Source organism: Populus euphratica, unplaced genomic scaffold, assembly GCF_000495115.2.
Source record: "Populus euphratica unplaced genomic scaffold, PopEup_1.0 scaffold98.1, whole genome shotgun sequence".
In the NCBI taxonomy this organism is placed as follows: domain Eukaryota; kingdom Viridiplantae; phylum Streptophyta; class Magnoliopsida; order Malpighiales; family Salicaceae; genus Populus; species Populus euphratica.
In genome coordinates this window covers 103965-238488 of record NW_011499986.1, presented here as the reverse complement: position 1 = coordinate 238488, position 134524 = coordinate 103965, and the positions used below count along the sequence as shown (strand labels likewise).

The 134524-nt window shown below is 33.3% G+C and overlaps 20 protein-coding genes, 1 long non-coding RNA gene and 1 pseudogene across 32 annotated transcripts; 10 read left to right on the top strand and 12 right to left on the bottom strand.

Moving 5' to 3' along the window:
- The first annotated feature begins 5680 nt into the window (after positions 1-5680).
- LOC105140108 (uncharacterized) lies at positions 5681-6441 on the top strand. The gene has a single exon (XM_011046805.1). It carries the CDS (start codon positions 5864-5866, stop codon positions 6215-6217), a length of 354 nt encoding a protein of 117 aa, XP_011045107.1. The 5' UTR covers positions 5681-5863; the 3' UTR covers positions 6218-6441.
- A 410-nt stretch (positions 6442-6851) lies between these two features.
- Positions 6852-8578, bottom strand: LOC105140107 (WEB family protein At1g75720-like). Its single transcript, XM_011046804.1, has 2 exons — positions 8187-8578; positions 6852-7523 (listed from the first exon to the last, which is right to left on the bottom strand). The coding sequence occupies exons 1-2, from the start codon at positions 8325-8327 to the stop codon at positions 7059-7061; spliced, it is 606 nt and encodes a 201-aa protein (XP_011045106.1). The 5' UTR covers positions 8328-8578; the 3' UTR covers positions 6852-7058.
- A 2013-nt stretch (positions 8579-10591) lies between these two features.
- Positions 10592-13976, top strand: HXK3 (hexokinase 3). Its single transcript, XM_011046803.1, has 9 exons — positions 10592-11009; positions 11244-11394; positions 11472-11654; positions 12060-12134; positions 12225-12380; positions 12505-12600; positions 12687-12817; positions 12986-13067; positions 13371-13976. The coding sequence occupies exons 1-9, from the start codon at positions 10735-10737 to the stop codon at positions 13707-13709; spliced, it is 1488 nt and encodes a 495-aa protein (XP_011045105.1). The 5' UTR covers positions 10592-10734; the 3' UTR covers positions 13710-13976.
- Positions 13977-14885: 909 nt separating this feature from the next.
- LOC105140105 (AP-2 complex subunit sigma-like) lies at positions 14886-16695 on the top strand. Its single transcript, XM_011046802.1, has 6 exons — positions 14886-15102; positions 15176-15274; positions 15360-15410; positions 15645-15818; positions 16147-16206; positions 16343-16695. Exons 1-6 carry the CDS (start codon positions 15100-15102, stop codon positions 16382-16384), a joined length of 429 nt encoding a protein of 142 aa, XP_011045104.1. The 5' UTR covers positions 14886-15099; the 3' UTR covers positions 16385-16695.
- Positions 16696-17189: 494 nt separating this feature from the next.
- LOC105140104 (uncharacterized) lies at positions 17190-22959 on the bottom strand. Of its 5 annotated transcripts, XM_011046800.1 has the most exons (13): positions 21914-22959; positions 21429-21661; positions 21148-21205; positions 20482-20606; positions 20204-20390; positions 19827-20121; positions 19596-19720; positions 19402-19471; positions 19228-19318; positions 18782-19126; positions 18487-18705; positions 18031-18141; positions 17190-17994 (listed from the first exon to the last, which is right to left on the bottom strand). In XM_011046800.1, the coding sequence occupies exons 1-13, from the start codon at positions 22005-22007 to the stop codon at positions 17641-17643; spliced, it is 2307 nt and encodes a 768-aa protein (XP_011045102.1). In that variant the 5' UTR covers positions 22008-22959; the 3' UTR covers positions 17190-17640. The 5 variants fall into 5 exon arrangements, with proteins under 5 accessions (XP_011045102.1, XP_011045099.1, XP_011045101.1 ...); XM_011046797.1 differs by having other exon boundaries at positions 17190-18141; XM_011046799.1 differs by having other exon boundaries at positions 17190-18141; positions 19827-20097.
- Positions 22960-29049: 6090 nt separating this feature from the next.
- Positions 29050-30106, bottom strand: LOC105140103 (gibberellin-regulated protein 11-like). Its single transcript, XM_011046795.1, has 3 exons — positions 29776-30106; positions 29626-29668; positions 29050-29524 (listed from the first exon to the last, which is right to left on the bottom strand). Exons 1-3 carry the CDS (start codon positions 29845-29847, stop codon positions 29343-29345), a joined length of 297 nt encoding a protein of 98 aa, XP_011045097.1. The 5' UTR covers positions 29848-30106; the 3' UTR covers positions 29050-29342.
- Positions 30107-33522: 3416 nt separating this feature from the next.
- Positions 33523-34226, bottom strand: LOC105140102 (gibberellin-regulated protein 1-like). Its single transcript, NM_001304312.1, is given in 3 exon segments — positions 33523-33704; positions 33894-33936; positions 34075-34226. Coding segments are annotated over 3 exon segments (309 nt in total). The 5' UTR covers positions 34159-34226.
- Positions 34227-47189: 12963 nt separating this feature from the next.
- LOC105140101 (gibberellin-regulated protein 1-like) lies at positions 47190-48103 on the bottom strand. Its single transcript, XM_011046793.1, has 3 exons — positions 47912-48103; positions 47714-47765; positions 47190-47561 (listed from the first exon to the last, which is right to left on the bottom strand). Exons 1-3 carry the CDS (start codon positions 47987-47989, stop codon positions 47380-47382), a joined length of 312 nt encoding a protein of 103 aa, XP_011045095.1. The 5' UTR covers positions 47990-48103; the 3' UTR covers positions 47190-47379.
- Positions 48104-51417: 3314 nt separating this feature from the next.
- On the bottom strand, positions 51418-54850 carry LOC105140100 (putative ER lumen protein-retaining receptor C28H8.4). The gene is made up of 6 exons (XM_011046792.1): positions 54421-54850; positions 53485-53684; positions 52666-52806; positions 52438-52518; positions 51767-51891; positions 51418-51686 (listed from the first exon to the last, which is right to left on the bottom strand). The coding sequence occupies exons 1-6, from the start codon at positions 54641-54643 to the stop codon at positions 51638-51640; spliced, it is 819 nt and encodes a 272-aa protein (XP_011045094.1). The 5' UTR covers positions 54644-54850; the 3' UTR covers positions 51418-51637.
- Positions 54851-59018: 4168 nt separating this feature from the next.
- Positions 59019-66903, bottom strand: LOC105140155 (ER lumen protein-retaining receptor-like; annotated as a pseudogene).
- On the bottom strand, positions 61892-62931 carry LOC105140098 (chlorophyll a-b binding protein of LHCII type 1). The gene has a single exon (XM_011046790.1). The coding sequence runs from the start codon at positions 62829-62831 to the stop codon at positions 62040-62042; it is 792 nt and encodes a 263-aa protein (XP_011045092.1). The 5' UTR covers positions 62832-62931; the 3' UTR covers positions 61892-62039.
- LOC105140099 (chlorophyll a-b binding protein of LHCII type 1-like) lies at positions 63903-64965 on the top strand. The gene has a single exon (XM_011046791.1). It carries the CDS (start codon positions 64032-64034, stop codon positions 64821-64823), a length of 792 nt encoding a protein of 263 aa, XP_011045093.1. The 5' UTR covers positions 63903-64031; the 3' UTR covers positions 64824-64965.
- Positions 66904-66968: 65 nt separating the features above from the next.
- LOC105140097 (alkaline/neutral invertase CINV2-like) lies at positions 66969-69151 on the bottom strand. The gene is made up of 5 exons (XM_011046787.1): positions 69102-69151; positions 68565-69005; positions 68039-68470; positions 67398-67956; positions 66969-67264 (listed from the first exon to the last, which is right to left on the bottom strand). The coding sequence occupies exons 2-5, from the start codon at positions 68943-68945 to the stop codon at positions 66969-66971; spliced, it is 1668 nt and encodes a 555-aa protein (XP_011045089.1). The 5' UTR covers positions 68946-69005; positions 69102-69151.
- Positions 69152-71129: 1978 nt separating this feature from the next.
- On the top strand, positions 71130-74197 carry LOC105140096 (uncharacterized). Its single transcript, XM_011046786.1, has 5 exons — positions 71130-71487; positions 71580-71691; positions 72444-72508; positions 72595-73176; positions 73775-74197. The coding sequence occupies exons 1-5, from the start codon at positions 71281-71283 to the stop codon at positions 73883-73885; spliced, it is 1077 nt and encodes a 358-aa protein (XP_011045088.1). The 5' UTR covers positions 71130-71280; the 3' UTR covers positions 73886-74197.
- Positions 74198-75399: 1202 nt separating this feature from the next.
- On the top strand, positions 75400-78648 carry LOC105140095 (nuclear ubiquitous casein and cyclin-dependent kinase substrate 1-like). Of its 2 annotated transcripts, none has more exons than XM_011046785.1 (4): positions 75400-75822; positions 76090-76227; positions 76314-76384; positions 78101-78648. In XM_011046785.1, exons 1-4 carry the CDS (start codon positions 75475-75477, stop codon positions 78441-78443), a joined length of 900 nt encoding a protein of 299 aa, XP_011045087.1. In that variant the 5' UTR covers positions 75400-75474; the 3' UTR covers positions 78444-78648. The 2 variants fall into 2 exon arrangements, with proteins under 2 accessions (XP_011045087.1, XP_011045086.1); XM_011046784.1 differs by having other exon boundaries at positions 76084-76227.
- Positions 78649-83943: 5295 nt separating this feature from the next.
- LOC105140094 (uncharacterized) lies at positions 83944-86165 on the top strand. The gene is made up of 4 exons (XM_011046783.1): positions 83944-84662; positions 84900-84962; positions 85169-85243; positions 85385-86165. The coding sequence occupies exons 1-4, from the start codon at positions 84237-84239 to the stop codon at positions 85847-85849; spliced, it is 1029 nt and encodes a 342-aa protein (XP_011045085.1). The 5' UTR covers positions 83944-84236; the 3' UTR covers positions 85850-86165.
- Positions 86166-87587: 1422 nt separating this feature from the next.
- Positions 87588-91112, bottom strand: LOC105140093 (tubulin beta chain-like). Its single transcript, XM_011046782.1, has 3 exons — positions 90515-91112; positions 88706-88975; positions 87588-88604 (listed from the first exon to the last, which is right to left on the bottom strand). Exons 1-3 carry the CDS (start codon positions 90915-90917, stop codon positions 87928-87930), a joined length of 1350 nt encoding a protein of 449 aa, XP_011045084.1. The 5' UTR covers positions 90918-91112; the 3' UTR covers positions 87588-87927.
- A 1359-nt stretch (positions 91113-92471) lies between these two features.
- On the bottom strand, positions 92472-96636 carry LOC105140092 (BRCA1-A complex subunit BRE-like). Of its 4 annotated transcripts, none has more exons than XM_011046778.1 (13): positions 96366-96636; positions 96257-96282; positions 95904-96093; positions 95720-95810; positions 95505-95540; positions 95279-95377; positions 94999-95129; positions 94842-94890; positions 94657-94746; positions 94519-94572; positions 93718-93783; positions 93025-93122; positions 92472-92918 (listed from the first exon to the last, which is right to left on the bottom strand). In XM_011046778.1, the coding sequence occupies exons 1-13, from the start codon at positions 96473-96475 to the stop codon at positions 92852-92854; spliced, it is 1107 nt and encodes a 368-aa protein (XP_011045080.1). In that variant the 5' UTR covers positions 96476-96636; the 3' UTR covers positions 92472-92851. The 4 variants fall into 4 exon arrangements, with proteins under 4 accessions (XP_011045080.1, XP_011045082.1, XP_011045079.1 ...); XM_011046780.1 differs by having other exon boundaries at positions 96398-96636; XM_011046777.1 differs by having other exon boundaries at positions 96192-96282; positions 96398-96635.
- A 2223-nt stretch (positions 96637-98859) lies between these two features.
- On the bottom strand, positions 98860-106591 carry LOC105140091 (putative E3 ubiquitin-protein ligase LIN-1). 4 transcript variants are annotated; one of them, XM_011046774.1, is made up of 15 exons: positions 106495-106591; positions 105111-106087; positions 104882-104942; positions 104412-104798; positions 104234-104319; positions 102836-104128; positions 102466-102610; positions 102107-102379; positions 101705-102014; positions 101496-101620; positions 101287-101406; positions 101053-101184; positions 100699-100821; positions 100344-100598; positions 98860-100258 (listed from the first exon to the last, which is right to left on the bottom strand). In XM_011046774.1, the coding sequence occupies exons 2-15, from the start codon at positions 106046-106048 to the stop codon at positions 99980-99982; spliced, it is 4527 nt and encodes a 1508-aa protein (XP_011045076.1). In that variant the 5' UTR covers positions 106049-106087; positions 106495-106591; the 3' UTR covers positions 98860-99979. The 4 variants fall into 4 exon arrangements, with proteins under 4 accessions (XP_011045076.1, XP_011045077.1, XP_011045078.1 ...); XM_011046775.1 differs by lacking the exon at positions 106495-106591 and having other exon boundaries at positions 98860-99912; positions 100007-100258; positions 105111-106418; XM_011046776.1 differs by lacking the exon at positions 106495-106591 and having other exon boundaries at positions 105111-105390; positions 105476-105538.
- Positions 106592-108022: 1431 nt separating this feature from the next.
- On the top strand, positions 108023-108742 carry LOC105140090 (peptidyl-prolyl cis-trans isomerase-like). The gene has a single exon (XM_011046772.1). The coding sequence runs from the start codon at positions 108057-108059 to the stop codon at positions 108573-108575; it is 519 nt and encodes a 172-aa protein (XP_011045074.1). The 5' UTR covers positions 108023-108056; the 3' UTR covers positions 108576-108742.
- A 7779-nt stretch (positions 108743-116521) lies between these two features.
- LOC105140089 (uncharacterized) lies at positions 116522-121945 on the top strand. The gene is made up of 12 exons (XM_011046771.1): positions 116522-117236; positions 117336-117661; positions 117766-117858; positions 117943-118033; positions 118477-118570; positions 119076-119173; positions 119516-119585; positions 120454-120557; positions 120660-120776; positions 120912-120988; positions 121180-121224; positions 121315-121945. Exons 1-12 carry the CDS (start codon positions 116976-116978, stop codon positions 121778-121780), a joined length of 1842 nt encoding a protein of 613 aa, XP_011045073.1. The 5' UTR covers positions 116522-116975; the 3' UTR covers positions 121781-121945.
- A 2728-nt stretch (positions 121946-124673) lies between these two features.
- Positions 124674-125509, top strand: LOC105140088 (uncharacterized). Its single transcript, XR_845122.1, has 2 exons — positions 124674-125082; positions 125293-125509. It is a non-coding gene; the product is annotated as an uncharacterized LOC105140088 (long non-coding RNA).
- The last annotated feature ends 9015 nt before the right edge of the window (positions 125510-134524 follow it).

Sequence of the window (134524 nt, the reverse complement as noted above, 5' to 3'; positions counted from 1 at the left end):
CGGCCAGTAGCGGTAGGGCCCATGACTCATTACTGGGATGTACGGATGAGCGTAGGGCCATGTTGGTGTGTCGTGTGATTGCTGGGAGGGTGAAGCGCGTGGCGGAGGATGCTCCGCCGCCTGAGGAGGATGGTGCGTCGTCAGCTGCTGCTGGCTCATATGATTCTGTAGCCGGGTATGCTGGGATTTACTCGAATCTCGAGGAGTTATCAGTGTTCAATCCGAGGGCTATATTGCCTTGTTTTGTTGTCATTTACAAGGCTTTCGAGTCTTAGATTATTTCTTTGAGCTCGTTGTCTTGTTGTTTTCCCCAAGTAGTTTCCCTTCTCATGCTCAAAACCTATTATACCTCAAGCAACGGTTAGCGTAACGCTGCTAACCTCTGCAGGTATTTGTGTATATAAGCCATGACCCGAAAACTTCAGATTGGAGAGATTATTCACTATATTTCTTTTTCCGGATAACAGTATCTTCCATACAGTTTTCGTCGAGTTAAGCCCCATTGCTCCGCAAAAAGTCCTTCGATATCCTAACCTCTTTAAAAAAATGTTGCAATACCACGGAATTAGAATGGATGCTTCATGCTAAAAGTTCAAACCAAATGATGGTTACCTGGAAGGATGCTGAATTCAGACTTCATGTCGTGAGCATCTGCCTCGAGGAAAATAGAATATATCTGCGTGAGTGTTTATCATTCCTGTATCTTAGTTAATTGGGCTGGCATCTTCAAACTGCTGGCGAGCTTCAATAAATTTATTTAATAAGGATGCTGAAATCATATATTGCAATTTGATCATGTGGTGTTCAATCAGGAGAAGCAACAACAATTTTTTTTATTCCGTTTGGCATCGTGGTTTCCATGTACTTTTATATTTATTCTAACTCCAATTTTATTTTTTTTCATTTTAACTTTTTTTGTAAAAACTGTTTTTTCAGATTACAACCACAGATAAAATAAAACATCGGCACAAACAAACACACACACACAGGAGTTGGAAACAGATTCATTGAAGTGTCACCTTCAAATGGACGCCTTTAATTGTCTAAATAGCTCACCCAAATCTCTTTATATGCAGGTGGGTCTCTTCTCCTATGATTTTATTCGAGATATTTACAGTAACTTGTCATGAGAAACAAAATTAAAGTCTTAAAGGGTGATTAATTAGGTGTGAATTATTTCAGAATGGATGGATTAGCGCAATCTTTTCATTCTTTCAATTAAGTGACATCCTCCCATATGGGTTCTTGAGGAGAGTAGTGGACCAAAATTATGAAGGGCCACGTGAAATTATCTTGAAATAATTGTTAGATGAGATGAAAAGTGGTGGGAAGGGAGGGTATTCTTTGACCTTGACCAATCAATAATAGCCAAGAGAAGACTTCTGCGTACTGGCATTATATAACACACACAGTGACTCGATTATAATTGCCTACACATGCTTGAGCATATGCGCATTCATTGTTTCTCGTTGTTTGCAGTGCTTGGATCTTGCAGGAGGTGATTAGAATATGGGAATAATGAAGGTCGTGGCATGGTGTGTTTAAATCGAATGGGAGTTTCCTAGAATCATGATCAATGTAATCCCCAGTGAGATTACTGAAAACTTAGCACACAAATCAATATAATAATTTAAGTGATGAGGGTCCATATATATTCTTGTCTTGTGTGAAAGACAGACCAGCTAATCTTGCCTGCATCGGCTCGTAGCTAAGATTCGAGGGTTGTGAGCAGTAGCACGCGTTGACAGGTTGATGATTAGCCATTGATCTTAGATCGAGGCTTGGCCTTGCAGTACAGAACCTTTGGCTAGCAAACCAAGTAAAAAAAAAACTCTCTTTCCCCTGATCGCGGGTCTTAATCGTGTTTATCTAATTAACTCTTGATAGCTTAATGTAAGTGTTTTTTTGGTTTGACACTTGCTTGGTCTCAGTTATAAAATTAAATTAATTATGAGTTACGAATTTATTAGCATGCATCTGTTATCATGGTGTCTTTTCTAATTAGCTGTGACCTTAAATGATTTTGTTTTTCAATTTTAAAAATCTTCTAAAATGTAGCATCTTAAAGGCACGCTTATCCACATGGCCAACAATATTTTAATTAAATTGCGGTCTGCCATGGAAAAAAACATAAAAATTCAATTGCAGTATGAAAAATACAGTTGACCGTGTAGCCAAATACACACTAAACGTGGATTATTTTGCTTAATATCCTGTCAAAAAAAGATAAATTTGGAAATAATAAGATAAAAGGAGGTGATGTTACTGGTATTATCTTAACTTGGTTTGATATGTAAAATTTTATTTCAGAATAGTATTATTATTATTATTATCAGATGAAAACATTTAGATGCAAGATATTACTGTGCTGATTTTTGCTGGTTTGGTTGAGCAGACATAAATGCGCAATGCCATAGCGGGTGATCCAAATACCACAAGCTCAAGTTTCATGGGGACTGTCTCGTGCTTGCTAGCAAGGATCAAGAGAGGTGGAAAGGGTCCAAAACATGCATACAAAACTAAACAAGAAAGAAAAGGTGAGCAGAAGGCTCATAATATCAAGAAATTACTGGATCACTGAGAGATCCCACCAGCCCAGAACCGTTATCCTATCCATTAAAAACGAGTGCTGTAATTTTTTATCGTGCCTAAAAGGGATCAAATTTACTCTGTTTCCAGATAGGGAAGAACTTCCAACCCAATTAACACCTTTTTTTTTTTTTATTTGAAAAAACATAAAAACATATTTTATAAGTTTAGATAAATAAGTAAAATCTCAATTATTCTAAACTTTTATAAGAAATATATATTCTTTAAAACTTGCTATACAAATCTTCGTTATATGTTATTACATCACGTCCCTGGTACGTTGAAGGGAAGAGAATTGCTGCTGAATATTCTTAGAAAGGACGTTGAAGGGGAGAGAACTGAAAGTGAAATCATGGGACATATACTTGCCTTTACAAGGAGGAAATGTGCTAGATATATGTCTTTCTATTCCCCTACAGCCTCTTTAAAGATATGATGCATATCAGAATCTATCTTTTATTGGCATGTCTTAAGCTTTATTTGTAGAGGTTTCGGCTCTAAATCTCTGTTTGTTTACTTTGTGGTATGCTATGAGTTTTGTCTTTAAAAATATATAGTTAATCAACAAATATCGTAGTCTTATATGAGTTTTACTCTTTCTTAAAATCTTTATCAAGAAAAAATTATAATTTTTATTTTTTAAAAAAAATATTATTATTTTTTAAGCCGGAACACCAGGAGTTATTACAGTGACAAACTCATCACACTCACGCAACTGCTGTGTTCTAGGATTCCTGTTTGGAAATTCCTTTCGTATTGCCTCCCGATAAGATGTTTGGGGATCCTCTATGTCAATAGATTTGTTTTATGGGCTTTCAGCCTCATAAACCTAAGGCCTTCTAACAGGCCCAACGTTGTAAGGTTCAGTTATTACCCTACCAAAATGGCCCATAAAAGCCCAGTTTCTAAGCCTAGTTTGTAGACTTTTTAAGCAAATTTCACTATTCTATTGAGGAAGAACTTTCGAGTGTTTTGCATGATTAAGAAAAAGTTGTTGATTATCCTGTTAAACCTATCATGGCTACTTAATTAAATTTTAATGTGAAAGGTGGTTAACTACAGACCTCATTATTGTCCCACCACTTAGATTATAGAAGAAAGTACAAGACACAATCATAGTTGTCTTGCAAAATCATCATCTCAAGCCCTCCACTCTTAATGATATCATTGAACAGACTCTTTTAATCTCATCATACATGTTTTGTTCCTTTCAATTTTAAAATTAGTATACTTTTATGTTTTAAAATTATTTTTTAGATAATTATTTTTTTAATTTAATTTTTTTTAGTATTATCAGATAATTTTAGTGCTGTGATATCAAAAATAAATTTTAAAAATAAAAAAAATATTATTTTAATATATTTTTTAAATAAACCTAATACTTAAAACCAAATGCTCTTCATCTTTTCAATTGAGCTTTTTTATCTACTTTTTTTGCCTTTCATTTCCTCTGGCCGCTTTTGTCATTGGTCTCTTGACAGATGCATGCACAATCAAGCCAAGCTTTGGATTTCATGATGTACGGACCACAAGACCAGTGAACTTCAAATATGAAATACGAAACTGTTTTTTTAAATATCTCTTAAATTATTTTGTTGTTTTTTAATATATTGATATCAAAAAATTAAAAAGATATATTTTCAAATAAAAAATATTTTTAAAAAACAGTATACACCATTTTATCAAATACACTATTCTTTGCTTGGATTAGAATTGAATTATCACAAGTTCAGCTTTTGCTCATTCCCAATCAGCGGTGAATGATCAATAGGTTGGTAGTTAATTACGAAGCCCTTCATTGAATGAACAGTAAAAGTCTTGCCATCTCTCAAGTCAAGGGTCATTTTAGTTTCACATCACGACATTAATCAAATGCATTTCCATGGTTCAATCTATTTATATTCTATCGATTAATAAATCTAGATATTTATACTTATTCATAAGATTTCAAATATTTATATAGATATTTATTACTCAATAATTACTTATCATCAAATATATATATATATATATATATATATTAAATCTAAGTTGGATTTAAGAATGAATTTGATGATATTCATAACTTATTTATTATTCTTTAAATAAGATGATTATAAAAAAAAATTCTATCTAATTAGATCCGTATCTATCATGTTAATGCTATGCTAGTCTATCAATTCAGTAAATATTTTTTTAAAAAGAAATGAAATTGATTAATTATGAAACAAAGAAGGCCACGCCCATCATTCACCATGGCTTTTACTCTTCGTTTCAAGAAACCCCATGATACAAAATTACAGATTGGTTTCTTTTGAATGGATCACAAGGAGACAAGACACATTTGATCCTTCTGCTGTGCTGTGAATTCGAGCCATTAATTTACCTCGTTCGAATCAGTAATCATTTACTACTCCCCCCCACCCACTATCCTGACGAGTTGAAGCCGAAACCACGAATCAAATTATTCTTTTTTGATGGAAATAGTTAAAACCATGAACCATCCGAGCTTTTTAGGTAATGGGAAGAGCAATCATGTTCATGAGATATCTCTCTAAAAGATCGTTTGACTGTTACATCATTGGTGTTGGTGTTTGAATGCTCGAGTTCTTAAATTTATTCTAACTCTTGGGTTTTAACTTATGAATGCCAGTAACTTTCTTTCTTTCTACGTGACTACTGGCCCTCGTTCAGTTACTAATGTAAGCTAATCATTAATATTAAATTCACCAAAAACGAGTTGATTTAAGAACTCACTTAGAGTTTTTGTATGCATGAATTCTTTGTTCGCATAGAATTGTTCTCTTAAAAAAAATCAAAATCTCATGTATTTAATAAGTGAATGTCATAATTGGATTTTTTTGGTAAATGATGAATATATACACACTACTTTTAATTTTTATGGGATATTCTTCCATTGATCAAAACTTACCTTCTTCATCTAATTAAACTCATGGGTCCACCATCTGGTTTGAGAACATCATTAAAAGCTAGGCAAGTGCCTTTGAAGTTTTCTTAAACCGCTTTAATCAGTTGAAGATAATCAAGAACAAACCCTAATAAACAATAACAACTTTAATTTGTCAGGACAAGTGAAGCCCATACAAATGATTTGGGCACATGCTACCTCTTTTCCCTCTCCTGCAATATGCTCTCTTTGAGCCTTCCCAAATAGAATAAACCCAGTGTTTGGAACCCTTCCCTCTTTTTATATCCTTACACCCAAACGACATACATGATTTGATTACACTTCCCGGAGGTATCTGTCAAGCCAAGAGAAAAGAGAATTAATACCATGCACAAGCCTCAAAGAGACAGCTTTGTCATACAAGTAAGAGGCAGTAGTATTTATTCTGAAGCCCTTAGTGACCAGGCCCCTCAAGCTAGTAAGTTTAATTTCTCTGCCATGAAGCTTTTCAATCGCTTCAGGAAAATTCTCATGCGACTCGTGTTTTCGAGTCCAACTACGTCAAGCATGGCTTCAAAGCAAAGAAGTTGTGAGAGATTTGATCCACCAAAGACTTCATGTAGCTCTTACTACTCGTCTAACTCACATTATAGTGAGGCTATTGCTGATTGCATTGAGTTCTTCAACAAGTCATCTCAGGAAGGGATTTTAGATGGTCGAAAATCTGATGTTTGGGTTTGATTATGTTTCATGATGATTACTTTAATCACTTTCTTGCTTGGATTTTATTTGTTCTTCCTTTGATATATAATATACACGGTGGATACAAGAGTTAGGCATGCTGTTCTTGTTGGTTCTGTCAAGCACTTCTCTTCCCTGTTCTTTGTGGGCAACGTTTTGATGGTTGTGCTATGTTGTAAATCAATAATTTTGAGCTTGATATGGAGAATTTCCTTTTCTTTTTCTTTCTTGTTTCTTTTTTCCCTAAATGGGATTCAGTTTATGGCCCAGATCTTTGTCTGAACACTGCATATCTAGCAAAGCCGTCTCTAAGGGGATTCCTGGCTCAGTAATGCATAGTCCAAAGTGTCCGTAAGGGCGTAAAGACCCTGAGATGCTTTAGCTCAACAACTATCAGAAAATGGGCCAAATGTGGCCCGTGACTCGTCTAAGATTTGTCTGCATACAGTAAAAGGTAGCTCTTCCTCTTCCATCGTCATTGCATAATCTCTCCCGTAGCTTGTGTGAACCAGCTAGCAAGCACCCACTTCTGATTCTTTTTTTAATCTACTGATACAATACTGTAGATATGTTTTGAAACTTCTTTTTTTTTTAATGTAAATTTAAGATCCATTTAAGTTCACAATTCAAGAAGTAACAAAAACATAATGATTTGAACGTATTTTTATTACATAGACCTCGCAACCTTTTCAAACATCCATTTGCAAGTCAACTTCAGCTACAATGGAAAGGGACAGAAAAGGATTGTATGAAAACTTTGGGGACTGGATTATCATTATTTTTGGAGCTGAAAGCATGTTAATTAAGGATGTGCTTATGCTGCAACTCATGGAGACGAGCTTCATTTTCCGAATTTCTTAGAGAAAATCCCTCCTATTAGAGGGATCAAAGGCTTCTTCTTCTTTTTCCTTAGAGAAGGGTGCCTCTCTAGAGCTTCAACTCCTTGTGGCATTAGAACTTGTGTCAAGGAAGGCGGATTAGCAAATGTCACATATCTCTTGTTTTGAAACTGTGTCCCTTCTTCATTCGATGTCTGCATTTTGACTTCAAATTTTGTTGTGTCTTCAACAACCTTGACAACTTCAATTTCAGATTCTGTCAGTTGCCTTTCGACTTCACGTTCCTTCAATTGTTGAAGCTCTCTCCTTGTTCTCTCAAGCTCTTCTTGAAGCGAAGAAAGGCAGTTTGCCATTAGCGTCCTTTGTTCTTTGGCTTTTTCGAGACTTTGTTTCGTCTCCTTCAGCTCTGCTGTGACTGTTCCAAGCCTGGAAGTGCCCTGCCCATATTCAATTCCTCCAACGTGCATCTACTCAAACAAAACAAAAAATGAACATTAACAATTAATTATTAATCAATTAGAGCAACTCTAATAGAATCCATCCATCACCAGTGTCAAAGATGTCGTCACCAATGGAGCCTTGGCTCGATCGAGATCTTCTTAGGTTCGAGAACCTATATGATGCTTTGCTTACCGCCCTCTCCAAGTGGACCTAAAGTGGCCATAGCCTATTCTATGACAAGGTCGCATGCAGGATGAGTTGGCTTCTCCTCGTCAAAAGCAATAGAGATTGATTCTTAAAGCTCTAAATAAATCCTACTAAATAATAAAATAATATCGCTATTGTTTATCAATTGGAAAAAACATTCAGTATATTTTTAACTTTATCCTATCACATGACACGGAATAATAGTCTTAAATTCCGTCACAAGCAAGCATAATAACACTGATCAAGTGAATGATAATTAACGAAATGTTAATAACCTCGTCATTAATTACAATGAAAACATTATAGTGATCTTCTCCATCTGCTCTAGCCCCATGACAATGTCAGTGTGTGTTCACTTTTACAGATGTTAAGGGAGAAAATTGAAAGGAAAACAGGCAAGTCTCCCACAAGTAACAACTAGTTCCATACAGGAACATAGGAGCAACACAATAATGTGATAGAATCAAGAAACAAAAGCTAACCTCTTTGAGCTTATTGGCATAGAGCTCCTCAGCTAAAACTTTCTCCCCGAACAATGTGACGGCCTCTTTAACTGACCTGAAGGGTGCTCGAGTATCAATCTCAGCCCTTTTGAGTACGATCACTCCTTCTTCACCTTCCATGTTCTATATGTGCCTTATTGTAAGGGAGAAATTAAGAGATTAGAGCTAGAGATCAGATATTTCTGGGTTGAAGGAGAGATGGGAACCAGGATGCAGTTTAATCTAAAGAAAAAGATAGAGATAGAGACAGGGACAGGTTGGTTACAAGTAGCTAGAAGTGAATCTTGATTAGGGGAGACAATAATGTATGATAGGTATATGTCTTGCAGGGGAGCTTCTTTTCTTCGCGTCCACTTCACTAGAATTCTTCTACTTCTGTTAATACTATTTTCAAGCGTGAAGGCGGTGGTTGGATGGACTTTTCCTCAGTGGCGTCTGAGTAGCCCATGTTGATTCGGCAGAGGAGAGGGACTCTTCACCAAGAGCCAACGTTTCAAATGGGGCAATGCGTGTGTGTTAGGTGTTCCACGATCCACATTCTAATCCATAATTGTATCAAGTTATCAACTAAAGCCCAAATATAGCCACATTAACTCTAACCCATGATTATGGGTCCTAATTTGGACTCTCAAGCTTGTACATATGTTGTGCCTCTTGTTTTTTAATTGTTATTTAAAAACAATATTATTAATATCAGCATATTAAAATTATTAAAAAAAATTAAAACATATTAATTTGATATTTAAAAAAATAATAATTTAAAATGCAGAAAAAACTATAACTCCAAGCAGACACAAAATCACTATAACAGCAATATAAAGGAAAACTAACCATGTAACATTGTTTAATAAGGAATAAAATCATTTTCAATTTCCTCAAACTCTTAAATGTTTTTAGAGAAGTGCTTTGGCAATCCCAATACTGTAAGAAACCTCGTATTAAATCTTTCTTCGTATTATTTATTTATAACTTGGTGACTCTATTAGTTTTTTTTTATGATAATCTAATTGTTTTTCTTAAATCACCCTTCAATTCTAATCAAGATTTAATTCCTATATGCTTGAAATAAAAATAAAAAGTGCATTTGACAGGTTAATTTGGATATTTAAAAAATTAAATTAGCACTACTTAAGGGACTAACATAAAATATCATAAAAAGAAAATGAACTCAGTTATAATTTACCTAATTCTAAATGGTCTCTTAGCCCATAGTTCACCCATCAAGATTGTTAAATGTCCCGAGTCAATTTACGCTGTCATCATCCTATGTTACCACTGAAATTGCCATACGACCAATCTATAACATGTGTGGTGGGCACTGGAAAATCCTTATTATCGGTGTGGATTAATTTTTAACAGGCCCACTGATAAGGGCAGGCCCGACATTCGACATGATTCATCACCAGTTCTAACTTCTAATGCAAGTTGTCCGCAAGGAATTTCCCAGTGCCAGGCCCATAGCAAAATTACCGGGAGTCCATGATATGCTGCCTGATGAAGGCTCGTCTGAACATCTAATGCATGTCCATCTTGATCAGTCTGAAATCTACATGAGATTTAACTGATGTCTTTAGAATTTCGAGTAATTATGTCCATTTTAATGTCCTTGTAAAATCAAAATCTAAATTTGATGACTTATTGAAGATTTGATCCCTAGTCGACTCTGTGATTAGGGAGGTGTTTCTAGAAATGCAATCATATTCAATTTTAAAATAGTGTTGTTTAAATACTTTTTCTAAATAAAACGAAATTATCTTGGATAAAAATAAAAAATGAAATTGATAATCGTCTTGAATAATCTATTTGTTCTAAAAATAAGGTGCAAAACCGCTTATACAGTGGCTAAATTGATACAAGTTAATTAAAATTTTAAAACCTAACTAGAAAGAAAATAAAAAATATAATAATAAAATTTTAACCTGATCCAATAATAAAATAAAAGATTATGAACAATTTGATTAGAAAAATCGTTTTTCTTACAAGAAATTCTTGGCATAATTCCTTGTCACCGCAACCTGTGTTTTGGAGGCAGTGAGCTGCACAATGCAGTATACAACATGCCAAGGAAAGCTAAAACATCTGAAGAGGACTCTCCAAAGGAGAACAAGGCACAGATGTTGTGTCAACATCGTCTTGTCCGCCCATTCCCCAACCTTGTCCACTCCACCAAACCTGTATCCTCTAGCTAACATCGTTGCATAAAAAATAACTAAACTAAAAAATAAAAAAATAAAAAGAAGGAAAAACCACCGAAATAAACTATAGTGTAACGACCGTGGTTGTCAAACTAGAAGAGAAACCGTTAACGGATTATTTTTATTTTTATTTTTTAAAAATTAAGTATTTTATTATTAATAATAAATCATGAAACCTAACTGTGGAAACCTTCCCGTCAAGAAATAAAAGAGAGAAAACAACACTCACTGTTCGCTATGCTTTCTGTGTCCCTGTCCCTGTCTCGGCCTCACATTTTTCTTTTTCTTTGTTTCTCTTTCTTCACGTTCTTTGATCTTACTGTCCACCCAAAATGTCGGTTACCGCAACCACTTCACCGGCCGTTGGAACACTTTACGTTTCCCCTTCTCCTAGGAGCAGGGGCATGCCTCGAGTAACGATGACTCTCCGATCTGTTGTTTCAGTAGGCTCGATCTTGACTAAGTTACAGCAAGACTGTGCGACTCCTTTACCGGTCATTCGCCACGTGGCGGATTCCATGACTGCTGACATGCGAGCTGGGCTTGCTGTTGATGGTGGCAGCAATCTCAAGATGATACTCAGCTATGTTGATAGCTTGCCTAGCGGGTATTTCCAAAGTTAAAGCTTAATGTTAATGTTTTTTGCTTTATTTAGTTTACTTTTTGTTAATTTTCTTCGTATGGAATGTATTTATATCTTATTCATGGAGCAAGCTAGGAAAATATTAAATTTCCAGTCACTTGATACAGTAGTTGTTAGGTAGCTTGAAATCCATACCCAGAAACAGAGATGCCTACTAGAATTAAATTTTATATAATTCATTGTTTCTTTGTTTGAAAGAAATGAGAAGGGATTGTTTTATGCATTGGATCTTGGGGGCACAAATTTTCGGGCGCTGAGGGTGCAGTTAGGTGGGAAAGAAGAGAGAGTTGTTGCCACGGAATTTGAGCAATTATCGATTCCTCAAGAGCTTATGTTTGGTACATCTGAGGTCTGTTTTTGCACAATTTAAGTCTGCCAACACATTTGTTTATGCATTCCTTTTAATTGTTTTGTGTCTTGATACAGGAGCTTTTCGATTTTATTGCATCCACACTGGCCGGATTTGCAGAAAAGGAGAGCAAGAAATTTCACCTGCCGCATGGAAGGCAAAGGGAAATTGGGTTCACATTTTCTTTCCCTGTGAAGCAGACATCCATTGACTCTGGCATATTAATGAAGTGGACCAAGGGTTTTGCAGTCTCCGGAACGGTTTGTAACTCTGTATCCTTTAATTGTGTATACAAGAAATATTCTTCATAAGATTTTCGTGTCTCAACAATTCTTTTCTTATTTCAAAAGCGTTTATTTTGAACTTATTTGATAGAATCTAAAGTAGAAGGATGTTTGTGTCAATAACTCATTTGTCGTATAGATAAAAAAAGTTTCACTTGTCCAATAAGCCTTCTATCAACTGGATTGTTGCAAACTGTCCCAGTTTAACCTACGTGCTTGTCTTCAAGTTCATTAGTTAGCTACAAACATAAACTTCCACTCTCATGTCTGGGCACTTGCACTGTGAAGTAGTATCTTGCGTTAGATCAGTTCTTTGTTTTACTGCATGAAGTGAACTCACTAATTCAAATTGAGTAACCTGGCATGCCACGGTCTTTACAGGCAGGGCGAGATGTCGTTGCTTGTCTGAATGAAGCTATGGAAAGACAAGGATTGGATATGCGTGTGTCTGCCCTGGTATGTTGTGCTCATTCCAGCATCCTCCAGGATAAAGTTTATGGCTTGATGAAATAATCTTTTTATTATAAATTGATGCCAATTAATTAGGTTAACGATACTGTGGGAACTTTAGCGGGAGCAAGATACTGGGATGATGATGTCATGGTTGCTGTTATTTTGGGTACTGGAACTAATGCATGCTATGTAGAACGGACGGATTGCATTCCAAAACTACAGGGACCTCAGTCTTCTTCTGGAAGAACGGTGCGGAAATTTTCCCTCTACCTCTTCTTCCTTCCCCTCCATCTCTTCGTATTTCTCTCATTTGAGGTTCTAAAAACATGATCTTAATTTGAATCCTTAATTAGATGACATTCCCTTGCCTCAGATTATTAACACAGAATGGGGAGCGTTTTCAGATGGTATTCCTTTGACTGTGTTTGATAGAGATATGGATGCAGCTAGTATCAATCCTGGTGAGCAGGTAACTTTAGTTTTCTGTGTCACGGTCAACTATGTATATATGCCGTCATAATTGGTTAAAATTCAAAATAACTTATGCTTGGACAGATATTTGAGAAGACAATCTCTGGTATGTATCTAGGAGAAATTGCACGGCGAGCTCTAGTCACAATGGCTGGAGAAGGTTCTTTGTTTGGCAGGGCTGTCCCGAATAAACTATCCACACCTTTTGCACTCCGGTAACTACATCTTGAAATTTCCTCCATTGTAATTATAGAGTTTAAAGGTTCAAAAACTTACCATGAGTCACAGTAATACACTGTTACTGTCTGGTCCAGTTATATACTTACATGCGATTAGCCCAATGTATTCCTGCATGCTGAAGCATGTTCTCAAATGTATTGTAGGACACCAGATATATGCGCAATGCAGCAAGACAATTCAGATGATCTTCAAGCCGTTGGTTCAATTCTACATAATGTAGCTGGGGTAACATATACTACTCTGCCACTACTCTGATATTCACCCTTCTGACAAAATTGAGCGTAAACACAGAATTTGCTTCCAGTGTGTGGATGCTCACGCTATCAATCAAGTGGGGTGATATTCAAAAAACAATTAATTAGTAACCTCTAGAGGTGCATTGTGCGTACGCCATGCTACTTAGTAGTCCTGCTTTTTATACAGTGTATTTGAACTAATGCCAATTGTTAACATCTGAAGCGTGCATATCTGAACTTATCTGTTCTTCTTGCTCAATCACTATTTTATTTAATCCCTTTTCAAGTTCAGATTGAATCCAGCTTAAGTGCAAGGAAGATTGTATTAGAGGTTTGCGATGCCCTTGTAAAGAGAGGTGGACGCTTGGCAGGTGCAGGAATTGTTGGGATTCTTCAAAAAATGGAAGAAGATTCAAGAGGTACCATCTTCAATAAAAGAACAGTGGTTGCCATGGACGGTGGATTATATGAGCACTACCCTCAGTACAGAAGTTACCTTCAAGATGCTGTCACCGAGCTTCTGGGATCAGAAATTTCAAAAAACATAGTCATAGAACATTCAAAGGATGGATCTGGTATTGGAGCAGCTCTCCTAGCAGCCACAAACTCCAAGTATGATCATGATTTTTAGGTCAGCCAGCAACCGGCTAGCCATGAAGGTAATTTACTCCTATGCAATTAGTCTTTGATTAGAGTGAAGTAGTTGGATTTGTAATGTGTACTTAAATTCGGAAACTAGGTTGAGAATAAGAAGACTTGTCCACGATCTCATTGTAATTCAAGAGAAATAACTGTGAGGTCACATTTCCTGGCTTATATGCACCCTCGCATATGGTGCAATTTTGTGTCATGTGTAATGGAAGTCCAGACCATATGTAATAAGAGTGTGATTTATGTACCGCGACTGTAAGATTAGTTGAAATATATATAAATTAATTTGGATATTCATATTAATAATAAAACAAATAATGTGATTTATATATCTTCAAAATCAGCTGCGTCATGCTTACATAATCCAGTGCTAAGTTTTTTCAGATAGTTTTTGGTTGGTACACGAGGAGATGAAGTGCTAGTTTGAACTTGTTTTTCAAATGAATTTTTATTTGAAAAAATATTAAATTAATTTTTTAAAAAATATTTATTGATAATTTTAATGCATTAATATTAAAAATAAAAAATAAAAACTAGAATATATTTTAATATACTTTTAATTAAAAAATATTTGTAAAAACCATTATATGCCCCATTATCAAACACAAAAAATAATAACATATTTTTATTTAAAAAATAAAAATTCACTTGAAAATTATTTAAAAAATAAATTTATCTTATTCATTCATCTCTTAAATTAAATATTATTTTATTTTATAAAGCAATTATCAAGTGACTGGGATTTATTAATGTGGTAATTATTTTGATAATATATAATGAATATCACTCTATGTTTTAAAAAAAAATAACAAATAAAACACACGGATATTTCTCAATGTAAACGTTGAGATTTATTGAATTCTCAAAAACATTTTCCTACTATAAAATCAAATGACTTTTCACGAAGTGTAAAGCAAATATTAAATTCTGAAAATTATAATATTGGTAGAAAATAAAAAGGCAAGCTGTCTGCGTTTCGTTTGACAAACACAGCAAAACGGCTAACATCAGGCTCGGCTCATTCATGTACGTGTGAAACACTTATACCAACTTTATGTGTGAACATCACGATAGCCGCAGATTAATCATCTGAACACAAAGGGACAAAATTAGGAAATACATGATCGAGAAAGATAATAAGACGTTAAGTATCAGACGATTTATCTGTATGATGTAGTTACACGCTAGATGTCTCACTCTCGCCTCCTTTCCTTCGGCATCTATTCAACCTCGGAGACTCCCTGCGAAGACGAAAGAAATTCACGAGAAAAATCAAACATTTCTGCTCTTATCCCTCTCTAGATTTACTCCCTCTGCAAATAATAATTCCTGGAATTTCTTCGTTAATTCCTCTTTCGATCCTTCTAACAATGGTACTGTTTTCAATTATCTTGTTAATGCATTTCTGCTTGATATCATGTTTATGATTGGTTTTTGACTTGGCAGATCCGGTTTATACTGCTGCAAAACAGACAAGGCAAGACTCGTCTCGCCAAATACTATGTTCCTCTCGAGGATTCCGAGAAGCACAAGGTCGAATACGAGGTTATGATCCTATTCATACTTTTTTCCTTTTGTTTTTTTTTTTGTTTTAGGTTTTTTTGATGATTTTTTTTTAAATAATTTGCAGGTTCATCGATTGGTTGTTAATAGAGATCCCAAATTCACGAATTTTGTTGAGGTAAGTGATTTCTGATTCCTTTTCAATATTTGAGCAAAATATTTGATAAAGAGAAGAAGCTAATTGTGAAACGGAAGCCTGTGCTTAAACAAGCTTTAATCCGATTGATTTGACTAGATGTGCTGAGGTTTTTCATTAATGAAAGCCATTAAAAATTGAACGTTTGATTGCTTTTCCCACAGTTAGTAATGGAATGGTTGTTTTAGTTTTACCTAAGGAATGTTTTGGTTGCAGTTTCGGACACACAAGGTCATATACAGGCGGTATGCTGGATTGTTTTTCGCATTGTGTGTCGACATAACTGATAATGAACTGGCTTATTTGGAGTGCATTCATTTATTTGTGGAGATATTGGATCATTTCTTTAGCAATGTGTGCGAGCTAGATTTGGTGTTTAACTTTCACAAGGTTTGTCACTTCTGCAATTTTTCCTTTTTGTTGTTTTGATACTTTGACTTTAACCATGGTCCTCTTTTCTCTTGAAATTCTGTGTGCGTTGCTTGCATAATTGATGTTTCCTTTTCCTGCTTGTGATCATTGCCTTTTGGTCAAGTTACCAGACCAATGACTTTATCACGAGTCCTTCAAAAGGAATTCACAGGCCTCGTATTGGTTCTGATGATTCCCCTCACATGCGCATGCTTTCATGCATGTGTGTGTGTTGCTATTGAGTAATGTGTTCTTTGCTGCTGTTTTTCTGATGTACTGCTTTGTTTGATTTTCTGTTTCCTCCAAGGTTTATCTGATACTTGATGAATTCATTCTTGCTGGGGAGCTTCAAGAAACAAGCAAGAGGGTGAGTATTTTCTGGAGTTTTATATCTTCCTGGCATATCCAGCTCATAGGGAAACAAGTTTTTGCCCATTTCACACTGACATGTATAGAGTGCATGGTCTTCAAACATGAAACTAATAGTCATTTGTAATGTGCAGGCAATCATAGAGAGAATGGGAGAGCTGGAGAAGCTGGAGTAAGCATCTGTTCTGCCGTGGAGTGTTTATGAGTGTCAATTTGGTCTTCCATTTTTTCCCTCCTGTGTTTGTGTGCCTTGTTCTTTATTGTTCAGCTGTTATTTCTTTACCCATTTTGCACAAGCCAGTTCTCACCTTGTAACATTACAGATTTTAGACAGAAATTGCTTCTTTTATCCTTCGTTTTCCATTGCCTCTGTGTCTCACTCTGCCTTTATGGAGTGAGTTTGTGTGAGGTTACTGCGGTGTTCATCTCATGTTCTTTCTTATAACATTCTGGATGTCTATAAACAATTTGCAATCGTCATCTTCTGAACTCGTTAAACTCGTTCAAATTGTACTTTTATTTCAAGTAGATGCCAGAGATTTAGGAGCTTAAAGCTGTGGCAGTTGCCCAACAGTGCTCAGGAAAACGAGGAAGAAGTGATGGATAGGTGAGAAGTTTGATAATGAATTTACCTAAGCAATAGCACAGTTTTCTTGGCCTGCCAATAATCTAGCAAAACACAACATTATGAAAAGGTTAAATCCTGAATTCTAAAAAGGAATAAATGCTCTCTGACAGCATGCCCATAAGCTCAAGATATTTTTTTGAAAATTGGAACTGGTTTTTTTTTTTTATTAATGGTAAAATAATATAGTTTGTAAAAAATTGATTAAATAGATATCATGGTTAAAAAACATAACATTTCAAAAAAAACAATTATGAAATTTAGCGCAAATATTAAAATAAAAAGGAAAGAAAAAAAATACTGGAAGTAAATTAAAGCGTTGATTATAACATTATTTGTATCATATATGAACGAGATGAATTGAACAGCATAAAAAAAAATCACCAAAAGTAAGTAATTTGAATGTTGAGTTTTCTAATTACAACATGTTCTAATTATTTTTCAAACTATATTATTTTATCAATCTAAATAAAAAACCGTGGTACCATAAGCTAGCTTACAGGATTGAGGGTACTCAAAAGAGACAACGACATTCTACAATTTCCTTTCTATTTAAATTTTCTTTGAAAATGATCAAGAAGTACTACATGTACTTGTAAAAAGGCAACAGTACTAAACGTCGTCACCACTTTATCAGCTAACTTCCCCTGCCTGCTGTCCTCCCCATTTCAATTTAACACCCGAGGATAACTTTGATGTTCATTCCCCATTTGATGGTGCCGAGGAATCACAGGTATTAACACACAGAATAAAATTATCTCACTGCTCATCTGATAGACAACAGCCTTCAGCCATCCCTTTCCCATTTCATAGGCTCTCGTTACAGAGTAATTGCAATGGCAGTGCACCACCAGTTCGAAACCCACCTCCAGTTTCTTCATAAACAGAAGAGAGATGGTGGTCTTGTCTTCTGACCCTGGCATGAGGCAATGTAGTAATGGTCATAAGCTGCTGCTGCTGAGAGATTTGAGCGTGCTTGGGACCAATTGCTTCTTGAGATGACGAAGTAGGGATGATGGTTTGGGCGAATGATTTCTGTGCAGGCGAGTCTTGCCTTCCATTTTGCCAGTTCGGAAATTGAGTCATAGCTGTGGAATTTCCAAGTGTCCTATATTGAGCTGCTGCTAACTGAGCTGCCCAAAGCCGGTTTTGTTGGTGCTGGTGATGCTGCAGCTGCTGCTGCTGTTGGTTCTGTTTCTGCTGCTGCTGTTGTTGGTTCTGTTTCTGTTGCTGCTTTGTGAAGCCCGTAGGACTTGCACGAGTACCACAGTACAAGTTGCCAAGGTAGGAGGGTTGTTGAATCTGGGCCTAGATCAAGAATTGCGCCATAAGTTGGCATATGACTCGAAAGTCAACTCAGTAACTCAATCAGGATTTGACTAAATCATGTATAGATGTAGTAGAATTTAGTGAGAATTTGGAGACCACAGATAACTCAGGAAAGGGTAAGGAAAAAATAAGATCATGTTGAAAATAAGATCACCGGTTGGCTGGCTCCCTATGTTCACTAAAACTACACTTCCTTGGCATCCCCATTTAATGGATGTAATATTGACTAGAATAGAGGGAGAGTTTCAAAACCATCTGTTCAATTTGTTGTTGAATCATCAATGTAAATGCATTACATGCAATCTAAGAGACAAGGATAAAAACCTGCTGTGCTGCTGCAGGCTGATCAGGGTGAGATGAGGATGAGTAATATGTTTGGGACATAGGGAAAGGCACGAGTGTGGAATGTTGCTGTTGCAAATGTGAGTGCAGGTAAGGAAATTGCAGCTGAGCCGATTGTTCAGACCTCTTTTCAACCCCACTGAAACTGTTATTAGCTTCTAAGCCGCTCCCACCAGTTGACAAGGACAAGAAATTGAAAGTCTGCAAGAGAATACAAATTGATGAAAACCAGTCAGAAAATATTAAACCAAAGCTAAATTGACATAACTAAATTTACCTGCTTATGAGAATTGTGCGCCCCAGATGCTGATGAAGTCTGTGGCTGATCTTGGAGTGTTCGCTGTAGAAGAGTACCCATTTCAACTTGATTTGAATTCTTGTCAACCATGTTAATTATGGCTCTAGCAGATGTAGCTCCATTCAAACCATTCCTGTTGCCATTGAGGTCGTTCATTGTCATGAATGCACCTTGCCTTAATATATCTTGTGGCCTCGGTTCATTCAGATGTCGCGGCAAGCTGTCTTTGCTCTCTGGAATTTGTAAAACCCGAATGAGATGACTTATGTAAACATGAGTTGTGGACCTCTTCAATGATCTTTTATCGGTGCTGACTTTAGAAACCTGTACAAGTCACAGTCCGTAAGATAAACCGGTCATTAAGTTTGGAGCAACCAATTCATGTGGGCAAGAGAAATAATCATTAGACTCAAGTCTTCTATCACCTTTCCAATAGACGAACAATTCTGGAATGAATTGGGCCTGGTAGCACCAAGAGCAGTATCCATCCAAGAAGGAAATTTGGTAGCAGAGGATCTGAGATAGGGAAAACTGAATGACAAATTGCAAAGGCATGGATGCTGTAAATGTACAAGATCAAAGGCATGGAAGAAAATTACTGTGATGAAGAACCATGATTGCATGCACCACTTGATACAGTTGAAGACAAACCTGGCCACAATGCTGGACCTTCAAATGAAAAAAAAAAAAAAATCAATTATTTAATGAAGTCATAACATGACAAAAATAATCTAATATCAAAGCTATTTCAAGTACATATGAGATGATAATTTCCCAGGAGCATAAGTTCTACCATTGTTCTTGGATTGACAGATTGTGTGCCGTTGATCTAGTTGACTTACAGTTGTTGTCAGCCCCAATGCAATGTCTGGCTTTCTCTCAAGTGAGGTCTCCAGCCGTGTGGAGTGCTTCACGTTGCTGCAAGCTCAAATGTAACGAATAAATAAACAAATGCCTTGAAGCTATAAATAAAGAAATGTACTTAACATAACCACAAAATGAAAAAGGAAAAAGAAAAGCATACGGAGTATTTCGGTATTGCTCAGGGGCAATGAAAAGATTGACGGAATTGCACAATGACTTTAGCTCCTCCTGTTTAGCCAAAATAGGGGGCAGATTCATTTGAGCAACACGACTGCCTAATTCACCTTGGATTTTATCAGTGGGCAAATAAGGTCGTTCTTGAGCACTAGGCTTGTTCAAATAATCAACTTTAGGAGTTTCGTCGAGCAATGTTTTCTCAGCAGCCTCGTCAATTCTCGGAAGGGAAATTAGATTCAAGTCCTCTTTTACAGCTACAGAATTCCATAAATAACATACTTACAACACAAAAGGTACAACAACAAAAAAATGGAGAAAAAACACAAAAAGAATCTTCAAAATCAGGGGTATTAGTCTCACTGGGCTCTTGCAATGTTGAAGGACTTGCATCCAAAGAAGTATCATCCAATTTACAGTCATTTTTAGGTTCTTCGGTGTCAGCGAACATTCCTGCCAAAGAATATAAGGTCTCCACAACTTCTTCCTCGTCTTTGGTTATTGGCCCACAGACACTCTGTTCTCGTGACCAGTCTGAGCTTGGTTGTTTCTACAAAAGCATTTTTAGCTCTATATAAATTAAAGTGCTTAATGCAAAAGGAAATGGAACTTAAGAACTGACACTGGGATCTAGATATAACCACATTCAGTCTCGATTTCTTTAAACCATCCCTTTTGGGTGATTCCACTCCACTGTTGGGGTTGTTCAGCTTCTTTGAATCAGGAACATGTGGAGAGATAGATTCGCGACTGCGCTTCTTCATGGCTGAGAATGAAAATGGTCATATATCCACAGAATTAAATCCACCAAAATCCTGAAGAACTGATATTTAATTTATTGCTTATTCAGGAAAAGAGAAATGAAAGAAACTTTTCTGATTCGTAAAAATGCTGAAAGTATCTCCCTCGGAAAAGCAAGCTTGAGAATAATAAAGAACAAAAAGAAAATCCCAAACACAATAATATAAAAAACTACTTGAAAAGATTCGATACACCATGAAAGTGGAAGCATCAACATAATAAATAGCGTTAAAAAGGACAGCACAGAGAATCTTGCTTCCATAAAAAGAAAAGAAAAGGCAAGAAGCTCCGGTTTTGCTTCAGCTCTAATCCAAAATTCACTATGCCAAAAACAAAACAAAACCATTCGGGGAAAAAAAAAGAAAAAAGAAGAAACTTCCAAGAAATACCCACCACCAAAAAACACTTGATATCAAAAACCAGACATCCAACCAAATAGCCAAAAAACCCCCAAGAAAAATGAAAAAGCATTCAATTTCTGAATTGACAAACGAAACATCACACACCTGACCGTAGCTTCCTTGGAACAGTTGCATGATCAGCACCATCGCAATCATCCAAAAACTGCTTTGGAATTCAACCAAAACATTAGAAAAGAAAACGAAATTATGAGTGAAATTCGTACAGCAAAAAAAAAAGGTAAAATTCAAACAGGAATCTAATTAATGAAAAGAAAAGAAAAAACGAAATTACCAAGTAAAATCCGTACAAAAAAAGAAAAAAGAAGTAAACTTCAAACAGAAAACTAATTAATGAAAAGCAACCAACTCATAATTAATGGACTTACCTTTCTAGGAAGCTTGAATCTCTCGTTGCTAGTACTAGCAACACCAATAAAAGTAGAAGGTGCTTGAACTTCTTTGTCAGACTCCTCACAACCACCACCACCCATCTCACACTTCTTTTCTTTCTCCACCTCGTAACTACAACTCCCTTTATTGATATTATTATTAACAGCTCTCAATCTTTTAATTCTCTTCGATTTCTCCAAAGAAACAACGACGTCACCACCATTCGAACCTTAAAAAAATCATAAAAAATAAGAGACCAGATACTTCTACTAGGAAGAGCTAACAAAGCAGAGAGCATGGAATCATAGACACGCATTATCAGTGGAACTCTGATCACAAAATCAGAATATGAATAAAACAGATAACGACAAATCTTCATTTGGGGTTTTGTTTATTTGTTTTTAAGTAAAAGACATGAATTATTATTTGTTTCCTTGGGGACCAGAAATAATTAAATTTGAAATTTAGAAAAGGAAATCACCAGAGAGAAGCTTGTGTCCAGATTGCTTAATCTGTTGTCTTGAGAGCCGACTGGCTCTTGGCCTCACGTCTTTACTCTTGTCCATTTCTGTCATCTTTTAATCATTTTAACACACTAACACCACCACCAGCTCTACTTCTGCTTCCTCAAAGACCAAAAAAATCCAGCCAGGAAAAGCCAAACCCAGATCTTTTCTTATCGTTGCTACTGTCTTTCTCTTCACAATTTAAGCTTCTTCAATGGAACAAATACAAGTTAGGTAACATTGACTATTGAGAGGAATACTGAAGAGGGGAAAGAGAGGGAGGGAGGGGGGGGGGAGTTTTTGGTGTATTAGTTAGTAAGCGAAATGCAAGGCTGAAAATAACCGAAAAAATGGCATTTGGGTTTTTTGTTTTTGTTCCAAAGAAAGAGAAAGTTAATCAATTTAGTAGCCAGATATCTCTCCGCTTCTCTCTGTCTCTCTTTATCTTAGCAGAGGATCTCTGTTTCTCCCGGAGAAGATGGAGATGAAGATGAAGATAAGAGATAGAGAGAAATATAGCTGAGACAAAAAGCAAGAAAAGCCAAATAAAAAAAATAAAAATAAAGAAGAAGAAGAAGAAGAAACAGAAAAGTAATTCGTTTCCTCCTGTTTAGAGAATCAGGTTCTTCTTCGTGAAATAAAGCGCACACATGACACGAACAAAGAACAAAGAAAGAGAAAAAATGGGACACCAAAAGAAAGTCTCAAAGCAGAAAGAAGGAGCAGAGCAAGCAAAAGGCAAAGCTCTTGAAAATTTTAAAGAGTGGGTGGATCTCACTCCTAAAACTTCTCCTTCATTACGATTAACATTAGCCCATCAATGCCATCAATCTCTCCTACACTACTCTACATACAATATCCTACCTAGCCTCCATTTCAAAAATCATCACTCCTTTCACTCAAGCCATAAAAGAAAGAAATGGGAAATGCGAGTAACAAGTAACAACCTTTAAACTCGAAGGAAAATCGAAGCTTTGGGCACACTAAAATCCTCTTCGTTAAAGCTTCACTTGAGAAAACGCCTTCTCTTACTTCCAGCATTCCTTTATATGCACTCCCAATTCTCTTGTAATTCCCAATCCAACGGTTTCTATTCTCTACTCATCCGAAACCGTCCGATCAGTAGACTTGGGCTACTTACACGTGTCTGCCACATCGGATTTAATATGCCCCCATCGTTTTCTCGTCGCTCCCTGACACTCTAGAACTTTATTCTCTATGGCTACGGAAAACCGTAATGTAGTCCCCAGATTTTTTAAATTATTAATGATTAGGTTAATTTTGATACCTTTGATGAAAATATTTAATTATTAAATTTAAATTTCATGTAAACTAGACTAAATTACTTAAATTACCATAAAATTTTAAAAGAGCCTATTAGAAGTCGAGAATTCAGCTCCTAAATATAGAGTGGGAGAGTCAAGAATTTCATTTGAATGACTCTTGAAGAGGTAATATGGTCTAGTATTTGTAATTTGATTTGTTTTGGGGAAATATTGACAATATAAAAAGATTTAGGGATCGGTAGATCATGAGGGTAGCAGTTAGGGGCTAAATTGAAGGTTCCTCGATCAAATAATCAACGCACCTGATTCATTGAAAAATGAGACTTTTGATTCATCGATCAACGGTTACGATTGAAAAGGTCAAATACAATAGACACGAGGCACTGCAGTATGTCCGTACGAGCGATCAGTCTGTTTCTGCTGTAAGAAAAAGAAATATACTGTATAAATTCTCTGCCTTTCTACGAATTTTAGATACTAAAAAGGCCTGAATTCAGTCGCTGGTTTCTGATCTGACTCACACGCAACAGAATTTGAAGGGAGTGAAGCGTGAGGTGCATTCACGCGCTATGGGGAGAATTCGTGTTCGCTACTGAGAGAAAGAAGACGGGGGCTTCTAGAAAAAGGAAGCGCTCACGAGGGAGTGGAGGTGTTCTAGAATCGGCGATTAATCGACGTTGATGTGGAAATTGGTAAAGCGTGCAGTGATGATGATGCGATGCTGCGCGTCTCAGCGTGGCATCGGGTCATGAATTATGCGTGACTTCCATTTCTTTGAAGCTGGTGAGTTTAACTTGAAATGACAGAAATAACCCCAGATGATAATTCATGTTTTCGCGGAGCAACGACTACGTAGCACACAATAGGATTCAACCACTCACGTAGCGCGAATTATGTATTTTTATTTTTTATAAAAAAATTATATATATAGATTTTTTTAATATGTTTTTATGATTTAAAAGATTTAAGTTTAAATAAAAAAATTATGTGTGTGTGTGTGTAATTAAATAAATTAAGAATAATGTGAGTGAAAAAATAAGTAAAAAATCATTAATAATATCTAAAAAAAACTTAAAATTTTTAAAAAATACATGTAAATCAATATATTTGATCTCAAAAGATGAGACATTATCTGATTATATTTGATAAATTTACTTATTAAAATATTTTCTCATTCGAGTAAACGAGAATAGAAATAAAATACAAATCAAATTGATTGAATAAAAAAAAATCATCATGCAAAGCTGCACATGTCAGAAATTCTTTTATTTTCAAAAATAAAGTTCATCTATTCAAAAGATAAAAAAAATAAAAAAAAATCTATAAATATAAATGTATAACTAAAATTGTTGGGCATGCGACCAAAGTCCTATATTGGCTAGAAATGAGGAGGATCATGGGTATATAAGGATAAACAAATATCTTCATTGGTATGAGGTCTTTTGGGTATAGTACAAGAGCAAATTCATGAAGGCTTAGGCTCAAAGTGGACAATATCATACCAATGTGAAGATAGGTGGTGTCCATAGGCCTTACAAATGGTATCAGAGTCATGCCTCAGAGTCAGCCATGGTGGATGAATCCTCAGAATGTCAAACATGGATCAGCTCTATTAGATAAACGGTGTACTCCGGATGCTTCATGGACGTATCCTGATCTCAACACGACGAAGAGGAGTTGATCTAAACAGAGCAAACTCTCAAGTCAGATAAAGAGCTGGAATCCTGGTTAGTAGAGAGTGGACGGATGAATGATCGTTTGAGGGGAGGCTCGATAGTCCTTTGTTCGAGGGGAGGATAATCCTCCCCTATTTAATATCATACTTTGTTTTTGGTTCATGAAGCATCCGGAGCACACCGTATATCCAATAGAGTTGATCCATGGATTACATCGTGATCTAATTAGGGCCCACCATCTTTTGTTCGACATTCCAAATATTCATCCATCATGGCTAACTTTAGGGCATGACTCTGACACCACTTGCAAGGACTATAGACACCACCTATCTCCACATTAGTATGATATTGTCCACTTTAGACCTAAGCCCTCATGGATTTGTTCTTGGGTTATACCCAAAAGGCCTCATAATAATAAAGATATTTGTTCATCTTTATATACTCATGATCCTCCCTATTTTTAACCAATATGAGACTTTAATCGTAAAAAAAATTATTATTTAAAATAAGCTCTCCAAACAAAATAAAAAGGAGAGTATGTACTAATTTAAATATGTTAAAAATATTTAGAGAGAAAACCATTAAAAACAATTAATTTTTATGAAAAAAAATTAAAAAAAGAAGAAGCAAATATCAGGTGTGGTGAGCCAAACAAACAAGTCTACCTAGCCCATTTTATCAGGGCTCACATATGTGTCATCTTTGGCAGGCAAGCACTACTAGGTCTTTAACTTTTTTGATTGCAACCATCTAATTTGACCCTTTTTTATATATATATATAAAAAATCACACAACATTGCTTGTTGAAGCAAATAGCACATTGTCTAATTTATTTAGATTTCAGTCATCATAATGACCAGAAAATCAAGACTTAAATTATTTTTTTGTTCAAAAACTCATCTTCAACTCATATAAGACATAAAACATTTATAAAAATATCATAATAATAGTGATAAATCTATATATGACCTTGAAAAATCATCTTAAAAACTAAAAGAACCCTAAAATAAAAAATTAACTCAAATTCATATATGTTTTTTTCATGAACTTTAAAGCTAGACAATAGATTAAATATCATTAAATAAAATCATTTGATACAAATATCATCTATTTTGATGATTTAAATTACTGTCAATAACACTTTTCTCTCTCTTTATAGCTGGAACTTGATGTTTTCTCTCTCCTCTCTCAATTAGAGATAAAAAATTTTTTTATTAAAATTAAATTAAAAAAATATTAAAGTATTGAAATTGTATAATTTGTGTAATTATTGAAATTCAAGGACTAAAATACATCTTTTATGAAACTTATAACACGCCTGACATCTTTTTCATTTAAATTCTTCTTTTTTGTAATCTCATCATTTTAGAACAAATTAAAATTAGTTGGTCTTTCATTGGAATTAAATCACCAGAAAAAAATTAAAAACCAAATTAAAAAAAAAATTACACAACTCATCCGCATTAAAATGTAAAACGATGAGGAATTGAACCAAAATACTCGGGCATTTTAAAGTTACACTTAATTGCATACGTTTTTATTTAATTTTAATGATAATTCGTAATTGAATCTGCTCCTGAATAATTCAAATGACCATCTCAACTCGATCAAGCATGATTAACTCAATTGTTTTTTTGTAGAAATCCGGCGAGTGGGATCCCAGTATTCATCATTTATGGCTATAACCACCAAGGATTCTAATCTCACTCGCTCTCATAACTTTTGTTTTTCAGTGTCAGTGTGAGTCAAGCAGAATATATAATCGTTAGTGTTCTTTTCAATCTCTACGCATTTCTCCACTGTAAATTCCTTTTGCTCCTGCCATTCTATAGCTTTGATAGTTTCCATTGTCTATCCAGTACCGAGCCCTGGGATTTGATGGCGAATTTAAAAAGCCTCCCACAAACATGGTGTATTGATTTTATTTTATTTTATTATACTAGCGGTACCTCGGAGACAATTAAAAAAAAGAAAAAAAAAAACGAAGAAGAGTAGCGGTGGCTGATAAAGGCACGTAGGCATGGCATAGCAGTTGCATTATCTGATAGGTTGGACATGGGTGCGGTTAAATGATACGGTGATAAGATTGCAGATGTCTAGTGTTAGAGGGCGACGTAGCAAATAAATGGTTAGTGGGCCTTGCTTGTACTGGGCTTGGAACGTTTATGACATTAGTTATATCTTTGCGTTGTGTGGATTTCATAAATTTTTTTGGTATAAAATAAAAAATAAATATATAAATGTTAAAAAAACTTTTAATTATAAATCAAAAAATATATGAGAATTACTTTTATTAATAAATAAAAAAATAAAATATTAACATGTTTATCCATCTCGTCTAATTACAAGTTAAAAGAGTTTTTTGACACAGAAAATTAATATGTAAATTTTATTAATAAATTTTTTTAGTAAAAAATATAATAGTGAATCATAAAATCAATGTTTACATATAATAAATATAATAAAAATTATATTTATTGATAAAGTTATGGCTATGGTGAAACATTATTTTCCTAGTATATGTAGAATAAATTTCTAAAAATGAAAATGTGAAGAAAAAAACATTAAAAAGCAAATTACAAAAGAATTAAAAAAAATGGTATAAACAAGCTAAATGAAAAAAGAAATGAATAATATTTTTTCTAGAAAAAAGTGTAAATAAAAATTAAAAAAAAACATTAAATTCTTGAACAGGACATGTGAGTTATATTTTTTCTTAAAAAATATACTTGGTGTGCAGGTTGCCTCAGTGTATTTTTTTACATAAAAATTTAAAAGTGTTATTGAAAAAATCTATGCAATTATCTAACTAAATAAATTATTAACTATTTATGTAAGTAAAAAAAATTCTTAACAATGTGTGTATATAATAAGATGAGATATTTACCTGATTATATTTACTAAATTTTTTATTTAAATAAATAAAAAATAGGTTCATTCTAAAAAAACTCATGGCTTAAATGATAAATTAAAAAAAAAAAACTAAATAAACCAATACCATAAAAAACATTATGAAATGCCAAACACATTATAAAAAATATAAAGAATACACACCTGCTAACACAATGGAAACATATAAAAATAAATAAAAGAAAGCCTCGAGTAAATCCAATAGCCAACCCAGATGATCAAATCAAACACGCGATCTACCATTAGATTTATATCTGACTTTGTACTTGATCTGATTGGATCTACGCATGCTCGCTCGATTGATTTAATTTTCCCGGGCCTTCGAGAAAAAAAGGGTTTGCCACAGTGACAATGGTCCTTCCTCACAGAATTGTTGGGACGTGTTATTAAAAAAAACTATTTTTTTAAATTAATATATATTTTTATATATTAAAATATGCTGATTTTAAAAATAAAAAATATTATTTTAATACATTTTAAAATAAAAAATATTTTTAAAAAAACTACTACCATACTTTCTAATATTTTTGTATATCAGCAGCTAGCAGCTGCGCGGTTGATCATGGAGGCTGTCTCAAATAATTCAAACCCAAACTTGTAACCTAGCTTAGTCCAAGCATTAGAATATCAAGTTCCAAACCATGGAAATAATCTATGAATTTCCATTCTCAACATATTGCTAGGGAAAAGCAGTGCCCAGAAAGTGGAAGGAGAAGCCCTTGGCAATCTGTTGAAGATCACGAGCCTGTGACCACTGGAATTCTCACTGTCATTTTCATGCCGTCAATTTTTAATTTTTTCCTGCAACTTTTCTTTTCTCTGGGCGGATCCCTTTTCCGTACTGTTTTCATGTTTGATGATGCAAACACTAAATCGACATAGCTAGTAAGTATCTCGCGACATCAATCTATCATAAATGTGAAAGAAAAAATCTCTTGATATTCAATTATATATGAAAATCATTTAAAAACATAAATGTATATTTTTTTAAAAATAAATATACTTTTAAAACACATGTAAACATAATTTTCTCCCAAAAACACAAATAAACGAAAATGATAGGCCCATATTATCTTTTCTCCACTTCTGTCTCACAACTTGCAGGCCCAATGGACCGATATAGGAAAAGAATAAAATTGGTCCTTCAACGCTTGTACATTGCCGATTCTCATTCATAAATTAACATGGTCCCCCGTCATTGCTGGGAAAATTTCTGACTCGATATAACCAGGCCCAAGAAAAATACAAACTATGTAATTGGATTTTCTTGAAATATGATCTCCCCTTCAAAACATACAGCAGAAATGATTTCTATGCATAAAAAGTGTCTCCATCCTTTTCTTTTTACAGAAAGCTAGACCGTATACCAAAAATAAATAAATAAAGTTAAATCCACAAATATATTCAATGTTTATCTTCCCGTCCTCGTTCTAGTAATTCTTTATTATGTTTTTTTGTATGAACATGGATGTTTTGTGCATCCTTATCCAGGTACTTGCAATCTCAGCGGCAGCAGGATGGCCAAAAGCTGTTCAAGGGCACTTGTGCTGGCCATGGTGAGTTGTCATGTTGCCATAGCAGGGACACACGTCATAGTTGCCAGAAGTGCCCGGAGGAACGCAGTTGCAACGAGCACAGCAGGTACCACACGCTCGGTGGCAAAGGTTTGGCCTTGACGACAACTGGCACCTCACAGCACAGGCCGAAGCACAGTCTACAAGAAGAGTTTGAGAAATTCACAATAAAATCTGTCGAATCAAACCAATCTGTGATTTTCTTTTTTAAAAAAAACAGCCCAGTGAGTTTAATATATACCTATCTGCGGGGCTGGGTCACTCTCCACCAAGCTCTTGATCACCTGGAACATAAGACAATATTTGGAGTGAAAGGAGATCAAGAAATCAAACTGCAGGTAACAGAGCACGCTTCATGTGCTCAGGCATGACATTCAAAATGCTTAATTACCATATCAGATACAGCAAGGTGGAGGACGATGCCTACAAGGAGGACAGCAGCTAGAATCTTGAAGATAGCCATTGCTTTAAGACACGGCTTTAAAGTTACCTTCTACTTCTAATGAGGAGTATTTATATGAAAGAATTCGCAAGGAGGTCGGTAATAAAGGAGGTGGTTGGTTTCCTGTCAAAGTAAAATTGTTGGTTCGATTAGGACTACTTAGTTTGATTGAAGTGAGGAGAATCATATGTTCGACAGAGACGACTTTGTATTTGATTATTCTTAACGATCGATCCAAGGTTTGGTTATTTTCATGGGATACGCTATTTTTTAAATTGTTTTTTATTTTAAAAAATTAAATTAATAATTTGTATATATTTTGCAATGATTTTAAATTATTGATGTACAGAATTTTTTAAAAATCTAAAAAAAACTGAACAATACTTTTATAAAAACATCTCGAACGTGCGTATAGAACTACTCCTGTGATAAATGTCAATCGCTCTATGAAGTGTACAGGATTCGTTTTTGGTCACTTTTATTGCTGCTTAAAGCATACGGGCAGAGCAAAAACGCAAGAAACATCTGCAGAACAGTAAAAGAGAACATCAAAAGTTTCCTTTACCTTGGAGAAACCTCCACGCATGAAAGGACAGGAGTCTTAGCCAGAAAGCCTAGAACCACGAGAAGGAAACTCCCTTTAAAGGAATTAATATCTTCAGTCTTTACATTGCATCGGTACATTTCACTGATGAAACCCTTCGAGTTTCAACGCTGAGATCACGAAGAAATATAAACAAGGAGGGTACTGAGGATTCAAGTCTTCACCCCACTTTGCATTAGGATCAAGCTTGCTCGAGGTAATCTGCTCCTCGAACCCTATTATCTAATCTAATTCGATATTTAGCCCAAACTCTTGGTGCTGGACCTAGATGATAATTGGTCGGTAAATAACATGCCCACAAGAACATAGGCTTAGGCAATCAGCAATCGTTATAAGGCCTTCAAAATCCAAAACTGGGCTGCCCTAGAGGCAGAAAATCCCAAAAGTCAGACGAAGACGGGTATTTACATTGTACTCCCAAGTGTTTTTTATACTATTTTTTATATAAAAAATTGTTAAATTAACTATTTTAATATGATTAAGTTAAAAATATAAAATAAATATATTTCATTATAATTTTAAATAAAAAACATTTAGGTAATATACATAACCGTAACACCGGGCACAATATCTTTGTGGGCTCAAATATGGAGCTTTAGCCTAACATTCATGCAATATAGTTAAATTTATTTTTTATTTTTAATGGGATAAAGCTAACACTTAGAAATTTTTTTTTTTGAAACGCTACATGTTTTTTTAATATTTTATATCAATTTAATATACATTATTTTGAGTACGATACAATTTAAATATCACAATAATAAAATTAAATGTTAGTTCCTTCCTCTTAAAAAAAAAAATTTCATGAGTCATATATATATATACCATAAATTTTTCAAGTCGAAGATTCATAATATTTTTATTTTTAATATTTTCAACATATATATATTATATATATTTTCAAAACATATTTTTTAAAATATTAATTCATTTTTTTCTATAAACTTATTGACTTTACTATCAAAAAATTATTATATTAATTAATTTTTTTTTAAAGTATCACAATTACCGGTCACTTATGGCTTACTAATCATCCCCCACTACTATTTATAAATTCCCTAAATTTTTTATATCAAATCATAAGTCATAGATAGATAAAAAAAATAAATTAAATTGATTAAACTAAAAAACCAGCTAATTATTCAATACATCATTCTATTTTTAAGCATTTTAAATTTTGAGTCTCCATAAGTCATGGACAAACAATAGAGAAACGTAAAGTGTGAACAACACGAAGGGTGTAATAATTAGAGCATAAGATTTACCGTGTTTTAATCAGCTTCAACGAGATGGAGAACAAGAAGAGAAATCATGGGAATTGAAGCAACCGCAGATTTTGAGATGGCAATCACTGCAGGGATTTAGATTGGAACTGTGTTTTATTCCGATCATAATTTTTAATTGTTTGATAAATATTTGAAATACAGATTTTAAAGATGAGTCCACTAAAAATTAAGTTTGTACTGCCTGTTTTGTGAAGCAGAAAATTGTTACTTTTTAATTTACTTTTATCCGCTTACTGCTAAGGGAAAGAAAAACTCAAGGTCCATTCAATTTGATGTGTTTACTTTTTTTTATTTTTAGCTTAAGTAGGAGTATTTTGTTGACAATTATATTCACCTAGCACTGTTCATGTAAACAGTGCCAAGTAAATTAATTCATGGGCTATTGTTATGTTTATGTGAATAATTAGTGCAGTAAATTGATTTTACTTAATGTTCGTAAATGTAAATAATAATTTTTTAAAAAAACAGTTTAAGATTAATTAAATTTACTCGTACTATAATCTTAATTTTATTTTTAATAATATTTTACCTAATTTTATTATATATTTAAAAAATTATAAAAATTATAGTTATTGTCAAATGAATTTTATATATAATGGAATTGTAAATAGTTTAATAAAGCAATAAAAAATATTTTATATAAAGTATGATTTATTTCATGATATAATATCAATAGTTAAATCTACAATATTTAAATTAAAAATTATAAATATTAATATATATTTTTTAAAATTATTTTATAACCTCAATTTCAAAAGCATTTTTAACCAAACACATTAAAATATTTTTTGTTCAACTTCAATTTCAACCACAATTTTAACCAAATATATCTTTTTCCAACCCAATCTTAATTAAAAATATTTTTTATAAAACAATTTTTTTTAAATTAACCGCAACAACCACCTCAATATTGATTAACTTCAAAATTTAGAGGATAAGACTGCTTATTTATATCAAGGGAGTGAGGCACGGTGATGAATAGGTTGTGGCCGCTAGCTAGCTAGCTGCAGCCGCAAGAGGCAAGAGCTGCACTTGCTCGTGGGTTGTAAGTGTTTGATAGGAAACGAAAGGTGGTGTGCTAGTTGTTGTCGTGATTTGTCAAGAATGACAAAATCTAAATGGAGAGAGCCCAAGCATCAAGGATACATGTCTTCTGATTTATATAGAAGAACATATATAGTAGTTAGATATAATCCGGAATTTGACCTAGTTTAGAATTATGATAGTTTGATTGAATAATTTTTTTTTTTTTAAAAAAATTATTTTAAATTAACTCAGCCAATTTGCTAAGTCAAATCAAATTTAACATCTAAAAATATGTATATTTATAGAAAGATATTTTTGCTCAACATCTACACAACAAAAATGGATGTTAATATATTATTATGTGTATTATTTATTTGATGTTTAAGAAGAGACAATCATATATTTACATAATCTTGGGTTGTTCAACTATAATCAAATTAAATGTTTAGTGATGTTATATTTTTTAATTGAAAATATATTTTTATATTTCCTTTTGTTTTTAACATCAACATTTTAAAATAATAAAAAAATATCAAAAAACATGAATTTAATATTTTGTGAATAAAAAATAATTTAAAAATCAATATTAACCACGGAAAAAACACGCTCCCTTGTTAAGAGATTACATATCGAAACCAAGTACAATTTTTAGATAATAGAAAACAGAGCAAAATTACAGAAACTTTATAATTAACAATAGCAACCTGATTTTCCGGTTTACATATAAGAGCAGCATATTTTCTTGTATATTATTAAACCATGAGATGCTCGAGATTTGCTTCAAGGACACTTGCGTCTGCCGCCATGGGTAGTCAAGCTGGCGTAGCAGGGGCAAGCGTCATAGTTACCGGCTGTTCCTGGAGGAACACAGCTGCATCTTGAACAGCAAGTCCCACATGCTCTCTTGCACAGGCGTGGCCTAGATGATAACTGGCACCTCGCCTCGCAAGCGCTGCCACAATCTGAGAAACGAAACCAGACGAGCATCATTAAGTATTAACGTTCAATTTTATAATTGCATGTTTAAACAAAAAATAATTGCAATTAAACCGAGTTTTTTTATAAAAAAAATTGTGGCTAGGTACAACTGATAGATCATATTTTAAACATTTAACTTGACCAGTTAATTATATTATGAAGAATGAGATTACCAATTTTCGTAGGAGGGGAACTCGCAGCCAGATTTGAGCTCACCTGCATCAATACCAAGCAGCATATTACTTAGATAAATGATATATAGCTAGCAAGACTTCACGTAGGTGAGCAATCAATATAAAAATTAAAGGGAAAAACAAGAGAGACAAGAAAAGATAATTTGAAGTGAAACACTACTGTATCATGATCAGCCTCGGCAAGTTGGAGAACAAGAAGAGAGAAGCAAAGTGAAGCAATCAGCAACTTGGTGATCATAGCCATTCCTAGAGAACACAAATACTGCAACGGAGCTCTCTGTCTCAAATTGAAACCTTAAACCTTGGCGTGCAAACCAAAGAGAAAGGGCCTTGGTATTTATAGCCATATGATGGTAGTAATGGATAAAGAGGCCGAGGTAGGTTTATGGAAGGACCAAATATTCTCGAAGTATTATTCCTATTTACGCAGGGGGAAAAAGGTGGTGTATAAGTATACGAACAGTATTGAGTTTTTAGGAACGTACGGGGGGAGCAGAGCCCTTGGAATAATCTGGGATGAACTAGGAAAGGGTCCAAAGAAATCTGGCGATTCCTTAGAGGATGCTCTTACTATCAGTGGCCCTGCTGGTGTACTAATACATTTCCCTGCTCCAATTATTGTACTCGGAGGTGGGGCATGTCTTCCAGCATCAGAAAAGGTGAAAAGGAAATCAAAGCTCGGATGAAGATTGAGAATGCGTGAAAGGCTAAAATACGGGCAATGGAACAAGGAAATTAAATAATCGAGAGGCTCGTGTTTAATGTGAATTTAGATATATTTGTGATATAATTATTTCTATCCTGAACGTTCGACAAGATAGCAGACTAACAACATGCAGGATAGAAGAGACAAAGCTTGGAAGCAGTCGCATAAACGATTTTTTTGAAGTAAATTAGAGGTATATATGGCTTAACATCCGACACAATCACAAATTAAGAAATTAAGATTTTTTAATTTTTAAAATTATATTTTAAAATTGTAATATTATGATTTGATAAATTTTGAGTGTTAATAATTTTTAACTGTCATGAATATATAAAATTGTTCAAATAATCGTTAATTAAAATAGATCTAATTAATAGAAGCTCAACTAAAGAAAAATTTAAAGAAAAAATATGAAAAAAAAATTATCAAACGATATTTTTTAAGACCTAATTTGAAATCACATAACAAGCCGTGCGTCAATCTATGTCATCAGTATGGTCTAGTGCCAAACTCCCTGTTCTTTTGTCGAAGGCCAATCTTTTGGGTGTCATGGCAAAAATCTGTACTCCTGTAAGACAAGCTGTCCCGTGCTGAATGGAGCCAAACTATCGACGTCCTTGGGAGGCCATAGCCAGGTTTTAATTTAACCAGCACAAAAAACTTAAGTTTCTGACCAGCTGAGAGCCCAATCTTGGTGAGCCTCGCCTCGCTCGTTTTACCGATTCTATTTATGAAAGAAAAGGAAATGACAGGCAGCTATCACCTACACACTTGAAAGCTTCTTTTAAGAACCTCCCCAGAGTGACTCCTCCAGCTGTTCGAGATCATGGAACACAGTTGTACTGCATTCGTGCACCTGATGCCAGCACGCACGAATTACATTAATTTGGTAGGAGCCTCGAATATCATGCACAAGTGCGTTTTTCTTCGAGATAGTAATGGACCACCTTGGGAATTAATTAGAGAGTGAAGGTGCTTTAATAATTGTTCCTAGGCGAGTGATTTAGGATGGGGATTAGGTACATTTGGGATAATACTTCTTAATAATAAAAGAAAAGCACAGCTCCTAAGAATGGCTTATTTATTGAGAGGTGAAATAAAATATGCAAAAATCTCACTTTCTCGTTTTTTACAGGTCATCAAATCAGCTTCACAATCACCTTCCAGCCAGACAATCGCGATGTCTTTTTACAAAGAAATATTTAATATCCTCACTGGCAAGGCATCCTAGCCTAGTTAGTTTCATGTCACCAAAAACAATTAGAAAAGAAGAGAAAACGAAAGCACCGGGGCAAATTTTTATTTTTTAGTTATGATTGGTTATTATTATTATTATTATTATATATAAAAACATAAGTGGAAACATAAACAAAAGTATAAAAATAGATATGTTTTTAGGATAGATTTTTAATGAACCTATAATTTTAAAATGAAAAAAAGATAAGGAGACGTGTTCTTCCAGTCCCACCTATTTTTGTCTAATATCAATGCTATATTTATATGATATGTAACCTATATAAATCTTAAATCAATTTGTTTTTTAAGATGTAAGTTGTGCAACTATGGTTGAAGAATTTGTCAAACTTTAATTTCATTTTTACGGTGTTTGAGATTTTAGTGTAAAGTATTTTTTAATATAATTTTTTTGTTTAAAAATACATTAAAATAAATTTTTAAATAATTTAATAATTTTTCAAACTAAAAATATTTTTTAAAACATTTAAAAACAGGAATAAAAATTATATCAAACACCTCCTCTCAGAAGCGATGGGAGATTTTTGACATGTAAACATATAAGTAATCGACTATGATATTATTATTTTTTTAAAAAAACCATTCAAGTCAAAGTTTATTTCATCAAACCATGCTTTGTCGGTGACTACTTGAAACATTTACGATTTGCAATTGATATTAATTTCTCGATGTGATTTATCTACTATATATGATAGAGCTAGACTCTGTCGTCAATAATTTGTTTATAGATCGATGTGACTTGAACGATCTTTCCTTGTATAAGACAAAAATCTTGGATAAGATTTCGAAACCGAGGCCTGGTTCAGACGGGTTTTGGAATCGGGTAGTTGTTATTTTTTATTTTTTATTTTTTTAAATAATATTTTTAATAACATTATATTAAAATAATTTAAAATATTAAAAAATATTAATTTATAGTAAATAAAAATAAAATAAGATTTATAATTTAAAAAAAATACTTTTAAAATATAATACACACACTCTCCAGGACGTACAAAATTAGTTGCATGGATTGAGGAGGAAGTAAATGCGCCCAGCCTCGCAGGAAAAACGAGCAAGTTTAAAGCCCTATTGCTTGGTTTTGATAGATCATATGTATTTTTCTCGGACTTTGACTACAAATTCATGAATAGCCATTCAAAGGATGCCCTTGTCGGCACGTAAAAATAATTAACTACAAAACTATCAAAAAAAAAAAATATAGGGCTTAATACGATTGCTTCAGTACTGGTTAAATATATAAATAGTATAATACTTTCCAACTTTTTTATTTTATTTTTGTCCTTCAACTTTAATTGTTTTATAACATAATTGGGTGAAATTAAATTTAAAATCATGGTAGAAAGATCAAATTAAAAAAAAGGACTTAAATGTAAAGTAGGGATAAAACACGACTAATTCTAAATTTGCAAAATTTTTCACCTTCATCTTTAACTTTAATGTTCTTTTAATTAAATTCTTTTATGACATAGTTAGATAAGATTAAGTTTGAAATAATGGTAGAAAGATCATTTAAAAAAAGGACTTAAATGTAGAGTATATATAAAATACATGGTTTATTCCAAATTCATAAAAATTTCACTTTAGTTCAAAAGCTCATTCTATTTATTTTTTAAATTTTAAATCTGAGATTGGAAATAAAAAAATCACTGAAAAACAACCAAAAAAATATAATTTTCTCTATTATCACAAAATTGACAATTAAATTGACAATACATGGTTTTGAATTTTTATTTTACGAAAAGCTTGTTTAGATTTTTTAAATTTAGCTGATTTTTTTAATGATTTTAAAGTATTTTTTAGTTGATACGTAGTTCATGACGGTTTTTTCTGGCGGCTTTGAGTTTTTTTCAGTAGAAACGACTACAAATTTTGCACTGTCTAGTTTTGCATCGTAGACCACACGAGTCGTGGAACATGGCGTGCGAAGCAAAGAGAAAGGGTGTTGGTATTTATGGCTACATTTTGATAGCCATGATTGAAGAGGCCGAGGTAGGTCCATGAAAGTACCACGCATTGTCATGGTAGTGTTTTTATATATATATAATAATGCGCATAAGAAGGCAAAACAAAGTGTTGCACATGAAAGTACCACGCATTGTCATGGTAGTATTTTTATATATATATATAATAATGCGCATAAAAAGGCAAAATAAAGTGTTGCATCACGCAATTGAGGTTCTAACCTAGTGGTGGGAGGTTCTAGCCTAACAGTGGGAGGAACTTATTTCCTTCTTTTGCATCTGGGTTCAAACCTCACCATGCATGCCTGTCACTCTCACTGGGCTTGCAGGATGTTCAGTGGGCCGTGAGGATTAGTCGTGGTGCGCGTAAGCTGGCCCGGATACCCCACGTAAAAAAAAAAAAAAAAAAAAATATATTAAAATAATATTTTTTAATTTTAAAAAATTATTTTTTATATTAAATATTAAAATTATATAAAAATATTAAAAAATATTAATTTATTTTTTAAATACAAAAACAACCATAAATTTTTTAGTGGATGTCTCATCTACTGTTGCATGGTACTTTTGCATTCTGTTTTTTTTTTTTAATAAATTGCACACTTTCATAAAATAAAGAAATTAAAAACCTTCTCAATCATTAGAAAAGAGTTAAAAAGGAAAAAATTAAGACATGCATGGAGCATAAAAATTTAAAGAAAACAAACAAGACAAAATCAAGAATAAAAATCAAATACACAACCAGATTATTGAGATATTATCAGTTTTGCATCTAAATTATTGAATTATTTTAATATCTCAATTAAACACTTATATTGACCGGTTATTAGAAAACACCAAGTTGTTTTTAAAAAATAATATAATTTGAATAGAAATAAAGATAAAAAATCCTTGAAATTAAATGAATTATTGATGATCTTTAAGGGTTTAAGAGTGAAATTAAATATAAAAAATCATTTGTTCATCGCATTAAAACTACATGCATAGTTAAATGGTATTTTTAAGAATTGCCCTAAAACCAAACTATGAAAAAAAATGGCACGCCTCCTTTTATTGTACATAGTTTTTATTCCAAGCAGTCCACTGGACACTCGATGGCCTTGTGTCAAACTCCTTGTTCTATCGTGACAGCCTAATCTCTGCTGGTGCCTCACAAAAGCTATAGTATTGCTAGTAAAGCCGTCCTCATGTAATTTAATAGCTATTTTTTAAAATATTTTTTATTTAAAAATATATTATAATAATAATATTTTTTATTTTTAAAAATCATAAAAACCCCCGTCAAACTTTTAACAAACGCGCCGCCACCCTCATAGACAAGCAGTGCATTATACTAGATAGACCCTAAAGCTTCTTAAAAACCTCCTACAAGTGACTCCGCCACTTGTACATGATCGCACCATAATAAAAGCTATAAATTATAATTTTAATAAAATCTATATAGAATTATTGTGTATATTAATAAATTAAATATTTTTAAAATTATAATTAAAAAAAAATATAATTTTAATCATGATTATTAAATCAGGTTTGATCTTATTAAAAAGTTAGGTCCTGAGTTATTCAGGTTAAATTAAATTAATTTTAAAAAAATAAATATAAAAAATATCCACATTCTTAATATTTATTTTAAAAAATTAAGAAACCATGTAATACATAGCTATTATATACACAAAAATCAAGAAGTATTTTATATGTATGTAGTTTAGATATGTAGTTATCTCATTAAGAAAAATTTAAAAAAAATTCACGTGCATAAAGACTACATATATAACTATTTCACATGAAAATTTTTAAAAATATTTAATATGAATAAAGGCTATATATAAATAACTTTCACATATATAAAAGTTAAGAAACTTTTTATACAAATAAAGGTTGTATGTATTACAAATATAGTTATTTTTCACTTGAAAAAATTTAAAAATATTTAACAAGGATAAAGGCTATATATAAATGGTTATCCCATATATAGAAATTAAGAAACTATTTACAGGTTATATATAACTATCAAATATAAAAAATTAAATAAATATTCCATATCCATATACATTATAGATATAGTTACGTCACATAAAAATATTCAAGAGTGGTGTAGGCTATAAAAAAATAAGTTTAAGTATTTATAAATTAATTTTTTATTAAAAATAAAATCTTACCTAAGTTATGCTAGATTATTCAGATTGCAAGTTCACCTAATAATTATTTAAATTTAACCAGATTAATTATAAGCTTGGGTTTTAGCTATTGAAAACCCAATTAAAACCCTCAATTACTCTGATCAATCTATGTTGCTAAGTCAAGTTTTATTGGTTTGTTTAGGAATGATGGTTTAAAATATTTTTTATTTAAAATATTTTTTTTATATTTTTAAAAATTATTTTTAATATTAGTGTATTTAAATAATTTAAAAATAAAAAAATTATTTTTTAAAGAAATAAAATTTTTAAAAATACGATTTTCATCACGTTACAAAGCTCGATCAACCTATTACTTTACCCCATCTCACCACTCTCCCGAATGAACCGTGTAGCTTCCCAGAAAAATCCCAAAAGCGACCCCCGCCAGCTGCACGGGAGCGCACCACAGCTGTCTTGTGTTCATGCACCTAGTGCCAGCACGCACGAATTACATTAATTTAGCAGGTATGTCCAAAAAATCATGTCACAGGTAATTTGTTTTTCATGATAGTAAAGGCCCCAGATATTTTGTTCGGAGGCTAAGTAATTGAGGATGGAGATCAAGGTCCTTCTGGATAATGCTTGTCCATGCATGATAAAAAGATAAGCATTGGCACTAGGATCGATCCTATCTTTTATTCTCCCATCTTTGTCATATGCACCTATCCAAAAAAAATTAAACGGGAAGGCAAGTTGGTGAATTTACCGTGAAAATATAAGCATTTTACTGCGTCGTCCTGTAACAATATAATTACTGTTTTGTCCTCCCAAAAACAAAAATCAATGGTCTTGGTGTAGGTAATACCATTGAAAGTATTTTGATATTCTATCACTATTAAAAAATCAATAAAAAGTATAATGTCTTTTATAATTTTTTAAATATAGTAAAATAACTCAATTATTTTTTAAATTAAGTTTTTTTAAAATTAACAAATAATGATATTTCTATCTTTTTACTTTTTAAAACAAAATAAAATGACAACTTTGTTAGATTTGTTGCCATTTCATGTGCAGCAAATAGACGACACCAACCATTGACTATTGGCAACCACCATTGTTGAAAGAGCTGGAGTTGGTAGCCATCAGTATTGACAACAAAGCAAGAAGAGCTGCCATGAATGCCTATAAAAAAGGCATACGTGAGAGAGCAAAATGTGAGATAAAGTGGTAAGTGTATGTAAGAGAAGAAGAGAGAAAGAGAGGCTGCCAAAGGGCAGCAGCCCTCCTGCTATTGCAGCAGGGTGTGTGAGCTGAGAGTTGAGTATAAGTGGGTGTAATCCTCCTCCTCCATGTATTTGTTTTGTATCCTTTCTCTATCTCTAATTATATTGACTCTCCTCCAGATGTAGGTGATTTGCCGAACCACGTTAAATATTGTGTCAGTGTGCTTGGCCTCCTATGAGCAAATATCAGAACAACACCAGTTGGAATTCCCAACAATTGGTATCATAGCTTATGGTTTAAAGTGGTGTTTGATTTTGCTCAAAAATAAAAGTTGTCAAAATTGTGTTTTGACCATACAACTGTGTAGAAGAGGAAGAGACGAAGCCACTGGTGAAAACCACGCCAAAATCAGACGTCGGAAACCGCCGCACGCGCGCCACGTGTCACACGTGTCTTCTACGCCTGGATGGGCTGACCCGACCCGAATACCAGAAGATCCGACCCATACGCGAGATCTGGATGATGATGACATCATTATGACATCACAATTTCGTCAGCATGAAAGGTGGCATGACATGTCAGCACCAATCATCAGCTACGTCAGCAATGTGGGACCCACTGCCATGTCAGCAGCCGCGAGCCGAGCTGAGTTGGAGCCGAGCCAAGCTGCAAGCCGAGGGACAAGATTCTGTGTGGTGAAGTCTACGTGCAATCGGTTCTGAGGTTGCATCTGGGCCGTTTATCAGGTCAAAATTGTTTTGATCAAATCTTAGCCGTCTGAAGTGCGATTTGGACGATTTCAGACTGGTTTCCAACTAATTTGATTGTTCTGGATGCAATGGTATGGTCTGATTATTGAGATTGAGACTATAAATTGGTGATGGTGAATTATTGAAGAGAGATTGCCCGATCAGGAGGCATCTGATGGTCATCATGGTGGTTAATGGAGATGAAGAAGAAGAAATCACACATGTTTGCCCAATTACATGTGTTGACCTGTTATGTGGAAAATTTTAATTGCCTTGAGGAAAGGCAAAATTGGGACACTCTGAACACCCGATCATGTGGACAATTCGAGGTGGAGAGTGAAATTTGATGAAGACCAATCTTGACGAATCTAAGCACTGGTAGTCTTGCTAGATGTTGAGAAATCAGGTATAAAACCAGGATACCCCAGATCACTTGTAAAGGAAAGCCGCGACAAAGCTAGCAAATGGTTGTATATACGAAAAGACAGTACGATGGATAGATATGACCTAAGAAGTTCTGGCTAGGAGATTGGGTTTTAAGCGGGACCGTTGTGACCCTTCCAATCTTTCCTGGGAACTTGCTTAGTGGAAATATTATCTATACGGTACTATTTTTGTATATGTGACAGTTTGTTATGAAACTGTTGAAGACTAGCAGGATGACGACATAAAGGAACAGTTGGGTTCCGTATGATCAAGGATCTGATGGAGTGGTGATTTCTCCAAGGAAGTTAGATTCGGTGACTGTAATTTCTCGAGGGGAGAATTGATGAAGACCTTGATAATGGAAGAGAAATATAGCAAAGAGATAAAGATTGACACCTTATTTTGACTTGGATAGATGTTGTGACAGGATGAGCTGCTGTCAAACATAAGCAAGGAATAGAGAGAAATCTGGAGAACATAAAATGCACGAGGACGCACGGAGATTGTGCAAAAGTACCCGGAGGATCCAACGAGGTACTGTAATGAGATAGCAGGTGCAAGAAGAATAAGAGTTCCTAGATAAAACTCAGAGCAGAGACTGTGTGAAAAATTTGTACAACAGGAAGTCTCTTGTGCTCTTGATAAAGGCAACAAGCGAGGACCTTTTCAATGCATGCAAGGATGGAAGGATGAGCTGTTGCAGATGCACCTAATTAAAGGGGTGAAATCGCCTGTGATAAAAGGCGACCTCCTATGATGAAAGGCGAAGACACCAAAGAGAGTTGGTGTAGGTGGAGCTGTCAAGTGTAATGATGAAAGACATAAAAGCTCCAAACATAGAAATCGAGGTGGAGGATTGTGAGGAGTATACCGCAACTTTCTCTTTTTATGTAATCAGTGGCAGAGAATTTATAAAGCCACTTTGAAGCATCTCAATTGAAGAAGGATGCGATCGCCTATAAAAGGCGAAGACACCTTAAAGAGAAGGTGTGAGGGCTATGAGATGAACCCATGATCAGACCGCCGCATGACGACGAGAGGAGACACCTCGGGAGAAGGTGTCAGGGCCGTGATAGGAGCCCCAATTCAGAACGCCCCAGAGCCGATGTGATGGCTAAATATGAGTGGACAGATGGATAGCCAATGAAATGGCTATGATGAGTATGGAGACAAATTCCGGATTGACTTTCATGGATATTACCCTTATGCTAAAGATCAATGAGCTAGAAAACATTTGCCTTGGACAATAAGTGGATGACTTGTGGAGCATTAAGACGCGGCTGCTATGAAAGAGCAGAGGGCATGCGCAGGTTCCGGGAACAAGTTGACTCTTGTCAAGGTGGTGAGCTCGGTGAAGGCATTGTAATACTTAGAGTATCAAGACATATATGGATCAACCTTTAATGGGCTGCCCCCATGATTAAAGGTGGAAAGCTACCTAGACTCTTGAGACTAAGAGTGGGAGACTCATGGAGAAGTAAGGCGTGGTTCCTAGGGTGGAACAGAGGGCAGACGCAACTCCTGGATGAGTAAAATGTTGGAAGAGTGGTGAGCTTGTGATCATATTGAAATACTCAGATAATGACTGTCGCACTTGAAATATCCGTTTAAGGGGGTGTTATAAGCCTTGATGTGAGGCTTGATGAATCATTCCGGACCGAGCATGGTTGATACGCTCGAAGGGGAATGTTGTTCCAGAGACAAACGTTAAACTATTCAGATGTGATGTGGCAGACCATCTGGTTATAATGATCCTTTTATGTGAGAAAATGTGTGCTTTGGTTACTCTGATGATTGAAAGGTTTGGTAAGTACCTGTAAACTTGGCCACAAACGCTCTTAGAATGGAAAGCTTGGAAGAGTTGCAAGATGCAAGTTTGTGTTGAAGAAGCAACAAGACAGTTGCCCCATATGAATGACAAATGGGTGATTGTTAGGTTTGTTGTCATTTCATGTGCAGCAAATAGACAACACCAACCATTGACTATTGACAGCCACCATTGTTGAATGAGCTGGAGTTGGTGGCCATCAATGTTGACAACAAAGCAAGAAGAGCTGCCATGGATGCCTATAAAAGAGGCATACGTGAGAGAGCAAAATGTGAGATAAAGTGGTTAGTGTATGTAAGAGAAGAAAAGAGAAAGAGAGGCTGCCAAAGGGCAGCAGGGTGTGTGAGTTGAGAGTTGAGTATGAGTGGATATAATCCTCCTCCTTCATGTATTTGTTTTGTATCCTTTAGTTTGTGTTGAAGAAGCAACAAGACAGTTGCCCCATATGAATGACAAATGGGTGATTGTTAGGTTTGTTGTCATTTCATGTGCAGCAAATAGACAACACCAACCATTGACTATTGACAGCCACCATTGTTGAATGAGCTGGAGTTGGTGGCCATCAATGTTGACAACAAAGCAAGAAGAGCTGCCATGGATGCCTATAAAAGAGGCATACGTGAGAGAGCAAAATGTGAGATAAAGTGGTTAGTGTATGTAAGAGAAGAAAAGAGAAAGAGAGGCTGCCAAAGGGCAGCAGGGTGTGTGAGTTGAGAGTTGAGTATGAGTGGATATAATCCTCCTCCTTCATGTATTTGTTTTGTATCCTTTCTTTATCTCTAATTATATTGACTCTTCCGTGGATATAGATGATTTGCCGAACTATATTAAATATTGTGTTAGTATGCTTGGTTTTCTATAAACAAATATCATAATATCATCGACCGGAATTCCAAATAAACTTTACCTTAAAAAAGAGTACTCGGGGCCTTTTAAATTACAGAGTTATAGAGTTTTTTTATTTTAAAATAAAACATGCTGATAATATTTAAATATTATTTTTTATAAAAAAAATAATATAGACCCTCGAAGTAACGCGTGGCAATGTCCAGTAAAAACTCCATGATGAAATCTGTGCATCGACTGATTAGACAATCGAAAATTGTCCCTAATTAATTTGTTTAAAATGTCATCGGTGGTTAAAGATTTTGTCACTCTCCAATTCTTTTGATATATAAGCATCCAAGTACCTCGAAATTTAAGTTTCTCGGTCATTTAACACAGAAGTTTACTTTATCAAACTACGGGACGCCAACGACATTAATTCGAAACATTTACGAATTACTTAGACTCGAGAATTGACATTAACGCAGTTTTTTTTTCTTTGACGCAGTTTTTTTTTCTTTGATTTTTTTTTTTATAATTTTTTTTTCCTTTTTCCTCCTTTTTTTTCTTTTTAATTTAATTTATTTATTTTTAATTATTAAATCAATTAAATTAAATTAAGATAATTTTTACACAGTTTAATTTTAAACTCAAAGTTGTATGACTATTACCAACTGCTTTTTCCAATTCGACTAAGTTGTTGTGAGTAGGAATCCGAATTTTGATATTAATTTATTATTTTTTTCAATATTTTCATTAAACTTTTTCTATTAATTTGCTACATTGCTTTTGAATTTTAAACTTAACTAAAAAAAAAGCTGGAACATAAGTTTTTTGATGTAATTTTTTTTTTAATTTTATCTATGAATTGTTTTGTTTTACTGATTGTGAATTGTTTTTTTTTACTGATTGGTTAGGATGTCTTTGGATTGGTAAAGTTAATTAGATTAATTGGCTTATGTAGAGATATTTTTTATACAATTTAATTTTAAAATCATATAAAAAATAAATAAGAAAATTTCAAGATTAACCCCCTAATTCAAGTAAATATAAAATAATTTTTTACTATCTAGATATTTTTTATCATATTTAAAATTCTTTTAATCCGACACAAAAAAGTGCGAGCATCGAAACTAGCTGCAAGTAAAATATTACTTGTGTGATTGTTCTATTACATATTAGCTCAATGATAGAGCTGGAATCTCATCTTTAATTCGTTTATAAAGCAGATATGACCTGAACAATTATGTATCAAACATGAATTTGAAATAAGATTACCTTACTTACCTTTTAGAAGAAAGATAAATTAAAAAGTAAAGGTGAAAATATCCATATAATTTCTAATGGGTTCATGTAAATTGTGTCTAACCCCAATTTTTGAGTTTTTTTTACTGTAAATGAATGGCAATTCAAAGTGATTCAATTAAGGTTGCATTTGTGTCCCGCACAAAGAAAAAGACAAAATATGAATAAATTCATTTTTAAAATATAAATGAAGACTGCATTCTAATTTACTTTTCCTTGAACAATAATTTACTTTTTAATTTTCTTACATAATTTGATACACGGTGTCCTTTTTAAAATATCCTCTTTAACATAAATTTATGAGTTAAATGTTCTAGCCAAATACTCTGCTACATCAACAAGAAATAAATGTCTCTTGCTGAAGTGTTTGGAACATCAGTTAGACCAGATCTTGAGCCTCTTGAAAGCACAATTCAATTCCTGCTCCTAGACATTCAGAATAAGATAATAGTGAGAGCGATAGACAGAGAAGTGTAGAATGCTATTGTTTCAGAATCCAACACCTAAAAGTTATTTTTTTTATTAAAAAAATAGATTCTCAATGAACTCAAAAGTTTCCTCTTTTTTTTTAATTAAAATGACACTCATCTTGTGTTTAATGAATATATCAGAAGATAGAAAATTCCAAATACAATTACAAAGAAGAAAATACAAAGATACTTAAGAACCATCCTTCCATGAGCCCACTAGAGCTTAGCTATCAAGAGCATGAATGTCTTGATAAGATCGGAGTGGTGAACTTTGAATTCAATTTTGTTTATCATCCCAAGAGTTGAAAGTTACTGAACGTCAGGTTAGATTTTTTTTTTTTTTGAGAATTTGGTTGGTCGATCAATTGGTCATGATTTGGATTCAAGTTTTGTGCACATAAAGGAAAGAAAAGAAAACAGAACCTTCCAAATAAAATTCTACATTTGCAATTACGATTTATCACAAATAACTCCAGAATATATATTACAAACAAAAACAAAAAGGAAAGGAAAGTACAGCTTAATATCTATTCTTCAAACTCCGATATGATTATTCTTGTTGCATAACTTTTAATCAGCAGGGAAAGGCTGATTTCAAGGACACTTGAGTCGGCCACCTCGGGTAGTCATGGTGGCATAGCAAGGGCAGGCGTCATGGTTGCCGGAAGTGCCTGGGGGGACACAATTGCACCGTGCACAGCAAGTCCCGCAAGCCCTCTTGCAAAGACGTGGCCTCGAGGATAAGGAACACCTAGCATTGCAAGCGCCACCACAATCTGCTTATAAATACAAGAATAATTTTATTAAAATGTGCTGATGTTTAAACAATAATTTAATTTGATCTTGATATATACACATATAAACCAATGAAATAGTTTCCATTTGACCAACTGATGACAACTGTGGGCAGGTTGAACAAATTACGCACCGATATTCTTCCCAGGAGTATAGCTTGCAGCTTGAATATTTGAGTTCACCACCTGCATCAATCATCGATCAAACATGCCATGTTATTTTGTGTAATCTTGGAGGGTTCGACCTCAAAAACAATGAGAAAGAAATCAACTTGACAACACTCAAATCTAAAGGAGGAAATAAGCTGTATATAAGAAACAAAACTCAAAACCTTCTGATCAGCTTCAACAAGGCGGAGCACAAGGAGAGATGTGACAAGAAAAACAATCAAAAGCTTCGATATAGCCATTGCTAGAGCTTTAATCAGACGATTCCTAGAGTACTTTAAATTTTGTTCGGAATTGAATTGAACTCTGTTAGTATGATTTTATGAAATGAGAGAAAGGGTGTCACTATTTATAGCCAGAGCATGATCAGCTTCAACAAGGTAGAGTAGGTGCATGGAAGGACGGGACATCCTGCTGGCATGCACATACGAAACTAAGAGCTGGTCTCCTACAAATTATAATATGGTGGCTTGTTACTTGTTATATATTAGGACTTATCTAGAGCGGTTGTTTTGTTGGGTGTTTTTTCAAAGAAAAACCATAAGCATCCCTGCTGACCCACACCGAGCATGCTCAAGTATATGTACCCGAACCCATTAATTAATTATAAAACATGCCTTTTATAGTCCAAAATAGCTTCCATAAATGGCAAGACTAATCATTTTCAAAATGAGTCGTTGAAAATGCTTTGTTTTAATGTAACTGTGTGTTTGATATTGATATTAGTTATGAAACTCAAGAGCCATAAATAGCGGGGTATTTTTTTAACTAAATTTTATTATGTAATTGTTTAAATTTTTATTATATAATAAATTATTTTTTTTAAATATATTATTAAATTTTAGAAATTCTACGAATTTGTTGACCGACTTAGAAAGTTTAACTTTTATTTATTTTATTTATTATTTAATTTTTAAACTGATTGAAAATTAAGTTTTATAATTTGTTTTTTCATGAAGTTATCGTAATTTTAAAAAAACTCTAAATATTGGTTTTATGCTTGATTTTGAGATCGTTTATTTTTGTTATCATATAATTAAATAAATAGTTGTTTCGAAAAAATAAATTATTAATTCTAATAGAGTTTATTATCTGATTTGCTAGTTTGACGTGTTGACCTGAATTACCCGATTGACGAGTTTACCCATCAAACTTGATCTGATTTTATTTTTAGTTTATGATCCTTTAATTTTTATAATTTTTTTAATTGACTATTCTTCGATATTAAATTAGTTAAAAAATAAAATTTATAATTTATTTTTTAAGGATTTGTGCTCAATTTTACATGTATCTAATGTTATTATAAAATTAAATAAAAAAATTTATAAATTTTTTTTATTAAACTCATGGAAGTTCACAAATCAAATCACCAAGTAATAGAGTCTAATCTAATCTTATCCCATTTTAATATTAAATTTTTTTTATTGTTTTAAAATTTTTTTAAAAGAAATATTATGTTTTTACTAGCCATATAAGTTATATTTAAACTCATTAAATATGATGATTCACTTTAAATTATCTATCATATAATTTAATTTAAAATTTAAGTTAAATAAAAAATTAAGTTAAAAAATTTTAAAATTAAACTTTTTAATTAGATTTAATAACCATAGGAAAAAAATCTCCAAACTTTAAATATTTTATTTTAAATTTAGAAAAAAATAGTACGATATGTAGCGCATACAAATCTACTGGTGGATACTAAAAGTTCACTGGTCTAGCGAACTGTTTTTAATTTGTTTTATTTCGAAGAAGAGAGTTTCACGTCAAGGACAAATTGGCTTTGCCAGATTACCCGCACTGGAGGGTTAAGTTGGACTCATTTTGACGCCAAACTAGCTATTAATTAAGCTTTGATTTATGACTCGATTATCTAAGCGAGTCAACCGAATGATGTCGACAACATAAAGACAATAGACTTAAAGCTGTAATTTTTCCATCTATCTATACAAAACCGTACCAAATATCACAGTGCACTGAATAGAGTTTATCTGCCGAGACGTTGGCATTCAAACTTGGTGGCTTAACCTTCAAAATTAAGAAAGGGACTTCTTTCCCAGCATGATATGCCCAAGTGAATTGGATACTGTTCACTTTGCTAAAAATTTCCTCCACACAAATGCTTAATTTTCACATGGATTACTTATTGATGCGGAGGCATTTATTTATTTATTTTTAATGGGACTATCTTTCGAAGCGTGCTCAAATAAAGGATTATGACTGCAATATTTATGGACTGAAATAAGTGTTGAGTCTAGATGTATATAAATTTGACAAGATGTTAGATTTATTATCTTTTAATATTTATGACCTTGATAATTTGCTAAATACATCAATCCTAGATTTATATTTTTTTTTAACTCCAAAAAAAATTTAAGCTCACAAGTCAAAAATATTTTATTTTAATGAGTTAAATATATTTTTATTCTAATAAGACAGATATCTTATCCTCGTATATAAGTTTTACCTTAGCAAGGTAAAAATATCTTATCCTGACATGTCACAGATTTTTTATTTTGACAAGACATGTTAATATATTAATCTTTTCTTTTATAATAAAAGAAGGGACTTAGGAATTATAAAAAGAAAAAAGGATAAACTGTAGACAAGTCTTTTTTCTCTCTCTTTATTTTATAATGATAAATATATCTAAAAAACTATTTTTTCAAAAGAATAGTTAAACTTTCGTTGAATTGATATTAATTTAATTGTTGGAGAGTCTCCAACTATGTATATAAAAAATATTTTTTTTTATGATAATAAGCATGATTTACCCACCATTCCATAAAGAGAAGATGTATCGAATTATCAAAATTAGAGAAACGAACCTCATCACTTAGCTTGGGATGTCCATGGCTGATCGACGGTCATCCCATGTCTCCACGTCATCCTCCAAATTTTACCCAAAATTACTTCATATGTTAAAAGGATTAATGAGGTGAGCCTCAGTCATCTTGAATTACTTTGTAGAAATGGAAGGTTTTTTTTTTTTTTTTTACAAGCTTTACAACTAGTCTCTCATTTTCTTATGATGAACAAGTTAACCTAAAAATTATCCAAGGGCCTGTTGAATTTGGCCTTATTTTCTTAATAAAACAGGAAAGTCTCTAGCAAAAAAAAAGAAGTAGCTTTACAAAGAAAAATATTTTATTTTTTAATCAAAGCTAAAGTAGACTTTCTGAAAAAGAGTTCTTTTATTTATAAAAAAGGGGATAGAAGATATTCTACAAGGAAAAACAAAACAAAAGAGATGCCAGTGACAAATAGGAGGAATCACTTCCATCACACATCAGCTGTGATGGGTCTACACTTTTTTTCTTTTATTTTCTTTATTCGAACTATAATTGATATTTTTTAAAATAATTTTATATTAATTTAGTATATTTATTGATTGTCTCCCTTTTATTGATAGTTTATACACAATGCACACACAGCTGGATCATGTCGGAAGCGAACAGCTGTACAAAATGGGTCGTGAAAATGGAGCATGCCACAATTATACGAGATTAAGCTAATGAGTCTAGAGTGAGCGTGCAGTGAATGTAGTGTTTTAAAATGTATTTTGTTTAGAAATATATTAAAATAATATATTTTTTATTTTTTTAAATTTATTTTTAAAATCACTCGAGAAATTAAAAAACCAAACTGAATAAACCAAAAACCAGGGAGCAATCCAACAAGAGAAATTAATTCCGTTCGTGAAAATATTTCTATTTAATTATTAAGCTATCAAAATGCCAGCATAAAATGCGACCAATTTTACAGTCCACCTGCTACAACTCAAATGGCTGAAAAAGATAGAACAAGCGTTGCACGCACTATCTGGATGGCCAGGAGCAACCAAAGCTAGCATCCTCCTACACTTCGCAGATTTTGCAAGGCAGACTGGCTTACACCACTCCTGAGGGAAGCCTTAGAACAAGCTGTCCACCAAGAACACTGCATTTATCCAAGCATGTGTTAGATGGATCATAAAGAATGTAATTTATATTTTCCAAAAAAGAATGGCCATTACTCACCTCTTGACGTAGTAATAGCAAAAATCAGCAAGAATGAAAGTCTGCACAATTTCTGAAAGTAGGACCATAAGAGGCCACAATCCATAGCCCAGTGCTGTCAATAGGCGTCCTCGAGTGTCCAGTACCTGTATACAGATATGAAATGCATCCTCAGATATTCGTGGCTCCTTAACTGATTCATGCTAAGCCATCAAGCACTAAACACAGCAGAGTAACAAAGAATTTTACATGAAGCTGAATGAGACATTTATTTAGGCATTCTTTTACACTTGAGGCATATGCACAATGCATCGAGTGTGTCCGCGTGGGTAGGGATGGGCAAGCAGAAAATTGATGTGTATTTGTGCCTAAAGATACAGGAGGGTGGGTATCATTACACCCAAAAAATTGTACATGGTCATCCATGCATCACAAAAAAATGAAATGCATGGGGAAAATTACTTCTTTAGGCAGTTATATTAGTGTACTAATCAATCTTGTGGACAAAACATTACTCTATGAAAGTCCTCTGCCTAGTGTTGGACGAGTGTGCTACGGCGACAAACATCTGATGGTAATTGGTGATGCCAAGATGGATAACAAATAAGAATAGTCCATGATACAATGGCCATGCAATTTTCCAATAACATAACCAAGTTATATCCCAAAATCTATAAGCTGCATTGTCAAACCTGGAGGACCCAATGTGCACAACCCAAGAACCTGGCAACTCCAAGCGCAAATACATAATTTGCTGTGAAGGGTTCAACAATCTGAAATAATAAGAATAAAAGAAAGATGAGCAAGAATAGTCGTGTAAAGATCATGTACACATTAAAAGAAACAACCCAACAATAGCCTTTATTTGGGCATTGATTAAGAAGAAAGTTAGTAGGTGCACATGTTATTCTCAGCCATACCTTTGTGTTTTGCATTACTCGCAGCTGAGGCAACACTGAAATAGATTCAAGGTAAACACAAAAGGCCCAGCAAATCCTGTTGACTATGAAGTGACGTGTTCTTGGATGAATACACAAAGCTAGCACAGCACATGGTATCACCTGTTAGAAAGGAGAGAAGGCACATAGTACATTAAGAAAATACAACAAAGAGCAAACTGAGACAAAAAAAACTCGTGATCAAACTACATTGGAGGCATTATTAAAAAAATTAATAAGAACTACCACACTGTAAGCAACTGGTACTGCTTTTTTTTTTGCCGGTTTAAGACATCACAAGGCTAAGCATGAATCTTCCAAATTGATGATAACACCAATCTGAAATCTAGAATGCACAGAGAGCTGACCAACCATTTCAATAGGCACATATGAAGATGGTTACTTTAAACTCATAGTATAGTCAAGGTTGTTTAGACTTACAGGATGAGCTAACTGATTAAAGACCTATGGAAAAATTGCAGTTTAACTTACATGCTAAAACAGGCACACTATCAGGTCCCTTATCACGATTGTTTTTGCTTAAACACATTTAAGTATGGTAAGCCATAGTGATTTATAATCTTGTTAAGGGCACAGCAAATTCAGGTATATTTAACTTACTGGACTAGATTAGCTAACTGATCAAATACCCATGGAAACATTGCAGTTTAACTTACATGCTAGAATATAATTACTCAATAATCTTTACATCCCATGAAATCTCCCAAAAAGAAAAATAAAATAAAATAAAATAAAATCTACTTATGGATTATTTCAGTTCAACAAATGCACATGACTCACCAAATAGTAAATTGCAAAGTTATCTTTGTTTTCCATGTAACTGGACCTCAAGTTGAAACGGATCGTATAGATTACCCAAAGGGTTGTCAGCAAAGTAGCTGAATCAAGTAGAGTGTGAATGTCATACTCCATGACAAAACTGCAATAGAGCCTAACAGCTAAAAATATAGCTGTTAGCTCCTGTGATTTCAGTGAAAGTCCTGCAAAGAACTAAAATTAGAGAAGACCAGGATAAAGACAAAACAAAGGCCAGAGTTGTGTTGGTGCAAATTAGAGAGACAGAATGCATGCTTAGTTGCAATGAGTTACATGAACGATATTGAAAATCACTACAATCACGAGACAAATAGTAGCATCGACCAAGCAATTATCTATACATGATAATTGATACGACGAAAATTAATCTTGCTTTTCTTCAATAAAAGCTATTTATCCTAAACTAGCAATTTTGATCTTCACCCCTCAAAATAAATTCTTGACACTCCATAGACTTCCCAAAATGAAAGGATAAATCACCATATACAGAAAACAGGAAGATGACCTCGCCAAATCACAATGCAAGATTGGCATAAATGATAAACCCCATGACTACTGCACCAGAGCCCTATCATTTTTTAAGCAAATTTTGACTCAGTTCTCACGGTCTAAGATTTTCAGCCTGAAATATCAAGCAAAAGCCCTTTTCCTCTCTCACACTAATTTAATCAGAAGACTCAATAGTCCTCTTCAATGGTTAATAAACAGAAATAATCCCAATAAACCAAACCTTTTACACTTTACAGCCACGAATAAAACGAAAATGATCATAAACAAAAAAGCCAACTACATTTTACCTACAACAGCTTAAGAAATCAATTAGCACAACAAATCAAGAAAAAAAAAACCTGACTTTTTATCTAACCATAAAGTTTCAGAGAGATGTTTCATATTTATTACCAGCACAAGTCTTCTCCTTCATGAGCTTGTAAATAAGAACAGAAATTCCAATAGAATGAACAACCTCAGCAGCAACAAAGAGATTATCATGATCATGAACAACCATTCTAAGAAAAACCAAAGCCACCAACCCTGAAACCACCGCTAAAAAAGCCTTGATCTTTGGTGGTTGCCTCCTTAACCATCTCAACACCGCCTGTATCGACCTCCTCGTTGCCTTCATTCTATTCCTTTCCTCCTCTAGCTAAGACTCCTCTCCTTCTCCCTCTCACCCTGCGCTTCTAATTTCGATGTATCAGACTACTATCAGTCACGGGACAGTGAGGTGATAATGTAAAATGTATATGTTGTAGATGTTGTAATAAATATTCGATCCGTGGATAGTTGATGCCTAGAGAAGAGGTACACATGTAAAGTATAGGAGGGAGTCTTTCATCAATGTGAGTTTATGTTATTATAGCACGTGGAATGGTGGAGAGTTTGGTAAGAAGTAGAAATTGAATGTCGAACTACTTGTGTTTTGAGAAAGAAATATATTAAAATTAAAATTAAAATTAAAATATAGATAAAGATATCAAATAATTTGTTTCATGAGTAATTTTAAATTGGTTTAAATGAAATGTGATTTTTATATAAAAAAAAGGTTCACAAATATATTGGTTTCTGCTTAGAAAAAAAAAATGAGAAGGGATGATTAAGGATTGCTTGTTTTTATTTAAAAGAAGAATATAAAATTAAATAACCTTAAATCATTAAAATAATAATGCTATATAGTTTATATTAATGTATGATCTAAAAATGTCATACGAGGTTCATTGTATCACTTGACTTTTGAATTTAACTATGAAAGTGTTTTTCTTGTTTTCGAGTAATTTATTTTAATTTCTTAATAAAAATATTTATGTAATGTATTTGATGCCAGCTTTAGTTCAAACAACACAACAAAAAGTCACCAAATAATTTAATGACGTTATTGACAACACGGCATATTGCCATATTGTATTATTATTATTATTATTACTGTATAGTTTAATGTACTCAACCTTATAACAAGGACCAAGCAAGCTCCTGGTCTTCAAAAACAATGGGTCATCTTTATTTTTATTTTTTTAAAAAAAAGGGGACGAGGAGTTAGTTTCTGACTGATAATAAACTATTATATAGTTTTTTATACTACTAATGAAAAAAATATATTATATGAGATATTGATTCTTTGTCTTCCTCTCTACTCATATTAATTACTCTTTATTTTTTATTTTAACTATAAAATTATTTTTCACATTTAATCTAACGTTTTAATCTAACGTTTAATGAAAATTTAAAATTATATCTTTAGAATGGTGGAGAGTTTGGTAAGAAGTAGAAATTGAATGTCGAGCTACTTGTGTCTTGTTATTGTTTTGAGAAAGAAATATATTAAAATTAAAATTAAAATTAAAATATAGATAAAGATATCAAATAATTTGTTTCATGAGTAATTTTAAATTGGTTTAAATGAAATGTGATTTTTATATAAAAAAAAGGTTCACAAATATATTGGTTTCTGCTTAGAAAAAAAAAATGAGAAGGGATGATTAAGGATTGCTTGTTTTTATTTAAAAGAAGAATATAAAATTAAATAACCTTAAATCATTAAAATAATAATGCTATATAGTTTATATTAATGTATGATCTAAAAATGTCATACGAGGTTCATTGTATCACTTGACTTTTGAATTTAACTATGAAAGTGTTTTTCTTGTTTTCGAGTAATTTATTTTAATTTCTTAATAAAAATATTTATGTAATGTATTTGATGCCAGCTTTAGTTCAAACAACACAACAAAAAGTCACCAAATAATTTAATGACGTTATTGACAACACGGCATATTGCCATATTGTATTATTATTATTATTATTACTGTATAGTTTAATGTACTCAACCTTATAACAAGGACCAAAGCAAGCTCCTGGTCTTCAAAAACAATGGGTCATCTTTATTTTTATTTTTTTAAAAAAAAGGGGACGAGGAGTTAGTTTCTGACTGATAATAAACTATTATATAGTTTTTTATACTACTAATGAAAAAAATATATTATATGAGATATTGATTCTTTGTCTTCCTCTCTACTCATATTAATTACTCTTTATTTTTTATTTTAACTATAAAATTATTTTTCACATTTAATCTAACGTTTTAATCTAACGTTTAATGAAAATTTAAAATTATATCTTTAATATCAATTTAATCCAAACAACAAAACAATAAACTACTAAATAAATTAATGGTTTTACCCCACTTACTATTTAATCTCATAACATGATATAAAAGTCACACAACAATGTAGCAAGGATCAAACAACTTAGAATAAGGGTTAATCTATAACTAATAACAAATCAATGAGGTGTGATGATATCTTAATTTTTTCAAGAAAAAGGTGGGATTGAGGATTAGTTCAGCTACCATGCATGAACTTATAATGGAGGATGAGGATGCGTGCTGGACGATATTTTTCTTTATGGTAAGGTAATCTCAATTAAGGTGAGGTAGTTGGTCTATCTTTATTGCAAGGGCCAATGGAATCGAGCAACATGGTCGACAAAAACTCTCAAGTCTGGATAAAAGCACTTCCTGCTGACCTTATCCATCTCCCAAAGACAGATGCGGATATGGTACATTTAATAATATATTGTTTTTTATATCCATTGATTTGCAAAAATATCGTTTAATTAAAAATATATTTAAAATAATTTTTCCAAGTAAAAATATAGTTTTGAAAACCATATAATTTTTTTTTGTTGTTTTTTTCACGTAAAATGTAGTTTGCATGCTAAAAGCAACGCGTAGCCAAACGAGAGCTTAACACTTATTGCATCGAGGGAGACAAGGGAAAATCAAAACATGGAACTGATCACCTTTGTCCTGTCTTCGCATGCATATCCAATATATAATACTTCGACAGTCAAAAGAAAAAAAATCCATTCCAAGTCAAAGACTCACGGTCAAATTCAACCTTCTATTTGCTTGTTTGCTCCCCCCTGTTTTTATTGAAGTCCTAGATGATCGATTCCATGGTATCATCAACCAACTAGCAAGGAAAAACTACCTTTTCATTTTATTACGAGGGTGTTAATACACCTATTGGTAGTTAGGGAATCACATGAAGATTATATACATTTCTTTTAATGGTAAATATGATAGTCCTCTTTTAAAGAAAATAAATAAAAGCTCAACATGCTTTTTATTGTTTGATTAAAAGAATATTAGAAAACAATTAATAAAGAGAGAGTTTATGATGCAGGTAAAAGTTAAAAATAGCAAGAAACAGAAAAAACATAAAAATTTATTTAAGTGAAATATATTATAAATAAGAATAGTTTACATGTTTTATTTTTTCTGAATAAATAATCCTCTGAAAGATTTATAAAATTTTAAATAAGTCAAAAATCCTACTTCAACTAGTAAACAAAGTAAAAATACAAAATTATATATATAAAAGGTATGAAATCTAAAAATAATATAAAAAATTATAAAAACTGCCAAAACCTAAGCTAGAGGATGAAATTTTAAAAACTTAAAGATCTAATGGTTAGAGTAACGATTCCATAAAAATTTGAGCGTAATCTAATAATTAGATAAAAAATTATGGTCTTTTTGAATTATTATTTTAATTTAACAAAGTTAAATTTTTTTTTGAATCTAAACTTGTCTTACTAGTTTATAAATATATTCGCTAGACTACTTATATCATTCTTTTGAGATAGATTCTTATTTATTGATACCATATTTACACATAATTGTTCAAAATTATTTATTATCATAAATCTAACTACATTATTTTTATTTAATTTAGAATTAAAATATACCTCTATTTTAAACTTATGTCTTTATAAAACCTAAACCACAAAAGATGGATTGACATGAGACCTGGTTCACCCAGGATCTTTATTGGTTAAGATTAGAGAAAAAATTAAAAAAAAAAAACCTTAGTTAATCCAAATAAAAATTTGAATTAATTAGCAAATTTAGTTTGAATTTGTTCAAAACTCAGCTCTCGATCCATTGATTTTTTTGCCGTCAAAACCACATAATTTTGATTTCTTTTAAGAAAATTAAATTCAACCTAAACCAAGTTTTCCAACTATAGTTTTAGAGTTAAAAAATAAATTTAGCTAACATGGACCTTTATTAAATTTTTTTATAAGCCAATAGACCCTATATTAAAGCACCAAACTGAAAACTGGAATGGAGCAAGAGAGAAAACAAAGGCTGCATGGCAGCCAAAAAAACACCGGGGAAAACAAACCCCCCAACCAGAACCACCTCACCAAAACAGAGCCTAAACAGAAGTGTGAGATGGCAACAAAAAGATGGTGAAGTAGAAAACTGCAGAGAGCCCACCCATCCAAAACAGAAAATTTGGCCAACTAAAACCCCAGCACATGCAGATGTAGACATGGAATTAGCCATTGAATATTTTTTTAACGAGGAGTCACTAATCTATCTCACTACTCGAGCAAAGTGGAGGAAACATACACTTGAGGAGAGCCAAGCATAAGAATGATGTTTCATACCTCTATATAATAAACATATATAGCAACCGCTAAGAGTCCTCGGTTCAAGGTGACAGTTTTAGCACAGAAAAGAAGATCCATATGGCATTTGGATCTATGCAAAGCTGCATTGATCATGGCCATAATCATAAAACTTAGAAAATGATACTAGACAGTGTCAGCAAGTCCACGGAGCAGATCTTTTCACCAATGCTCCATTTGTTTGTCATGCCTCGAAAGAAATCATGCTAAGATGGGATGGTTCTTCCAGCATCATTTTAGCAACCAAGTACCTGTAATTGTCGAAGCCAAGATGGATGATCCCTAGGAAGAGTTCATAATATTTGTAAAATCTATGCCCCCTTTGAAGAACTTAGCTGGAATTCATATGGGACCCTCAGACGGTCTCTGGCTTACCTTTGTGTTCTGCATTACTCGTAGCTGAGGCAACACTGAAATGGATTCGAAGTAAACATTAACCCACCATCTCAATCTGCACATCTCATGATGGCTTTGTTTATACTCATTTAAGCGTTGTAAGCACAAGTAAATGATAAAACCAAGCAGGGCTGTTTGACTTACAGGACGAGCTGGGTAATCAAAGATATTTGGGGAAATTTTAGTTTAGCTCACATGCTAAAATGGGCAAACCATTAGATCTTCATAGATCATATGATGGTTTTTGGTTAAATTCATTTAACTGCTGTAAGCCAGAGTAATTGACATGCTTGTTGAGGGCATAGTAAAATCAGGAATTCAATACTTTTAACTTAGATGCTAATATATGATCACCACATAATCTTTACCTCCCATAAAAACTTTTTAATAATCCATGGCCATCCATGCATCATGAAAAAGGAAATACGAGGAGAATAAGTGCTTGTTTAGGGAATTATTTTAGTGTTGAAAATAGAGTGATTGGTCCTGCTAAATGTTGTGTTATTTGTTTTTATAATATATATAAATTAAATGCAATATTAATGTGTTTTTTATTTGTAAATAAAATTTATTTTTAAATTTTAAATTTAATATATACAAAGTAAATTTTTTAAAAATATCAGGATAATGATTTTTTTAATTCGATGAGAGTTAACCCTAACTAGCATGTCAAATTAATAACTCCAAGTCGTCGTAAGTTTGAGATGATAATAATTTTTTTAAAAATGTTTTTTATTTGATTACATAAAAATAAGAATATATACTATTAAAAAACACAACTATATATAACTAAAAATAAAATAAAATGGATTAAACAAAAACTTTTTAATATTATATAAAAAACAGTTTATATTCTTATTTGTAAACAAAACAAAGTAGAAAATGAAAAGTATTTAATAAAATATATCTAAAACATATTCTTAATTATTTTAAAATTTTGATAAATTATTATTATTTTGAATTAATAACCTAAAAACATAAATTAATTATATTAAACAAAAAAAGCCGTGCATGCTTTGCCTGAATTAAGAACCACAAGCGTACACCCGGACTTTTTTTTTATTATTTATTTTTCACCTCGTCCCCTCGGTTTTTTTTTTTTTTAATTAAGCACACGACAGGATGCATGAGGTGGCAGGCAACCTCTAGCGTGCTGTTCCCATAATTCATTCACCATTGAGGGGAGGGGATGGGAGGGATTTTTATTTGTCTAAAATTCCATATTCAAGTTATTTTCACCTGAAAAATCATAAATAATCAATATAAACCATCTCAAAATACTGAAACATTTCAAGATCATTTTAAAAAAGTAAAAATCAATTAAATTTCAAAAATCAAAATCAAACCTATTTGCTATTCTTAAAGGAAAAAATAAAATTTTTTAACATTAATCTTGGCTATTTTAGTTGTTAAAATCATGACAACCTTCCATTTTTTTCTTCTTCTTTTTTCTCTGTTTTTGATAAAAATATATATCTTTAAAATTCAAGAAATAAAAAATAAATAAAATGAATTTTCATGCGAGAATGAAAATTTTCAAGAATTTAGAGTAAGTGAAGTGTTTTCTTTATATTTACTCTTTAGTCCTTTATCTTTTTATTTGATGTTTTTTTCTCTCCTATAACCTCAAGTCTAATTCTATCTAATTATACTATAAAAGAACTAACATGCAAGAAAAAAAATGAATAAAATAACCTTGAAGTGCTCAACTGTTTATAAAAACAATGAAAACCATGGATATTAATTTTAGTATATATTTTAATATATGATAGTGTTAAATTCATTTGTTATGATATAATGGCATATTAAAACAAGATTTAGCAATTTCCGGTTGACAATTTCATCTAGAAACAATTTCGTGATCTATCAACTCTAGCTTAACTTCAAAGCTACCATAATATTATTTTCCACAGTTACGAAATATATAGGCAAAACTCTAAGGTAAGTACAGCGGTGACTAAAACAAATATACGATGATTGTCGACAATTCAGCTATTTAAAACAGTTATAAACACTACTTGTTTTTTCTAGTAAAGTTTTGAATTTGATTTTTATAAATGAATACATTTTTATTACAAGAAGGGTTTTATTTTTTAATAAGCTGACCCAGTTTAATGGGATTAATCAAGATTTAATAAACTTTTAGATATTAGAATTTAGATAAAAAAAAAAGAGAGAGTTAGATATAGCATCACATTCTTATAGAATTACTCTATGACAAAATTTCCACCATCGCCATTATTGACAACCTCGCCCAGGGGCTACAGATAGCAAACATGATGGTTTTTTGAGATGATTTCAAAGAAGGTGAGAGAAATGCTAATGGTTGTTGTTATAATGTGTTCTTGGTCTGTGTATATTGGGGTCCTTGGAGTTTCTGTGGAGTTTGTTTCCAATGTTTGTGGGTTTTCAAGCTTTAATCACATTTTGGATACTAATCTCATCCTCTTTCGACGAGAGGATTCAAACTGTAAAGAGATATTTTAAGCACAAGACGATAAATTTAGAAATTCAAAAGAATTATGAAAGATCATACACTCATCAAGACTTGATAATACACATGTCACATTCTGGATACTAATTTACATCACCACACACCACTCAAACAACGCACGCAAATATATCATTCTAGTAAAACCAAGAATCTCTCACTTTCCGGGGACGAAGTTTGTGGCATATGCCCAGGCATTGTTGTTTACCGGGTCAGCAAGGTGGTCAGCAAGGTTCTCCAGTGGTCCCTTTCCGGTCACAATGGCTTGGACAAAGAATCCGAACATTGAGAACATAGCCAACCTCCCATTCTTGAGTTCCTTCACCTTCAACTCAGCGAATGCCTCGGGATCGTCAGCCAAGCCCAGTGGGTCGAAGCTTCCACCTGGGTAGATTGGGTCAGTTACCTCACCCAGTGGCCCGCCAGCAATTCTGTAACCCTCAACGGCACCCATCAAGACCACCTGTGTTGCCCAGATGGCCAAGATGCTTTGTGCGTGGATCAAGCTTGGGTTGCCCAAGTAGTCAAGTCCACCCTCGCTGAAGATCTGGGCTCCAGCCTTGAACCATACAGCCTCACCGAACTTGACACCGTTGCGGGACAAGAGCTCGGGGAAGACGCATCCAAGAGCTCCAAGCATGGCCCACCTGGAATGGATGACTTCAAGCTCACGGTTCTTGGCAAAGGTCTCTGGGTCAGCAGAGAGGCCAGCAGTGTCCCAGCCGTAGTCACCAGGGAACTCACCAGTCAAGTAGGATGGGGGCTCACCAGAGAATGGACCCAAGTATTTAACACGGTCTGGCCCGTACCATGGGCTTCCAGAGGGAACAGGCTTGGTGGTTTTCCTCATGGATATACGGCCATTGCCGATCTCAGAGGAGGAGGGGTTGAGCTTCACCGCCTTTCCGGCTAACGAAGGGGAGGAGAGGGCCATTGTTGCTGCTGCCATTTCCGAGCTGATGAGTAAACGTGTATGTATTTGTGATTTACGATTGAAGAGATGGTGTTTGGTGGTTGTGGGTTGGAGTTGACGATCTTCTTTTTATACGATCTCGTGGAGAAGGTCCTTTATCTTAGGATTTCTATGACTGCACTCTTATTGGTTGCTCGCGTTTTCGAAGATCGATTTTGAATGTCGACCTGGCACTCTCCACACCACCTATCATCTCCACGTCATTTTGGCTGCCAAAAAACGTATCCGAAATCTGGAGCAATGTTTCAAGCTGTGTTTGTTCCAATAGAAATTTGCCACATATGCTTTTGGTCATCTCACAATCTATCTCTATTAGCTTGGAGTTGGAGGCAGCCATGAAATCTAACTTCATGTTGTCTAATGTGCTCTACATTATGTTTATAGCAGTTTTACAGAAATTAGTGAGAATAGTTAGATTTATTTTTTCGTTCTGGTGGACAAGAGTTAAAAAGCACAAGACATGGTTGGTGTAAATCTTGCATCAGTTTATCATATTGATTACAATCTGACAGCAATGCCAATTACCAGTTTTAGCAATCTCCACCAGATAAAATATAGGCCTCCAAGAAATACTGGAAGAAGCATGGCTTTAATGCTTCTTGACATGAGAAAAGGATTGTGTTTTGAATGGAAAACTGGCTGCCATTATAGCTAGAAAACACTGATTGAAACCATCCCGGATGGGGAGTATCATTGATTTGATTCAGGAAAAACAATTAATGAAGACGTTTTCTTAAGAAGAAGAAAAACTTAAAGTCATTTGATCGAGGTATTCTTGGCTAGACAAGCCACAACGTCTCATTATTTTCATTTCGGCAGATATTTTGTGAAGCCATTCTACCAGCCACTCAATTCTGATAAAATGTATACGTGGAACACTTACAACATCAGAAATGAATCTAATAACATGGTGATTTAGAGCGTGCCAAGTAAGATAATAAGTATAGAGCCCAAAATCTAGGGCCTCCAATGAGATGAGAGATTCAGATACCCGAAGATAAGAGCTTCTGCTCTATAGGTGTAGCCCAGTGTAATCCAAGAATTTAGATACCACAGAGATAAAGGAACTCAAACGCGTAGCTTCCTACAAATACCCCACCTAGCCAATACCCTCCACCACTCTAAACCACTAAACCGAAAGCTCAAAAAATCTTAACTGCACCCGCTCATCCAGCAATGGCAGCAGCAACAATGGCCCTCTCCTCCCCTTCATTAGCCGGAAAGGCGGTGAAGCTCAACCCCTTCTCTGAGATCATGGGCAATGGCCGTATATCCATGAGGAAAACCACCAAGCCTGTTCCCTCTGGAAGCCCATGGTACGGGCCAGACCGTGTTAAATACTTGGGTCCATTCTCTGGTGAGCCCCCATCCTACTTGACTGGTGAGTTCCCTGGTGACTACGGCTGGGACACTGCTGGCCTCTCTGCTGACCCAGAGACCTTTGCCAAGAACCGTGAGCTTGAAGTCATTCATTCCAGGTGGGCCATGCTCGGAGCTCTTGGATGCGTCTTCCCCGAGCTCTTGTCCCGCAACGGTGTCAAGTTCGGTGAGGCTGTATGGTTCAAGGCTGGAGCCCAGATCTTCAGCGAGGGTGGACTTGACTACTTGGGCAACCCAAGCTTGATCCACGCACAAAGCATCTTGGCCATCTGGGCAACACAGGTGGTCTTGATGGGTGCCGTTGAGGGTTACAGAATTGCTGGCGGGCCACTGGGTGAGGTAACTGACCCAATCTACCCAGGTGGAAGCTTCGACCCACTGGGCTTGGCTGACGATCCCGAGGCATTCGCTGAGTTGAAGGTGAAGGAACTCAAGAATGGGAGGTTGGCTATGTTCTCAATGTTCGGATTCTTTGTCCAAGCCATTGTGACCGGCAAGGGTCCCCTGGAGAACCTTGCTGACCATCTTGCCGACCCAGTTAACAACAACGCATGGGCGTATGCCACAAACTTCGTCCCCGGAAAGTGAGCAGAAAAAAGAGTGTTTTCTGTGTTGGGGCTATTGGTTTGTAATGTTCACTTGTCATGTAACGAGCTCATGAAGTGAAACTTGCGCGAAAAGTAAATATTCTGTTTGGTCCCTTGAAAAAAGAAAGTCGTTTTTCCTCTTATTTTTCTGCTTCTTTGTTTTGGAAACCACCTCTCCAACACACACACTATAATAGGCTTCATTTAGGCATCAATCAAGAAGAAAATCTGCTGTCATCGTTCCCATATTTCCAAAATACATTCTCCATTTTGAAAAGGCTAATAGGAATGCACATGTTACTCTCAGCCATACCTTTGTGTCCTGTTGAATATGTGATGCTGTGTTGCTGGATGAGTAACCAAAGCTAGTACAGTACATGGAATCACCTGTTTGAAAGGAGAAAAGGCTCACTGTACATTAAGAAAAAAGCAACATACGGCAAACGGAGAGGGAAGAAAAAATCATGATCAAACAACATTATAAACAGAATTTGTAATGCTATCTTTGTGCATTTAATCTTGCAAATTGATGGCAACACCAAAGTGAATGAATTCACATAACACGCTAACCAACCATTTCAGGGGGCACAGATCAGGATGGTTACGTTTAAACTCATTTAAGAATTGCAAGCACAAGTAACCGATAAAACCTAGCACGGTTACAATCAGGGATGTTTGACTTACAGGGTGAGCTAGCCGATCAAAGACCCATGGAAAATTTCAGTTTAACTTGAATGTTAAAACACTCACGCTGTTAGACCTCATCCCATGATGGTTTTCGGTTAAACTCATTGAAGGACTTGTAAGCCAATTGATAATCTTGCCGAGGGCATAATAAAATCAGGAGTTTTTAACCTACTGGATTGGTTAACTGATGAAATACAAATGGAAACATTGCAATTTAATGCTTTAACTTGCATGCTAAAATAAGATCACTCCATGATCTTTAAAATCCCATGGGATTTTCGAAAGGTGAAAAAAAGTGCTATCAATGGATTATTTCAGCCCAAAGAACGCACAAGACTCACCAAATAGTGAATTAAAGAGTTTATCTTTATCTTCCACTTAACTGGACCTCAAGTTGAATCGAATCATATAAATTATGCAGAGGTTTGTCAGCAATGTAGCTGAATCAAGTAGATTGCTTATGTCATATTCCATGACAAAACTGCAATAGAGCCTAACAGCTAAAATATAACTGCTAGCTCCTGTGATTTCAATGAAAGTCCTGCAAAAAAAACTAAAATTAGAGAGACGGGAACAGAGAGACTAATTATGGCAGAAGTTTCAAGCATGAGATTTACCACAAAACAAAATCTAGAGTTGTGCTGGTGCGTAATACAGAGATGAATGTTATCTACCAAGCAATTATCTATGCATGACACAACGAAAATTGATCTTGCTTTCTTCAGTAAAAGCTACTTATCCTCGATTAGCACATAGACCCTCACACCTCAAGCCTCAACACAAATTCTTCACTCATCACAGTCTTCCCATATGAGAAGATGAATCACCATATACAGAAAACGAGAAGAAACCCTTTCCAAGACATAATGCAATTGACATTAACCTATACAAGAAAAAAAAAACAGAGAGAGATGTTTCGTATGTATTACCAGCACATGTATTCTCCTTCAAGAGCTTATAAATAAGAACATAGATTCCAATAGCATGAACAGTCTCAGCAGCAACAAAGAGGTTGTCATGATCATGAACAAGCATTCTAATAAAAAACAAGCTGCCAACCGTGATACCATCGCTAAAAACGCCTTGATCTTTGGCGTTTGCCTTGACCTCTTCGTTGCCAGGCAAGGCCGAGTTTAATAGCAGTGCTTTGATATGATGTTCAATTGATGTATTATTTAGTAATATATGATTATTTTTCTATATCCCACGATTACTATATTGACATTCAATTGATGGACTATCTCTTTGATTAATTGGTTGCATACTTCCATATGATGCTCAGGTCCTTAGTTCACTGTTGCAGTTTTAGCACAAAAAAGAAAGTTTCATATGGCAATTGGATCTATGAAAAGCCACAATCGATAACCAATATCATTAATCAGTAAAAGTTCCATTGTCTATTTGACATTCTAACAAAAAATAACCAAATCTTGAAACATAGAAAATGATATAGGAAATGTCAACAAGTCCACGAAGCAGATCTTTTCACCAAGTGCGTCATTTGTTTGTCTTCCTCGAGTGAAATCATGCCAAGATGAGATGGATCTTCAAGCATCATTTTGGCAACCAAGTAGCCGGCAATGGACCATGTTTGGAATTTGCGAGCCTGCTTTCCAACGTATAAACCAAGCTTGCCATCATAGTATTCAGGCCAGTGATCCTTTGATAACCGGCTTTCAGCAAGTTCAATGGCACGCCTAGCAATTTGGGGACGGCCAGTCTTGATACAAGCTGCTGTTAGAAGCCATAAAAGGACTGCATTGAAACAATTACACAGGTAAATATCTCAAACACCCTTGAAGATCATAGCCAAGAACTACAATCCATTCCAATCTTGGAAGCAATGTATCATGACTTGAGCTAGATATCGAAAGCATAAAAAGCTAACCTGGCCAGGACCCTCCATTGTGGTAACTCCACCTAGTATTCTTCGGATCACAGCCAGTCACAATGCGCCATTCATGACTTTCTAGGGCTGGATAACAGATTTTCAGTGGCATTTCTCCAACCAGTTCTTCCCATCGAGATTCAATTAGATCCATTATTGCTGAAGCTTGCTCAGGAGTTGCCAGAGATGACAAAATTGCAACACAATTACCTAAACAGAACCAACGAAAGTCCATTCTCGCAGGACTGACATTTCCAATGAAGTAGCCACCACGAGTCGGCATGAAATCGAAAACCCAGTCTGGAAGAGAATCAGGCATAACATTGAACTTGTTAACTGCAGTATGAGAATACTCCTCTGTCTTGTACCGATATATGTCGTTGAGTTGCTTCATGTCTAGCCAAAAATAATTGCGCATGTGATAGCTTAAAGCATGGAGCCGCGTAGCTACCCGCTCCACAAATTCCTTCCCTTCATCATCTTGCTTGAGTAGTATCAAAGCACACCTTAGTGCCATAAAGAAGAGTGCTTGAATCTCAATAGGATACCCATACACACCCTGAACAACAACATGAAAAACAGTACAATTAGTTTGTCTATTCCAGGATAAACAACAAGAAAAAATTGTGTTGTAAACCAACCATTCGACGGTCGATCATACAGCATCCATCGGCACAGAGCAGAGTTGGGAATGTGTCAAAGCCTTCTGACAGACACAGATTCAGGATAAGGCGCATACCCCTTTGGCATTCAGGCATTTCAGCTAAGGAAGAGTCTCCTGTGGACTTGGTATATGCACGAAGCAATATAATCCACCAAAATCCAGAATCAACAGGAGCTACTCTTCCTATCGCACTCTCGCCAAAGTCGGCCATTACAGTCTCAATATTTCTATCAGGATGATGGAGCACTTTAAAACTTGCTGGCATCACTCCTGCTCCTAGCTTGAACTGGTCTACCATTTTCTCACGTGACTGCAGATGAAGGGTTTTCAAAAGAAAATTCCTGACTACCTCGTGCTCCCCATTCATCAGAAAAGCTAAAGCACTCGGTATAAAATCTCTAACAAATACCTGTCAATTACAGGAAGACCAGCACAGCTACTATGGATTAAAAATAGTCGAACAAGGCTCAAAAGGAACAGAAACTGAAGGGGATCGAATTTACCTGATCATAGTTGAGTTCTTCGACAGAATGGTCCAGTGCAGCGATAGTCCCGACAGGTTGGCTCCGGAAGTAAACCAATGTTCTTCTCAACGATTCCCACGCGTCGACTACCATGGGGTGTGATTCAAAACCACATGACCTTGGTGTATTAAAACCAGACCTTCTTCCTGCGGGAGACAAATTCTCAAGATGCTCTATTATGCGAAAGGAATTTTCACTAAATGATCTTTCATCGAAGGATCTCTTTCTCTCCACATTGACAGGTCTAGGTTTGTCAGACAATCTTAAGAATTCGGAATCAATTTCAAACATAGAGCCTGCTGCCTCAAAGCTTTTGACACTTCCATTTTGACACACATCCATGGCAGCAATAGGAGACATCCTTGAAATTCTCAAACCAGTCACTGAAATAACAATCTAGACTTGATAGTATAATAACACCTGTGATTGATCAAAAGAAATGGGCATCAACGATTTAGTATAGTTATCAATATAGCAACATAGATTCAGAAAATTGAAGAAAATAGGCATTCATACCAGTTGAGAGGAAAACAATGAACGTTAACTTTGATGATTAGCAAATGGAAAGCGACCCTAAATAGAGTAACATTAAGATGACACAAACATATATAAGGATATAAGTAGGCTTAGGAAGTGCCGAGGACGTGCACGAGAAAACCTACACTGCCTTCGTACGCATCAACTAATGAAAAGAACATGCTTTATTCATGTCTGGCACTTTAATTTGGTACAAGAGGTGAAAATGTTGGCTTGCGTGGAAATCTTGTAAGATCCGGTAATGACTTGGGAAGTTTCATCCATTAACTTGTCTTTCCAAACTCTATCCTTTTGCTTACCTTCACAAAGGCTAATAACTGGCATAATCACAACTGTGTTGAAGACTTGAAATACAAATTATAACAATTCTCATGGCAATGAACTTGCTAATCCTTTTCTTTGTTTCTCTAACGTTCTGTTTTGTTGTGGATTATAAGAAAAGTTATTAAACTTAATCAAAACTATGATGACTCTCAGGAGCTGAACGACTTAATCTAAAATGGTGCTATTTCAAAATTACAAGAAAAATGCTAAAACAATGTAGTTTTGAAGATTTTTTTTAAAATATAAAATAAATTTTGGTTAGATAAACTGAGTTAAAATAAATTAAATCTAAATTAAATTTAAAAAAAAAACACTTGACTTAAAATAACAATTAGGTAAATGAATCACCTTATTAATCTATAAAATCGAGCTAAATTTAATAATATTAATTATAAATTATAAAATGATATTTGAAAGTGTAATAATGAATGCTTTTGTTCATAAATATATTAAAATAATATTTTTTTATTTTTTAAAAATTATTTTTTATATTAACATATTAAAATAATTTAAAAATATATATAATTTAATTTTAAATAAATAAATAAAATTTAATTTTTTAAAAAAACTAAAAATATACATTCGTAAGTCATCTTGAATGATAAATGGCAAATTGATTATGGATAATTTTACGAGCACAATGATAAGCCCCTTTCTGTTTTTTGGAACGATGTTATTCATTCCAAATTGGATAGTGAAAATTTGTCGAGGATTTTTTCTGAAAATGGATGGTATGACGTCTGAACATGCAGGACTATTCGTCAATGGCTTTTATTTTTATTATTTTTAGAAATTATTATAGTTAGGACCTAAATCACTCCAGTAATATCTCCTTATCCTTTTAAAAAGAATGTATTTAATATTATGATAATTTTTGTAATTATAATTTTAAAAAAATTATTTTATTGTGATAGTTTTTGTAATTGTGATTTGAAAAAAATTACTTATAAAAAATATTTTTGGTTGAGGTTAGTTTGATATTTATATATATTTGGTTAAAAATATAGTTAAAATTAAAGTTGGATAAAAAAAATTTAATATGTTTGGTTAAGAATATTTTTCAAATTAAGTGTGCGTGTGTGTTTATGGTTTTTAATTTAAATATTGTAAATTTAATTATTGTTATTATATTATAAAATAAATAATACTTCATATAAAATATTTTTTATTGTTTTATTAAACAATCTATAATTTTATCATATATAAAATTTATCCGACAAGAATTATAATTCCCATAATTTTCTGAATATACAACAATATTAAGTAAAATATCATCACAAATAAAATTAATATTACGATCAAATTTTATAAATGTTATATCATTATGTGATTTTCTTTTTATATATATATATAGTGGAATTAAATAACATTAAATATTAAATTTTTAAATAAAATATGATTAAAAAATAAAAAATAATTAAATTTTTTTACTACATCATATCTAATTTAATGTATTTAGATTTAATTCAAACCCAATCTAATCATAAACAATAAATATATTCTCTGGTGTTCACTTACTAGAAGTGAATAGTGAAGAACTCACTATGAAAATGGCAGGAAAAGGAGAAGCACCTTTCAGTAAACCTGTATTTTGAACATAAATTATATTAAATCCCACAAATAATAAATTATGTTTAATAATTAATCAAATAGTTTTTTTCTATGGTCTGCATGAGCCACAAAAACACTCGTTTTGCGTTTTTCAATTTACAACGGTCGAATCCGCTCTCAAACAGTGGAAGCCCTAAAATCACAATTATTCCTTTGTAATTCAAAAGACCTTCCTTTTCTTCTCCGCATCCTCCTTCATCTTCTATAACGATTCGATTCAACAATGGGTACTTCGAATTGCACTCAATTAGTAACCTCAGATCGTGAAAAATGGGATAAAGTATTCGGTGGCCTAGTAAAATTACTAAAGAGCCAACAAGAACAGCTCGGAACTCTCTTAAAAGAGAGGCACTTTCTTGAAGATCGCATTAAAACACAACATGAAAGATGGGTTTCTGATATTCGTCTCTATGAAGATCATATTTCACAGGCAAGTTTACTTTCTTGTCAAAAAGTTTGGTTCTTTTTGGATTTTAAAATTGGGGTTTTGAAAACTTGGGTTTATGGCGATTTCTTGTGTAGATTAATGGGGATTTGGTGGAGAAAGATATGGCCTGTGTGCTTCAGGCTGCGAAAGGTGATTTGATGTTGGGATTGAAGCAGAGAGAGGCTTCTCTTCACAGATCGAGATTAGGTCAGTGGCTTTTTTAAGGGTTTTATGCACTCTTTTCGTGATTTGTTTTGATTAATGTGAAAAGAAACGGAATTTGGAGAATTAGTATCAGGTTGCAAGTTCTAATTTTGAGATAACACTAACTAGGACTGAATGATAAAGGATTGCTCCTTTCTTTTTCTCCCTTATGTGCAATGCATTATGTCATTTTGGAGTCTGTGGTAGGAACAAAGGGGGAAATTAGGTGTGTTTTTTTTCTTCAAGTGTTTTATGCATTCTTTGTGTGTTATGTAGAATATAAATGGAAAAAAAGAAAGAAAGAAATTTTGGAATTTAGAGTTTGTTGGATGATTGTTTTAATTTAAGATGAAGCAAGGGTTATATTATTTAATTTTTCGCCTCGTTGTATTAAGAAAATGAGTGCTTTCTATGATTTTGGCGATGCACAAACAAAATGGGTAGTAGAATATGGTAAAACACTCTAGTACTTTGGATATCTTATTGGTATAGGAGTGATTCTCCATTGACAACTGTGGTTGAATTCAAGTTTTATGTCTAACTGCATATTAAAACACTTCACAGGTTTCATCCTTGCTGCCAACTTTCTTGTTTGATTCTCTTGACTCAGAATTATTAGTTTGTTATTTGGTGTTAACGCATGGTGAATTTCACCTAGATTATGTTGTTGGGAATGCACTTGTTCATGGATGACTTTGTAATAACTCCTTTACATCTTTAATTATGCTATATTTGATTGGTGTTTGTAATTGCAGAGGAAACCGAAGATGAATTGGCAGATTTTCAAGCATGGTTTAGCTACCTCTCTCAAAACTTAAAAGTATGTTTTGTTTCATTTTTTGGTTCTTAGGGACTTTACTTTAAATACCATCGTGGGATTTTAATTCTCTGCTTGATATTTATCAGGCAAATTCTGAAGAAACTGCCAACGGAAGGGGAGGTGGGCGTAGTGATATGAAGTCTGGTGGTGCTAAAAAGTTGGAAGCCAGAGTAGAAAGGCTAAAGCTTGAAAATGAGAAGCTTGTTTCTGAAAAGAATTCTGAAGTATCTGCACTCCTGAAAGAGAAAACTTTTGTGTGGAATCAATATAATATTCTAGAAAGCAATCTGACCAGTAAATTAAGGAGTAAAGAAGCTGAATTTGAAATGGCGAATGAGAAGATAGCAGAAGTTCTTGCCACCGCAGAGTTGCTCCAATCCTCTAATGATGAGAAGGATGAAATTATTCGTAGACTGAATACGAAGGTGGCCAAGATGGAAGCTGACGCAGAAAAATGGAAGGGAGAAATTTCCAAACTTTCCCAGGAGTTGGAATTTATGAGAAAGACAAGAAGTGCTGAAGTTACATCAATAATGAAACCTTGCAGTGCACCAACTAGAACTTCAACTTTGGGAGTCAAAAGCTGTGGCAGAAATTTTAGCATTCTCATTGACAGGAAAGTATCGACACCTATACTGGCCAATGTTTCTTCAAAAGGTTCTGACAAGGTACTTAAGAATCAATAGTGCGCATACAAAGTGAGAAAGGGTGGCATGTCGGGTTTTTTTTTCCCAGTATAAGATGATGACTAATTCGGCTTATGCATCATTGGATATCTAGGGACTATATAATCTTTTCATTTATGAAAGAACAAAAATAGATAGCAGCTTTTAGAAAAAGTATTATGTTGGAAGACCATTAAATGCATCATTAGAGATAAAAAAAAATTATATGATTATCACATCAATAGCAACTTAAAAAGTGTCTGGAGAAAACTTGCTTCTTTTTTGTTTGTTCATGTTATCTTGTAGTCATTTAGCATCATTAGAGCTAAAAAAAATTATATGATCACATCAATGGCAACTTAAAAAGTGTCTGGGGAAAACTTGCTTCTTTTTTGTTTGTTCATGTTATCTTGTAGTCATTTATAGATTGACAGTCAAAATCGAATGTTGAATCTGCAATCTGCATGATTCCTTGTGATTTGTTGCAAATACAGGACATTTTTTGTTTGTGATCTGTTAAAATGAACGTTAAACATGCACGTTATCACATCATATTGATCATGCAAAGCTTAATTGTGATTAACTCCTTTTTTGTTGTCAGGGTAGCAGAAGCTTGAAGAAAAAAAGGATTGACACTTTGGAAACTCCGAAACTGTTCTCTTCTACCTTCGAAGTTCCTAAAGTAAAGGTCCCATCTACTCCTGCCTCATGACCTTGCCACGCCATTCTTTAAGCTCACAGCTTAACAAAGTTGCAGCTTCTCTGTGTAGTTTCTTATTGAACTCTGATGTTTGGCTCTGTAAAATTTTCTTTCTATATTATTGTCGATCTGATGTAAGTTAAGTTGTGTCATATCTTGAGGAAAGCCATGCTTTCCTTCGATCTTATTGTGCAGTTTAAGTTAGCTGTAGTCCTGCTTAGCCTGTAGTGCTGAATTTGGTTAGCAATTGTAATGCCCCTTCATTGCAACAGATACTCTTGTGCCCTTCTTCTTCATCTTCTCGATAAAAGATGTTATAAAATACATGGATGATGCAAAGAGCTAGCCACTAAACGGGCCTCCATACAATTGGAGACCACATGGACTGAAAAGAAGACCTGTAATTTACCATAACAGCAAGCCCCGCCACCAACACCGCCAATCCCCAAGGCAAGCTCCGGGTTCTATCATCCAAGCCATACGATGCTTGTGTTAGGAAGCGTGAAGGTCTCAAACTTAGACACCAAGGAAGCTGCTTGCATGTCCATTGAATGGCCTTTTCGTTGTATTTTTTTCCCCGATATTTTCTTTCCTTGTAATCTTACTTTACTTTTGTCATGTCAATTGAAAAAATAAAAAATTGAATTGAATTGAATTTCTATCTTTCCATATCCATAGTTTAAATATTCAAACAATATATAATAGAAATATTCAATTCCTAATTTTTAAGTCATTCCACTCTAATATCACTTCATAGAAATCCATAACATTATCATGCCAAACTCAGTGAGATTTTATCGTCACCATTTAAAACGATTTCTAGATTTTAAGACTATTGATAATACATATTACTGTTATATTATATTATATATATAATACATATTATTAAATTCCTTCTTTTTTTAAATATGTTGATTTTGCAAATAAATTAGTTCTAGATTTTGATTATGACCTTTTAATCAAAAGATTAATCTGTTCACCTCCTTAAAAAAATTAATTTTTGAAAAAAAAATCTAATTAGTTCATGCTGATGAAGAAATTTATTATGCAACAACTAATTTCAAAAATATAAAATCCCAGTAAAACAATTCAAAAACCAATAAGGTAAATAAGATAAAAATTAGTCAAGTAAAAGTTAAAGATAGAAAGATAATAAATAAGGAATTGCAATTAAGAAAGAAAAATCAAAAGATTTATTAACTATAATTAATTGCTGTGTAAGCCATTAGTTTTACACGTGTAAGTGGATCTCTTTCCTTTCTTTATATATAATCGTGTAAACAAATAGTTAAATTAATTTTAAAATATTAAAAATAAATTAATAAAATGAAATGAAATATTATTATTCAATCAATAAATTAAGTTTTTTATAGAGTAAAAAGATTTAAGGGTTATCAGTAAAATATTTTCCATGAAGAAATTTGAATATTTAAAGGTGCAAGGGAAACGGTGTCGTTGCGTCTAGATCGCTAGTGCTAATGATACTAGCTCCATACGACACCGCCTAGATATTACCCCTGAAACGGAGTGCCTTTTTCCTCACCAATCATCACAACGTCCACAGAGGCTCCATCAATCGTTCTCTGGATTCTCTCTAAAAGATGCCTTCAGAGGATGCTAAACTCGTGAAGAAAGAAGAGGTAACAAAAAAAGCACCAGCAGGAGAAGAAGAAGATGAGAAAAAGAGCTTGAGTGCCATGCTCCAAGCCCGGAAAAAGAACCCAACAAATGCCGGTACTTTAACCACAAAATCTGGGTCCAAAGCTACCAAAGTCAAGAAAGAAGAGCCTCAAGATGATGATTTTGATGAACCCATTAAAGGTAAGGGCAAGGGCTCTTCGGGTTCTAGCTCTAAACCAGTAGCTAAAGTCAAGAAACAAGAAGCTAATAGTGATGATGATGATGATAAACCCATCTTCAAAAAGATCTCTGCTTCCAAAACTGATAAGGTATTTTGGTTTTGGCCCTTTTTCTTTTATCAAGTGTGTTATTTTTCTAAAGGTTACAGTTTTGGTCTTGCACTTTATAAAGGTTTTGTTTTTATAAGTCCCTGTGGCTTGTTGACGGGGAGAGAGAGTGAGGGAGCGAATTTCTTAAACTTCTGGTTTGAAATAGTGGGATTATTTTTCTTTCCTGCTTTTAATTAGATTGGAGAATGGATTTTTTAATTGATGGGCGTGGTTTTGTTTAATTTTGCGGATTGGTTTGAGATAAAGGAGCTGAACAAGAAGAAAGTTAAAAAAGAGGAAGATAATAAGAAAACAAAGGGGTATGTGGCAGCTGTGGAGATTGTGAAGAAGAGGGAGAGAAAGGTTTATGATTTTCCTGGACAGAAGAGAGATCCTCCTGAGGAGGTAATGTAGTTTGTTTCATTTGCTTTAAGTTGTTTTCCTTTTATTTTCCTGATTTCTAAGGGGCTTGTTGGATTCTATGGTTGCAGAGAGACCCATTGAGGATATTTTATGAGACACTGTATGAGCAGATTCCCGAAAGTGAAATGGCACAATTCTGGTGAGTCGTTTTGTTTTTAGGGTTCAGTCTCTTTGTTATCATACTATTATCTTGGTAATTGGAAAAGAAGTTTGCTGATAGTTACTAAAGGACTTGCTTGATCTTCTTTGATGCGCTCCTTAACCATTCTTTTTACATTTAATAGGCACCATGATCTTGCAAACTCTTAATCTAGGATTATTTGAATGTATCATGCTGGCTTAACAAGCCATGGAATTGTTGAGCTTTGATAATATATAGCGTGATAAAACCAGCACCAAAACCAAATTTAATCAGGAGTTTTAAAACATAAGGGATAAGGATGGCCCTGGATAGATTATATTCTTGATGGTAAACATAAAGGCATGCCTCTTGGTGAGCAGGTACTGCAATGTTCGCAAATGTTGATGTTTTATGCAGGAATTAGAAAGTGCAAAGGCTGTCGACGAGAGTCTGCTAAAAAAGACTTGCCATGGTGTAGAAGTATGCAAAACATCGGTGCATAAAATCAGCTATTTAGATGCAAAATGGAAATCATAAATGTCCACTTAGAAACATAAACATGCTTTGCAAGTGTGTACATATGTAGTTACCTTATGTTTGGCCTATTTTTTCCCTCTTTCTAATGTGACCAACAAGGATTAGTGCATCTAATTCCCTATTCAGCCCTTGATTTGATGTTCAGTTCTTATGATGTGTAGGCCATATAAGAAATTGTGGACTTGTTACAGTGCCTTCAATGTAACCATAAGATGAATGGTTGTTCACTAACACAATCAATTCTTTGATACTTGAGTTAAATAACATCAGTGTTTATTTGCATAAACTCACTGGTAATTTCTAGGACATGGCATTTTTATGATCCATGTATATTTTATAAAGGTTATGCTGCAATTTTCATGATAGACATTTATGGTTGGATAGCCATTTTTTATTGAATTCCTTCAAATTTGACACGCAAAAAATGACATTTGTCAATGAGCAATCACAATGCCTTTTTCCTCAAAAATAGTCATAGATTCAGCAAGAGGAAACCCAGCTGTTCATGGTAATCTCATAATGGTCATGGGAGAAATGCATTTAACATGTATGGAATTTAGAACTGAAGAACTCAACATCAATATCAGTTTTCTGAAAAGAATTTGAATTTGCTCTTGGTTCACCAGGTTGTATTCCACCTTGGTTTTATCTCTGCTTCATCTTTTGTCACACCACTGAAAGTTTGGGTGTGATTGTTTGTGTAGTTTAGAGGATGATCAATTGAATTCTCTGGTTAATCATGACCCTTTTCCTTCTGTAATCTATTGCAGCAGTGACTCCATCTTGAAAACATGCATTAGTTTCAACTTTCAATCAAGCGGAAAGGGATAGTATTGGTTTTTGAGTGATCCTACGAGTCTGTGTGTCGTGCATATCGACTGACCCTTGTAGGATTTGAAAGTTGACTATCTCTCCAAAGATTGCACTTCTTGTTTAGAATTTAGGCCAGACAAGAACAAGTATACATATCATGTCATATAGCATGACTTGATCTTTTTGAATCTAGTTAATTTCAGCAAACTAATCTGTGTGGCTATTGGGACTTTGGGAGTGCAATGATCATGTTCATTTCTTCGGAACTGTTGTCTGCTTTGTGATAAATTGTTGAATTGTCAGCCTTGTGATCATGATTGTACTTATCTTTTTGAGTATCGTGATGCATTTTTTAAACAAAGCTGCATCTGAATGTATATGCAGGTTGATGGAATCTGGTTTGCTACCTGTGGAGATGGCCAAGAAAGTTCATGAGAAGAAACAGAAAAAGAACAAGTTCACTTCGCCAGTGAAAACTATTAGTGTCACAAAGAAGACTCAGTCTACAACTGTTACAAAAAAGACACCATCTTCTGCAGTATCTTCAACGAAAACAAAGACAACAGAATCCAAAGTCGTATCTTCAACAAAAACGAAGGCGACAGACTCCAAAGTTGCATCAAAACAACCTAAGAAGCGCAAGGCTGGAGATGAAAGCTCCGAAGATGATTCTGATGAGGACTTCTTAATTACTAGGAAAAACGCAAAGAAACAGAAAACATCTTAGACTAACCAACATTTTCTCATTTTAACTCTCTCGGGGACCGTTTATTGTTTTGACTAGTTTGTGGTCGCCAATGCTGGATTTTCAGTGATTATTTATGTCCCCGTGATTTTATTAAACATTGGATAGCAATCAAGGATTTTAAGAGAAGGTACCGTGGGGTCATTTTCAGTTCAAGTTGAAGGATTTTTTTCTTCCTTTCTTTCTATATGGGAATTTTGCATAGAGATCCGTGGCTTTAATAACACCAGTATTACATGTATTGTCGTTACTCACGGTAGTGATCACATATAGGAAACCTAGCATGGCGGGTTGACTTTGGATTCGCATGACCTTGGTAGTTGAAGGATATTTTTTTTTCTTTCTTTCTTTCTATATGGGGATTTTGCATAGAGAAACGTGGCTTTAAATACCACCAGTATTACATGTATTGTCGTTACTCACGGTCGTGATCACATATATTAAACCTAGCATGGCTGGTTGACTTTGGATCTCCATGACCTTGGTTCCGTGTTAAAAAATTTGACTGGTTGAATCCTTACCAAAATCATTTTATTGACTTTTTTATATAAAATAATGTTTTGTTTTTTTAATAAAAAATAGAACATTGTTATTTTAACTTGACAAATTAATCTGAGTTAAGTTTCTAATCTATTTAACTCAACTGGATTTTAAACTTCAGTTTAGGTTTAGTTATTATGGGTATGATTTAAAATCTTCAAGTTATAATGCAATGAATATCACAAATCCGATTTTTAAACGAATAGTTTGCTGAAATTAGACATCCAATCCGTTCCAGATTCATGCTGAAATTCTGATTATCTTGTTAAGAAAACTACCATGTAATTTTAGTATTGTGGTCTGATTTGTATTGCTGGAATTAGAATTTGGGATGGATTGGAAGAGAAACAGAGCCGCCCAATCCATTCCAAATTCTAATTCCAATCATACAAATCAGACCATACCACTGATAACTTTCTAATGCGGGTATTAATTCGGCATCGATTGTTCATAAAAAGAAAAGAGAAGAAAACTGTGCCCAATCAGGCAATAAATTGTTTGAGCCCTGAAAACCAGTTGCTTCTAGTCACTTTGCTTATTTTCCCTGTGCCAAAATCATTCCGCAAAGGGTTGATTGGCAACAATGAAGCACAGCAACAATGTCATATGGCCTGGTTTATTCAACGATGGCGAAAAAGAAGTTGCCAAAACCTTACTGCAACTCCAAAAACTTATGCCCAATTTAGAGTTAAGTAGCAGTTGTAAACGTAGGAGAAGTTACAGGCATGCTCCTGTGCATAGTACTGGTGAAAGGCCCATGAAAGTAGAGATCGATGGACAAGAAAGTTCTAGCATGGTGGATGAAGTTCGTCTCCAAGAGCCACCTCCAAGTTTGGAGCAGAAAGATAGACCGGTGAAAATCGAAGCTGACCCTTCAAGTCCCGAGGCAGCAACTGTCTGTGTTGAAATTTAAGTTCTTAGTATGAAGATTGGAGATATGATTTGTATCTTACTCCGACACAAAGTTTTTTAAGCTTGGAGTTGTATTAATTCATACTATTATTATTAATTATTTTTAACTATAATTAATTATTTGTATCTTATATTATTAATTATTTTTAACTATAAAAAACAATATATAATTTAATTTTATAACTATTTAATAATTAAAATTGTTAAATAATTATTTTAATCTAGAATCTTCTAAGATATGCTTATAAATTGTGAGAGAGACTATCAAAAAGCTATAATTAATTTATTAATTGAGTTGTTTGGCCAACAAAACTTTGATTACATAGGAAAGTCATGCCAACACTTTTTAAAGTTTGTTTGTTTAGTATAATGGTTGAAATCGTATTTTGTCTTAATTATATTCTTGAAAGTATTTAGTTATATATATATATATCACAGTTTTACATAGATTTTATTGAAAAACTCTTTCTTAAAATTTTAGTTTTTAAAAAGTTATATTTTATTTTTTTAATTAACTTTTTCAATTTATAACCATATAATTTATCACAACATCTTATTCAGCATTGTGATAATTTTTACTTTTTAAAATATTTTTTGTTTTAAATTATTTTTTATATCAATATATTAAAATAAAATAAAAATATAATTAATTTTAAATATTTTTTATAAAAAAAAACACTTTACAACTATAAAAAAAAACATGCAGCGATATTCTTACTACAAAGGATAGCGCCTTGTTTGGGAGGAGGGAACGTGGAGGAAAAGAAAGGGGCTGGAGAGAGAATGGAAAGAGTTCATTACCTTCCTTGGAAGCGCTATGGAAAACGGGGTGCCACAAACTAGAGAGTGGAGACAAAATCTCCCCAAATGGGCCCACCAAAACCATTCTCCTGAAAGCAGAGGAAAGGGGAGGGAATTTTACAAGGAAAAAGACATTATTATCCTTATTTTTTCAAAGCAATTAGAATGAGGCGTCCCTCTGGTTTCCACTTTCCAGAGGCAAGGATTCTTTTTAACCCTTTCAAGCAAATAAACATTATTTTCTCCGAATCTTCCCCATATTTTCTCTCATCCAAACAAACCATAGTTATCGAACCGGTTTAAGATATTACCCAGCTCTAGGTTAGGCGACTAGACCTTAAAATAATATTATTTTAATATTTTTAAAATAAAACAACATAATTTTTTATATAAAAATTATAAGAAAATCCCTTAAATTTGATTTGATAAAGTTTAACGTGGATTTGAATGAGCCAATTGAATCTGCTCAGATTAACAACAAGCCAAGTTTGAAGAAGAACCGAACTTAAATCAAGTTCTGAATTAAAGTGATTAATTGTATTAAAAAAGAGAGAGAGAAAATCACAATTTTCACCTCAAACATCTTCTATCTTCACTATTTTTCTTCTCTCACATTCTATCCTCGGAAATACAGTGCGGTGGATAAATCCGAAAGTAATGATTGATGTATTTCCCGGTCCAGATATCACTCAAATGGCCAGAAAGAAGGAAAAAAAACAAAAACGAGGAGTAATCTTGGGAAAGGGACACGTATAGATGGTCGAGTGCTGTGATTCCAACGAGAAGGAAGCAGGAATTCGGGTAACTATAGATGGTTGTTGATACTATCTCACACCGAGCCCTCTTTTATGTTTTTTTTTTTTTTAAATTACCATATTAATATTATTGAAAATTATATAAATATTAATTTATAAAATATTTTAAAAAATAAAAATTACCTTATTATATTAATACTATTATTATAAAAAACCATATAGTGTTTTTTATAATAAATTTACGTGGATGTTGCTTTAGAGTGCGTTTAGTAGTATGGTAGTGGTTACTTTTTAAATAATTTTTCATACTAAAATATATACTAATAATATTTTTTATTTTTTAAAAATTATTTTTAATATCATCATACTAAAACAATTCAAAATATATAAATTATATTAAATTTTAATAAAAATAAAAATAAAAATTTAAAAATATAAATATAACCATGTTTTCAAACAATCCCTTAATTATGGACCTCCCTTCGCCTGAAAACGACCGTTCAAACTTTCTCAGATTGGATAGTTTCGTAGCAACTGGCAATCGAAAAGGCGACCAAGATTTTGCGTGGAAATGGCGAGTCGAGGCACGTATCAGTGCATTTGCCTCTTGGTTTTTTGACAGAGGATTTTCTTTTTTAAAAAAAAAACTTTAAAGTAAAAAGTAATGCCCACGTCAGTCAATCACAGGATCTAAAAAATATTGCCATTGCTAAGCTGGAGCATAGCTTAGTGGTCGTTGAAAGGCTATCTCGAGTTCGAATCCCCTCTACCCACATCAAATTGTTCGAAACACAACCTATCCCCTGATTCTTAGCTGAATTCCTAGACAGAGATTAATTCTTGTCGACAGAGTTCCTCGGACGTTACTTAACTTCCCCTTCGTTTAATATTTTTATTTTTCCATTTTATGCAATGTAACGTCGCTGCTTTAACGAGAATTTGATGCTTTCCATTTAAATATCATGAGTAAATTTGATTATTTTCAGTTGAAGTAAAGCATTAGGTATTTTCTCATTTAAACAATAACCATATAATTATTAAAGTAATGTTTGATATTGTAATAGTAATTATTTTTTAAATATATTAAAATTATATATTTTTATTTTTTTAAAAATATTTTTAACTTCAATATATTAAAACACATTAAAACGATTCAAAATTATAAAAAAATAATTAAAAATAAAAACTTTAAAAAATATTTTTAAAACACAAAAATACTTTTAAATTTTTTTTATGACACCTTAAAAAAACAAGAAGGAAATGGTGATTTTTAAATTAGATTTGAAATTGTTATACTCGATGTAATAAATTGGTATGAAAAATATGTAATTCAAAATTTATCCAATGTTAAATTTAGAATAAATCAAAAAATGATTAGACTGGCTAAATTTTTAGTAATTTGATAGAAATGGTATTGAAGTTTTTTTTAAAAAAAATATTTTAATGAATGACTAGCTCCAATTGACTTGATAATTCAATAACTAGGATTTTCTAAATCAATCATTAAACAAGTCTCAATGATGCCTATAAGTTTTAAATAAAAAAGGACACGTTCATTGTTAGCGTAAGGAATGAATGTCAAATTCATGTTAAGTTCATGCTTTTAATGTATATGTCGAGGTGTATCAATCTTTGCACTTAGCTTTCACTACCCAGCCTAGAAATCCATATATATATATATATATATATATATATATTGTACACCTTAATTCTGTACTAGTAGTCTCAATTTAATATTAGATTTATTAAAAATTAAAATTTATAATTTATTTATTTTAAAAAAGTTATTCTAATCTTAAAATTAGATTTGCAGCTTCTGCTTATTAAATGGATTGACTAGGAGTTTTTGAAAAAAAAATTATAATTAATTTTTTTGTATTTTATTTTTTAATATTAAATTAAATTTAAATCAAATTTTATAATCTAATTATGTAAATGTTAACTAAAACCCACAATTGTCAATTAACTTACCATATCATATCTGAATTATTTCATTTTGTTTGTAGTGTTGTTGTGAATGATAAGATTTTTTTATTAATAGAAACATTTAAATTTATTTTAATTATTTTTATAAATTTTAAAATTATAAATTTTAAAATTTTAAAAATTAAATTAATATTTTTTAAAAAATAAATTCACGACCTGACGTGATGATACATGCAGGTACACTATTATGCACAAGTCAAACAGTCAAATGTCAAGTCGAAGTCCTCTTATTTTCGGAAGTACATAGGAAAAGTAATTTACTTGATCAAATTTTTTTTACCTTCCGAATTACTTGCTGAATTTTAACCCATGGAAGCTCACTGTAAGTGGCTCAGTGACAGCAACTAATCCTCAATTCTTACCGCCCCTCCCATCCACGATACAAGGAAGCTAGATGGTTTCCACTTTCTAGTCTTCTCCTTCTACAATGCTGTCCCGCTCATCTGTTAATAATAAATAGAAAAAAAATAAAAATCAATATTCTTCATCATCAAAACCCTAGAACAGAAATCCATGCTCCCTTGTCACGACACGTGGCACGTTGCCATCCTTTTTCCTGTTTCATAAACAAGCGAAACCATGTCCCCAAGTAACACAATCTCTCTCCCACCCACCTCCCTCGTATCTTCTCCTCTTAAAAAAATCCAATGTTTCTTTCTTGATATCTCTTTCTCGGCGAAGAGAGAGGCCCCCATTATTATTATTTTTGTGTATTGGAGAAAAAAGAAAATAAAAAGAGAGAGAAAGGGAGTTGAATTGATAGAAGGAAAGCAGAGAAACAATGGCATTCAAGCACGATTACTGTAGTCTTTACGAAGATTTCGGAGGTGATGAAATTGAGGTTGCTGAAATCTTGTTAGATTTCCCTCGTTTAATTGCTGTATCTAAGTATGGCTCTCTGCTTCCATTCTCATGGGGTGGTACAAGGAGGAGATCCGCGGAGGCCAATTTGGGTCCAAGATGCGCCGTTCACTCACCGCCAACATCAGCGTCACCTTCCCAAACACCGATATTATCTGTTCCTGTGGGCCCTGCTACTCCTCCTCCTCCTCCTCCTGCTGCTGCTGCTGCTGTTGCTACTGAACCAGAGGGACCCATCACCGTCAAAGCTGAACCGGCGACTAGCCCTGCAACACCGCTTTCTTTCTCTCCAAGTGAATCTGATGAGAGGCCTAAGCGCTTGAAGAGGAAAGTCTACACTAAAAAGGTATTGAAATTCTGCTTCTCTGATTGTCCTTTTCAATCCCCTGTTTGGATATGATACGTGGCACTTTCTCGGTGAACTTTTTTGTTAATGGGTTTTGATTGCTGGGTTTATCTGCAATTTTATCTCTTTAATGGGTTTAGATTCCTTTTGTTCTTCAGATTTGACCATGTTTTCTCTTTTACCAAAATAAAGATTCTCTGTTTGTTGATTCTCTTTTATTTTCTTGAATATATGCAGAGAAGAGAGGATTTGCTGAAGATTACAAGCCAAATTATTGATAGCAATGAATTGTTAAGAGCGGTGAGTTTTCTTTATTTTCTTACTATTTCAATATTCTGGGAACAAATCTTGTCCTTTTCTTGGATTTTTGCCATACATGGCATGCTTGCTACGTTATCTTCTGTTTTTAATTATGTTTTTGCTGTTCCTTTCTTTAAGCAAGCAAAACTACAGATGGTGTGGGTACTAATATATCCTTCTTGATTCTGTGGAATTGTTTGAAACAGGAGATTCAAAAGGTGACTCGATATTATGAGCATTTGAAAGCTAGAAATTCTTTGTTGAAAGCAAGGAAACAAGAGGTAATCTATCTTTTTCCTCCTGATGAATCAATGCTCCTTTTTTAGTCTTTTTCATTGCTTTTATTTGACGCCGTTGGGTTTCTAAATCTTTTCTACTTTAATTATATTATTAACTTATGTTTTATGTTAAAAAAATTACAGCTAAACATGGGTGTTATTAAAAGAGAAGATCAGTTGAATCTTCCACGCATGAATTCAGTCCAATCAACTGTCAAATGTCCTCCTGTTGTTGATGATCAAAACCAGTTTCCTCGACCCATGCCTGGCATCAGAGTTCAGCAGCCGCCGCCGCCGCCGCGGCCCTATATGGCGGATAGGAATGCCAACAATCAAGAAATGGGTTGTAATCATCCAAACCCGTATGGCCAAAGAGTGTCCTTGTTGCGATCTATCAGTGCCAGTGATGGCATGGGCCCCCGTGACATCCCTGATCTCAATCTAACTGTTGGGGAGCCTGTTTGGATGGACTCTAAACAACTGTTTGTTAATGACAGGAGTGCAGCGGTTAAAAGGGCCATCGCTGCTCAAGCAAGACAAAGAAGGAGGCTCATTTGCAAGGACAAGAGCTTTAATTCCTCTAGTAAATCACGATTCTCATTTAGATGATCTTGGTTTCTTCCTTGATCTCATTTCCCCCTTTAATCCATTTAGTAATTAATATGAGATATGTTAGTGATTAGTGCGTTGTCTAGCTGTAAATTAGAAAATCTCCCAAGGAGATGATTTTTCCCGAATTATTTGCTTAGGTTTATAAGAGTTGAGAGGCTCAAGGGTCCCCCAGGCCCGCTCGTCTTTGCTCTCATTTATGGTCATATTGCTAATAGTAAGGTAGTTTTTATTTTTTTATGTATTGTTTTGTTTATTTAGTCTCTTTAATTGCTTATTATGATTTGGGTAAATTATAAAATGGTGTGATTTAATTTATTAATTTTAATTAGATGGCTGGGATTGACAAGTAACATGGATTCAAAATTACATGAAGAAAATAAGGATTGGAGGTAAAAAAAAAAAAAAGGGTTGGGGGAAAAAAAAAAAAAAGAGTTCGGATAAGAAAAAACAGATATGTAATGTAATTTCAACACAAGTGAATGAGCTATATTTGTAATTTTACAAATTTTATATAGGGAAAAGATTAAAATTATTATTTTTATATTTAGATAATGTAATAAATTTATTTTTCATTATAGATTTAATATATATTTTTTGAGTTAAGAGTATCACGTTTTTTATTATAATTTTTAATTTAAATAAAATAAAAATGACATTCTAAGATGATTATTATAAATTATAGTTTTGATTTTCTATGAAAAATAATTGTAATCATAGTGTTTTCTTTTGTTCCTGAAAAATTTGACTATATTTTCAATAAATAAAACATGTTTTTAATTTTTTATTTAAAAAATAAAAATAAAATAGAATAATAGTCTTATATTAGTGAATCAAACAATTATATTACTTTGATTGAAATCTTGTCCATGATCCTCTGAGATAGGACACGAAATGTTTCAAAGTTTATAAAGAAAATAGACTAAAATACAATTATTGCAGGAATTGTTTTTTCTTATACCTATGCTTCTTGATTAATTACTATAGTAGCAGATCGGGCTGAATGCTATAGTTTAATCAGTTTTAGCACAAAGACTTTGTTCTAAAATGTGAGATTTCATTAGAGAGATAATAATCTTCTCTTGTGCAGATCCAATCTTGATCTTTCACAATATATTAAAATGGCTAAGAAGTCTCAATCAACTTAAGTTTTGCCACTGAAACTCTTAACCCTAGGGTTTTGGACAATGTTATTACATTTGATTTGATTTGTCAATTCAATACCAAAACTTGGTATTGGTAATGTTATTATATTTATTTTGAATTTAAAATTAAATTAGATAAAATTTTATCTAATTAAATCTAATTGATTAAATGGGCTAATTCATTTAATTTTTTTTCAAAACTATATTGTTTTAACTTAAAAAATACTATTTTAAATTAATTTATATTAATCTACTAAATTTTAGATCAAAGTTAATTCGGGTTGAATAAGTTTTATTTTAGTTTTTATAATTAGTTAGCGAAGAATAAGTTTTATTTTAACTTTTATAATTAGTTAACAAAGCAAGCTACTTTTATATACAGTTTTAAAACCTGGCTTGACTTGGTGAGTTAACTCAAAACCCAACTAACCTGGAGATAGAACCGAGCCAAATTAAAAAAAATATGAAAAAAAAAAAATCCAACATAACCCAGTGGTTGACCCGGCTATTAATATCATACTAGTAAACTTCAATGCTACTATATGATCGTTTTCTCCTCCTCTTTTTTGTTTTTTTTGGTTACATAATATATATACATAATATCTGCATTGGTAGGATCACATCCATTCTCATATGCAATTAATTCACATCAAAATGAACAATCCCCTGCCCCGAGCACCTGAGGAAATAATTCCTGAGCGCTGTTGAGAAGCATCAACAGAAAGAAATACAATACAATTGGGATCCCTTTGTGGAGAGGTACCAACAAACATGAAATTTCTTATTCTAGTGCCCAATAGAAAAACCTAACGAGATCACCTTGCGGAGCTGAGATTTTCAAAACAACAAAGAATATAGTGACAGCCAGCAAGGGCGGCAGACTCGTCAAAACCCATTCCAGCGTTGAGGAAATAGCCACAATTCATATGCTTCTCAGTCATCATAGTTCTCCTCACCTTCCTCATCGTATTCACCATCTTCCTCAACTGTTGCATCCTGGTACTGCTGGTACTCTGCCACTAGATCGTTCATGTTGCTCTCTGCTTCAGTGAACTCCATCTCATCCATACCTTCCCCGGTATACCAGTGCAAAAAGGCCTTGCGACGGAACATGGCTGTGAACTGCTCACTCACCCTCCTGAACATCTCCTGGATTGACGTGGAGTTCCCCACAAAAGTTGATGACATCTTCAGACCCTTCGGTGGAATATCACACACACTAGACTTCACATTGTTTGGAATCCACTCCACAAAATATGATGAATTTTTGTTCTGCACATTGATCATCTGTTCATCCACCTCTTTGGTGCTCATCTTGCCCCTGAACATGGCTGAAGCTGTCAAGTAGCGGCCATGGCGGGGGTCAGCAGCACACATCATGTTCTTGGAATCCCACATCTGCTGGGTCAGCTCTGGGACGGTGAGGGAGATATACCCCTGGGAACCACGAGATGTGAGAGGTGCAAACCCTACCATGAAGAAGTGAAGACGTGGAAATGGGATCAGGTTTACAGCTAGCTTGCGAAGGTCAGAGTTGAGCTGGCCCGGGAACCTCAGACAGCATGTTACACCACTCATAGTTTCAGAGATCAAATGGTTAAGGTCACCAACTGCAAAAATTGGGTAGAAAGAAGCTATGGTTTAGTATTCAATGAAATAGAACTGTAATCGATCTAACGATAGTTACTCCAAAGGACAATTAGTAACTCACAGCTTGGAGTGCTAAGCTTTAGAGTCCGGAAGCAGATGTCATAAAGTGCTTCATTGTCAAGAACCATGCATTCGTCAGCATTCTCTACCAACTGATGCACTGAGAGGGTGGCATTATATGGCTCCACAACTGTGTCTGAGACCTTTGGTGAAGGGAAAACAGAGAATGTAAGCATCATCCTGTCAGGATATTCCTCTCGGATCTTTGAAATCAGAAGTGTTCCCATGCCAGAACCTGTACCACCTCCAAGCGAGTGGCATACCTGAAAGCCTGGTCAAGAAAAATCGAGACAAATGAGTTCCATCTTCCAACACAGAATAAACCAAAAAAATAAATAAATAGCCAGCTTTCACCAAAACCAAACCGTAAAATATCAGCTTTCTTGGGAAAGTCAGGTTGGAGGATGGATAATTATTTCTTCCTTAAATCCCTCGTGACAAAGAAGTTGTTGATGGATGCTAGCACATCCCCAAACAACAGCAATTTCAAAACAGTCAAAATGCCAAGCAGTCACACTCTCCCAGCAAAACCCTGAAGAGCATGAAGTTATGCAAGATCCAGACATGAACTCATGCTAGAACCAAAGGTTAACTACGGCTTTATACAGATAGCCTCCACTGACCTGTCTCAAAGGTCTCGTGATTTCAAGTCATGATTTACTCGTTTGGCTAATCACCAAGAGCAATTTTACATGTCCACCTTTTCGTCGTTCTAATGACAATCAGACATACATACATATATAGATAATTTAAATCAACATTTAACATCAAAGAAGACAAATGTGGCACTAATTGTCGTTGCCGCTGTTCAAAATTCCTTTTCCATGTGTAATTCAGATCCAGATAATAAACTACAGGCATGATTCCAGCCATTTTGACATGATTAACGGTGATCTTCATCATGAAACAGGGGAAAGGAATTTTAAATGAATGATTAGATTGTTTTTCTTTTTGTATCTTAAAGCTCACTTACATGATTATTACTTTTTAGGGTGCGGTGCTCTAACTCCAAGATCTACTTTTTAGTGTCAGCATTATAAATGTAAAAAGACAAGTCACTGCACTGTCCTGCTGGTCCATGATACCATAACAATCAGACACCATCGTATCAATTACATAATAGAACAAGATTCATATCCTTCAGTATCCACACCAGACAAGAATGGGGCCTATTGATACAGCTCATCAGCCTTATCAACAACCCCTAATTAAAAACAACCAAAACAAAGCAATGATTAATATAAAAACAACCAAAACAAAGGAATAATTAATTAAAGACGCAACAGCCCTAATGAGTAATGACCACCAGCATATAAAAAAATATATATATAGGTGAGAATGAGATAATCAACAATGAGAAAGCTACAACACGAAATTGCAAATTGAGATAATTAAAAAAAAATTGTTCATAGTTTCTACAAATTGAAAAAAAAAAAACATTGCATTCCGATTTCAAGGCCGGATTACGAGATTCGCTAAGTGAAATTAATTAAATAATGGAAAATCTAAAATTAAAGTAATACCAAAACATCAATGCTGACAAAAATGGCTGGCAGAACCACAATAATTCAACAACTACAATAAATTAATAAATAAATAAATAAACCCTGTTGGAGATATTTCCTAATTCTGCCAGTTATAAAGTATAATAGAGAAGAATCCGCCATGTTAAAAACCACAAAATCATTAAAATAAATCTTCAAAAAATCAACGAAAAAAAAACTAATAATCGATCGATCTGTTAATTACATTCAGAAAACTAATATAAAAAAAATGAAGAAAGATTTCAAAAAAAAAAGTTGAAAAATACCTTGCAAGCAATCACAATTCTCGGCCTCTTTTCTAACGACATCAAGAACAGCATCAATCAACTCAGCTCCTTCAGTGTAATGACCTTTAGCCCAATTATTACCAGCACCAGACTGTCCATGCACAAAATTATCAGGCCTAAAGATACGTCCGTACGGTCCGGATCTAATACTCTCCATTGTACCCGGTTCGAGATCCATGAGGACCGCCCTCGGCACATATTTTCCACCGGAAGCCTCGTTGTAATATACATTAATTCTTTCCAGTTGAAGATCAGACGAAGCGGCGTCGCCTGAGTACTTCCCGGTAGTATCAATTCCATGCTCGTCGCAAATAACTTCCCAGAATTTGGAACCGATTTGGTTTCCGCATTGGCCTCCTTGGATGTGAAGGATCTCTCTCATCTTGTTTCGTTAATTTGTACAGAGAAACGCGTGACGAAGGAGAGAGTGAGGAGTTATAATACATGGAGGGAGAGGGAGAGGCGGGGGTTAAAATGATACAAATAAGAGAGCGGGCAGGATATTTTGCAGGTGTTGTTCACGTGACGGAACAGAGGGACAGGCTTAACTAATTACTAACCACCTCTAGGGAGGGTGGGCACGTTAAGGTGGGGCCCCGTCACTTGTGCTGTTTGGGATCAGCGATCTAGGTTTTTTTTTAAAAAAAAAACTTACAAGCATGTCAGTTGTTTTTTAAGATTTTTTTTGTGTAAAATATTTTACATGTAATGCTTTTTGGTACAACGTGTTTTTAATATTTTTAATTTAAATAATTTTTTTAATAATTATAGTTTTTTTTTAAATAATGATTGTAATAGTTAAATTATGAAAGTAATAAAAATAGTGATAGTTGTTGCTAAAGTAAGAGGTGGTTGAAATAAATAATTGTGAATGTATTAGTATTTGTGAAATATTTTATAAATTTAAAGTACTTTCTCACAAATGAAATAATTTTTAATGTTGATTGTTAAGTATTTTTAATTAATTAATTTTCATATAAAATATTTTATGAGAAACAAGCACTATTTTTTTTATAATTTTTAAATCTAAATTAATAATGATAAAGTACAAATAAACACTCTTGGTCCACCGGTAACACACACCACTTCTCCTTTCTTCGACATGATTTCTTCTGTTTTTCTCTCTCCTTCGTGTTCTTGTTTCACAGACTTCAGTATCTAGCTATGTGCTTCTTTATAAAGAATAATGGATTATTAATAATTACCATTAATTTGAAAATAAAAACATAACATTTTTTTAAAAAAAAAAAACACACAAGCTGGGCAGCTAGTTTTTAAAACCAAATAGAATGGTTTTTGAATATTATGATGATACTGATGATTTTTTTATATATATATAATAATAAAAAAATCAAATGAAGTCAACAAACAAGTTTTTTTTTTCTTTTTTTTAATAAAAAAACCTGAATTAAAAACCAAATACTACAACAAACGACCCTTTGGTATATGTGTGATTCAATAATAAGTTAATAATAATTATGTAGTAGAGATGATAATTCAACTAAATTAATATTGATTGACTCGAAGGAATAAAGTTTGTTATTTTATCTAACAAGAAGTAATAGATACGACATAAATATTATCAAAACCGATATAAAACTAAATCTAAATCCAACACATATATAGATACATACACACGTATATCAACATACATACATACATATATTATTTTATTATATATCTCAGACAGGATCACTCCTATACTGTGTTGGGCCAAATTATCATCCCCAAGTGGATGCGGATCTGGGTCCACATAGAAATACAAACACGCAGAGTCTAACAATACAAGATTTAAATGGATCAGAGGAATGCAGCGCGTTCATCATTGTTTCCTCCAGCTGGGTTCTACGGGGCACCATGATTACTAAGGAAACCCCGACTTTCATTTTTTACCATGCATGGAAGCTTAAAACATGTGGCCATTGAGATAATCAACGAAGTTATAAAGAGTGCTTGGTGATTTTATATCCAGAGAATCAGAAAACTTCTGAAGTTGTTGAAAACTTTAATGCAGACACCATGAATGTTAAAACTTCAATGGCCATCTCTACCATTTCAACAATCTGCGCTGAACTTTACAGCGCAAATCATGCGTGTTAAAACGAAAAGAGGATAGTACCAGTAGGCTTTTCAATGCTTTCACAATAAAATGGAAAGGTTACTTAACACCGAACTAATTACAACACGGGATGAGTGATGACCGTATTACTCCACCATGATTGAACATGGTACTAATTCATGACGCGATTTTAGACAACTTGAATGATGTAGGCTGCTGTGCATCCAGGAAAGATAACAGGTTCTCAACACATTGCTCTAGTGTTGAAGGTGAGATTCGTTGCAGTGCCTTTTGAAATTTAGCGACTCATCCACCAAAAAGTCACTGGTAAAATTGGATCACATAAGCAAATAGCACACGAATGTGATTAGAAGGACGAGTTACTAACAAAAACAGGTAAGATTAAGAATTGAAAATAAATTGAACTCACGAGATCCGGTCAGCCATTTGTGAGGTTTCCCACCTAGGACTCCATGGATACTCTGTAATGAGAGGCGACTTGACTGGCATGCCAAGGGAATTGAAATGCTATACACAAATATTATAAGCCAGTCAAGGAGAGTATTTGCATGCAAACCATTTGCTCAGTCAATGATAGGAAATAAATGGTTCCATAAATTAAATGAGCTTCAATCATTACTGCAAGGTTTTATACCCAAATTGAGCAATTGATAATACAAGAGACCACATCAGCAGTCGACTTGATTCTGATGGAGAACTTTCAAAAACAGCAAGCTTCTTATGCTTAATTTTAGTATAAAAACATCATACAATGGCACACACAGAAAAGACATAAGACCCTTTGTGATGCAAATCAACCTGTATTGTTCAGGATGATAGGTCAATTCTAAATCTAGTCAAGAGCAAGGCCATGCTGCAAGTGCAAAATAGGAAATCAAGCATGTAATTGATGAAAGTATCTGGTGGGACCTGATCCTGCCTCCTCCCATGACGAGGAACAATACAAGTATCCTTGGTAAATGGCACATATAAAAGGAACTTGCACCAGATTCATGTCTTAATATCCTTCTAGCAACACTTGCATGCACAAAAGAGGATGACAATGACATTCACAGACGAATAAATCCATAAAATTTAAACTGGAATAAAGAAATATGATCACCTGTGTACTTTGAAACATCAGAGAAGGCTGCTGTTTTGGAAAGTTGGTTGAAAGGAAAACATGCAGCTGCAGTTTAGGAAATCAAGTTCATATAAACAGCCAAATTATGTTAAAACAGGCACAGAAAAAAATATTTCCATTGAAATAACTTTCTAAGCTTTTCCTATCAGCTACATCCCCAGTATACAACTGATTACCAAACTTGATCTCAGCTTAGGCTCCCATTTGTTTCATGTAAAATATGCTTCAGCAAAATATTTTTCTCATTTTCCATGTTTGGCTCACCTAGGAAAACATGGTCAAAGGAAAATATTTTACAGTCAAAGGAAAAGAAACTTAAAACAAGGAAAAAAAACTCAAGGTTCTTAAGAGAAGAAAATATTTTACAAGACTTCCTTTGTCGTTAAATCCTGGCCCAATCACTACTTAATTCTTATCTTTTCTTTCTCAACATTTATTTTTCAATACAAGCCAAACACCAAACAATTATTTTCAAGTAGTTTTCACAGCCAAACAATGAAAAGTAATGTGTGCTTTACGTGAAGTAAAATGAGGCTAATTTTAGCATATTTTATGAAAATTTAACTGTGCTGTGGCAAAAAGAAAACCTTCAGATACTTAGAGCTAACAATCTCCTTTGATATAGGCCTGAAAATATGATATAGTGAAGATCAGGGGTAAATACATCCTGAAACAATTTAGGTTTGACAATCACTCTTTCGCTATGTTCATATATAATATTACAGAAACTTGCCCCACCCCTTTCAATATAATTTACAATTGGAGAAGATCTTACTATACCATGAATGTAAAGGGTCCAGAGCAGACAAGAAAAGAAGCCTTTCTGCAAAAAACCTGACAAGGAAAGCAATGGTTAACACCAGTCACTCTTGATGGATTAAAAAAAATGTCTGTATACAAAGTGCCTAGGATGCTTACTGGATCAGCTTCTAATGGCCTTCCAAGCAGTGGGGCTAATGCCTCGATAAACTGCCTTCTAACATCAATTAGAGTAACTGCCTCTAAGACCTACAAAATGGGAAAGAAAATCTTTTATTAGCAAAAAAGGTAGGCGAACAATATCTCAACTAAAAGGAATCACTGGATGGAAGAAATAAGCTAACCTGTCTCTGAAGGAGTTCTTCCAGGTGGGGAAGATATTCAGCCATGCACCTTTTCAGAAGAAAAGAACCAATAAAAACAAGTCATGCAAATCTTCATACAAAAAGCAACATGTGCATATGCCAAAGACTTGAAGCAAAAACTATATGCATAGCTTACATTCCATCCAACCATGAAGGAAGTTTGACATCATCAATGGAAAACAGGGCTTTCAACTCAGGAGTGCACATTAATTTCAGACGAGGTGCTGAGGGAGAAGATGCATACTTTCTACCAATAGGATATATAACCTGCACCGATCAAGAAAAGACTCACAAAACTATTGCAGTTGTGACACAAAATAAAAAGGAAAGAGAGAGAGAAAATGGGACAGAAAGAAGGAAATAAAAAGAATTCAAGGTAAACTTCAAATACAAGGATAGCAGAAGAAATATCCAACCTGTAAGTATATCTTTTGTGGATGTCTCCAGGGGCATGCAGGCACCATTTTATTTATATTCATGTTCATTAAAGGCACTGCGAACTTAACCTCTTCTGGCTACACTAAAAGTCAAAGGCATAGAAACCAGTGATGTAGTTAAATACCAACCTAAGCGGTGGATATATTTGATCACTTCATAGAACCCAGTTAAAATAAATAAAAACGTTTTCATTTCAACAAATACCTTTTCAACACCGGAACTCATGTGCATTTCAATTCCCTGCAGTACGACTGGAGTTTCAGTGATATGCAGAAAACTAATCACCAATAGTACAAAGAAAAGCAGTGACAACAACGTAACGATACGGTAATCTTTCTACACAAAACAAGTAACTACCAACGGTGTCCTAGCCAAATGAGACCTTAGCATTATACAAAAGATGCAAGTCAAGAAATTACCTCCCTAGACACCATAGTACTAATCTCAAACTTCAACCTATCATCATCAACTTCTCCCACTCGTTTCTCCTGGTAAGACCTATATTTATCCCTGGAAAACAGAATTCAAAATCCAATCACAAGTCACAACCAAGACTAAAAAAGTGTCAATACTACCCACTCCTAAAACATTCAGGTCCTCAACCTCAATTCAATTACGAGAGCTAACAGCCGTGTAGGATCTTTATTGTTCCAATCGGTCAAACTGTTCTTAACTAGCCTTGAATCCCCGTCCTCACCGCATAGGACATGAAAGGGATGGAAATCTTCATCCTCAGCACCAAATATAACATCCGGTGCAGCTAATGGAAATTCAGCATTGTATATAACATCCCCTGTAGTAAATAAATAGAAATCAAAATTAACCCTAACCACAATAAATGAGTAGACACTTGATAAGTTGATAAAGGAAAACAAAAACAATGATACTAACATTTCATGTAGTCTAAACAGTAAGGAATGAGCAATGTGAATCGATCAAGACTTCCAGTGAAGTACCTGGTGCCTGACCGTGCCTGCTCAATCTGCAAAACAAACTAATTAAGCCAGCATAACCCGAATTTGAAAATCGCAAAATTGCAAATCGGATTAGCGTTTCGTATAATACCTAGGGTTAGGGATTTGCGAGGCAATTTTTACCTGGATCGTGTGAGGATAGTGATTGAGGAGATACTGAAGTTGGGCGGAGATGAAAGGAGGGAATCCATCATGTGACATGGTGGTTTTGGAGGCAATTTGTCGGGTGGTTGGTTTGAGTAAATTTGTTGCGTCGCCGTTTATTGGGGACGGTGCTCACTCGCTCCTCTATGCGGTGGTGAGCCTGACTAGTGAATACGTACGTAGCTGCCCCAGTGGCTTTCTAGACATGGTGGAGTGTGACCCTTGTCCAAAGTTATTTTCCGTTCAGCTTCTATTTTTTGATGTTTTAAAAATTATATTTAATTTTTCCATTAATAATTTTGATATTCTATGTTAAAATTAAAAATATGCACATCATACTACTAAACTAAGCATATCACTAATATAAATTTTATTATAATATAGCCAAACAAAACTTAAACCCGAATACTATATCATTTATCTTAAAATCTAAACTATAGAGCGAGTGAATTAACTTAAATAAATTAAAATGATTTTATTTATATTTTTTAAAAAATAAAAATAAAATTAATTTTGAATGGATTATGGTTGACCATGTAATTGTTTCGTTTTAACTTAACATGATGGACGTGGTTTAATAACAACGTTGTTGGCTTATTTAGGTAACAAACGACATCGTTGAATAAAGCAAAGGCCATTAAAACCATTTTGTCCTGTTAGGAATAATTTTGTACATGTTCCTTTTCTATTATTCCTCACTTCCTAAAAAAATATTCGATAAATAAAAATTAGTCTATCTGTTTGAGATAAAAAAAAAATCGAGAAAATTTTTATGTCTTTTATAAACCATATACTTATTTACAAAACTAGTGATATTATTTTGAATGAAAAAAAAAATTTCATAAATATTGAGTTTATTTGGAAATATAGTTATAATTGTTTTTTAAATAATTTTTTATGTTAAAATATACGTTAATAATATCTTTTAATTTTTTAAAAATTATTTTTGATATTAACATATTAAAATAATTTAAAAATACTAAAAATATATTAATTTAAAATAAATAAAAAATTTAAAATTTTTTAAAATTACTTTTAGAACAAAAAAACAACAAAAAATTTATAAATTTTATGTGATTTCATCTTTGTAAATATTCAAGTGCAAGCATGTTTACCAATATAAGGTTGAGAGTTTGTAAATAAATTCTAAATACATCATTACCTTCATATTTTATATAGAAAAAATTATAAATTTACTGTTTAAAAAATAATTGACAGCATGATTGGTCATAACTAAACTCATTTCATAGACAATCATAGCTAAACTCAATTCAGAATAATATATATATATGAAATTTTTGAAAAGTTTAGAGTGCCCTTCTCGTGAATAGGATTTATAAAAATAGTGAACCAAGCTCATCAATAACGTTATTTAAAATTCATGAGCTTTGATATTCCAGGAGAGAGAGAGATGCTACCCAAGAGAAGGAAAGCTTGCTTATTAGATTTTATTCAAATCAATGCAAGATTTTTATTTGAAATAATTTTATTTCAAACTTGAATAATTGATTATAAAATATTATAAAAAAACAAGCAATATCTTTATTTGAGAAAAAATATTTTTTTATAGAAAGTAAATTATTGAAAAGTAGATTATTTGTATTGTAATATTAAATGAGTTGAAAAATAATTTTAAATATTTTTTTCATGAAAAATTATCTGAAAATTAACTTATTAATATTTTTTATATCTATTAAAAATTTATGGATCAAATTTAACATATAAAAAAATTAATATTTTGATTTCCAATAAAAATAATAATATTTAAAATAAAATTATTAGATTTAACAGATAAAAAATTAAAAAAAAAATTAGTTTTATAAATTTTATAAATTAATTAAAAAAACAAAAAAAACAAAGTGTTTGGTCATTTTACCTTATTGTTTTCTTAAAAAAAGTTCATGAAAGTGTTTTTCAGATAAAATAAAATAAAAATATTTTTTTTAGGACTAAGTTTTACTCCAAAAAATATTTTTTTCTCTATTAGTTTTTCTTAAGATTAGAAAGTGGAGAAACTAATTTTAGAAAAGTGTTTTGCTAAAAAAAAAAGAAAAAAAATATTGTAAAACACCCTCTAAAAAATATTTCCAATATAAAAAACAAGTTAATAATAGATATTTTTTATTTAAAAATAAAAATTTTTTATTTTAAAAACATTAAATAAATAACAATATAAAAAAAATTATATTGATTTTCAACCGCATAACCCATGCACGGGGGTCCACAGACGTTAGCACACAGCAGTGTACCGTTCATACGAGTGTCTGAGGGGATAGATCCTCGAAATGACAGAAACCAAAGAACAGGGACAGGATCGTCAAACACAAAGATAAAAACCCTAATAACAAATCTCCAGCTTCCTATAAATATAGCGCAGCACCAGCTGCTCGCGTGCAGTTCAGACGTGCCGTTGTGGCTTACAAAAAAGACTAGAGTTCTTCCCATGTCTCCATTCACATCTTCATCCCTTTCTTCTCTTTACGCCTTTTGTTTTTATTTCAAGTTCTTGTTTTGGCTGTGGAATCAAGTGATGAATTTGGATTACAAATTTCTCACGACGGTCGTCTGAGACACATCGTGTCAATTTTGATGTAATGATCCAATGTTTTCTGATGATTTCATCTTGCTCTTGTTCTTCCAAGTAATTATAATTTTTTTCTTACTTAGTTTTCTGTGATGGGGCGAGCATCGTGATGAAAAATTTGAATTTGTCCGATCAATTTCATGACAGGATTATTTACCTCCTACTCATACTGAATGCTCGCTCATCACTGATTTCTCTATAATTTTTTTTTGTATTTTATGGGTTAATAATTCTTTTATCATCAAGCTTTTCAGCAGCTCCTTTTCTTCTTTTTTTAAGAACGATCAAATTGGATTGGCACTATGAGGATTTAATGTGGTACGAGGTCGAAAGATCTATGAAATTTGTAACTCTTAGTCCTTTTCATTCTGAGTGCGCAGTTCAATCTGTTTATGCATCTTGCTTATACCCAGAAGGCCTCGAATTTGTTTTCAACATAGATTGCCTCTTTTCTCTTCATTTAACCTGGTTTTTGGGCATGTGTGGTTACTCAGAGAAGTTGGACGAAGCTTTTGTTTTTAAGTAAATTGATAGGACAATGTGGGATGTGGCCAAGCTACTGGGACTGCAATTTATGGATACCGGCCTGAATGAACATGAAATTTTTAGACCTAAATTAAAAGGTTTGAAAGTAAAATTATTCTAGATTTTGGTATGGATAGTACAAAACTCTAAATACTGATTCTATCAAGAAAGACGAAATCACTAACAAAAACAGATCTATGGATATCTGTTACCCTCCTCAGTGATGTCCTCCTTTCCAAATCGGTGAATAAAACTCTCAAGTCAATTGAAAACTTGGACAAATTTCATTGCTTTTGCTTCCTTCATCAGAAAAAAGAAATCCCCAACATGAAATTCTGTCTTTGTTTTCCAAAATAGCAGAGATCCTCTAGTCCAATGACCAAGCCTGCAACCAGATAGGAGAGAAAATGAGTGATTCACTCGAGAACTATACCTCTGTACATTTAAGGTGTTCAAACAATGATAACGAGTTGTCTAACCTGTATCTTGCCATCAGAAGTGCCAGCATAAAGCATTGCACCGTCCATATCTGATGTTAAGCATGTAATTCTGGCGTGCCACCCACTTCCTACTTTGATGGAAGCAACTCTTATAACTCTTTCCTTTAACCAAACCTCAATGATCCCACTTTTCGTGGCTGTGAATATGAAGTCGCTGTTGACAGCAATTCGCTGAATGTCGAATCCAGTTGAGAAGGATCCTGTTACAGCTTTGCTCGAGTGAGAAAATACCTGCCATGCACGGAAATTTGTTCACTTGAAGAAATAATCTGTTCAAACATATTTCATGAACAAACTCAAGTCAGTTGTTGCTTACTTTCCCTGCTGTTCCATCAACCGCTGAACCACCAGCAAACAATAGACCATCTTGAATTTGTAGGGAATAAATACTTTGTTTCCCCAGCAATTTTCTTGTTCCAGAGTAGAATGTGGTTGATGTGAATTTGATCAAATCCACCTCCTGGATACTGTAACCGGAGACGCCACAATATAATGTATCCCCTGTCATAGCAAGGCACTTCACCGTTTTGTTGAAGTTTATATGCTTTGGAACACCTGACCAGCTGTATACCTGTGAAAATACAATTTTTAGAAAACCGGATTCTGTCAACCGCTAAAGACTGCACAGTTCGGTTTCAGTTGCTGAAACATGATGGGTATGCGTCACTTGCCTTGACTCCTGCTCCTTGAGAAACAAAGCATGCAACTTTACCATTAGCTGTCAACTCGTACACTGCCTCTTTCACATCATGAACTTGAATACAATGAATTTCTTCAGGTTTAATTGCCCAAACCTGGAAAAGAAAATGAGGGGAAATGACCGTTTCAAATGATTAGGTATACAATTTATCAGACAATGGATTATGCAGTCTGGTATTCCTTCTTTCGGTGGTTCATTGAAAAGGGTAGCATAAATGAGTTCATTGCTACAACTACAACGCATGAGATAGCAACATATGTTCTTACGGGAGACGGAGTAATCTAAGATTCAAATAGCTAGAAAGCAGGGAAAAAACTGAAAGTACCCGAATGGTTTTGTCCAAGGAACCACTGTACAATTTGTCTCCCGAAGATGAAATATAGAGGCATGTGACAGCTTTTGCATGTTCACGAACTTCGTGAATCAGTCTTACAACACTGTTTCCAGCATCCCACACCTAAAAGCGAGTGTTGGTGAGTTATAACATCACGTATTCTTTAAGACATATGCAACTGGTAATTGTATTAATGCTCGGGTAAGAGGGTCAGGCAGATTGTACCTTGATGGTTCCGTCGGAATGGCTGCTAATAACACGACCTTTAAAATGAAGCAAAGACAGCACTTCACCATTGGCGCATGATTCTACCTCAACCACTTCGGTGCAGTTCCACAACTCTGTCTAAAATACAGATTAAAAAGCATAAATAAGCTCATTTTTTTATAGCTAACCTGAAGAAGCCAAGGACATAGTTTCCCAATCCCACTTACTGCATTGACAGATGACAAATTCATTAAGGATTTCAGTACATCAGTGATCACTGGTGAACTTCTCTTTAGCTTTCTCAAGGTGCTGTAGATGCATTTAGCATACTTTCCGAGCTCTTCAAGTGCAGCTAAAAATCAGGAAAGTTTGAGTTCAGCAATTATTTGTGTATATTCAAAGCTTTGGTCAGAATTCTCACCTACACTAATCTTACCTGGGTCACTTACGAAGGTTCTTAATGCAAGGGTTGCCAAAATCTTCTCTTCCATGTTTCTAGTTGATTGGAGGACATTTATAAATTCATCAAGCAAGGATTTACGAGCCGCACTTTTTACACCAGTATCAGGAAGAACTGAAAGCATGTATATGAGCCATGTGGAGATGACAAGGCATGATTTTTCCGTCTCTAAGGAATTACTCTTGAAGCACTCCTCTAAAGCTTTAAAGATAGAGCCCTTTTCATGATTGCAAAGAACAAATGCCACTCTTTTCTCCCAAGAACTTACTGCTTTCTCTTCATCTTCCTGCACAAAAGCATCCAAGGCTCAGAATCATCACAGAATTTAATAGAACAGGGTTCCAAGTTCCATATTAAACTTGAGCAAAAACCGCAAACCATTGTTTCAGCTAAAAAATTTTCTGCTAAATCATTCTCATTCTTCTTTAGCTTCTCTGCCTTCATCAAAGCATTGCAAGGTAGATCATATCCTGCAATCTTCAGCAACCAGGCTTCCATGTAAGTACCCCCAGATGAAGTCCGACGTGCAGAAATAGAAATTAAAGCATCCAGAGCCATCATCTGAGAATTAGAGAAGTCCTTTCTGTGCAGCGATTCAATTAAAGCCTCTACAGCTTCTTCCCTGTAAATGCTCATCTTTCGCGGCTCAGCCTGAAATTCAACCCATAGAAACCATGGTTAGATATCCAAGTTTTCCTGTTAAAGTAAGTGAATGATGTCAGAGAATCAAACCAAACCAGGAGATCAAGCTGAAGAAGAAGAGTGGCAAGGGAAGGTTGCTGCCTCATAGGAGCCATTTGGAGATACACAAGAAAGGTGTGCATGGTACTAAATGCTCCTTCATCTTTAATTATCTGCAATATCTGATTACAGAATGTCCTCCTGAAACACCATGGAAAAGGCAGAACATTCAGTGTCGGTATTGGAGATGATGTTGAAAAAGAAGAAACAGGCAAATCTTTAGACATTTGTGTTTGATTTTTCTACTTTTTCAAGTTGTAGCATTACAGTAGCACATTTTTACCTTCAACCATCCAACTATTAGCTTCTGGAAGAAAATATAACAACATTCAAAGTATATTACAGAAGGGAATATTTGATGTGTACCTGTTTAACTGAACTAGCTCCGAGAGGAAGTCAATACATAAGCCTCTCACGCTATCATCCCCGGAGTGAAATAATTCGAGAACAGGAGATAGTTCGATTGTACTTGCTATCGAGTTCCGGGAAGTCTTATCAGCACGCATGCAACAGAGAAGTATCGAAATAATTGACTTCCTTCCTTCCACTCTATCCAAACACTTGACTAGCGCTGGAATTCCATTTGCACAGATGACATCAAAAGCATTGACAGACTGGCTGTTTTCATCCCCACCCGTAAGCAAGTGTTCAAGCACTGCTATAGCAGCGTCCTTGGGCTCTATTGCAAATTGAAAATCATCTAAATCTTCAATTTTTCTCTGGATTGACTGGACAAGTGAGGGTATGAAGTTGTGAGCCGAAAGCTGAGCAAAAGCTGGCCTCAGCTGGTATATCAGAACAACAGCCTCAGCAAGCCCATTTTTGAACAAAGCAGCTAGGCAATCAAAATCAGAATCTACACTGGTTAGAATCTCTCCCACACTTTCATCTGAAAATGTTAACTCAGAGAGAACGTAAACTGAAGTTTTAAGAGCATCTCTGCTTACAGAAGCAGAGAGTATTTCTACAATCCCATTTACAATAGTTGGCTCGGATAAATATGAAAGAACTGCAGGATCACCCTTTGAGTCCTTCCACAATTTGGCTACTGCTGACACCGCTGCTTCACATTCTTCTAAGTTTTCTGAAGCACAGAGAGATGAAATATAAGGTTTTAACCCATTGATGATTGTTTCAATATTAGCTTGAGAAATTACACTGGTTGGTGATGTGGATACTTCTGCTCGGGCAAATCTTTTGCTCCTCTGATGCATGTGACTATCTGTACTGTTACGAATATGAGTATGACTGGGAGAATAAAATGTTCTGGATGCAGTAGACACCAACAAATTTTCTCTTAAGGAGGAGGGGCTGAATGAATTCCTTGGTGTTTCAGAGTACGAAAATTCCTGAGCAAGCTCTGGATGCTGCTCTTTCCAAGATGTTATGAGTCTCTTCAAAACATAATTTGTTTTGGGCAGTGAGTTTGCAGAGAGAGGTTGGCGAGTAATAGGGCATGTCGTGTTTCCTCTTTTCACCCATTCTTGAATTGCTTTTCTCTCATAAGTCTGGCCAGTTTCAAGGGTAACTGGATCATTAAAAAGTTGGCCTGTGATAGGGCAAACAAAATCTTTTGGTGGTCTTGAACGGGGAGTCGGCATCTCTGATGTAGGAAGTGAAATGTAGCTCTGGCTTCCTTCATCACTCTCAATAAGTGAACTGCATAATAATAAAAAAGATGTATATTTATCAATACTGAAAGGAAAAGAACAGCTTGAATACCGTAAAAGATAGCCCAAAGAAAAGAGAGAACTTTTTGGCTACCTATTCTCTAATATTTGGTTGTCGACATTGTCGTAACTCATCCTCCTTGTTCGGCTACGGTTCTTCCTGGCACTTCTCAGCAGACCCTAGATTGCAAAAATGCTATCAGTATAAATGAAACGTTCCAAGTTCGGATGGAATTGGCAAGAACTCATCAAAATACAAGGCAAAGACATACTATCACTTCAACATCTGAGTCTGGTGAGCTACTGCTGTAATCTTTTCTCAAGCGTGGAGAATCAGGTAACGAGGTAGCACTAACAGAATCCGTAGCACGGCATGACAGAAGCCGTAACATTGTTGTAGGTTGTTTTTTAGACTGCACAACTGGATCAGGAGAACTAATCTTTGGCGAAGTTCTAGGGGAATTTATAGGAGAGGATATTTTGGGAGAATGCTTTTGGCTCTTTGCTTTAGCTAGCCTTTTGCTTAGTCCAATTTCCTTAATCTCAGTTGATTCTATGCTGCGAAGAGTTACTAACTTCTGATTTTTATCTTCAGAATCAATACAGGTATCACTTCGCTCACAATCAAAATCTCTTTCTCTGTCCTCAGGCATGGCCTCCTGACATAATAAACAAGAACACAACACAGAATCAACTATAGTTCATCACAATGTGACAATTGTAGTATAGTTGTCGGTCTTACTTGATGATCACATATAACAGACTCTTCCAAATTAGGTGACAGGTTTGAAATTATCCTCAATCTGATCACAACCACATCCATCATAACAATAACAAGTTAGAGCCTTGAAAAAAGAAAATGTTCAGCGTGGATGTACAATAAAATAAGAACCAGAACATGCAAATGGCTGTATCCATACGTTCCTGACTGAATAGTACTTTTTCATTTTCGACGCTGGATGTAGACTAACCTGCTTTCTGCTCTCACACCACGTTTAGATCTAAGAACTGGAGAGAAACCAGCACTTTTAGGCAAGATGGGACCAAATTTCACATAATCAGGAATCGACCGGCTAACCTCATGCAGAGGAGTTGCTGGTGGATCTGCTATCGGCAACATTGGAATCATCTTCTTGCTTGTTGTTGAGTCAGAATTCATGCAGTCCTTGTAGTATTTAGCAAAAAGCCGCGTATTTTCATCCAAGGATTCCCTGTAAAGCTCCTCCAGGTTTTGCAATTTTTCCACCTGATCTGGCCTCATTGAATATATCAAAGACTCATTGAAGAACTGATCCAAGTCAGCAGTAAATGACAAATCAAAAGAATCAGGAATTACTTCCACCATAAGTCTGTGCCTAGCTTCAGAATACCAACCAACAATTGAGCTCATCTGTGGAAGAAACAGGTCTTTCCAGAGTTCAGGGGCAAAATCAATTCTCGAGAAGAATGGATCAACAATAAACATCTCAAGAACATGAAGAACAGAATTCTCATCATTGTTACGCAATTTCCATAGGTATGAAAGGTAGAGGCGGGCCCAAGCAGAGAGGTAGAAATTTGGGACCCCAGCTGTTCTTTGGTCAGAGTTCAACAAGGCACAAACTTGCAGCATCTTCTCTGCATAATCTAATCGTGCCAGCTTAGTCTCCATATTGGAGGTGTCAATGGCTTCTTCAAGAGCTTCTATACCCCAATCCAAATTTGCTAATACTGCTTGATCGGAGTATCGAACTTCTGTATCTTTGCCACAGCTCCCATCTTCAGCTGCTAATCTCTCAGCACACTGTTCTTTGTGCTGGGTTCTTTGCTCTTTATTGATCAAACGATCTTGTGTGAAACTTCCCACAGTGATAATCAAGAACCTCGCAATATCCTTTTGGTCCATCGCAAACCTATAGCTTCCTTTCATTTCTGAGGAGAGAATCTCAGCTTACAGATTCGCAATCAACTGCAAGAGCAAACAATCGTCATCTTCCTCTAGCACGTTTCATCAGAAGTAAATCAAGGCAAAAATACCATGCTTTTCAAATTCATATCTTTTCAAATTTCCCTAGTTTTTAGCACTATAAATGTAGCAGCAATGCTTGGACTGGTTAAGGATTGATCTACCTTCAACCTGGAAACCTCCATCTATAATTCTATTGCATCATCAATCTAAAAGCAATTACCAAAACTTCATAGACAGTATTACACTATGAAAACAATAGTAACTCAAGACGTAAACACTCCGTCAAAAATTACAAGCAGCATTGGCACTGGCATTGACAAAGGATGGCAGTCTGTCAACACCAAGAACAAAACATTCATTTAAAGAAATAAATAAAGAGTGCGATCGTTCTAGAGAAAAGTTCTTACAGTAAGGTGCAAGGCAACTTCATAGGAATTCAGATTACTTCGTTAACATAGATTATCAAAAAGAAAAAAGGGATTATTGCGTCAAAACATGAAATTAACACAAAGAAGAGATGTGGCCCCTTAGACTCTTGTTGGAGTTGCCGGCTTCGATAGTTGTTGTGTGCTGATCAAAGCAAAACGTGGACTATTCATTTTATATTTACTAATCACAGTTTATATCGTTATTATATATATTGCCTTCTTTGAGTAGATGACAAGAAGAAGAAACTTTGCCGTTTGGCTTAATCATTGGACATGTCTAATCATCTTTTTGGTGTTTGTTTAACATTACATCACTGTTATTTTTAAAAAAATGTATATTAGAATAATAATTTTTTTAAAAAAAAATATTAGCATATTAAAATAAAAAAAAATATTAAAAAAATAGCAAAAAAAAAATCAAAATATTTTAAAAACACGGACACTCAGCATAGATAAACAGCTCTAAAACCACTCCCCATCTTCTGCTCATTATCGTTTAGCATGGTTTTTCAACTTCTTTGGGCGGGAACCCAGTCCACATGAGCCGCTGGCCCATAGCCCAATCCATAAATGGTTCAAAACTAATTTGTATAATTTATAGAAAAGGATGGCAATACATCGAATCCACTTTGTACCCTATATTGTGGTTGAGGAACTCGGCCGATAGACGTAAGTTTTAGGTTGTGTTCAGTAATAATAATAAAAAAATATATGCTTTTTTTTTCTTCTCAGTTTTCCATTTTTTTATTTTTTATTTTTTAATAAAAAATAATAAAAAAATTATTTTCTGAAAAAAATTATTTATATATAGATTATAATTATTTTTCATAAGGTTCAAAATTATAATTCATAATTGCTATCTTAATATTTTGTATTCATGATAATATAATTTTATTTAAATTAAAATTTCTCATGAAACAATTACTTTATCAAAATATAAAAAAATAATAGTTCACGTGTTTGTATATAGAAAAAGTTTGTAACCAAAAAGCTGTAGATAGTTTTTAAAATGTGGTTTCAAAATCAATATAAATTTAAAAAATTGGAAATATTGATTTTTTAAATATAAAAAATATTTTATTTAAAATTAAATTCTTAATTTTAATTCTTTTTAGCTTTAATTTCTCAAATATTATTTTGTTTTTTCATCCAAATAAAAAAATTAAGTCTCGTTTAGATGGGCTGAAACGGGTAAATCCATACTGGGTCAAATTGCTATCCAACGGATATTGTTAAACAAATAAAAACCAGGCCGCCTCTAAAAAAAAAAAACAAATAGTAATTAAAATTTATAAACATCGCCACGTGGGACATAGAAACCTCGCTTGTCAGTTGTCCTCTGTCGCCACGTAGAGTATAAAGAAACTCGCGTCAACAATACGCAGTTTTAAAAGTCTCTTTCCAAACCCCACCAGATCCATCCACGTGTCCACTACCAACGGCCAAGATGAAACTTCAAAACAGAGTACATAAACACTCCCTCCCTCCCTCTATAAAACCAAGCCGCGGTCCCTTCCATTGGCGCAGTCCACAAATTTTCAATGGCAAACCCTAAAGTCTACTTCGACATGACAATCGGCGGCGCCCCAGCCGGCCGGATCGTGATGGAGCTGTTCGCGGACACAACTCCACGAACCGCAGAGAACTTCAGGGCTCTTTGCACTGGAGAGAAAGGCAAAGGGCGAAGCGGCAAGCCTTTACACTACAAAGGCTCGACTTTTCATCGAGTGATCCCTGGATTCATGTGTCAAGGAGGGGATTTTACTGCGGGGAATGGAACCGGAGGAGAATCAATCTATGGAGCGAAATTCGCTGATGAGAATTTCATAAAGAAACATACTGGGCCTGGAATTCTGTCTATGGCTAATGCTGGGCCTGGCACTAATGGGTCTCAGTTTTTCATATGTACAGATAAGACTGAATGGCTTGATGGGAAACATGTGGTGTTCGGAAGAGTTGTGGAGGGTATGAATGTTGTCAAGGCTATAGAGAAGGTTGGATCTAGTAGTGGAAGGACTTCCAGGCCTGTTGTTGTTGCTGATTGTGGTCAGCTTTCTTGAGGCACAGGATTTGTGATATGCTGGTGTGTTTGTGTTTATGTATCTATCTACATAACGAGTCTTTAATTGGACTCTGATGGTGTTTCTTCAAGTGTTGCTGTCCTTTAATGATCCTAATGAGATTTTACAGATACAATAATTGAATGAATAATTTCACCTTATTGTTTGGCTTCGCTTTGTGTGATTATGGGCTGCTTGGATCTGATTCGAGCCTTGATTCGGGTTGATTTTCGGTTCTTGTTACTGTGCTTTCGCCCCTCTCTACTGGGGTTTTCATGATACTGGCAAGCGGTTTGGTCAGCGCTTTTAGAATTTGAGCATTCTTGCACTCCATGGAAATCGGTAGACTTTGGTGAGAGACCAGAGGGCTTGAGTTTGTATCGAATAATTAAGGTCTTGAGGAGTAGTTGAATTTTAAAAATGTTTTTAAAAAGAATTGAAAATTTTTTATTTTTTATTTTAAATTAATATTTTTCAAAATAATTTTAATTTATTGATAATAAAAATAATCTTTTGAAAAAAAAAAATCATACTTCCAATACAGACACTAAATCAGACAGTACTGTTAATGAAAAAAAAAAAAATCATACTTCCAAAACAGACACTAAATCAGACAGTACTGTTAAGTGTGTATTTGAAATTCTATTAAGTTGAATTTGTTGGTGAGACAAAATACGCTCTGTGCCGTGACCTTCTATAGCGCCATTGCTTCATTCTATAGGGCAGTGAACTCGTCGCTATCTTGGTTGTGCTGCTGATTAAACCTGACCGGCCTGGCAGGTTGATTTGGAAGCTGTAGTGGTCTGGGTTTGTTAAAATCCTAGTTGGTGTAATGATTTGGCTAAACCGCATCATTGGTGGGTTAATTAGTAATCCGGAAAGACTTGGTATGTTTCTTTTAAATGTAAAATTTTAAATCTATTAATATATATTATTATTAACTCGACGAGATTGATGTTGTTAAAAAGCCTAAGTCTCGAGTTTATAAATTAACTTAAATTAATTTGAATTAATTTAAATTAATCTAAAAAAATAAAATTACAATATTTTATATAAAAAAATAAAAAAAATTATATAAATATATACATATTATAAATAATAAAATTTAAAAAAATATTTTAAAAATTATCTCATATTTAAAAGATATTATATTAAGCTTTTCAGTTAAAGTATTTAAATTAAAAAAGTTTTTTATCCCATATTAAAAAAAATAATTTTTTTCTTAGAAACAATATATATTAATAAATTTTAAATCCCACATTAAAAAAATATTTTTTTTTTCTTGTGAATATAGAATACATATACTAAAGGGTTTCAAATCTCATGTAACTTTTATCCTTAAAACATAAAATATATATATATTAATGGGTTATCCTTTTAAGTTAAAATATTTGAACTAAAAGTTATTTTATCTAATATTAAAAAAACATAATTTTTTTTGAAACACGGAGTATATTTAGTAATGGATTTCAAATTCTACATTTTAAAGAAAAAATATAAGGTCTCGCCCAGTCAAACCCAGTTGACCTAGGAGAGATCATATTTTTTTATTTTTTTTGCAAATATTGGATTTGAAAGTCGTTAGTATATATACTTTATGTTCCCAGGAAAAAAATTATATATTTTCAAGGTGGGATAAAAAACTTATTAAACTTGAAATGATAATATAGTATTATTTTAATATGGAATTTGAAACCCATTAGTATATATATTTCATGTTCCAAAAAAAAAGTTATTTTTTTTCAAAGTGGATTTTGAAACCCATTAGTATATATACTCTATATTCGTAAGAGAAAAACTATGTTTTTTCAATATAAGATTTGAAATCTATTAGTATATATACTTTATTTTTCTAAGAAAAAAGTTATGTTTTTCAATATGGAATAAAAAAAATTGGTTTAAATACTTCAACTTGAAAACTTAACATAATATTTTTTTAATATGGGATAAAAAACTTTTTAAAATATTCCTCTAAACTTTATTATTTACAATATGTATCATTTATATTTACATGGATTTTTTTAATTTTTTCATATATTAAACTTTAATTTTTTTCAGATTGATCCGAGGTCAACCTTCCAGTCAAGCTTAATAATTATAGTTACTGGAGACTCAAGATACGAGAGCACTCGTCTCAAAGTGGACTTGCTACTGTTTAGATGCTTGTAGGAAGCATTCATTAGCTTGCTATTTAGATTATTGGTGCAAAACTTTTTATTTTATCACATATTATTATAGATGAGTTGTGAAATTTTTTATTTTTTTATTTTTTTTATTTTTTTTAATGATTTAATCTTGATTAAAAGACTCATTAATTTTGATTTTTGTATAAAATGATGAGATGAAAAAAAAAGAGAGATTAAAATGAAAAAGATATCAAACATGATAGTGAGTTTTGCAAAAAAAAAAATATTCTAGTTCTTGAACTTTAAAAGTCATGTAAATTATATAATTTTAGCAACTCAATATTTTTTTAAGTCTAACTTTTTTATAACTATTTTTTAATCTCTAGTTTATAGAGAAAAGAGAGTTTTATGAATTCTGACCGTATAAATAGAAAGTTTCATTTTAAACCATTAAAATTGATAATATTTATGTAAAATAATTTTATTTGATGTTTAGAGTTCATATTGGGTGTTTTTTACCTTTAAAATTAATAAAAAAAAACATATATGAGCTCAGATTAATTTTTTATTTTGGATTTAATTTGATTTTTTAGGTTTTTTAAGGTCATAGATAAGTTTACCACAATTTTTATGATGTTTTATAGATTTTTGGATCAAAAGGGGTTGAAAAACATGTTTTTAGGTAAAAAACTTAAGTCCTTATTTTTTTCAAGCATTGTGTTTGGAAAAATCAAACGATGAGTCATCTTTTTTTTTTCAAAATAGTTTAGGGAGGACAAGTAAGAATTAAGGGTTCAGTCGTGCGGGGCATGATAAAATGGGTTTAGTAAATATCAATATGAAATTTTATTTTAATAAATAAATTTAGCAAACACAACCGGGTAAATATCTTATTCTTTAAAATTAAATATCTTAATCTATATTTATCTCTTGTTTTTTAAGTTTTATTTTTATGTATCGTTAATAACTTTTTATTTATTTATTCGCACATGTGGTTCTCAATTTATTTGATTACATGCATGTATAAATTCTTTTACTTGAACTTAAACTTTGTAAATTACATAAATACATTAAAAAAGTTATATGCCTAATTTTTTATATGACATGAAAAAACTGACTCCTAGTAAAGGTATACAAGTTTTTTTAAATGAAATAAAAAAATCTAACTTCTAGTAAAATGCGGATCACATAACTATTACTGCTCTATATTCTATACAGTGACCTTTCATCGCTCCATTCTTACATGGTAAAGAACTTGTCACTATCTTGGGTGTGTTGTCGGAGGCTCAAAATAGAAGAGAACACATCTCGAAATGGGTTTACTATTAAAATGCTTACTAGCCATTGAACCTGTGCTTCTACGTAAATTATATTTTTTTTTTCAAAAACATACAAGATATGCAGGTTACTTCAATGCATTTTTTTCACATAAAAAATTCAAAATATAAATTGAAAAATCCATGCAATTAAGATTAAGATATTCCATAATATAAAATGAAATGGAAACAAAACAACTAAAAAAACTTATATTAAAAAAAGACATGCAAAAATTATAACCTAAATCATAAGACTAAGATAAATTTACAAAAAAACCTTGAAGATGATCACAAAAGCAATATTGAAAAAAAAAACTAATGCAGAGCTATAAGATCATACAAATTTGAATTCCTAATAAATTAAATGTCAAGCTAGGAAAAAAAATTAATTACACAAAATGATAAAAACAAATAAGTGTGAGAAAAAACATTAATTAGATTGGATAAAAATTTTCAATTTGAGGATTTAATTAGATTGAACAATAACTTTAATAAAAGAAAAAATCATAAGAACAGGTGTTAAACTGAAAAAAATAAAACAAAAAAATTAATTAAATAATGAAATTGAAAGGAAAAAAACTTTAACAAAAGTGTCAATGATAGAATTAGAAATTTTACAATATATAAACCAAAATAAAAAATAAAATATATGAGAAATTGCAATTGAAGGACTAAATTAAAAAAAAATAAAAACTTATATAAATGAAAAAGAAAAAAATAACAAATTAATAGAATAAGAGCTGAAATTGAAAAGTAAAAAACAGAGAGGATAATAATGTACATTACTTGTCAAGAGAGAGGAAAAAAAGAGAAAAAAATTCAATGACTATTGACAACAACTCAATCATAGTAAGTTGTCATGTATCATTCCAAATAAAAGAGGACATTATGACACATTTATAGAGATGATGAAAGGGCAATTACGTTTACTAGGTGGCGTCACATACATTGTCTAAACGGTTTGAATGTTACCTACGTGCTGAGGCGTGCCCAACACACTCCATCAACTTTAAGCACTAAAAAAAAAATACAAAATTGTCTATATGACCTCAACAATGACACAAATACCCATATAAAATTATAAAAATATTCATTATATGTTAATCTTATATTCTATATCTTTCAAGGTTAAAGATGTTTCAAGGTTAAAGATGAAATTGTACTGTACATTAAAACTTAAAAATCCTAAAACACTCTTATCTAGCAAAATATAATTTTTTTTTACTTCAAAGGTAAATACATATTTTTACTATTAAGAAACTTATGCAAAATTTTAAAAAATTCTTGATCAATAGTTATATATTTTGTTAATTTTAGGGACAAAAAATATTTCAATCATGCAAAAATAAATAAAATCAGCACACCACCCAAGACACTCTCTTTTTTTTGGATCAAATAGCACAGAGATATTTTTATTCTAGCCTGAGATATATTTTAATATGGATTGAGCTATAATAAAAAACCCTGTCATTCAGTGTTTTTTTTTTTTTTTAGGGTAGAAGGAGAGCATTCATGAGCTCACTTTCTAAGATGCTTCTCCGTATTTGACTACATCCTGGGCACAATAACTAAGTATACCAGAGTTGCATCCTTTCCGGTCATCTCAATGCTCTATTGCCCATACTAGATATGGGCTCGAACTCATGCATACCAAACTAAACAACTGCATTATATAAACCTTACTCCTTGACACTAATACTAGCATTACCAGCAGGTTTTAGCTTGGATTTAATTAAAATAAGGATAAAAAAGTTGAGGGTTTATTTAATATTGTGATAATTATTATAATTATAGTTTTAAAAAAATATTTTATAAAAAGTACTTTTTGGTTAAGGTTGATTTAGTATTTATGTATATTTGGTTAAAACTGTTGTTAAAATTGAGATCGAACAATGAATAATTTAATGTGTTTGGTTAATAATGCAAATCGAACAACAAATAATTTAATGTATTTGGTTAATAATGCTTTTAAAATTGATGTTCTAAAATAATTTTAAAAAATATATATTAATATTGATGATTTTTAATTTAAATATTGTAGATTTAACTACTGTTATTATATCATAAAATAAATAATACTTTATATAAAATATTTTTTATTATTTCATTAAACTATTTACAATTCCATAACGTATGAAATATTTCTGACAATTACTATAATTTTTTTGATTTTTTATGCTCGCGACAATATTAGGTAAAATATAATTATGAATAAAATTGAAATTGCGATGAAATTCTGCAAATATTACATCATCAAGCGATCCTTGTCTAATTTATGTAGTGTCATTGGATAATGTTAAATACTAGTTTTTTTTGAATAAAATACAATTAAAAATTAAAAATTAATTTTTATTTTTTATTTTACTGGGCCGGACTCAATTTAATACATGTTAAACTTTAAACCGGACCTGGTCTAGTCGGAATTGGTCCTACCAGAACAATATTCAGGGATTCCTTATTTTTCTTTTCCTATGTTTTGGATGTAAAAATAACATGGGATTTATCAACCATAAATCTTATTTTTTTATCTATCAAATAATTTAAATTTATAATTTAATTAATTAAATTACAGCAGCATCCGCTTGAACAAATAGCTTTTTAAAAAGGACGTGGAGCAAAATCGGACCAAAACACTTCTCCTGCTGTGACGCATATTATTTTTTAAAAGTATTATTTATTTAAAAATACACATATATTTTTAAAAGTCATGACGCTTCCGAGCACGGAAGGAACTGGCCTCGAGCAGGCAGAGAGGACTTGGCCTCGAGTAGGCTTTCCCTGCTGGGCATGGGTCGGTGACGTCAACCGACACTGGATATGGATCTTTCAAATGCCGCGTCAACCACAGTCAAAGAATCGCACGGCAAACCAAACCCTATTCTAATACCGTTTTAAAAAAAATCCGAGGCAAAATAATCCGTACTCAAAAAGAGATAATTTAATATCTAAAGATCTAGTGGCCACCTGTAAATTGCCCGTATAGGAAGAAATATAATAGAGGTCGTGGTACCCTAGCCAGTGAAAAACATCCACGTTGTCGATCTTAGGTCCTCACGGCATCAGGTTTTCTGACGAAGTAGCCATGCATTTAATCTTCGAACAATAACTTCACGGACCAGCAACAAGGGACGGGCTCTGTCCCATTACAGGAGAAGTGTCAGCTTGAAGTTAGAACTTGAGAGAACCCTCTCTCATTCCCCCTTCCGTACGCCACTGATCTGAGATGTCTGATTGGAATGGGTCAAATCATGTTTTTGTTGCCTTCATAGATCCATATTCATGGTCCCCTCCTTGTCTTTTTTAACTGCAGAATTCGTGAACGACACGTGCCTAGGAGCTGCCTGCAAGGCTTCACGCTTGGTGAGTGTCTAATACTGGTAAACTGGGTGATTTTTTTAAAACGTTTTTCAAGTAGTTTATGGTCTAGATTCTTGAAAAGTAAGCTTCATATTTTTATCATGTTTTTGTCAGATTAAGTTAGTGTTTGATGGTGTAATTATTTTTTAAAATATTTTTTAAGATATATATCAAAATAATTTATTTTTTATTTTTTAAAATTTATTTTTAATATTAATTCATTACAATAATTAAAAAAGTCGAGTTTCAAAAATGTATAAATCACGACTTCAATAATCCATGGAAAAGGAATGTTTTTAGAATTATTTTTTAAAACTTGTTTGGGGTTGTAGTTATAATTAATTTTTAAATATATTAATTTAAAATAAATAAAATATAATTTTTTTATAAATATTTTTAAAATATAAAAACAAACAGACATTTAGTTAAATTTAAAAAACTTTGGATCCAGGATATTTATTGTTTCGTGGCAAAATTAATCCTTCATTATTTAATTCTATTATCAATTTAAGTTCGAATTAAAGCTCAGCAGTCAATTGTCAAAACTTTTCAACTAATCAGTGTTCATCACATGTCATTCTCGAGGTCATGATATTCTAATATATCACAAAATATTAAATTGAATTATATAGAAAGGTTAACTCTGTTCAAATTCAAAATATAAAAAATTCAATTTGTATTTAAAATTCCTGGTCAAGTATCTTCCAATCCATCACCGATTCTCATCTTTATCTCTTAGTATTAGTTATCTTTCATGTAATTTGAATGATTGAAATTACGGTACCTTCTGTTTTTTTATATCTTTTAATTTAAAAAAATATTAAATTATTTTTTTAATAATTTTAATGTGTTGACATAAACAATAATAAAATTTTAAAAAATTATTTTAATATATTTAAAAAAACCTTTTCTCTTAAAAAGACAACCCCACATTACAATAACAAAAATACACCGCCAAAGCATTTGACTATTCAAGCTCTAAAAAAAAAACAACACCCAAGAAATGCAGAATATTAATTAATATACATCAATTCAAGGCAGAATAGTAAACACAAGGTGCCATAATTGTGATTTATTTTAATCTTTCCAGCTCTGTGTCATGAAGCATGACAATTGGGACAGAACAGTAAAAGGCCAGCCGGGGGGGAGGTGGGGTAGACCTTAGTGAGTCAGAACTCAGACAAGGTAGGCGGTCAGGGGACGACTCAGTTTCACCTATGTCCAAGTCTAACAACAAGAGAGTAGTCAACAATTTCTGTTTCTTTCCCTTCTTTCACCTTTTGGCATTTCTCCATTCAAAATTCCATTGCCCACGAGACTTCCGTTTTATTGCCAAAAGAAAGAAAGAAAAATATAATAAAAACAACGCGTTTGTTGCATTCATGAACCGAAATTAATCACAACCACCACCTTTAGATTGCTAGTACTTGCAATTAATCTTTTCTCCCGTGCTTGCTACTATACCTTCTCTGGCTTTGTCTTCACTTTTGAATTTTTTCTGGGTTCTTCTTGATTCTGAAGTGGGGTTTTTATCATTTACGGGATCATTTTGAATTCTTTATTAGTGGTGTGATCTGGGAGAGAACTTGCAAGAAGGGAAAATGGGAGGGGTCTGTTCTGGCGGGGCGAAAAGGAAAAGTGTGAAAGTTGTGGGGGAGGAGAATAATAACAGTGGCATCATTACCTCAGGGAAGCTAAGGTCATTACAGAGCACAGGCAAGAAAAGAGAGAATTCTTATAGGAATAATAATGGGGATGATTTTGGCAGAACAACGCCACAGAGGAGTAATTCTGGTGAGTTTTTATCATCCTTTTCAAGGGAGCTCAAGCCATCAACGCCTGTTAGGACGGAGGCCGACAAGGTATGTTCTTTTTATGTTTTGTTTTCTCGATCATGTTTTTGCTTTGGATGTCCATTCTGTCAGTTTTGATGGTTTATTTTGTGCCTTTGGTTTTTGTAGATTAATCAAAAGAAGTCATTTTTAGGAAAAGCTGGGACGGTGGGACTAGAGAAAGCAGTAGAAGTTTTGGATACTCTAGGAAGTAGCATGTCAAATTTGAATCCCAAAGGGGGATTTGCCACTGGAATGGGTTCTAGAGGGAATAGGATATCAATATTGGCATTTGAAGTAGCTAATACAATAGCCAAAGGGGCAAACTTGTTTCATTCTCTTTCAGAGGAAAATGTCGAGTCCTTGAAAAAAGAGGTATTGCATTCAGAAGGAGTACACAAATTGGTTTCTACTGATATGGAAGAGTTGCTCATAATTGCTGCTGCTGATAAAAGGTTGTTGCTTGTTACAAATACTTTGCCTTGGTTTAATTCTAACACAGTTCATGTTCTGTCATCTTAGTATTGTTTAAAAAGAAAATAACTGGGTGCTTTTGTAGAGAGGAATTTGATGTTTTCTCGCGAGAAGTGATTCGGTTTGGAGATTTATGTAAAGACCCTCAATGGCACAATTTGGGTCGATATTTTTCAAAGTAAGGTGCATTTTTATTATGCATTATTTCCTGGTTATGTTCTTCTTGTTTTCTAACTATGCAATTATCTCTGTAATACATCAGATTGGATTCAGAATATTCAATTGAGAGGCAGAATAGAACGGAGGCGGAAGTGACAATGCAAGAGCTGATTACTCTGGTGCAGAACACTTCTGTAAGTTTTTTATTTTCTTTTGCCGCATCAAGTAGATGCTTGCATGCTGCTCCTTGTTGATCAGATGCCTGTACAATGCCACGGTTGAAACTTGGTTTTCGTCTATAAACACTACTGTATTTTGCTTCCTTAATTAATTCCATCTAATTCTCGGAAAAAAGCATTGCTAATTTCCTTTTGATCACTCATTTCAGTATGTTATGCTTGATCCAATGAACGTTGCAGCTTTGAATTTAGCTCATTTACTGTATTAAATTGTGATTCTGAGCAGTTTGCAGTTGTGTCTGGCATATGCATTATTATTTTTTATTTTTTTAAAGAATTATCACGAGTCCCAGCAAACTTTTCAGCTTATTTTACTACAGTTGAAGAATGCTAGAGGTCTTCAAAGCTTTAACTTGTGTTCCTGTGATCCTGCTTTACAAATATCTGTTCTTGTGCAGGAACTATATCATGAGTTGAATGCTTTGGACAGATTTGAACAAGATTATCGGCAGAAGGTTGAAGAAGTGCAGTCCCTAAATCTCTCTGTAAAAGGTTGGCATGGACGAGTCTTTTCTCTTCACTTGATTTTTTTTTTAAATGTGCGAGTCTTTTCTCTTCACTTGATTTTTTTTTTAAATGTGGTAGACTGTATTTTATGACGATATCGAGATGCTTACATATTTGTGACTACTGACTAATAAGCAATATCTGAGGTTATCTATAGAATTCTTTTTTGTGAGTTATATCTGCCAAGATCAAGCATTGTTGCATGTACAATTTCTGCTGCCTTCTTGTTGCTGAAAATATAACATTTTCTACAGATCTGATTTCAATGCTTTTTTAGCTTCAAGTATATGTCCTTCAAAGTGAATAACATGCTTCTCTATAATGAATAACTATCAGTTCTCATTGATAGTTAACTACTTGTTTTTTCTCATTACATTTATAACTGGTTCTAGGTGTTGATTTTCTTTTCTTCTCCAGTATCTGCTTGATACCCCGCAAGCAATGGTGAAGCAGATATTTTATTAATGGGCCATTTTCTTTGTAATTGTAGGAGAATGTCTCACAATTTTACATAGTGAGCTAAAACAACAAAGAAAGCTTGTAAGGAGCTTGAAAAAGAAATCTCTTTGGTCTAAAAATGTGGAGGAGGTACATGTCTATGAGCCACTAGTTACATCTGCTGAAAAGTTGCACCATAGTCTCTTCAAAGGATTTTCCATCAATTCCGAACTCTTTCATGCCTCATAATTGCTTAGTTTGGCTTAACTCCCTCACTCAACATGAATGCTTTGCAGCCTTGATTGATTCCAGTAGCGGTTTTATGTAATAGATGGCAGTTAACATATCAGATAACTTGTTATTTTATATGAATATTAGCTTACTCCATTAGAGTGGTTAACATGTTTTCACTTTTACTCTTCAGCCCATGAGAATATTAGTTTGTCTGTCTCAAGCAATAGAATGTTCTATAACTTTCTTTGTGAACTGCAGATCATGGAGAAACTTGTTGATATCGTTACCTACTTACAACAAGCGATCCTGGAAGCTTTTGGAAATAATGGTATGACCGTTATGTCTTGCAATGAAACTCGAAGATGCAAATTTGCATGAATATAATAAACGGGTGCATTTACATTTCCATTCATTTATATCAGCAAGACACATTGATGAGTTCCTTTTGTTTTCCTAGATGCGAACCACCCTGTTTTTCATTTGTGTATGATATATGGTAGATAATTAGTGAAGGAACGGGTTTCATGTGGGGAGTCTATTTTCTGAAACTGCTCTCCTTGAAATGTGTGTATTTCTATTGTGTCTGAGAAATTATCTTTATTAGAAATGAAAGACCGTTTATAGTGCCTGGATAATAAAAGAGGTGATTGCCATGTCCGAAGATCCTGTCTCAGCTCTAGCTAGGTCATTCCTCTATTTCTAAAGTACACAAACAGGCTAGTATATATATGAAAGGCTGGAATCAAGAGGATTCATGTAGGCAAACTGATGGACATACTGAATTTATGCTCAGCTGCATTGAATTGATCTGTCCATGTAAGTTCATTCTCGATAAATGTGTATGCACTTACATCCTTCTGGTTGGGTAAAACCATGATTAGCAGGCATGAGCTATCTTAAAAAGGACCATTAATTCCATGTATTAACAAGATTCTAATCTGAAGTGCATCTTTAATTTAGGAAGATTCAAGCATTATAGTGAATTTTGCTTGGGAAAGAACATTATAATCCTGACTGCGGTGATTTGGTCAAGGCCGGCATATAAGAAACATGCCAATATAGAGTCTGTTTTTGTTTATTTCCCTCTCCTTGCTATCTATGCACATCATAACAAGATTTAAGATTTAATTCTATGTTTCTGGCTTTGAAAGATGTGCTTCAAATATTAATCTGTAGGGATTGACAACTCATGGCAGGTGTTATATTGGTTGACAAGGAGCCTGGCAACAGTCGTCAAAGACTTGGCACATCTGGTCTTGCATTGCATTATGCTAACTTAATCAACCAGATTGATAATATTGTAAGTGAATCTCTTTCCTTCTTCACTAATCACATGGTTATTATAGGTCACTTAGTTTTCCTATATTGGGATGAATTAGACTGACCTATCACATGTTATTAGACTTCTCGACCTGCCTCCCTTCCTCCTAATACGAGGGACAGTTTATATCGAGGGATACCAAACAGTGTTAAGGCAGCTCTACGCTCACGGTTGCAGATGGTTGATGCCAAGGAAGAGGTATTTGTGCTCATTTTTGTGCTTCTCATTTTCTACTTTTTCTCCAAATGGAGATTGAGGATGGGTGTTTGTTCTTACTTTTTTGCTTATGCACCTACTCAATACATAATTGCTTTCCACTATGTTTCTCTACAGCTCACGATAGCTCTGGTGAAAGCTGAAATGGAAAAGACTCTCCATTGGCTTGCGCCTATTGCCACAAACACAACCAAGTAGGTTAAATGACAATCTAATTTGATATTTCCTCATGTTCCCTGCAAACATGTTTCAACAAGATGATGTTTTCATGTGGCAGTGGTTTTTACGCTTGACCTGTCTTTTTCTTTATCTTTTTTCTCCTTGAGAATTTTCTTTACTGTCTTTGCTATTACACTTACTTTGTTTATGTTTGAATTGGCAACAGAGCACACCAAGGCTTTGGATGGGTTGGAGAATGGGCAAACACTGGGTTAGTGAAGGCCTTTGTGCTGTCTTTGTGTTGTGACAAGTGTAATGCACTTTAGTAACAGATGAGTGACGCCTTTTTTCTTTTTGACAGAAACGAATTTGGCAAGAATACAGCCGGAAATAGCAACCTGATCCGCCTCCAGACACTCCATCACGCAGATAAGCAGAAGACTGACCTATACATTCTTGAACTAGTGACATGGCTTCACCGGTTGATAAACTTAGTGAGACAGAGAGATCTTGGTTTCAAATCCATGCATGTTAGATCTCCATCCCGTAAGGGACCGGTTTTTCACACCTTGACGCCACGACTTCAATTCCTGAACCACGGCGCTCAACTTTCTCAAGAAGATCGAGATTTGTTAGCCAATGTGTGTCAGAGGAGATCGGTTCCAGGAAGAAGCAAAAGTCAGGAATTTCTTGGAGACAAGAAAAGAGGACAAGTCTGGACATTGAGCAGGAGCACTGGAAACTCACCAGTTGCTGCTAGACAAAAATTAGAGCATAAAAAAACTAATATTTTGGATGTCATCGATGGCCTAGATGACACAATATAAGACCATGCTTCATGGAATTACCTTGGAGGCATTTGCCTAGTTAGTTATGAACCTCGTTTTTCATGTATAATCTTTTGTTAAATTCCCATTCTATTGTATATACCCTTACATATTGTAATAATATATGTAATGATGGCATTAATATTATAGTCTACTTATCTCTCAGTTCCATTTCTGGAGGGTCTTAGAAGAGATGAGGGCCGATTCTTCTATAGCTAGCAACATCAGACTTGGTATATAACTAGACGTCCCTACGCCATGGGATCGGGTGGTTATTATTTTTTTATAAAAAATAATGTTAGAAAAAAAATTAAAATTTGTTTTATTTTTTTTTAAGAAGCAACCTCATAAAAATGTAAAGCCAAGCCAATAATAATAAAAATTAAAGTTAAATGATTATGAAATTAGAAATTAAAAAGGAAAATAAGTTTTAAAAAATAATGTTAACTCAAATTAATGTTTTAAATTTATAACCCTTGTTATTAGATAAGAAATATTCTACTTGAAAAAATAATGAAACTCAATTTTTAACTAATTAAATATTAAATAATAAAATTACAAAAAAACTATACAAAAGGATCCAAACAACAAATAATAATTAAAAAATGAGGTTAATATTGAAATAAAAAAAATTAGAGGATAACTAATTTTTTTTTATTAAAGGGTGAAATTAAACCAATTAAATGTTAAAAGATGAAATTGAAAAAAAAACTATACAAACAAGATCCAAAACAAAAATAAAAAATGAGGTTCAACATGGAAATACAAAATAAATTAAAGAGCAAATATTTTTTTAATTGAATAATAAAATTAAAAAAATTAATTAAAGAAAATGGAGATAGAACTAAGTTAATTTTTCTTCTCACAAATGTTCCTTTAAAAATTTATAATTTCAAGTTTTTTTACTAATTTTAAATATGTTTTGTAGCGCTAATGGATGCATATATTTTATTTAAAAAAAAAATTTTCAAATCATAATAAAAAAGAAATATTTGTGATGAAATTATTATCTCGTTTTTCCATCTACACTAGGTTTTAACTTTGTACTGGTGCAAATATTTTATTTTTTTATTGATTTAATTATTAAATAAGATTGAAAAAATGATTAATATATAATTTATAAATCATAATTTAATTATATTTCTATTTTAAAAAATATTATATTTTTATGACATTTTAATATGATTTTAATTAGTGAAGAAATTATCATTATAAATTGGTTAAAAAATTAAAATTCATTCTAAATCAAAGAAAAAGCAATGATCTCTATTTATTGTTCATAACACTGCAGGTTTGATGATAATATATATATATATATATATATAATATTTTTTAATAATTTATTTTGTCTTGTTTCTTAACAATTAAATAAATACAAAACAATCACTTTATTTTATTTTATATATTATTGTAAATCAAAGTTTATAAATATATACATGTTAGACTAGTGGGAAAATATAGTTAGTTTATTATCACAAAATACATGGTAAATAAAAAATATTTAACAAAAATCCAGAGTTTATACATATTTAAAATTATAAGCATGTAAAAATATAATGAATGACAAACATGTTTTAAATACAAAAATAATTATAAAATACTAGCATGCATACTAAACATATATTTAAACTTGTAATTGATATAAAATAAAGAATTCTAGTATATATATTAATAATAAAATTAACTATATTTAAATTAAAACAAGAAAGGTATTTACTTGTTAAAGCACTATAAAATAATGAATATTTTCTTCTCGATGATGAATTATTTGCTCTTAAATCTTGATTGCTCATTATTTGTGTAACTAAAATATTTTTAATATGTTTCTCAAAATTCTAACAACATCATCATCTTGGTTTAGATATAATTCTAATTAAGGTATTTAAATCAAATATTTCAAATATATCTCAATAAGATAAATTTAAACTCTAGATTTAAAAAAAAGATCAAATAATAAAAAGTTGAAGAAAAATAATAAAAATAAGATGAGATATAGAGTGTAAAGTGAAAAAAAAATTTAAATTAGAAACTATTCATTCACCTCTTTTTTTATAATGAAATTTAAAAAATTAAAAAATTAATTTTTATCATTATTAACCTTTAACTAATTATTATAAATTAATAATTAAATTTAAAAAATAAAAGATTCTTTTAATAAAAAACAAGATTTGTTTTAGATTAATTTTTTATTCACCTATAATTTATTTAATTAAAATAAAATTTCAACATTCATTCTTAACAACATGTATTTTTATTTACAGGTGCATGAACTTTACAACTCAACTTCGTCAAGCTACAGAGAAAGGATCAATGAATCTTTCAAATTTTCCTCGTTTTAAATGGTTTTTTTTTTTCCTTGGAAGAAGTCAATACATTTAACCTCGTTTTCAATCGTTGGTTTGCAAATTGCATAAAGATGACCAAAAAAAAAAATTGAAGTCCGTTCACGTGGCGGCCAAAAAGTCGGTTAACTTGTAAAGAAGCGCGTCGACATGCGGTCATGCTGATCCTCCTCTTACATCACTGAGAAAGAAGAGGCCGTTTTTTTCTTAGGAGAAGACGACGAGCATTTTCTTCAAAAAACAGTGCGTGCATGTGGTCCGACGTGGTCTGATAGGAATGCCCCAAAATCAGGAAACTCATAAGCATTCATTGAGCAACTTATATATATATGGGTGTCATTCCATGATTAATGGCTTGCATATTGATTTGGTTACAATCAAACATTGTTCTTCCTGACGCAGTTGTCGCTGTCTTTTTTTTGCTTTTGGGTTACGATTAGCAGGGGACAAGAAGGCATAAGGGAGGGCCAAAAGGAGGCAAGAAGCGAAAGTTTGAGGAAATAAGAGAAGAGTCGAGCAAAACTAAAAGAGGAAACTAATCTATCTCCCTGCAAAATGCTGCCAAGCAACATCGTCTAGATCTTAAAGTATAAGATCAAGCCGAAGTTGGTTTGCTGCACTTTGTTGGGAGATAGATTAGTTTCCTCTTTTAGTTTGGCAGCCTCTTCTCTTATTTCCTCAAACTTTCCTCTTACTTCCCTCTGTTCCTCTCTTATATATGCTCTTTTTTCCCTCGCTAATCTTCCCCATCATTTTGTTTTTAAGTTAATATAAGCCATTGAATATTGAAGAATTGCACTTGAGGTGCATACCAGGCTCTTTCTTGAGTTGCTCCACCATGTTCCTTTCATCAGACAATTTATTAGAACTCTTGAAGGGCAAGGTTTATTTCCCTGCAGCCCTGTCATCTTAGTATTGAAGCTGAGTTCCATCCTTCATAGATCATCACTAGTTAATCAGGTATGCTATAAATATATCATCATCATCGTTATATTCTTTTATTTTTTGGTTAACAGGTAGGGTCCTGTACGTGTTCTTAATTTGCAAGGATTTTTATAAACATTTGCAACAAGCTTGTCCAATTGAAAGCATGCAAATATTTCTATGATTTGCTGCTCTGTATCAAAGGGGATATGTTTATATTAATGAAATTTTCTTCTTTGTGGTCAGGAACTCGGATATTCTTTCTTTGAAGTCAAAATAATCTAAGAACAGTAGGGGAGTGTTTGTTATTCTTGTGGGACAAACGGGAAAGATGCAAAGGACAATTTTTTTTTTCTGTGAAAACAATATTTCTTTTTTGTTTTTTTGTCGGTTTACGTCGCATGTGCAAGAAAAAAGAGAATTGATTCTGGCAAACAACACTGCAGCGGTGCAGTTCCTGTGATTTAATAGTTTTTTTTTTTTTCGCCCCCGAGCAAAAAGGGCAAACATGGTGTTTACGCTCTTGTATTGGTTGGTGATTGTGGACTAGCATGCTAGAGCTTCCAATTTGCTCTATGTAAACTGGAAAGTAAACAAGAGCCTACGTGTGCCCACCGAATCTGAGGAAGCCTGAGTTGTTATACTCGGCCTGTTCGGCGGCTGGTCTGGAAAATACAGGATTTAGAGCTGGTTTCGTTTAGATTCTTAATTAAGTCGAATAAAATATTAATTTGGTAAAACTCAATAAATGGTCTGATTGATTAAGTTAAAATCAGTAAAAATAGTCGACGTATCGGAGTGGGTTATTGAATTTGGGGTAGGGAATTATGCTTTCCATTTCAGCTCTGCAAGACAGAAAGACAAAAAAAAGTAGTTGACGAAAATAGCCCAGACCAAGAAGCCCAGCCCGCAACACTCACCATTAGCTTTAGATCCCATTGACCCCACCCCAAATTTTCTAAAGACAAAGGACGTGTTTCTAAATCATTGTCTGAGCACACATGAAATGTATTTCAAGTATTAAATGATTAAAACTTAAAAAAATAATAATATTGAAAAGTAATTATTAAACAAAGATATTTAAAAATTAAGAGTTTATCTTGATAAAAAAAATAAAATAAAAAGGATTTCAGGTCATTTAGTCTTGTTTTTTTCAAGAGACTTGAAGCAGTCAAGAAACATTCAGTAGTGGGAACTATAGGGCTAAAGAGTCCTTTACATTTGATTTTTACGTCCCACATCGGCAATGTCTATAAGAAATTTCCCTGTGGTTTCATTTTTCAAAGGCTCAGTTTATAAAGAATTTGTTGAGTGCGTTGAATTGCTGTTTCATGACTCTTTTTTAATTACCAGCAGGATGTAAATGCTAATTAAATTACGAGGTTATCATCAGGATTCTTAGTGTGGTGATATTGGAATATTTTTTTTAATGATTATTAATATCATGTTAGCCAATTAGAAAATGACTCATAGTGGAAAATCTTTTGCAGGCTATTTTTTTAGGATAACACTCTTATTTTTTTTCTTTCTGTTAATACTATTTTTTTGTCAAAATTATCAGTTTTTTTATATTGAATATTTTTTAAATAGTTAACATGATAGTAATAACAATGATAATATCCTAAAAAATCAAAATAGCTTGAAAACATGATTTATATCTTAAATAATCAGTTAAATTATTAATTCTGACAATTTGATTAATTTTTCGTAATTGAACTTTTTTCTTAAACTGGCTAGACTTTTTCTTTAAGTTGAGTTTATTGAAGCATGTTCCCTGTGGTGAGTTTTTTTGACATTCAATAGATTTTATGGACTCTTTAAATTTAAATTTATCAAATACTATCAATTATAACTATATATATATATATATATCAGTTAATTAAGGACATCCTCTTGAATTATATTTATAATAATTGTAAAGACTGATTCACTATAAGTTTGAATAAAAATGAAAAATTTAAACTGATCAAGTTTAAATGTTTAAAATCTCATATCACTAAATACTTATATAATTATTAATTTTAAAATCTTAATAGATTAGTCAAGATGTAAAATAACTCAAACACCCGCTACTACAGAAGAAAAGAAATTAAAGTAATTAGTCGCTATGAACCACTGGGCGAAATTTCTGTGCAAGCACCGTCTTGCTCAATTTCGATATTCAATATGATTTATATTACAGGACTCGAAATGAAACTAATTATAATTAACTTGCTTGTATAATCTCTCTCGCCGACTTTATCCTAACTCTTTCTTTTTATATATCTTTCCGTCCAAAAACTCCAAATATGTGACAAAAATCATAGAAATAATTTTAAAAAATAAACTCTACAATATTAGGTGGTATTAATCAATAGATTTTGAAGGATCAAAATGTGCTTCACCCTTGATTTTTACGTGCGAGATTCGCATATCTACAGTTCACTTGATTCCTGCAATTTCCTAGTGGTTTCTGAGTTTGAATATTTTGAATCAACAACATTGCCATTTCTTTTTTATTGGACAATAACTAGGGGAGAAGGTACGTAAAAAATGAACTCTACATTGGGTTGTTATTAATCAATAGCTTGTGGACTTTATTTTTTTCAATAAAAAAACCAAAACTAACATGTTGCCTTCTTTACCGGGTACACGTTAGGTTGGGGGGTTTTCTAGTTTTTTAGTTATTAAGGTGACAATTTTATATAATTAAAAAATAAAAATTGCACACGGTTGCCGGGGAAAACGCAATAAAATACCATTGTCTAAATTCTAACCGCGTGGCTCCCGTGTCTGTCTCCGTTAGTTCGCGAGAAAATTCATCTCAGCCCTGAGACTGGGAGAAAATGATTATTAAAACCCTAATTCTTACTCTTTTCTTTCAACGTATGGAAAAAACAAAAAAAAGAAGTAATTCACCAACTCTGGTTGGTATTGCATCAAAGGGCTGGAGAGTAATGTCGAAGAACTTTCATGGAAAACACAACTGACAGCCTTTTTAAAAAAAAATCGCGGATGGGGCACCAATTTCCTTCCTATTAAAGGAACGTCTATTATCCTAGTTCAACATGCAACGAGGAGGAGAATCTACTGCTTGTGCCATATTTATGGATGGGATCAGCGAGGGGCAAAAATCGCATAAAAGAGACGTACAAGGGTAGAGAAGGGGAAGAGAAAGATCGATATCGACTACCCTTCCTTTTCTCTTATGCATTTTTGTCCCTCGCCAGTCTCGCCCATATTGTTAATTTGCTCTGATAAGGCCATGGTGCAATTCACTGAAATGAGCTACGTTCTTTGTTTTCTTTTTTAAAGATGTTTATAATTTGCTCCCTCTGATAAAAAAGGGGAGGGGTTCTTTGTTAGGTGGAAAGAAGACAGGAACATGATGCTTGGTGTCAGTTATTGTGCGCTATTGATGGATGAGATCGGCGGGGGACAAAAATGGCATAAGAGAGGTACAGTGGGAGGCTGGAGAAAAACCAATATCTGCCACCCTTCCTTTTCTCTTATGCGTTTTTGTCTCTCGCCAGTCTCACCCGTGTTAATTTTCCCTGATAAGGCCATGGTATATATATATATGATTCTTTGACCCAATTCACATGACAATCTTCTTCGCTAGACTGCATCGTCTTGTTGATGAGGTATGTTCTTGTCTTCTTTTTGAAAGATGTTTATAATTTGATCTCTATCAAACATGGCAGATATGCTTTGCTAGGAGGAAAAAACTTGCAGAAACAATATGGAAGGGGGTGTTTGTTCTGGTGCGGCAAGAAGGAAGCCTGTGGGATTGGAGAGGAAAAGGAAGTCCCATGAAGATGATGTCGTTGCACAGCTTAGATGAGAAAGAAGAAATTATTTTTAATGTTATTTAATTAGTTTTTATCTTATTAATTTCTTTTCTTTTTTCTTAGAACAGTATTTCTTACGAACTATCTTATTTATAAGAGTATAATAAAAGGTAGGGTTTTGGAGAAACCTTGCTGCAAAGGAAACAAATATAATCCTGCGTTTAACCTCCCTCTCTCTCCATCTTCAAATTATTTTTTATCTTTTTTTTTTCCTTCCAAAAACAACGTACAGATATGCGACCAAGTTTTATATAAAAAGAAAAACAGAAAAGTGAGCTCTACATTAATTATTTCTTACCAGCAAGGTATTTTATTTTTGACTCGCAGACTCAATTTAGATATATTATTGAGCTGAAAAACCCATGCATCTATCATGCTGCAGTACGAAAAATAAATAAATAAATTATATTTGCAGTAAAACATGAATGTATTTGTTGGAATAAAAAAAAATCAACTTGATTTTTTAAAAGTAATTAATAGTGTACATGTGGGCACACCAAAGTAAACTGAACAAAGTAAAGCTGATATTGACATCTGTTATATAAAACAATAGCACCTGGGTAGAACTGTTCGAAAATTATAGGATCAAAATGTACTTTACCCTTGATTTTTACGTTGGAGATTTGCTTATCTACAGTTCACTTGATCCTTGTAGTTGCATGCGCGGGTCAAGAGGATATGTAAAATGCAGCACGAGAGCCACATCGCCATGACCAGCGTTAAAACCCATCGAAAACCGTCACTGTAAGAGGAGCAGATGGAAGGAAAGAAAAGGACGGGAAATAAGCACCGCCACGACAGCTGCGGTTGCCCACATCAAATCAGTAACGTCATGGTGGGTTTATGTGGGATCTGTGGATTCGAAGGAACCTAGAAAGGGAAAAAGAAATTGTGTAGGGTTTGCATCTTATTTAGAAAGTAAAGGATTTTTTGAACTTCATAGATTTGGAGACAGATTGCTTTTATTTAACCCCTGCAATATATCAACTTGTTCCAACACAAGATTGCTTGCAACTTGTTCGGAAAATTAAGCTCTGAATATTATGGAAGAAACCCCGTCCTTAACTTTTTATTTATTTATTTATTTCTCAATATCAATTTTCCTTACCGTAAATAAACTAGTTTTAGTTTTTTCTTATTATTTTTCCAAGACATTAATTAATTTTGATTTTAAAAATTTCGTGTTTCATGGCCGATTATAAGATTGACAAAATGATATATTTTTTTATTAAAAAATAATCTTAAACAATTAAGTTAGGATTTTAAAAAACTAAGAGTTTATCTTAATTTGATAATAAATAAATTAATTAAAAGGATTTGAGGTGATTTAGTCTTCTCTTTTTCAAGAGACTTGAAGCCGTCAACGTACGCTCCACAGGTGATGAAAACATAAATACCGTTGAAATTATACTTCTATAGAATTAGTAGTTTCTAGGAACCTTCAGCTCCTCTTACAAGGGATTTTACTTCAACCAACTACCTATTGGTTTTTATGCTTCCAACGAACACGGCACCGGAAGAGCATCAATATCAATCTATAGTTTTGTAAATTCGAAGTAAAATTGCTAAATAAAGATATTAATAAAATCACTCATTTCTGTACCATATTTTTCTCTCATCTTAATTTTACATCCAAAACTTCAAAATGACTTCAACGGGACTTAGAAGCACTTAATAATATCTCAAAGAAATTCATAAGAGCTCAGAGGAAATTAGAAAATAAGCTCTCCGTTCACTATATATTGTTACTAATTAATAGCAAGATATGCAAATTAATTAGGTGAAATGAACAATTAAAGATGATATTGAGATTTTTTAAACAATAAGATATCTCCGTTAACACTTGTGCCAGGTTGCAAGTCAGACAAAAAAAATTAAACAAAATTAAACGCAACAAAAATGAATATTTTTTTAGTATAGAGAAGAATTTTTTCGTGCCACATTGGCGATGTCCCCTTGACTTTTAATTCCAGTAATTTCCTTCACTTTTATTTGTAAAATGTAACAAGGAAGGGGAAAAGGAAAGAGTGGTTGAGTGAGAGGACTTGCTGGCGGGGACTTTTTTAAAAAAAATTAAAAGGTATTTTGAAAAAATATATATATTTTTTTTTATTTCATTTTTTTTTTCAAGTTGAGTTTATTGGAACATACTGCCGAGTTTTTAAGTATTTAATGAATTCTGTAAATTTAAATTTATCAAATACTATCAATTATAATAATTATCATCATCATCATCATCATCATCTTGAATTATATTTATAATAATTCTAAAGACAGACTCACTATAAGATTTAACAAAAATGAAGAAATTAAAGTTATTAGTCGCTTATAGAGTGGTTAGTTTACTTTGGGTTGATGGCAATTTAATTCTAGTCAAGGCTTGGATACGATGGTGACACAAATACTTTATTAATGGTGGGTTCCTGCGCCTCCCGCTGGGCGAAATTCCTTTGCAAGCACCGTCATGCTCAATTTCGATATTCACGAGGAGCAACGTAGTATGATTTAAATTACAGTCCTCAAAATGATGCTAATTAATTATAACTAACTTGCTTACATAATCTCTCTTTCTCTAACTTTATCCTAACTCTTTCTTTTTATATATCTTTCCCTCCAAAAACTCCAAATACGTGGTAAATATTATCGTAGCCCATATCATGACTGTCATAAAAATTAATATTTTTTTAAAAAAATTTTGATATCCTATTTTTTTTATAGGAAATATTCTTGTTTAAGAAGTCGTCACATAGTATTATGGTCATTAAAAACCTTAACTGGTCAACAGAGATTATATGGTATGAGGACTGGTTACGTAAAATAAAAAATATTATCACCCCTTAAAAGTCCTGCCTAAAACAGATTGCATTGCTAACCTTTTTGTTGGTTTTATACTATGATGGTTTGTGTGTAATATTCCTGACTTTGATGTCAGTAAATATTCAACTACGGATAATTCAAACTCTGACGTTGATAAATATTATGTAGGTATCAAAAATAAATAAATTTAAATCATTATTTTTTTTTATTCTTGACTCTGGCGTCAGTAAATAAGAACATAAAAATCAATTTATTTTTTTACGCATATATATTATTTTTATTTTTATATAATTAAATAAAAAATACAATAAAAAAAATAAAATAAATTTACATTAGTATTTTTATTCCTGATTTTGACATCAATAAATAAACTAATAAATTTATTTTATTTTATCTTTTTGTATGCATATTTTTTATTTTTACATAACTAAATAAAATATAATAAAATAAGTTTGAATCGATATTTTTATTCTGACTCTAACGTTAATGAATAAAAAAATAATAAATTTATTTTTATATTTTTTTATGTGTATAATTTTTATTATTATTATTATTTTAAATTAGACCCAGCTTAGTTTATATAGATTGGGTTAAGCCCAACGAGCCCGCCTGGTCATTGACCCAAGTCAGTGGCCTGGCTGGGCGAAGCAACACGCGTGCTTTAATGCACGCGTGTTGCTACACTGTGCAAGTGAATTAAAATTCACTTGCACAGTGTAAATGCCACCTGAAACAATGCGGGAAGAAGAATATGCTCACCTGGTCTGCTGGAGGGCCACTGTTTTGGGCGAAGATCAGTGAAGGCGCTTCTCGCTGGGAAACTGGAATTCCTCCTTCTACCTTTTCTTTCCTGCCCTCTGCTTCTTCTTCTCTCGGTCGTTCGTCTCCTCTCTGCTTCTGTTTTTTTTTTAGAGATGAAGGAACAAAGATGATGATGATGCCGGTTCTCCCCGAGTGGTTTTGATTCTGGGTCCTTCTTATTTTCTGCTATCTCTCAGTTTTCTTGCCTTCTTGTTGCTGCCTCCGGTTTTTCTCTGGTTTTTCCTTGCTTTCTCAGTCCTTGCGATGAAGAATAGAGGACGGTGCTGGCTCTTCCTTTCGAATTTGAGTCTGGGTTTTTGCTCTGTGTGTGGCTTGCATTGTCTTGGTTTTTCCTTTGTTTTTCTGGGTTTTTCTTCCTTGTTTTTGCTTGTGTTCTCTTTTTTTTCTCCCTTCTTTCTCTGTTTTTTCTTTTGATTTTTTTTCGCTCTGTTTTCTGGCCGCCTGTGTTCTTTTTCCTTCTATAATTTATTGGGCTCCCCTCCCTGCCCCCAAAACCAGTCCTTCCTTTGCAGGACTGTTATTCCCTCCACGAACTGGATCGTGGACAGAAACATGGTCATAGTTGTTAGGATTTGCAGTCGATTTTCCAGCTCCCCTGTTGAAGCGGGATGAAGAAAACAAACGCAGCTGTTCCACCCGGCCATCGTGCCGTTTGAGCAGAAATAGACATTTTCATTTTAACCCCTGATCTTATGACTTCTAACAATTGGATCCCTGAGTAATTATTTTTTTTAATTTTGCCATTGGATTAATTTCCACTGAATCCCTAAATTATAACACTGTTTACAAAACAATCTTTAATTTCTGGATTGTTCAATCTGGTCCTTGAATTATAATTTTTTAATTAAATCTCTGATTTTTTTAATTAATTATATCAAAGTTTAATTAAGTCACAAACATATTAATTCTTCAATTAAACCCCTGATTTTATTAATTAAACTAATCCAAAATTTAATTAAATTTCCAAGCTTATTAACTCTTCTTCAATTATTGACCAATTGACTCTCAAATTAGACGAGATAGAAGCAATTAGTTTTATTTCTTTTCTTTTTTTCTTATACCAGTATTTCTTACGAACTATGTTATTTATACGAGTATAATAAAAGGAAGAGTTTTGGAGAAACCTTGCTGCAAAGGTTTAATTCTTTTCCTCATCATTTTCTCACCCATTTATCATTATATCTTGAGGCTGCAGCCACTTTTTAGTCGCTGTTTGAACCAAAGTTTTGCACGGAATATCTACATGTATACATGTGATAGCATTTTATGAGCCAATAAAAGGGAGCAAGACTCAAATGGGACTCAAAAGGGGGTCTGATCGCACTAAATAGCATAATGATAGTCGTGTTCCCGGTTCTACTTTTTTTATAGAAAATAGACCTGCAACGAAAACATGCGTGAGTTAATAAAATAAGGAAAAGTTGAAGCAGCTTAAAAGAGAGGAAAAATTGTATATATGGCAGTGAAGTAAAAATCGTGTAAAATATTTAGTGTTTTATATCTATATATACACCGCAATAACCTATGCAGGACTGGAAATGTTTTCTTAAAAAAGCATATATATATATCTATATATATATGGTAACTTGCACGGTTTCCAAATGTTCCATGACAATATTCTTCTTTGAAGAAAAAACCTCAACAACAATATTCCTATGTTTTTTTATTTTTTCCAAAGCTGCTAAAAGGAAGCCAATATAATCCTATGCTTAATCTCCCTCTCTTTCAATCTTCACATTATTTTTTATCTTTCTTTTCCTTCCAAAAACTACAGATACACGAAAAAAAACAAGGTATTTTATTTTTGATTCGCAGGCTCAATTTACATATATTATTGAGCTGAAAAACCCATCTATCATGCTGCAACACGAAAAACAAATAAATAAATTATATTTGCAGTAAAACATGAGGGTATTTGCTGGAATAAAAAAAATAACTTGATTATTTTAAAATAATTAATAGTGTACATGTGGGCACACAAAAGTAAACTGAAAAAAATAAAGCCGATA

Bases quoted from the DNA above. Each gene is read 5' to 3' on its own strand.
- LOC105140104 (XM_011046797.1), bottom strand. From the start codon at position 22,007: ATGACAGAAATGGACAAGAGTAAAGACGTGAGGCCAAGAGCCAGTCGG. The intron at 19,127-19,227 runs GTGATAGAAGAC...TGACTTGTACAG, and splicing joins ATTGTTCGTCTATTGGAAAG to GTTTCTAAAGTCAGCACCGA. The intron at 18,142-18,486 runs GTTTTTATCCTT...TTCTTGATCTAG, and splicing joins AGCCTGCAGCAGCACAGCAG to GCCCAGATTCAACAACCCTC.
- LOC105140099 (XM_011046791.1), top strand. From the start codon at position 64,032: ATGGCAGCAGCAACAATGGCCCTCTCCTCCCCTTCATTAGCCGGAAAG.
- LOC105140097 (XM_011046787.1), bottom strand. From the start codon at position 68,945: ATGTCTCCTATTGCTGCCATGGATGTGTGTCAAAATGGAAGTGTCAAA. The intron at 68,471-68,564 runs GTAAATTCGATC...TGTAATTGACAG, and splicing joins AAGAACTCAACTATGATCAG to GTATTTGTTAGAGATTTTAT. The intron at 67,265-67,397 runs GTTAGCTTTTTA...GTTTCAATGCAG, and splicing joins CAATGGAGGGTCCTGGCCAG to TCCTTTTATGGCTTCTAACA.
- LOC105140103 (XM_011046795.1), bottom strand. From the start codon at position 29,847: ATGGCTATCTTCAAGATTCTAGCTGCTGTCCTCCTTGTAGGCATCGTC. The intron at 29,669-29,775 runs GTAATTAAGCAT...CTTATGTTCCAG, and splicing joins ACCTTGCTGTATCTGATATG to GTGATCAAGAGCTTGGTGGA. The intron at 29,525-29,625 runs GTATATATTAAA...CTCTTCTTGTAG, and splicing joins TGACCCAGCCCCGCAGATAG to ACTGTGCTTCGGCCTGTGCT.
- LOC105140091 (XM_011046774.1), bottom strand. From the start codon at position 106,048: ATGAAAGGAAGCTATAGGTTTGCGATGGACCAAAAGGATATTGCGAGG. The intron at 104,943-105,110 runs GTTAGTCTACAT...GGTTGTGATCAG, and splicing joins GGTGTGAGAGCAGAAAGCAG to ATTGAGGATAATTTCAAACC. The intron at 100,599-100,698 runs GCAAGTGACGCA...GTATTTTCACAG, and splicing joins CTCAAGGAGCAGGAGTCAAG to GTATACAGCTGGTCAGGTGT.
- LOC105140093 (XM_011046782.1), bottom strand. From the start codon at position 90,917: ATGAGAGAGATCCTTCACATCCAAGGAGGCCAATGCGGAAACCAAATC. The intron at 88,976-90,514 runs GTATTTTTCAAC...TTTCTTGACCAG, and splicing joins GAATTGTGATTGCTTGCAAG to GCTTTCAGGTATGCCACTCG. The intron at 88,605-88,705 runs GTGAGTTACTAA...CAATTTTTGCAG, and splicing joins AAAGCTTAGCACTCCAAGCT to TTGGTGACCTTAACCATTTG.
- HXK3 (XM_011046803.1), top strand. From the start codon at position 10,735: ATGTCGGTTACCGCAACCACTTCACCGGCCGTTGGAACACTTTACGTT. The intron at 11,395-11,471 runs GTCTGTTTTTGC...GTCTTGATACAG, and splicing joins TTATGTTTGGTACATCTGAG to GAGCTTTTCGATTTTATTGC. The intron at 12,135-12,224 runs GTATGTTGTGCT...CCAATTAATTAG, and splicing joins ATATGCGTGTGTCTGCCCTG to GTTAACGATACTGTGGGAAC.
- LOC105140090 (XM_011046772.1), top strand. From the start codon at position 108,057: ATGGCAAACCCTAAAGTCTACTTCGACATGACAATCGGCGGCGCCCCA.
- LOC105140107 (XM_011046804.1), bottom strand. From the start codon at position 8,327: ATGGAAGGTGAAGAAGGAGTGATCGTACTCAAAAGGGCTGAGATTGAT. The intron at 7,524-8,186 runs GTTAGCTTTTGT...TTGTTTGAGTAG, and splicing joins ATGCCAATAAGCTCAAAGAG to ATGCACGTTGGAGGAATTGA.
- LOC105140095 (XM_011046784.1), top strand. From the start codon at position 75,475: ATGCCTTCAGAGGATGCTAAACTCGTGAAGAAAGAAGAGGTAACAAAA. The intron at 75,823-76,083 runs GTATTTTGGTTT...GATTGGTTTGAG, and splicing joins CTGCTTCCAAAACTGATAAG to ATAAAGGAGCTGAACAAGAA. The intron at 76,385-78,100 runs GTGAGTCGTTTT...ATGTATATGCAG, and splicing joins AGTGAAATGGCACAATTCTG to GTTGATGGAATCTGGTTTGC.
- LOC105140108 (XM_011046805.1), top strand. From the start codon at position 5,864: ATGCACAAGCCTCAAAGAGACAGCTTTGTCATACAAGTAAGAGGCAGT.
- LOC105140101 (XM_011046793.1), bottom strand. From the start codon at position 47,989: ATGGCTATATCGAAGCTTTTGATTGTTTTTCTTGTCACATCTCTCCTT. The intron at 47,766-47,911 runs GTTTTGAGTTTT...TGATTGATGCAG, and splicing joins TTGTTGAAGCTGATCAGAAG to GTGGTGAACTCAAATATTCA. The intron at 47,562-47,713 runs GTGCGTAATTTG...ATTTATAAGCAG, and splicing joins TACTCCTGGGAAGAATATCG to ATTGTGGTGGCGCTTGCAAT.
- LOC105140094 (XM_011046783.1), top strand. From the start codon at position 84,237: ATGGCATTCAAGCACGATTACTGTAGTCTTTACGAAGATTTCGGAGGT. The intron at 84,663-84,899 runs GTATTGAAATTC...GAATATATGCAG, and splicing joins GGAAAGTCTACACTAAAAAG to AGAAGAGAGGATTTGCTGAA. The intron at 85,244-85,384 runs GTAATCTATCTT...AAAAAATTACAG, and splicing joins TGAAAGCAAGGAAACAAGAG to CTAAACATGGGTGTTATTAA.
- LOC105140096 (XM_011046786.1), top strand. From the start codon at position 71,281: ATGGGTACTTCGAATTGCACTCAATTAGTAACCTCAGATCGTGAAAAA. The intron at 71,692-72,443 runs GTCAGTGGCTTT...TTGTAATTGCAG, and splicing joins TCTTCACAGATCGAGATTAG to AGGAAACCGAAGATGAATTG. The intron at 73,177-73,774 runs GTACTTAAGAAT...TTTTGTTGTCAG, and splicing joins CTTCAAAAGGTTCTGACAAG to GGTAGCAGAAGCTTGAAGAA.
- LOC105140098 (XM_011046790.1), bottom strand. From the start codon at position 62,831: ATGGCAGCAGCAACAATGGCCCTCTCCTCCCCTTCGTTAGCCGGAAAG.
- LOC105140092 (XM_011046777.1), bottom strand. From the start codon at position 96,475: ATGTCACATGATGGATTCCCTCCTTTCATCTCCGCCCAACTTCAGTAT. The intron at 93,784-94,518 runs GTATAGTAAGAT...CCTAAACTGCAG, and splicing joins CTGGACCCTTTACATTCATG to CTGCATGTTTTCCTTTCAAC. The intron at 92,919-93,024 runs GTGAGTTCAATT...CAATTTTACCAG, and splicing joins CAAATGGCTGACCGGATCTC to TGACTTTTTGGTGGATGAGT.
- LOC105140089 (XM_011046771.1), top strand. From the start codon at position 116,976: ATGGGAGGGGTCTGTTCTGGCGGGGCGAAAAGGAAAAGTGTGAAAGTT. The intron at 117,662-117,765 runs GTTGTTGCTTGT...GTGCTTTTGTAG, and splicing joins ATTGCTGCTGCTGATAAAAG to AGAGGAATTTGATGTTTTCT. The intron at 119,174-119,515 runs GTACATGTCTAT...TGTGAACTGCAG, and splicing joins GGTCTAAAAATGTGGAGGAG to ATCATGGAGAAACTTGTTGA.
- LOC105140100 (XM_011046792.1), bottom strand. From the start codon at position 54,643: ATGAAGGCAACGAGGAGGTCGATACAGGCGGTGTTGAGATGGTTAAGG. The intron at 52,807-53,484 runs GTGAGTCATGTG...CCTTTCTAACAG, and splicing joins ACTTTGCAATTTACTATTTG to GTGATACCATGTGCTGTGCT. The intron at 51,687-51,766 runs GTGAGTAATGGC...GGATAAATGCAG, and splicing joins TGCTATTACTACGTCAAGAG to TGTTCTTGGTGGACAGCTTG.
- LOC105140105 (XM_011046802.1), top strand. The intron at 15,411-15,644 runs GTAAGTGATTTC...TTTTGGTTGCAG, and splicing joins AATTCACGAATTTTGTTGAG to TTTCGGACACACAAGGTCAT. The intron at 15,819-16,146 runs GTTTGTCACTTC...GTTTCCTCCAAG, and splicing joins TGGTGTTTAACTTTCACAAG to GTTTATCTGATACTTGATGA.